We start from the raw sequence: 119005 nt of genomic DNA on the forward strand, positions 1-119005 counted from the left end.
AGGTCTGTGAGAGCCAGAAATCTTGCTTGTTTGTAGGTGACCAAATACTTATTTTACCGAGGAATTTACCAATTAATTCTTTAAAAATCCTACAATGAGATTTTCTGGATTTTTTTTTCTCATTTTGTCTCTCATAGTTGAGGTATACCTATGATGAACAAATTACAGGCCTCTCTCATCTTTTTAAGTGGGAGAACTTGCACAACTGGTGGCTGACTAAATACTTTCTTGCCCCACTGTATGTATATATATATATATTGTGGCCTCAAATTTCTGTAGTGGCTTGAACACAATCACAATTTCTTTGATATGCCTCCTTCAAAGTGCAGAAACTGCAGGCGGGACGGTGGTTTGATTTAAAGGTTTAATTGGTGATTATTAAAGTTGTGCAGCGTCTCGACCGGATGATGATTGTTTTATTCTTGGTGCAGGAGCAGGAGCGGCTGCTGTGTTTCTGTCTCTGTGTTTTATTAAGAGTGACTGTGGGAGGATCTGACATATGGAGGACAGCTCTGATCCGGCGGGTCCGGAGAGAGAAGTCATGGGCTCTGTAAACACACACTCGTATCGTTCTCTAGTCGATGTGTCAGGCCCTGAGCGTGTGTTTTATGGTTTCTCATAACCTCCGTGTGTCATTTCCCGGCGTTCTGCTGCTGTGTCTTTGTGCATTTGTGGAGAGGTTATTTGGGGTGAGTTATCATCCGCTCCGGTCCGGTCCAGACCCGTTTACGCCGGTCTCCTTCTGTGAGCTCACAAATACAAATATCTGTAATTTAATACACCAATAAACTCAAAAGCGTTTGCATCTGAGTAAAAGATCTGTAGTTGTTAATTTTGTAATTTTATGGCTGTAACTGTATTCTCCATTTATTTTTTATTAAAATAGCCTACATGTTTTTGGCCCAATAGCAAAGGGATTATTTAGCTTTTAAAATTATGGTAAACTTTATATTATAGAAATATGCATCAGAAATATGTAAATAAAAAACAGCTGAATTGTTAAGAGGACCAAAATATTATATTTTTATTATTATTAATAACATTATATAATGTATACGTTTACTACTTGGTGTGATCTGAGCCCGATAATAATAATGTAATTATATTAAATATGTAATGAAATTCATAAATATACACACACACACACACACATATACTGTGTATATATATATATATATATATATATATTTAAAAAGCATTACTATTATTAATACTTTTAATTGTAGGATATAATAATAATAATTATTATTATTATAGGATCCTGCTGTAAATTCTGCAATCTGTGCATAACAATAATAATAAATGATTATTATTAATATTATGTGGCTATATTAAATATGTAATGAAAATATAGATACAGTATATTTATAAATTATATTAATTTAATTAATAATGATAATAATTAATAATATTAATAATAATGAAAGAAATGTCACAATGTGGAAAATCTCTTAAATAAGCTGCTGAATTGATTCTCTCAGGCTGCTTTAGTGGAGCAGCAGAAGCATTCAGTTCACAGATACAAACAGGACATTTTAATCTGTCATTTAATACATAAACTGTAAAATGTTTGCATCTTGGATCTCTGGAAGTCTGCTTCCTGTGGTTTAAGTGTGATGCTGATGCTGGGTTTAATCGGCTGCTTACATCCAGTTAACCAGCCGCCGCTGCAGATTTTACTCAGGCTCGACACGTAAAGCTATCGATTTGATCTCCATCACGAAGGGACGGACCCGTCAGCTTGAGTTACTCTGTGCTCATTATTATGAGCAAATATAAATGCCACACAGGTATAATGTATTTGCGGCTGTGTGAAATCTGACACGTTTCAGAGACTTCAGAGCCTGACATGAATGAGACTGAATCCCTGTAAGACACTCACTGCATTCAGATCAGCACACTAGCATACTACTCTTACTGTTCATGCCATATCTTTATACTAGTATGCTTTACTGAATTCAGCCATTGTGCATTTATATTTTTAGTGCCTACACAAAGGTACTGTATATTCAAAGCATAATAATACGCATACCATTTTTGTAGTATGCAGTATGTATAATGTGCACAAATGATCTGTATAGAATATGTGCCAAAATGTACTGTAACGACCAGAGAACATGTAGGACTGTCCCACAATGCAATGCATTTGACCTTCCTATATTTTGAGAAACAATTACCGGTAAGTATCTTCAGTTGTAACATATATATATATAGAGAGAGAGAGAATTTTTATATTTTTAATTTACCTAATTTTTATTATTTACTTCCTTTGTTTTATATTTCTTCCTTTGTGAGTTTAAGCTTAAAACAACAAATATCTGCGAATGTGCTCAGAAAAATAAACTTAACTTAAAAGTAAAACAAGTTTATCTTTTTAACCTTAGAAACTGGCATATATTTGTTCTTGTTTTAAGCACAAACTCATAACAAACAAGACTTTATAACAAGACTTTAGTCATTTTGCTTCTTAATTAAATGTTAATTTAAGAATGAGTGCTGTCAAACGATTAATCGTGATTAATCGCATCCAAAATATATGTTTTTGTGTATTGTGTTTTCATTTATTTACTAATAAAGCACAAATAAACACAACAAGATTTGACCACTGTGCTGTACAGAAGAGAAAGTTAAAATAGAAAGAAAGAAATGACAGTAAAAATAATACACGAAATATAAATTAAAAAGAGGCCAAGAATTATAATGAATTAAATGAAAGGTCTGTCTGAGGATTGCAAACATCTGATTGACTTATTCACATTTACAAGATCTGACAAATAAGAAGGTGCCAGACCATTTAAGGACTTAAAAACAAACAACAAAATTTTAAATTCAACTCTATAATGTACTGGCGACCAATTAAGTGACATTAATTACTTACGCTTACGTACTGGCTGCGGCATTTTGAACCATTTGAAGCCGTTGGGGTAGTCCAGTATACAAGGAGTTACAGTAGTCCAAACGTCATAAAACAAAAGCATGTATGACTCTTTCAAGACCTTTAAAGGATAAAAAAAAATTAACTTTTGACAGAAGTTTAAGATGGAAAAAACACGACTTGACTACTGAGTTGATATGTTGGTCAAACTTAACGGAGGAATCAAAAAGAACTCCCAAATTTTTCAGTTGGTTTGATATAAGAGTTTAAATGACCACAATTAAAATTAGTTTTTTCTTTACCCACAGGCGATTGCTTCCGTCTTACCCTCATTTAAATGCAAAACATTTTGTGTTTTGTGTATATTTATTATGTGTGTGTGTATATATATATATATATATATATATATATATATACACACACATGCATTTAAGAAAAATGTTGTGTTTATATTTTAAATATATTTATTAGTGCTGTCAAACGCATCCAAAATAAAAGTTGTTGTTTACATAATACATGTGTGTATTATGCATATATAAATACACACACATACAGTACATATTTTGAAAATATTTACATGTAGGCCTATATATTTGTTCATATAATTAATATATATATATATATATATATAATATATATACACATAACATTTTTCTTAAACATATACATGCATGTGTGTGTATTTATATATAAATAATAAATATACAGTACACACACACATTATGTAAACAAATTTTTTTTGGATGCGATTAATCGCGATTAATCGTCTGACAGCACTAATATAAATCTAAATATTTTCAAAGTATATACTGTATGTGTATATATTTATAAATAATAAATATACACCGCACACACACACATTTTGTGAACAAAAACTTTTATTATTGATGCGATTAATCGCGATTAATCTTTTGACCGCACTTTTAAGAATCTTTAGGTATTTACACTGAAAAACAATACACAAATACAGTCAGTCCATGAGAAATATATGAGAAATGAACCAGCGCTCGTGTTTTTCAGTTTTTTCTATGGATAGATTCCCAGCGCGTCCCAGAAGTCGCAGATGTCGTCGCGTGATCCGGTCTGCGCGTGTGAATGCAGCGTGAGGTTCATGAATAGCCAGCCGCTGTTAGTCGCGTAGCGCGGCCACGCCGGCGGACGCTGCTGTCGGCAAAACACGCTGGAGTCGGCGTGAGATCCGGGGTCACCGGTGTGAGCGAACGCTCCCCAGTAACACAGCATCCGATTGGACAGCAGCCGCTCCGCCGGAGTCATGCTGAGGTTCGCCACCGGCGCCGAGTCGAACACGAAGGGCAGCTCTGCGCCGTGACACGCGTGACGGTAACAGAACGTCAAACCCGACCACACGGCAGGATCGCTCGCCACGTGATCGAACACGTACATCCACACCGAGCTGCCAGACGCCACGCCGGCGCGAGCCGACCTCCGCGACGGACACAGGAAGATGTAGTCAGTCACGATCTGAAAGGTAAAAGAATCAGGTCTCTTACGCTCAGCAAGGCTGCATTTATTTGACTAAAATACAGTAAAAATTGTGAAATATTATTACAATTTAAAATAGCTGTTTTCTGAGTGGATATATTGAATAGATTTCAAAATACTTATATTAAAAATCTATAAATAAATATAAATATTAAATAAATATCAATAAATACAGTAGTGTTTAAATAATACCAAAATAGCATTGGCTAAAAGGCTGAATGGAAAGTTCAAAAGAACAGCATTTATTTGAAATCAAAATTTTTGTAATTTATAAAATATAAATAAGTCATTCAAATTCAATATGAATTTATTAAAAATAAATATATAAAAATGTATAAATATAAAACTAAAAATGTAATGTATTACATTAAAACTAAAAACTATATGAATAAATTCTATAATAGTGTATAAATAATACTAAAAGATCTGCACCATTAAAAAAGTTCAAAGGAACAGAATTCTTTATAATTTATAAAATGTTAATAAATTATTTAATGGTTATTATTATTTAAAAAAATGTAAATATAAAAAATATTGAAAATAATATTGAAAATTTATAAATATAAATATTAAAAGAATATTAATACATTCTGTAGTAGTGTATAAATAATACTACAATATCACTGCTGGGTAAAGGGAACCGAATTTATTGAAAATAGAAATCTTGGTAACACTTTACAATAAGGTGTCATTTGTTAACATTAGTTAATGTATTAACTAACATGAACAAACAATGAACAATACATTTATTACACTATTTATTAATCTTTGTTAATGTTAGTTAATGAAAATACAGTTGTTCATTGTTTATTCATGTTAGTTCACAGTGCATTAACTAATGTTAATAAACAACTTGTGATTTTAATAATGCATACTATAAATACTATAATATTATATAAGTAATACTAAAATATCACTGCTGGGTAAAAGGCTGCATCATTTAGTCAAGAGACAGAAAGAGTTTATGTTTGAGCTGAAAGTGATCCGTGAAGAGTTTCAGACCGCAGGCGCTGGATTCTCTGTGTGTCTGTGTCTCTGTGTGTGTGTGAGAGTGTGAGTGCGCGTGTGTATGTGCACGTGTGTGCACACACGCGTGCGTGTGTTTTTGTGACATGAGGACACAAATTTGTATAATGACATGGGTATGACAGGTATTACAAGGAGAACTGGTGATTTATGAGGACATTTCCCCATGTCCCCATTTTTCAAAACGCTTATAAATCATACAGAATGAGTTTTTTTGAGAAAGTAAAAATGCACAAAGTTTCCTGTAAGCGGTAGGTTTAGGTGTAGGGCGATAGAAAATACAGTTTGTACAGTATAAAAACCATTACGCCTATGGAATGTCCCCACAATTCACAAAAACAAACGTGTGTGCGCGTGTGCATGTGAGAGTGTGTGTGAGTGTGAGTGTGTGTGTGTACCTGTTTTTCTGTTCAGGTGGGGACTTAAACCTGAATACACACAGACTCATGGGGACTCGTGTCACGGTGGGGACCTAAATTGAGGTCTCCATGGGTAAACAAGCTAGCAAATCACACAGAATGAATTTTTTTGAAAATCTAAAAATGCCTGTAGTCTCCTGTAAGGGGTAGGTTTAGGTGTAGGGCAATAGAATATACGGTCTGTACAGTAGAAAAAGCATTACGCCTATGGAGAGTCCCCACAAGGATAGCAAACCAGACATGCGTGTGTGAGGTGTGTGTGTGTGTGTGGTCGCTATATAAGTATTTGGTTACCAGGTAACAGATAGAGATACTTAACCTCCAGTGACTCGATGAAAAGCTCTAAACAAGCGCTGATTATCCTGACAAATGAAACGCGTCTCAGGGCTCCTCATTGCGGCTCTCATCTCTTCACACACACAGAGCTCGTGACGACTATCTGTGTCACTTTAGCAGTAAATGCATAGATTTAGTTATTCATTATGTTAAGTGGGTTGTGGTGACCTTTGACCTCTCGGGTGAACTCTGCTGAAGTGGCACTGAGTAACCGGTTAAATCATTGCTTGGAGAGATCTCAGTGCCAGATGAGTAAATCAGAGTTACAGCGCCACCTTGTGGACAGAAGGGGAGCAGAATCATTTCAACACAAAAAATGCTTCTTAATTGGTATCTATGTCTTTCTTTTACAGCTATAACAACTCCATTCTCTATTATGGTAACCTATTTTACTTCCATCGTTGATATGTTTATATGAAGTCTATATGTTGGCATTACCATTCATCTCAAAATACAGGTGGACTTAATTCTTGTAAAGAAAATTATGGACATTTTAGATTTTTATTTTTTATTACAATCAAAGCTTTTTTTTTTTTTCTTTTTTTTTTTTACTAATTTCTTATTACTGTAAATAACCAGATTTTAAAATTATTTAAAAAGCACATTTTCAAACCATTTTTATTGTAATATGACATATAGTTTATTTATTTATTTAAATAAATGTAAAAAAATTGCATTGCAGTTAAATGAGAATTGAGGGAAAATGCAAAAACACTACCTGTAATAATAGGTAATAATAATAATAATAAATATTATAGGTAATCAGTTATATTTTCATATATATATATATATAATTTTTATAATTAATATAATTAAAATGATATAAATTATAATATTTTATAGCTTAATAAAATAATAATGAATTATTATTATTTTGTTGTTATATATTTTATTATTATTTATATATATATATATATATATATATATATATATATATAAATAATAATAAAATATAATAGAAATGCAGATGCACTTCATGCTTTTAAGAGCCTCCAAAAGGGAATCAGGCAAAAATATGAGATGCTATAATATGATGAAATATTAGCATGCACAGAAACTTTTGAATCAGCGGAGGAAGATGCTTTTGGCAGCAGAAGGGTGTAAAAATTGTGGTGAAAAGTGTCTTAACATGACAGATGGATGCAAATTTAGAAATAATTGACGGGAGCTTAAAAGTAAAGTCCCGTCAGAGTCATTATGAGGAATGATGAAAAGGTTGATGGGTAATGATGTAGCGTGGCTAACCTGTGCCAGCATGTCCCTGCGGTCTGCGTCGCTGTACAGCGGCAGGTATTTACGCAGGATTTTGATGGCATGGTGTTTGAAGATGGCCGTGGTGTAGACGGTGCACTCAACCGCTGACACGGGCTTCATGAAGACGCCGTACACAAAGATCACTCCTTCCTCTGAGGTGGTCCCTGGAACACACACACACACACACACACACTAGCCAGTGAAAAGGGTTTTGTTTGACTTCATGCTGACTGGGAGACTGGATACAAGTGTACCGAGCAGCACGGGCTTATCCTTCTGCCAGTGTCCCTTCAGGAAGGCGCTGACCGCCTGCTCTCTGATCAGCTCTCCGTCCACATACGGCCCCCAGCTCTCAAACTGCTCCAGAAAGCGGAAGGGATTCACCACCTTTGAGCCTGAGAAACACAAGCAGCTTCAGTGAGATCTCTGACTGATATTATCTGTGCAGGAGGTGTTCCTTCTGTCAGACGTGGAGGAGAGGATGTGCATTTGATCGGTGCAGTCATAAAAGCATGCCTATTTTCACTCAAAAATCAAAAGTTACAAATAGAATAAAAAAAGTGTATTGTTTTATATTATTAAAGTTTTAGCATGATTTGCATGAAGAAAATGAAGAATATTTTTAGTATTGTTTGAGTTTTTTACATTTTAACATTATTTTAAGGATAATTAAAGCAGGATTTCAAACCATTTTTTTAAAATTATTTTAATATATCAGATATTTCATTGATTTTCTGTGTAAATAAATGAAAAATATTTTTTGCATTACAAATATTGTGAATCAGGCAATGAATAATGTCACAAAAACTCTAAAAACTAAATGAATGGCACTATGAATAGCTAATAATATTAATAATAATTGTATTGATTATTATTACTACTATGTCTGCTACTAATTTATTAGTAATAGTATATGTAATTTTGTTCAGTGCCTGTATAGGTTTTCTTAATTTTTGGTTTTTAATTTTATTAAATTTTATTACTCTTAAATTATTATTGTTGCTGTTGTTTTGCATTAAGAAAATTAAGGTATCGTTTAGATTTTTTTTACATTTATTTATTATTATATTAATAATAATTATTATTATTTTTCATTTTGAGATTACCATGGCAATTAAAGCATATTTTAATACTAATTTCTTTATATTATAGATATTTTATTTACATATTTATTAGTCCAGTTGTTTTATTGTGCTTTATATTTTGTTATTATTATTATTTAATACAATTTAATAACATAATTAATAAAAATTATTGTGCTTTATATTTTATTATAAATTTTGTCAATGGTAATTCTCATTAGAAATCTCATTTCTGTAATACAATGATTTTTATTTAAATGTATGTCTATAGTTTTTATACATTTTTATTTCTGTTTTATTGAATATTTTAGCACATACATTTTTTTTTCCAATTAAATTTCAAGTTCATTTTGTTTCAAATAATGAAAATGTTTTTTGGTTTTTTTAATGGTTTTAGTGAAATATAATCAAATATTTGCCTCTGTTATTTTCTCAGATGTGGAGGGGTTTGTTCTCACTGGATTTGATCTGTGCGTTGAGCACCTCCTGAGGACTCAGAGACTGAAGACACGTCAGGTCCAGAACTGAGCAGTTGGCTGATTTAGCGAAGTTCTTCCCGAGCTTCAGAGACTCGTGCCTGAGGACAAACATCAGCGCTTGAAGACACGGCACTCGTCTGTACAGAGACATGTGTGTGTGTGGGTGTTTACCGTGTTTTCAGAGGGATGGAGAAGGGTAAACTCTGGAAAACAGCTTGTCTGAAGAGCGGTTTACTGCTCTGGATCATCAGATGAAGACTGACCGACTGAGCGCCGGCGCTCTCGCCGAACAGAGTCACCTGCATTCACACACACAAATTCTGCTATTTATTATTTTATTTATCTCCATTTCATCATATGATTTTATGTATTTATTTATTTTATTTCTGTAAAACTCTACAGGCATCTTCAGGTGAATTTTGTGAAAACATCTATTTTCACCCAAAACAGGTAGAATCTAAAAATGTTTTAAAGGGGTCATCGGATGCGACATGCACTTTTACAAGCTGTTTGAACTGAAATGTGTACACAGCCACCCTATAATGATAAAGATCCACCCAGTGTTTTTTTAAAATCTCGTTAATCACTTTAATCCCACCGGAGCAGATGTAGACAAGAATGGCTCCTAAGCAGTTGAAGTGTTTTGTTGTTGGATGTAATAATGAACATAACAGTCGCCATTTACTCCTGCCATCTGAGCGGCTGAAGACGCAGAGGATTACGTTTGTTTTAGAAGGGAATGCGCCCCGATCTGCCTAAATGCGTCTATGTTCGCGCGAATCATTCGTGATCCAGCTTCATCTACAGAAGAAGTGTGTGTAAGGTTTTTGAATGAATCTTTGCAAATGGCCTTTCCCTAATAATATGCTAGTTAGCAAGTTTCATGATGAATGCGGCTAGTCTCTCAGAAAGAAAGGTGGGGTGAGCGGAGCTCATTTGCATTTAAAGCGACATGCAATAAAACAGCTTGCTGTAGACAGAGCTGTTTTTGACGGTGTTGTTTTACACTACCATTGAGAAATTTTAACCAAACTATGTTACAGACTTTTCATTGAGACCCTAAAGAATCATATCAGCTTGTGGAAAATGGGCATTTAATGACCCCTTTATATGTATGGTTTGTTTGTTATTAAATTATTATTATTTATTTTCCACTGTTTAAAAAAGAAAAAGAAACTTTACTGTTAATTTTCTGCCAGGACATTATGCATTAATTTTATACACATTTCTGTTAATCCTAAAAAAACCCCAAAAACAAACAAAACACTTGTAAAAAAAAATAAAATAATAATTCTTCCCGTAAAAATGGGCGTGGCCATTTGTAAATTTTATGGGTCTTGCTTCTGGTCTCAGGTGCTTCCAGCTATTTTTAGCTGCACAAAACTTTTGCTGCTTGATATTGTAAACAGGTGTGTCTTACCATATTATTTTAATGTATTATCTTAATTATGAACACACTGGTTTGTAGTGCAAAGAGTTTTACTGTTTACTGCACGTTGCAATTCTTGTTATTTTCCGGCACCGGAAGTCTCGCCCATTTACTTCCGCGTTGAAGAATTAAGGTGGATGGGGGAACTTGTTATTTTGGAGTGCTTGAACATGGTTTTGAAATTGACCCCTTTATAAATAAGTTTAATTCATGTCTCACCCTGGTCGGGTCTCCTCCAAACACCGCGATGTTCTGCTGGACCCAGAGCAGCGCCGCCTGCTGATCCAGAATCCCATAATTCCCCGCGGCGGAAGTCCGCGGGTCTTTTCCTGACACTAGAAAGCCGAAGGCGCCTGCAGAGACACAGATTCAGCGCTGTGTTTGTGGCTTTCATTATTTGCAGCGGCTCAGAGTCTCACCCAGGCGGTAGGCGACGCTCACGACCAGCGTCTGCGTGAAGTTGCTGATGTAACGGCCGTCGTAGAGCGGTTTGGAGGCGGAGCCCGCGATGAAATCCCCGCCGTGGATCCACAGCATCACCGGAAGCGGCGTCAGCAGCGGAGCCGCCAGATCCACGCTCAGAGGAACGAAGACGTTCAAGTACAGACAGTCCTCACTCACCTGACCATTACACACACATTACTCTGCAGTCCAGATGATGATGATGATAAGAAAAATAACTCTGTATTATATATATATTTATATTTATTTATTTATATATCATTAATTATACACACACACACACATAGTGTAATGTGGGACACCTAAGCTTCAGTGCATTTATCTCTTCTTTTACAACATTGAAGTGAACATGCTTGGTGTTGAATTCAAGCAGGGGTGTCAAGTTATTGAAATCACTTGACTTCCTGGAAATAATGTCAGAAATGTGGCCTCTTGCAAAGTTTACTGAAATGACAGCGACATATAGGATTTAGATCAAATTAATGTTAAGGATATAAGTCTGTTATAAATAAAACAATGTTCTAAATTGTTATCAAATTATATTTGTCATGTATTTGTACATCAGATTTTGCAAAAATATTGTTAAAATGTGTTAAGAATATTTTCTATTTGAAGCAATCTTTGTCGTCCCACTTTAGAAAAGGATTTGCTTGTTTTGACTAATGTGGGACAGTCAAATATACTATGTTATTCAATTGTTAAAATGTGCATTAAGAAAGTTAAATATCATACATGCATTTTTGAGCTTATAATGCAGCAATTTTATTTGTTTTAAGATCCAGATTCAAAATTTAGAGACTAGAGGACATTGGGATCCTGGACCGTGATGAGTCCATGACTGGCCAGAGCTGCTTATTTCTGTTATGAAGTGTTTTTACCGTTGCAATTTGCTTAACACAAGCTTCTGAAAAAAGAAGTTTAATATTAGAAGTTTAATAACAGTTTTAAAGGCATTCCATGTTCCAAATCTTTCATCTTTTTAAAAATTATTTTGCTATCTTTATTAAGTTCAATTTTACATTTTTGACTTTATTACATGGTTATTGTTACTGTTAATGCCAGAAATCTGATTTATTTATTTATTTTTTAAATAAATTATTTTAAATAATATAAGATTTCTGTGTTATATAATTGTTTTTAACATTCCGTATATGTGACCCTGGAGCACAAAACCAGTCTTAAGTCGCTGGGGTATATTTGTAGCAATAGCCAAAAATACACTGTATGGGTCAAAATTATTGATTTTTCTTTTATGCCAAAAATCATTAGGATATTAAGTAAAGATCATGTTCCATGAAGATATTTTGTAAATTTCTTACCGTAAATGTATCAAAACTTCATTTTTGATTAGTAATATGCATTGCCAAGAACTTTAAAGGCGATTTTCTCAATATTTAGATTTTTTTGCCCCCTCAGATTCCAGATTTTCAAATAGTTGCATCTCGGCCAAATATTGTCAGATCCTAACAAACCATACATCAATGGATAGCTTATTTCTTCAGCTTTCAGATGATGTATAAATCTCAATTTCAAAAAATTGACACTTAAGACTGGTTTTGTCGTCCATGGTCACATATGGACATATATGTTACTAGTTTTTTAGACTTATGAAGACTGCAAACACACTGTAGGCCTACTAAGTTAATTAAGCAAACATGGGTATGCACATTTAACCATGAGTGTAAAGTTTACTTTGTAAAAATTTGACTATTTATAACCCAAAACATAGTGTCCCAGATTTGAGAATGAGCTCTCCCACATTAGAAAATCCCCTTTAATTACAATATCTGAAAATGTCTTCTGATTTACATAGGGAACATCTTGGGGATTTCATAATGATATAACATTTTTATATATCGTTTTGGCTTCATATGGAAATATGATGCACAAGTCAAAATTTCAAAAAATGTCCCACATTACCCTAATCCACCCATACATATATATATATATATAAATAAATAACAGAATAACACAAAGTATATATATATATATATATATATATATATATATATACACACACCTGTTATTTATTGAAGAATTATTATTTTTGCTTAAATAAAATGAACCTTTTATTTGAATCATTTAGAGTTCTATCCCCAATTCTCAATAACTGTAATAAAAATGTTTTAGTGGAAGTAACCATTGAGAATAAAATAGAAAAGAAATACCAATTATCTGCATGTATTGCAATAATAAGAAAACGTGTATTTAACAGTCACTTGCTGCCACCTATTGGCGGTTTTAATTTCACATTCAAAGTATCTTTTATTCTTTTTAATAATTTCAAATATAAGTATTCAACGTTTTGTGTTTAATATATCAAAACGTTATTTATGCATATGTAATTGCAGGTTAAATGCATTCATGTCTTGCATTAAACAGTGTGTAAATACATCTATATGTCACTTCAGATGCAGCTTCTGTGTTGATTTCACTTGTTCGGTAACAGCCCAAATGTCTTATTCTAATTCACTGATTAAATGTAAGAATTTGACTCAAAAGATAATGGACACTTTCAGAAAAAATGGCTTTATAAAGGTAAAAATGCCCATGAAAGGTAAAAATCAATTTAAACTGATTGGAAGAGATTAATTTCTATTAGTGTGAACTGATCATCACAGAATATGAAGAATATCAAAAACTTTGGGAGTCAGCTGTCCACAGCAGTCCTTAAGGTACCAGCACAATAACACACTCAGCAAAATATCGTCTAATTATCGATATCGATAAAATCCCAGAAAATATCTAAGATATTACTTTTTTGTCAATATTGCACACCACTAATATACTATGTATCTATTTTGTGAATATTTTACATATTGTGTGCTACTGCTAATTAGTACACAAAACTACCTAATTCTGTGTTTAATCCAGAGAAATTTCTAAATACAGCAAATGAAGTTCTTTATACCTCTGTTAAGATTTTTATGAGACCAAAAGTTTTTGCCGTTTTTGCACAGAATCAGTCCCTCCTCGTCTGTCTGTGTCCCACTCACCTTCTTGGGACACCTGTCAGCGATGGGTCCGATGCAGGCCTGCATGCACGCCGCTCTGGGATAGGTGGCGTCGTACACCCCTCTCCAGGGCGTGACGGGACGGGGCGCTTTCCAGCGGGACGCCGCCACAGGAGGATCAGCGAACGGGATCCCATAAAACACATAGCACTTGTCCAGCGTCAGGCCCTGGATGAGCCCGTCTTTAGTCAGCAGTTTGGGTCCGGCAGCAGCTGAAGTCTGTGGGCCGGTGAGCGGCTGATCTCGGATCAGTGCTGCTGGAGAGACGCTGCGCAGGAAAGCTGCCAGCTCCATCTGATCATCTGATGCAGATCCAGTGCTGGTGAACACAGACGCCACCATAAACAGACCCAAAACATGCATATTTACTCCTGCTGCTTCACTTCGCTCCGGTCGGGATGGACTGATGCATGCTGGTCCGAAACTGGATGGACGATTGCTCAGTTTGAGCTGCTTCAGCACTTGTGACTCTTATTATGCTGCACACTGGGACTCTGTGTGTGTGTGTGTAATGACAAGCAGACTGTCTGTACTTTAGAAAATTAAATCACATTCATTCCCTTGGTCTTGATACTACAAGTTGAATCAGTGATTTGCCCTCTTAGACACAAAGTTATGAACTAATTTCTGATTTAATAATGTGGCATTTATGTGGCACTCTAAGTTTCTATAAATAATACCATGGTACATGCAAAAAAACAAAACAAAAACAATAATGCGCTTTAGGAATAGCTTATTACAGTATTTCTAATATTATTAGTAAGTCATGACACTATGATTGCAGTAACTTAATCACAACCATCAGTGTATAGCAGTCATTAAAATAACAACAACTAATAATTAACTAACATCCAAGAAATTATAATTGTCAATAAACAAATCAACCAATGTAGGTATTACAGAAGAATATTGTAAATACCTTTAATTAAATTCCTCAAAGCTACAGGAATAGATTTGACAACTAAAGAAAATTGTCTATATGAAAATTTTATCTTAAAATGATCATAACATATTACACTCTTCATCCATTTAATGCATTAAATTCCAAACTCCTTTGTCAAACCAGTTTTCATAAAATAAAGATTTCCTCTTATGTAAAATACACCTGTTATTCCAAATTACAACATCATGTGGAGTAAAACTATGCTTGCACAACATTTTCCAATACATGAAAATCAGATAACTTAAAAGGCAGTGCTGATGGGTCAAAATCACATCATTAAAAGAAAGGAAATTCCTCCAACTCTTTGGAAAAGATGAACAGAAACACTAAACAATGAAGACTGTTCATCTCTTACAAACATTTGTAACCATCTTTACTTAATAACCCTATTCATTACTCCAAAATCAATTACATTCAACCCTCCTTCCTCCGTTAACTTTACCATATGACCTTTTCGTTTTTTTATTCCAAATAAAATCATAATGAATTCAGTTTATTTGCTATTAAGCAAACACCTGTCTTGGCACCACTAATGAATCTTAATTTTGATATTATAAATGACATTTTGTCTGTTATTATGAAGTGTCAAAATCTCTTTTTTTATTCAAATTTAAATGCAACCCTGAAGCATCTGCGCAAAAAGATACAGCTTTTAAGGCATTAGGTATTTGATTAGAGTCCTTCAAAAAATAAGGTTGTATCGTCCGCTAGTTGTGTAATTACCAAGGATCTACCCAAAACATCTAATGGTTTTATACTTTAATTATTCTTTATATAGGGTGCTAGTAATTCACCAGCAAGCAAGAAAAGAAGCGGTTTGACTGGGTCTCCCCGACATATTCCCCTTTTGATATCAAATCTCCTCATTATTTGTTTATACAACATTCAAATGACATCAATAAATATTCCTTTACGCTATACTAATGTGACAACAAGCTGTCTGTGATAAAGGCCAAAAAGCGTCCCTATGTGTGGACCCTGCCCACTTAAAATGTATTTGGCAACTTTTAGCAAATGATAAAGACACATTTTCCTTCTAAATTACATAAAAAGAGGTGTCCAGTACACGTATCATTAAGTTGCTAGCTGCAAATGTTCAATAATAATTGTTCATTTATGATAACACATTGTTGTTAGTTTGTACCTGCACTTGTTGACCAGCTAAAAAATGTGTGGAAAAATGGAAAAGGTGGTAATTTTCTGCCAGGACAGATGTTATCTGATAAGTTGTAACCTGAAAACACAAAATACAAAGTGCAATTTAAAATTCAGGTAAAAAAAAAATCAACACAAACAATTCCTTCAAATGAACACAGTACACTGTGCCCTATTTTACAAAGTGTGGCATACAAACTACCAATATACATTTCCCAAAATAACCACAAGATAAAGTCAAGATCAATTTTTATTGTAACTATGGACTACGTTGACAAGAGTGATGTAGAAGTTGTCACCATGAAGCTTGGTGATGTACGGAAGAGAAAACTGATTTCACAGTAAATTATCTCATTTTCAGCAGTAAGAAAACAAGTGTATGTACGTCACGTATGTGTTTGCCGCGCATGCGCAAAGTGACGTATGGTATGTCTATAACACGCATGCGCAGTAACGTGGTGACAGCGCATGCGTGTGTAATTTGCATTGCGTGATGACGTTAGGTGTTTTCGCGTCGTGCATGATGTAACACGTCATTAACATGCATGCGCATACTTAACAGAATACTCTAATAAAACATAAAAGTATTAAAGAACGCTAAGGTGGAAAAAAAAGAAGGGAAAAAACAGTAAAATGTAACAGCACATATCCATGATTTTAACCATGTTTCATCTGAGGTAAGATTATACGGAATTACAGAGTTTATTCTGCAATATCTGTGTAGTATTTTATTTACAATTTATTAACATTTTGTTGCACTTTACTTCACTGTGTATATTGTAACATTACACTTTAATGGTACCTTAAAGATTTTAAATATATTATAGGATGGTGTTATAAAAAGAGTGTTATTTGCTTTGTCTGTAAAGTACAGAAGAGATTTAATTTATAATCAGAATTAACATCAACTAAATTAAAAAAGTTTGTCAAGTCAAAATTTAGGTTGGCTTGGCTTGAGAAAGCATAGCCTGAAAGTTTGAAGTTTTTTCAATTTGAAAGTTTTACAGTTGAGGGCAATACAGTCTATCAGGGGAAAAAACAGATAGTTGAGAAGAGACAGACACTCAAATCTGTCTAGCCACATGAAGTGGGCATCTTCTCTGAATTTCGTCTCACTAACAATGTCCCTAAAACGTCACACGAAGGTAAATTTAAGAGGTTACACTTTACAATAAGGTGTCATTGGTTAACACTAGTTAATGTATTAATTAACATGAACTAACAATGAACCATACATTTGTTACAGTATCTATTCATCTTTGATAATGTTAGTTAATAAAAAAGGATTACAAATATGAGAAACTTTTTTTTTTTTTTTTTTTTGCAATGCATGCAACCATCAATGGCATTACTCTATATTAATATAAGTCTTTCTGCTCTTAAGACATCTTTAAAGGCTCATTTTAGGCGAAATAAGACTTTTAAAAACCAGCAGCAGAATCCCTGTCACTTCGAATACTAACACATATCATAAAACATGTCATAAATGTTTGAAATCGCACACATTTGCAATGACACTCTCTATGATTATGACCAAAGCATCCCTACAATTAAAAGCCATTAACACAAACGCACATTTTTAAGAAAACACAAGTAAGTAAATGTTCCTTAACTGCCATCGAATCTCAAATCCAGCCATTTCAAACATCCGGAAATGAATGAACCTGGACATGTGCATTAAAGCCAGTCAGTAGGCACGCACGCGTATTTACGGTAAATACAAGGTAGGTAACGTCACCACGCTACTGCGCATGCGATTTATAGACATACCGTACGTCACTTTGCGCATGCGCGGTAAACACATACGTGACGTAGGTACGTGACGTCACCGCGCTACAGTCTGCAGCGAGGAGTATTTGCCCCAGGGGGCAATTACTGTTGTTATTCTGTTCTGAACATCAAATCCTTTGTTTTTCCATCAAATGTATTCTAATTAGTTGGTTGAATAAAAATATTTGGACTTTATATTTAAAGATTACCTCATGTTAGCATCAGGTTAGCTAGCCAGTTAGCATCAGCTAACTTTGTTTTTTTTTTTTTCAGATAAACTATTATAATTTTGTAATTCATAATTTTTGATTATATTATTTTTTAATTTTAAGCTAAAACTGCCTGTACTCTGATTTTGCTGTAAATGTTTACATTTGTTACAAATCTAATAACGCGGAAACTCTTACTACTTAGGTTTATAATTTATGCTATTGTCACTAAAACTATGATAACTTTTCTGAACACATTTAAATTTTGTTTCACTGAAAAAAATGACACAATCCCCAACTCTACCCTAAAATTGTTCAAAAATGTGTAAATGTTCAATAGTATTTTTTGCAGAGATTTAAGTGAGCTGATTGTGTATTCTATGCAGTTTGCCTCGTTGCATAACGATGTGCATCGCGCAACGACATACCTTCATTTAACAACTTGTAGCAGCAAATTGTCCTGCCTTTAGCAACTTGAAAATTAGCTGTAAACACTGTATTCAATTCAACACGGTAAGCATAACCAAGGAATCCAGTCATGAACCTGTTGCACCTTTACGAGTGGATCGACATCAAGGGTGTTTTTATATTTTCCTGTGTGTTTTTATTGCTGAGTGATTATATCAGAAATAAAGCGCCTAAGAACTTTCCTCCTGGACCACGGTCTTTGCCGTTTATAGGAGACCTTCATCATATCGAAAATGGTAGGATTCATCTTCAGTTCTCACAGGTAAATACATTTCCAGCTTATAACTAAAGAAATATGATAGGGGTTAGTGACTGCAAACAGCGAAAATGACTACGACACCGAGAATAAACTGCTGTAGATGATCTTCATCAGCTATAGCTATATCCACAACATAAACATATTACAGTTACAGTTGCAAAAGCTATAAAAGGAAACCACTTGAACCTTGCTTTCTAGTCAGAATGTGTAACTCGGTTGTGACGCAGTTGCGTAAAGTATGTTCCCAGAGCCTTGTGTTTCTCATATTTATATGGCAAATAATGAAATTTAGAGCCCATCAGTGACATAGCGTTACATAATGCAATATTATCATGTAAAATGAATAACTGTCTTAATAACGCATGAAGAATTCAGTTCAATTCAAAGGCTTTATTGTCTGTCCCCAGTGCAGTAGAAAATTCTAGGCTCAACAAACAAACAATACAAATAATAATCACAACTGCAATTAACATTACATCACTTTAAAAATGCATCTTTAAAATACCAATGGCAGTTGCATACAGGTCTTTATATACTTGGACTTTCTCACCAAAGGCACTTTATAGGCTACAGTCTGCCAGATGGAAGTACAAAGAACAATGAATGCAGGGGATGGGAAGAGTCTCCCACAATAGCAGAGGCTTTTCAGGGGAAGTTGCTAAAGAAAGGTTGATTTGTTGCTAAATGACGTTGTGATCATTACGTAGGGTGAATTAAGGGTTATTCGGACAGTTTTTGAATTTCCGATTTGAGCAAGGTTTCTTGCCATAAATTAAAAACATCAGCGAAACACATGATATATTTCTTTAATACTGAAGAATAACTACCCATTTGAGGAGGAATCAATGTTATATTATGATGAAAGGATGTGTTACATAGACTTTTCTGTAAACTGAGCCAAAACATTTTTTTGGTAACATTTGGGTGATTGGGACAGCACATTTTTTCATTGATTTAGGGTAGTGTAAGAATATTTACTGTATTGCAAGTTAGTTCAAACTTTAATATAATTTTATATGCAATATTTCATTTTCTGTTCATCATTATTAAGAGCCCATGTTTATTTCTGTTCAACTTTATTTCTCACTTCATAAATCCATCCAAAATTCATACAATGTGTAACAAGAAGTCTTGAAGTCCAAAAGTCATTGAAAATATTTAAAAATCAAATATTAGACAAACAAAAAAATGCTTCAGGTCCAAAAATAAAAAAAAAATAAAACATAAAATAAATTGTTGGGTGGCCCCATCACCAATTAACTGTTTGACAAACACATTTAACCTACAGAAACATGAATATGGTTTATTACTGCAACAAAAACATTTATCTATAATGCTTCTATTTTCAACATGCTTCTATTTCAGAATTTTTATTTTAGCAAAAATTTAGATAGTTCATGAATATTTTTGTGGTTGATTAGGGCTTGCATAAATAAAAAGGCCAGAAACCACTAATTCAGGGCATACAGATCATATACAATGGTTCTCTATTACAAGGTAAATCATTTTCTTAATTAGCAAAGCCTTTAAGCACTGTCCCAATCACCCAAAATTGTGTTTGGGTGGATGGGACAAAATAAAAACAACCTCATTCGGAAAATAGAAACATGATATTAACACTTTTTTTACTGATTTTGTAGAAGTAGTGCATCATATTTATGTTTCCATCAAAGGTTTATATAATATAGTAGCTATGACAATTTTAGGACCTTATTATGAAAACTAGCAAAAGCTTATGTCATTTTCCTCAGTTCATGCATTTCATGGTCAACTTCCTGTTTGATGCATGCCCCGCCCACCAACATGATGTCACACCAATGAGGGCATCCCATTTTAATTATGTGGTTTTATGCCTAGGTGTCACGTCTGGACTGAGAGACAAACACTGGGAAAGTAGTAACAATCTTCTTTAATTGTGCTCAACAGAAAATGTTTTCCCGCAAAGGGTTCAAAATGATAACATAACATAAGATCTTCTCATTGAGGGATAATCAATCTCATCTTGGTTCTCCTTTAGGTGAACTTGGGTAGGAGAAGGAGTCTTCAGGTTCCGGCAGTCCAGAAGGTAGGTAGCGGTAGGAGATTGGCGTGCAACCTTGAGATCAGCCAACGATGGAGTGAGGTGAGTGTTTGGATATAGTGTGCAGGTAAGTGGCAAGTGGCGCCCGGGACCGACGGTGAGGGCGACCACGTCCTCTTGGAGCAGGGCGGTCAGGGTGTGACAGATGAAAGTCGGAGAGAAGGGATGGATCCAGAACATCCTCTCTGTTTATCCATGATCTTTCTTCGGGGCCAAATCCCTCCCAATCTACCAGATACTGGAGTCGGGAGTCTAGGATCTCTTTAACTCTGTAGATGGTCTCGTTTGGATCGGCTTCGGGAGGGGGTGGTACTTTCATGCTCTGTGGAAGGAGGGAGAATGGGATTAATGAAAGGTTTTAATAGTGATACATGGAAGGTGGGTGAAATACGGTAGGTGTCTGGAAGCTGTAGTTCGTAGGTGACTTCGTTTATTCTTCGTATGACAGGGAATGGACCTACGTAACGGGACTCAGCTTCCTGCAGGGCAGACGGAGGCGGATATCCCGAGTGGAGAGCCAGACTCGGTCACCCGGTTGGTATATGGGTGTGGCGGCGCGAAGGGCATCGGCGTAGTCCTTGTGCCTCCGTACTGCCCGCTGGAGATGGACATGCGCTGAGTCCCATACCCTCTCGCTCTCCCGGAACCAGTGGTCAACCGCCGGGACTTCTGAGGGCTCTCCTGTCCAGGGAAAGAGTGGCGGTTGAAATCAGAGTACGCACTGAAATGGGGATCCATCCGCACTCCTTCCGCGTCTATGATGTATCCCAAGAAGTGAATTATGGGTTGGTGGAATTCACATTTCTCAAGTTTGAGATAGAGATGGTACTGACGGAGGCGTTGGAGTACCTGGGCCACATGGTTTTGATGCTCTTCGAGATTAGGTGAGTAAATGAGGATATCATCTATGTAGATGAGCACAAACCGATTAAGCATGTCCCTGAAGATCTTATTCATGAAGTTTTGAAAGACGGATGGTGAGTTTGAAAGGCCATACGGCATGACCCGGTATTCATAGTGCCCGGTGGGTGTTATAATAAAGGCCATCTTCCACTCATCTCCTTTGCGAATACGGATTAAGTTATAGGCGCTACGGAGATAGAGTTTGGTGAATAGCCGGGCTCCACGGAGTTCCTCTAGGGAAGCGGGCACTAGTGGTTAACGGATAGGCGAATTTGACGGTTTGTGCGTTGAGTGCTCTGTAATCAATGCATGGACGTAGTCCCCCATCCTTTTTTGCCACAAAGAAGAAACTGGATGCCGCGGGTGAAGTGGAGGGACGGATGAACCCCTGTTGTAAGGCTTCCTTTACGTACTCCTCCATGGCAGCGCGCTCCGGGATCGATAGGGGATAGATACGCCCTTTAGGTAGTTTGGCCCCAGGCAGCAGGTCAATCGCGCAGTCCCACGGCCGGTGAGGTGGAAGATGGGTCGCAGCGACCTTACTGAATACGTCCTGGTAGGTGTGGTAGGCTGAGGGAATCTGGACAGACTTAGTAAGAACAGGTTCTGCAAGTGATTTCTATAAAACTACCAGAATGTCCTTTTCAATAGGCCTAATAAAACTCAGTTTCTTCAATAAACCTAGGCATTGATAAGCCTTTTTTAACTCTTTCCCCGCCAGCGTTTTTGAAAAAAGTTGCCAGTCACCGCCAGCATTTTTGATCATTTTCACTAGAATTTCATGACGCCCAGATATTGTATGCAATAGCCTACATCAAAACAAAGAACAGAGCCTCTATACTTAAAAACAATCCCTTTTATTCTATCTTTTTTTTTTATCAACTTTTATCTTTTTTATTCTATCGTTTTTAGCAACACTTGAACGTACACTTAAAAATAAAGGTGCTTCATAAAGAACATATGCATAAAGAACCTTTAACATCTGAAGAACCTTTCTGTTTCACAAAAGGTTCTTTGTGGCAAAAGAAGGTTCTTCAGATTATAAAAAGGTAAGAAAGAGATGGTTCTTTAAAGAACCTTTGACTGAATGGTTCTTCTGTGGCATCGCTGTGAAGAACCTTTTAAGCACCTTTATTTTTAAGAGTGTAGGTAAGTAGGAAGGTAAGAGAAAATCAAATTTTTTTTATCAAATAGCCTACTATATTTGGATCATATTCAGTACGATGTTCAAAGCAAAGATGCAGTAGATCGCTTGCACAGTCCTTTACCAATTCCTGGATTGACATTTCACTCGGTTCCATTAATATGCTGTTTATTGTTGATGATCGCTTTATTTTTTATATGCATCACATATGAGATTGCTCGTTTCTGCGTCTGTGTTTTGATTATACTGATTATATGCTGTTACTTCAGGAGCTCAGGTTCTGACAACAAATCATATTTTACAGTTTGCAGAAAAATACGGCAAGATTTTCAGCCTTAGAATTCTCGGATCAAGAATTGTTGTGTTGGATGGATATAAACTCGTGAAGGAGGTGTATTTACAACATGATGACAACCTTGCTGGTCGACCCATCTTACCTTTATTTTATGATGTCGTTGGAGACAAAGGTCAGTCTAATGTCCGAATGCCAAATTGGTAATATACATGTAACAGAGTTACATAATTTAATTGCATGATAAATGTAACTGTAATCTGTTACAGTTACTGAGAAAAAAATGTGTAATTAAATTACAGTTACTTATGAAAATGTTAATGGTTACAAAGTGGTTTACATCTGAATATTTTTCCAAATTGCATTGACTGCTTTAAAATATGAGACTCCAGCGTTTTAGGAGTTTAGGACACATGACTATTTGACAGCCGTTTTAATTTCTATTTGTGTTTATGTATATACTTTATTTTTTAAGACCTTTTTTTCCAAGGCATTGTTAAATGCCAGTGTTTCTTGTCATAGCAATGCAAGGATTTTATTTCAAAAACAGTATCATAGCTATTAAACTGTATCTTGTTATGATTTTAATCTATTTTTAACATTTTTAAGTAAAAAGAGGTCTGATTTTGGCAGTGCTTTAAAATTAAATGATTATAATCTTAATTCAAGAAATCAGCGTCGAGTCCTACTGTAAGGAAAACCCGGCTTGCTTTAAATGTTTGAATAATAGTTGAAAACATTCATTCGAAATTTAGAAAAGTAATCAGTTACTTTAATAAAGTAATTGAAACAGTTACACTACTTATTACATTTTAATAGGGTAATCTGTAACCTATTACATTTGATCAGTAATCAATGAACTGTAAAGGGTCTGTTTTGTGATCAGGTTTAGTTGCTGCTTGTGGGTATAAATGGAAACAACAGAGGAGATTTGCACTCTCAACCCTTCGGAAGTTCGGTTTGGGAAAGAAAAGCCTGGAGCCGTCCATCAGTCTCGAATGTTGCTTTCTGAATGAGGCCGTTTCAAACGAACAAGGTGTTTACTGAGCTTTGAAAACATTTGAAAATTACATTTGAAATCAGAAGCACAGCATGATTAACAACTTCTGTTCCAGGCGACTGTTTGACCCTCGCTCACTGCTGAACAATGCTGTCGCAAATGTGATCTGTGTGCTTGTGTTTGGTAATCGATTTGAGTACAGTGACAATGGCTTTCAGTCTCTGTTGAAGAACATCAATGAAGCTGTGCATCTGCAAGGAGGCGTCTGTGCTCAGGTTTCACATTTGAACAATTTTTTACTGCTCAGCTGCTTTTTAGCAATACTGCAAAACACTGCAGTTTCAGGACCGCATTTCTAGGACCCTATTTTTTGTGTCAGCGCCATCTGGCCAATTCTAATCCAACAGATGCAAAGACTAGATCCATGGGAACTACTCCTTTTTTATCTTTCCATCTTATTTTTAATGTAAAAGCTGGCGTGAACATGAGTGTTTGAGGCGATATAGCTGTGCAAAACAGTTCCTTGTGCTGTTGGATGTTGTAAACTGGTATTTGTATGCAAATTATTTACATACTAATAAACACACTCATTTGTAGCGCAATCGTTTAACCCGTTTACAGCACTTTGTTAAGTGGGTCACACATCAGACGTGAAGCGCTGTGCTGCCTCGCACAGACACAAGTCTTTTTTTCCAAGAAAACTGAATATAATATAAAATACTTGAATTGAAATAAATTATGTTAAATATTTCAAGAGGGTTACCAGGGTTAGGAGCTGGTTTGGACAATAATTAAGTGTATACAATTAAACAACTATATAATTCATTGAAAATAATAACATACACTATCAGTCAAAAGCTTTTGAACAGTAAGATTTTTTTTAAAATGATGTCTCTCCAAGACTGAATTTATTTTATCCAAAGTACAGCAAAAACAGTAACATTTTGAAATATTTTTACTAGTTAAAATAACTGTTTTCTATTTGAATATATTTTAAAATGTCATTTATTTTTGTGATCAAAGCTGAATTTTCAGCATCTTTACTCCAGTCACATGATCCTTCAGAAATCATTCTGATATTCTGATTTGCTGCTCAAAACATTTGATTAGTATTATTATTATTATTATTATGTTGAAAACAGCCGAGTAGAATTTTTTTCCAGGTTTCTTTGATGAATAGAAAGTTCAAAAGAACAGAATTGATCTGAAATAGAAATCTTTTATAACATTATAAATGTCTTTATCATCACTTTATTTTTTATTAAAAAATAAAACATTACACTGACTACAAGCTTTTGAATGGTATGTTACAAAAGCTTTTTATTTCAGATAAATGCTGATCTTTGGATCTTTCCTGAAATCCTGATATCCTGAATTTTTTTTAAAAAACTATATATATAATAATAAATGTTTTTTTTGAACAGCAGATCAGCATATTAGAATGATTTCTGAAGATCATGTGACACTGAAGACTGGAGTAATGATGCTGAAAATACAGCTTTGATCACTGAAAGAAATTACAGTTTAAAATATATTCAAATAGAAAACAGTTATTTTAAATCGTAAAAATATTTCAAAATTTTACTGTTTTTGCTGTACTTTGGATCGAATAAATGCAGGCTTGGTGAGCAGAAGAGTCTTCTTTAAAAAAACATTAAAAATCTGTTCAAAACCTTTTGACTGGTAGTGTACATACACACAATAAAATAAATTAAAATAAAATAAAACTATAGGGTCTTAGAAATGCAGTCCTGAAACTGCAGCCTCTGGATTTGCATTAATACCCTCCTTGCTTTCTGTTCTCCTTTCTTTAGCTGTATAACATGTTTCCATGGCTCATGCGGCGAGTGCCTGGACCGCATAAGAACATTTTTATTCTGTGGCAAGGGGTTATTGACTTTGTTCGAGAGAAGGTGAACGCACACAGAGTGGATTATGATCCATCAAATCCTCGAGACTACATTGACTGCTTCCTTGGAGAGATGGAAAAAGTAAGACCCTTTCTTAGGGGGGCATCAGTACGTGCAATGCTCTGGTAATAATAATCAGTGTTGGGGAGTAACTAGTTGACTGCTTTAAAATATGAGACTCCAGTGTTTTAGGAGTTTAGGACACATGACTATTTGATAGCCGTTTTAATGTTTATGTATATGCTTTATTTTTTAAGACCTTTTAAGGCATTGTTAGATGCCAGTGTTTCTTGTCATAGCAATGCAAGGATTTTATTTCAAAAACAGTAGCTATTAAACTATACCTTGTTATGATTTTAAATCTATATTTAACCTCAGAACGATCTCAAAGTAAAAAGAGGTGCTAAAATCTGAATTTACGGTGGCTGTGCTTTAAAATGAATTACATTATTATAATCTTAATTCAAGTGATGAAGATGATTTTGAAAGTCTGACAGTAATCAGTGCTTAGTCCTACTGTAATGTTAACCCTGTCTGCTTTAAATGTTTGTAAAGGAATAATAGTTGAAAACATTCATTAGAAATTTTGAAAAGTAATCAAAAAGTATTCAAATGTAATCAGTTACATTAATAAAGTAATTGAAATAGTTACCCTACTCGTTACATTTTAAACTTGTAATCTGTAACCTGTTACATTTCCAAAGTAACCTTTCCAACACTGATAATAATGTAATTAAATTGAAATGCCTTTCAATCATGTCGTTTAGCTTAAAGATGACACAGCCGCTGGATTCGATGTGGAAAACTTGTGCTTCTGTACTCTGGATCTGTTTGGAGCGGGAAACGAGACCACCTCCACCACTCTGTACTGGGGTCTTCTCTACATGATAAAATATTCAGAGATACAGGGTGAGAGCTTATTATGAGAAACTGCATTCATATGCACATAAAGTGCACACACTCTCAGTTTTGCTTGGACTTTGTATCTTCAGCCAAAGTTCAGGAGGAGATCGATCGTGTTGTGGGAGGGTCACGGCAGCCGTCTTTATCAGACAAAGACAACATGCCCTACACCAATGCTGTCATTCATGAGATACAGAGATTTGGAAATGTTGTCCCAATGAATGTGGCCCGGGCTACTGTGGAAGATATTCAGATAGGAAGATACTCCGTTCCAAAGGTTGGTCTAGTGATGTTTAATGCACTATGTGGGAATATGAATTTTTGTAATATACATTTATGTTTAGAACCTATTAGTTGAACACTGTAAAAAAAAATTCCGTAAAATTTACAGTAAAAAAACGGCAGCTGTGGTTGCCGGAATTCTACCGTAAAAACACGGTAAAAACATTTTACGTTTTACGGTTTTAACTTAAATTTGCAGTTAAATACCGTAATTTCATTAACTGATATAATGTTAACATACCAACCTATTAAAGTACTGAAATCTGTTTTGAAATACCTTTGAAATACACTGATAACCACCAAATGCAGATGGTGATGAAAAAGTCACATGATGAGCCAAAGCCCATCACAAGCAGCTTTTAAATAATAACATATATAGAAGGTGCACAGTGTCATTCACACAAGCACTAAACACCATCATGGTGAGAATCATTAAACTGAAATATGCAATAAACATTAATTTAACAACATTAGATGTAACATACAACCCTAATAAACATAACTGATAAGAAAAAACTAAGAAACATAGTTATTTCAAAGAAAAAACATCAAATTCAAACAAAATTTTAAATGCAATGCAGGGAATTCTGGGAACGTCAGTTTACTGTACATTTTACAGGAATTTACCATTAACCATTTAACAGGTTTTTACTGTAGCATTTTCAAAAATTTTTACCGTTAAAATCAGAGTAATTTCTTACAGCGAAGCATAATAAGAGTATCATTTTACTTTTGCAGGGCACAATAGTGACCGGCAATTTGACATCAGTGCTGTTTGATGAGTCCGAGTGGGAGACGCCTCACTGTTTTAACCCGGGTCACTTCCTGGATGCTGAGGGCAAATTTAGGAAACGAGATGCCTTTTTACCTTTTTCTCTAGGTACAGGACAACTCTGTTTCCATGAAAATAATACAAAGATATAAGGGTGTGCGATATTTACGAATATATTGTAATTGTTGTTTATATATATCGCAAAAACCAAACAAAAACACACCCAGTACAAGTTAGAGCACATTTAGATTTAGTCTATTAAAGAACATTTAGGATTCCCCCAAAATTCAAGATAAGGGCAGATATGGCCCCGTATGTCTTGTATAATTTGTATCTATATTTTTTATGTCTTCTATATTTATGTAATCTGATATAGTTAATACCACATGAAGAGTACAGTTGTTTCTCCAAATATTAGTACGATTGCAAATGTGATATCGATTTTATAAAACAGTCCAATAAACAAGAAACTTTTTATTAATTGACTTACATTTTAGACACAACATTTCCTGTTTTTTTCTCTATTTTGTCGACGAAAGTAGTTTCAAATAAAGCCACAGCAGAATTGTTTTGCATCTCTGAGTGACAAACCGAATCAATCAGCCGTTTAAACGAATCGGTTGAATGAATGACTCAATGACTCACTCACGCAGTGATTTGCCGCCACCTACTGGCGATTTTAGGTTTATATTTAAATTATATTTTCCCTTTTTTCCCCCAAAATCGTTTCAAATATCACTGTTGAACGTTTTGTTTTTAAAACATCAAAAACATTAATTATGCATTTGTAACTGTAGGTTAAATGCATTCATGTCCTGCATTAAACGTAAATGCATCTAAATGCCACTTCAGATGCAGATTCTGTGACACCTCTGCATTGCAAACACAAACTTTGTTGATACTGATTTCATTTGATTGGTAACAGCCCTATAGGGTCTTACTATTTGAATTTATTGATTAAAATTAAGAATTTGACACAAAAGAGGATGCACACATTTAATCAGGTTAGAAAATTGGCCTTATAAAGGTAAAAATGCCTATAAAAGCTTCCAGAAAAAAGAAACCTATTATGATTACCCATCATTTTTTTCTGATTTTCAGGAAAGAGAGTGTGTCTTGGGGAGCAACTGGCACGGATGGAGCTGTTTCTCCTCTTCTCTTCTCTGCTGCAGCGCTTCACTTTCTCTTCACCAGCGGGTGTGGAGCCCAGCTTGGACTTTAAACTGGGGGCCACTCACTGTCCCCAGCCATATGAATTATGTGCAGTGCCACGCTGAAACAAGCAATGCATAAATCATTTTATACATTTCAGTAATTATTAAAAAAAAAGTTTGTAAAGAACCCAAAATGTGTGGGTCTGGGTGCAAACATGATGATGCATTTTAGCTTATTATTTGATTGTTTGGATGTAGACTGGCAATTGGTTAGTTGGTTATTTGGTGATTTAAATAATACAAAAATATTTACAAATAAATCCACTTGAAAAAAAGGATCATGAATATAAGTCATAAAGGGGAACAAAATAAATCTATAAAAAGTCGTAAAATGTTTTAAATTCAGTTGTATCAATTTTAAGGTAAAAAGTGCTATAATACGTTAATTAGCATTTGAAAAGGTTTTAAATTTGGGGTCGGAAAAACAGGAATCAAAATGTGGCCAACTGTGAAAAAAAAAATCCAACTTTCGAAAAGTTCTACTAACAAAAAAGTAGCCTGAATAAAGACTTTTTAGTAGAAGTCAGTTTCATTTTTTGTGTGAATCGAACAAGAATACTCTACACATGCCACTAGCAAAAGTTGTTTTGTTTACCTTACTTAGATACTCAAGTATTTGTTCACAACATATCCAAATGTTCTCCCAGCGTTTCAATTTGAGTCATCTGAACAAACAATTTTACATTGAACAATATTGCACAAGCATTGCAGCTTGAAAGCATTTTATGTTAATTATTATTCAAATATAATTAAATTTATGCTGCAGCTGTTGTCATTGTCAGTTAGCGGTCAGGTTGATCATAGTTTTGCTGATTTAACATCGTGAGAATCATGTGCTGAGGTATATATGTGCATCTCATTGCAACTTCTGGATTTAATACATTCGTCTGTCAGCATAAACGTTTGCCTTTAGTTTTAAGAGGTATAAAGAGATATAGTATACTACCCATATTATGAAGTGCATTTCTAAATGTTAAAAAATCTTTTTTAGATCTTTTAAAACTCAATAGACTGACTTTTATTCATTAGATGAACTAAAGTTGTTAAGTTGTCGGTTGCTAGTTAAGTTAACTTAAGTTAATACTAAGTCAGTGGGGAGTAGACCATCAACTGTTTAGTTAAAAATATCTTCTTTCATGTTCCACAGAAGATAGAGACGTGTATTCTTTCTCTATAACCGTGTGCAAAAACTGCACTCTTTAAAACTGAAGACAAAACTAGCTTTTTTGAAGTCAAAATGCTTTATTCTCCATACCTCTCTTGACTAAATCGTGATCCTCTAACAATAGCACTCGCTACTCTATTTCTGTTCTATCTACTTTGTTTTTACTTATTTATATTAAAAAACCCTAAAAACACTTGATCCTTTATCACTTGCACTCTTTACAATACTTGCTTTATTTTATTTAAACAAATGGAGCCTCTAACACTAGCATTCTCTATTCTTTTTCTATTCAATCTACTTGTTTTCTTTTTATTTATTTTTAAAAACCTTGCTATGCATACACATAAAAGAGCATTTCAGTCAGCCAAACCTTAAAATATTAACACCTAAAAACTTACATTTTCATGCACTTTACGATGCAATCCTCAATAATTAGATCCCATAGACTTTTTATGGCTTAATTGTACATTCATAAATGGAAAGTATTCAGGAAAAAAACATGCTTAGTGTTTGAAAGTGAAGTGAATTACTTTGAGTCAATATTGCCATCGAAGAAACAAAAAGCTATTTGAATTTTACAAGTGTGTTCTCTTTAAAGTATTTTTATAATGTTGTTTTTACACCCTAGCAGTTATTTTGTATTGCAAATTTGTACTTGTTTTTTTTTCTTTTCTTTTCTGATCAATAAAAAAAAACAATCATTGGTTTGCTGGTGAACCATTGAACCATTGTCTGTGGGATTTACAATTTGTGGACATTTTAAATGAGACTTTTGAGTAAGTAAAAGGATAAGTGGAGCCTCTTACTTTCATTTTTTTAGACAAGCTCTCCATAAAACAAACAAAACAAGCCACGCAAATGAATAATAATTATAAAAAAATTTAAAACCCATTTTAAATAGTATTTTATTATTTAAATTGCATTTAATGTATTATACTGTCAAGAAAACATTTGCAATGGGTTTGTAAAAGCTGTTTTATACATGCTTTGGCCTGAATTTTTGTTTATTATTTATTTATTCATTATCAAACACTTGCTTAGGAAGTACAAATGTGAAGAAAAAAAAAAAGTACACCAAGGAAAAAAGCCAGGGATTCAAGGATGGCCTAACAATACACAGCAATTACATTTCAAGAGAGAGAAAGAGAGAAAAAACATTAAAAAGGGTAATTAATTAAAAAATAAATAAATAGGAGTAAATAAGCAGAACACTTGACAATACACACAATAAAGATAAAGATTTAATGTAGATTTTAATATCTGCTTGAAAAATATAAGAAAAGTGGGGGGTAACATTCATATTGTGGTTAAAATATTTTGCAAGCAAAGTAATTAAATTGTATAGAAAATAAACATTTCCATAGGCCTATTGCTATTAAAGTAAAGCTCAAAGTCATTGTGTATGAAGTTTACATCTTGCCAAAGTAGCGCGCTGCCTGGCAACAATATCCTTAAATTAGATAATGTTACATATTAAAATGAAGGTTGACATACATGGTAGGGCATCACTATAAATAAACAGTTTTAAATACTAACGTTTATTGCTGGTTTCAAATGTATTTATTTATTAATTAATTGTTTAGATTTAATTTTCGGTCTGTGATAAACTCCTCCACGCCAGCAGGTGGCAGCGCATGCGCTGTGTGCCGCGCGCTCGTGACGACCAGACGCAGCGTCTGACGTCACTCCCCACAGCAGCAATGGCGGCTCCCACAGAAGGCACGAGTGAAACGCCAACAAATAAAAAACAGAAAAAGAGCAAAAACACAGGTACAACTACACTTAGAAACCATCAAACATACGCAATATAATCCTCACAGACCTCGCGCGTATCAGCAATAACCATCTTATTGACTTTAAATGAGATGTTTACGTTTAACGCAGCTCGCGTAGAATTAAAACTTCTGTTTTTTAGCTATAATGATGTTATATTTTGTTATTGTGCGCCTTTTTTTAAACGACTGTTTCCAACAAAAGTTTATTTATTGTGCGTTTGTTGACTTTCATGTTCTTCGCTGTATTTCTCTAATACACACACCTGAGTGCTAAATGATTATCATATTCATATACCATGGTATTCACATGGTACATAAAAATGCACTGGAACATAAAATCACCATGCACATTTTAGTCAAAACACAAGGTTATGTTATCCTCAGGTTGGGAGGATTGTGTCTGTATTACATGTACTGTAAGACACTTAAGATGAAAGCTTTGCTAAATGTGACCCTGGACCACAAAAGCAGTCATAAGGGTGAATTGAGATTTATACATCATCTGAAAGCTGAATAAATAAGCTTATTAATATATAAGTATAATAATGAATAAATAAGCTTAACATTTGGCTGAGATACAACTATTTGAAAATCTGAGCGTGCAAAAAAAAATCAAAATATTGAGAAAATTGCCTCTAAAATTGTCCAAATGAAGTTCTTAGCAATGCATATTACTAATCAAAAATTAAGTTTTGATATATTTACGGTAGGAAATTAACAAAATATCTTCATGGAACATGATCTTTACTTAATATTCGAATGATTTTTGTCGTAAAAGAAAAATTTATAATTTTGGCCCATACAATGTATTGTTGGCTATTGCTACAAATATACCTGTGCTACTTATGGTTTTATGGGTCACATATGACTTATTAAACTCTGTGTTTTGTCTTAAACAGATGAGACTGAACTGCTGACGGTTCCAGACGGCTGGAAGGAGCCCAAGTTCACCACAGAAGACAATCCCAAAGGTCTGCTGGAGGAGAGCAGTTTCGCCACACTTTTCCCCAAATACAGAGAGGCGTATCTGAAGGAGTGCTGGCCGCTGGTGCAGAAAGCTCTCGGAGATGTTGTGAGTGTCGTGAGAAGTGCCTTTTTTGGTTTCTAAATGCCTATGAGCTCTTTGAATTAGGTGATCTAATTTCTCTGAATCTGTGCTGCTGCTCTGTAGTTCGTCAAAGCCACATTGGACCTGATTGAAGGCAGTATGACGGTGAACACAACAAAGAAAACATTTGACCCCTATGCCATCCTCAGAGCGAGGGATCTCATCAAGTTATTGGCTAGAAGTGTGCCGTTTGAACAGGTAGGAGTTCATCAATAAATTATTGATAATATTTTTTATGTATATAGATTGTTTATAGATTTGAAATAGTTGATAATAATTAATAACATAACCATAATTAATAACATAAAAATAAAAATTCATAAATTAAAAGATTAAAGATTTTAAATGGTTAATTCATAAATTAAGTAAAAATTTGAAATAAAATTTACTCATAAATAAAAATACATTTTCAAATATTATAATATTACATTAGGTAAAGATTTTATATGGTTAGATTATATACTGTATTTAAATTTTATATATATATATATACATACACACACACACACGTGTGTATTTATATATATATATATATATATATATATATATATATATGTATAGATTTGATATTAAATGTAATTTTAATATTTTACATAATTTATGAATTAAGGAACATATTAAACCATATAAAATCTTTTAATGTAGTTAAACTATATTACTATATAGTTATTTTAAATATAGTTTGTGGTAGGTACTTTTTTATTTTTTAGAAATATACTTTTGTTCGGCAAGCAAGCGTTAAATTTATCAAAAGTGACAGTAAAAACATTTGTAATGTTACAAAAGTAATGATGCTGAAAATGATAAATTATAAAATTATATTACAATATATTCTTATAATAAATGGCTATTTTAAATTGTACTAATATTTCACATTATTACAATTTTTTCTGTTTTTTTTTTTTTTTTTATAAATTCAGCCTTGGTTGGGCATTCAAAAACAAAAAACTTCATTTTTCCAAACTTCTTGTTTGTTTCAGGCTGTAAGGATACTTGAGGACGACATGGCATGCGACATTATTAAAATCGGGACTCTTGTGCGAAACAGAGAGCGGTTTGTGAAGAGACGACAGAGACTGATCGGCCCCAAGGGCTCCACGCTGAAGGTGAGCAAATACTGCAAAGTCATTCTGCGTTTTTTCATATTACACTGTACCTGGCAATATTTTTATTCACATACAGTGAGGTCGAAAATTATTATGTGTATATATATAATGTAAGAATATGATCATGTATTACATTGTATTATTTTAATTATAGTTATTTCTGATCATTTTGCATATATATTTAAAAAAAAAAAGATAAATTATACATTTACAAAGACTAAAGAATAATATTTATTAAAAAAAACCTATAAAGGCACATTTTTACAGATGGACTTTGGGTTTATAGAGGGATTTTATTATTTTGTCTTGTTCTTCACTTTGAAGAGATGAAAGTAGTTTTAAAGTTTTATGGCTCAGTTTGTGGTGTGATTTCATGTAGTTTTATTGATTTCCGAGCTTTTTATGTTTTGTGTGTCATGCGTGTCTTTTCATTCATTGATTCTTCTAAATATGCCTTAATTTATTAACTTATGAATGAACTAAACTATTTTATAATGGAAAATCTCTAAATAATTAATTTATGGTAATATATTTAAAATATAGTTTGCAGTTGGTACAACTGTGTTCTGTAATAAATTAATAGTTTTATTCAGCAAGGATGCATTAAATTGATCAAAAGTGACAGCTAAGACATGCATTTATAATTTATGATTTTCAATGAATTTATAATTTACAATTTTTTGAATTTATAAAAACTAAATATATATAAGGCACATTTTTCGCAGATGGACTTTGGGTTTATCGAGGGGTTTTATTATTTTCTCTTTACTTTAAAGAGATGCAGGAGGTTGTTTTATGAGTCAGTTTATGATGTGATGTTTTCTTGTTTGTCAGGTGTATCTTTTCATTTGAAGCTGTACTGAAATGTTACAGTGATAAAATCTGATCCGTCCGTGTTGTTTCAGGCTCTAGAGCTGCTGACCAACTGTTACGTGATGGTTCAGGGAAACACGGTTTCTGCTCTCGGCCCGTACAGCGGCCTCAAGGAGGTGATACCTTACAGCTGCCCAATTCAGTTTAATAATTCAAATCTGAAAAAATCAATAATGATGAATGTGGAGGAATAAGCTGGTGTTTCTTGCTTGTTTCTGCAGGTACGGAAAGTGGTGCTGGACACAATGAAGAATATTCACCCCATTTACAACATAAAGGTACATGGAAGAATGTGAGACTAAACAGAAACAGAAACTTCCTCAGCATTTTTTTTTTTTTTTTTATGACGAAAGACAAATATAAATAGTAATGAAAGCCAAAATATTAAATGTCACAGATGTATATTTACTGAGTAATCCACTATTTTGTAGAGGGGGGTCAAAATGGAAATTTTCACCTGAGATTGGAGCCAAATTACAGGAGGGTATAAATGACTTTAGAAAGATGGCAGCATCATTTGATTATTTTTTCGCATAGATTAATAGGTTTATTAGTGAAATCTGTTGACTTTAGCAACTTTTGTTGCTTTATATGCCAATGGTGACCATTCAGAAATGGAAAAAAACACTTTTTTCACCCAAAGTTCACATGCCTGGAACTCAAGAAGTATTAAAGATATCTTAATGCTCTTTTAGATTTTAGTTCAAAGCAAACTTTTCTTTTGCTGTCTTAAAATTTTAGGCCCTATGTAGTTTATTTCCAGAGATATACAGGGGTTTCATTATGGCTCCTCGAGTAAATTGCACACATTTTCAGTCTTCAAAAACCAAATGTGGGTCACTTTGGATACGGATGATGCTTTCTTGTATGGTAGATGAGTAATTGTGCGTGTGATTGAATATTTTCCAGACGTTAATGATCAAGCGAGAGCTGGCGAATGACCCGGAGCTGCGCACTCAGAGCTGGGAGAGATTCCTGCCCAACTTCCGCCATAAGAGTCTCTCCAAACGCAAGCAGCCCAAGAAGAAGACGGTGAAGAAGGAGTACACGCCGTTCCCCCTCCGCAGCCCGAGAGCAAGGTACAGAGAAATCACATCAAATCATGAGCTGTGGGAGCAAGGGACTTTACTGCGGTATTGTGGGTTTTTAGACTCTAGCACCCCCATAAACGTGGTAAAATCACTGTGGCCACTCTTTTTTGCTTATAAAAAGGTGAGAACAGCAATAAAAGATATAAATGTAATGTAAATAATTCTTTAGCTTATTAATAGTTTGCTTTATTTTTTCTCTGCAAAATTCGACACAAAAGGAATATTAATTAAAATAATAGACAGATGTCAAAAAAAAAGGAAATGGCAACAGATTCTTACTCGGATCCAACTTGAAATGAGCACAGCTGCTTATTAACATGTAGTTAAAAATCTATAAATATGTTTATTTATAAACAAATAATTTGTGGATTTTATGTTAGAAAATATAACATTTTACTTAATTCATAAATATTAAAATAACATTTAATGTCAAATATATAAATTATTTGTAAATATTATAAATATAAACATAAATTTTATCATTGACATTTTAAACCAAACCTGTACTTTATTTATAAATAAATATATTATTATAAATATAAATAATTTAATTATAGATTTTTCATGATTAAATGTTTTCTTAAATGTCTAAATAAGATTTATTAATATCAAGTTTACAATAAGTACATATATTTATAGATTATTAATTAATGTATTTTTGAGGACATTCTCAGATGTATAAACTACAATAATAATGCGAAAATTTCACTTTTAACAGTTCCGTTTCTCATGAAATTTTTATATAAAATAAATATATAAAAATTATAAATTTATTTTGAAATAAATGTATAAATTTATAAATATAAATTAATAATTTTATAGTTTTTATGTGATTAAATTTTATTAAATACTTAATTAATAACAAGTAAAATATTTTACTTGAACTCCAATTTATATTAAATACATATACTTTTATACATATTTTTGAGGACATCTCCAGACCTCAATATAAATCATATAAATTACAATAGTCAGGCATCTAAAAATATAAATAAATGAAATGTTTACATTTAACAGTTGTCATTGCTCATGTGAAATATTTTTCTGCACAGATTGATAAGGAGCTGGCGACCGGCGAGTTCTTCCTGCAAGAGAGCGAGAAGAGACGCAAGAAGATGAATGAAATTAAGGTACGGTGGTTTTTATGAGTGTTTATGAGCTCAGATGCAGTGACTGGTGGGAATTAGTTCATAACGGCTTGTGCTTTATTTCCGGGGCTGAAGGCGAAACAGGCTGAAGCTTTATCCAAGAGACAAGAGCAGCGGCAGAAAGATTTCATTCCTCCTAAAGAGAAGCCAGCCGTGAAGAAGAGCAAGCCAGGTACAGCAAACACCACGAATGACGCCGGTGTCAATACTTAACAATACAATATACATCCAGAAACATACGTCACGCTTCTATATATATATATTGTTGCATTATAAAAATACTAGCTGATATGTTTTTGAAACTGCAGCAAATTTGTGAGTGTGTAGTTTGGATCTTATATTGTATTATAATAATTAAAAATAATAATAATTGTAATATTTGAGAAAAAAAAAAAGGAATTTTTTTTTTTTTTATAAAATATTTTTTAAATTCAATTAAATTATCTATCTATCTAGTGCTGTCAAATCGCATCCAAAATAAAAGTTTTATTTACATAATATGTGTGTAAATACACACAAATGCATGTATATTTAAGAAAAATATGTAACGTTTATATATTAAATATATTTATATATGATATAAATTATATGAATATAAACATATACATGTAAATATTTTCAAAATATATGCTGTATTTGTGTATTTATATATACATAATACATACATATATATATATATATATATATATGTGTGTGTGTGTGTGTGTGTGCTTTTATCCAGAGCAACTTATATTAATTATGCATTTTTTATGCATGTACTAATTAATGAAAGTCTTTAGTCACTACTAGTAATATTGGTTAGTAACATTCATTTTGGTAAAATTACTTTAAATGTGTGAATAATTCAATTGAATAAGCATGCAAACTTATGCTATTTATTATTTATTATTCTCTTCTTTTTAGCAACAGCCGAAAACAAAATTGATATTCAAGCCATCAAAGACAAAGTGAAGAAAGCGAAAAGTAAAAAGCTCGGAGCTCCTCCAGTAAACCCCAAGACGCCTTCAGCGAAAGACGGCAAACGGAAGAAAGTCAAGAGCTAACTCTGAACTCTGCTGATCTGACTGTGATCCTGGAGAAACACATTCAGATCATCACCGGATCCTCACGCTGTTGTAATATTGTGTTTATTAGTTGATGTGTTTATATAAAAGATGTTTGGTTTCATATTTTGTCAGCGTCATTATAAAACCTGAATGAATCTCACAATCATTTATTAGACTTTAGTTTGTAGGAGACGAGGAAGAAGAGAGGTGGAGATGTTTTTATAAAGATGTTTTTTATGACATGTTTTTTATTGTATTTTTATTTATATGACAATAATGCAAATTAAATGCACCATTTCACTCGTTTAAACTGGACAACCAGAGGTACTAATTTACAAAATCTCTCCCAAAACACGTCCAGTTCATACTTCACCCCATTTCAAGCCTCTTATATTTAATCTTTTTTTATGGCATTTAAGCACATTTTTAAGTTGAAGTTATTTATTTTATTAAATCTTAAATATTTTGCTTAATTTGTAAGTAAAGTAAAATACTTAACATTTAATATTAAATCTATATATAATTTATAAATAAATATTGTACATCTAATATATATTAATATTATTATGAATATAAATAATTATAGATTTTATGATTATTAAATATTTTACTCACAAATTAAATAAAATATTTTACTTACAATTAAGTAATTTATGTTTATTCTTATATATATATATATATATATGTATAATATAAAATATAATTTATATTTACCTTTATAATGTATAATGTAATTTATATTCAAAATATATGAACACCACCTGATTACCATGATGCATCCAGATGTTTTAGTTTCTCATTAGATTCTTATTACTGTAATACAATAATGTTTTTTCTTTATTTGGAGTAAATTAAAATGAGTACACAAATATAAACAATTTGTAATAAATAAAGTGACACTTTGCACTACATTTAAATTGTTAACTTAATGCATTAAGTATTGTGAATTAAAAATGAGCGTTTTTACATAATTTATTAAACTAGGTTAATGTTAAATTATAAAAACATTTGTTCACTGTTAATTAATGAGTTTAACATCAATTTAATATTAAAAATGCATTTGTAGTATATTTAGAAATGAACCTAGATGATTAAAGTAGGTTCATTTTTAGTTCATATCTAATGCATTAATGGCAGTGAACTAAATTTTATTGTAATAAAATTTCTTATATAACTTATAGATTTTATTTGTTACAGTAATGAGAATTTGTGGAGGAAATGTGCTCAATTGTCATCAAAATGTAATGTTTAATGCCACTTAAAACTTTTTATTGAAAAAGATAACATGGAAATATCCAGAGAAAATAATTTTTTAAAACATATTTTAACTCCTATAAGCATCCAAAAATTCAATAACACGTACCGGTATTAAGGAGTTATTATACAAAATTATTATACAATCAGTATGCATCTTATTCTTTATCATCTATTATTGCATCAGAGTGTTAATGTTCCTCTCTGTCCCAGTGGAATTGTGGCTTTGGATGAATGTGGACTTTCACTGTTTTGCGGTTGAGTTCTGGTTGTTTCACTCATATGCAAACAGATTATAACGGCGCTGTAGGCAGTAAACACAGGCAAATATGAGCGGGACAGATATGAGTCTGATAATCACAACCGCCAGGCAGAATGACCCGCAGGAGGAGAGCGCAGGGTCCCAGTCTGGAGTCCAGTTATAACCTACACACACACACACACACACACTGTTATAGCTGTCTGCTGCCCAGAAACGCTGAGTCACTCTTACAAATGTCTGAATGCCTTTGTATTGCATTTACAGTGATTTTAAGCTCGCTCTGCTTCAGGACAAATGTTGCATTGTATTAGTGGTGACCAAAACTCTTAACAAAAATAGGAACAAATTTGTGTATTTGTAAATGCATAAGCAACAGAAACATATGGATGCTTATTAACTGCAATCTCAAAATTCTGACTCTATTTCTCGCAATTCGTAGAAAAAAGTTAGAATTGCTAGATTTAAAAAAAGAAAATGCAATTACCGTATTGTCCCGAATATAAGACGACCCTGATTATAAGACGACCCCCCTTTTTCCAGATGTACCTTTTGGAAAAAGGCTTTTTGAAAACCAAATCTTGTTTTATTGTTTGTTTGTTTTTCTCTCTATAAAACACTTTTTTCTTAAATTATTTTCAAATTGCATATTCTTCCTATTTTAATTTTTGTTTTGAAAGTATGGTAAATACTGGTAAAATGTACCAACAATGATATTGAAAAATATACACTTTTTGATATACCATTGAAATAACAGGCAGCCCATCTGATTTATATAACATATAGGCTATCCATCTCATAGTAGCCTACCAAAATTTTATTAACAGTAGAAGTGAAATCTTATTGTAGTCTTCAAATCTGGGTACTGTCTTATGTTTTAAAATCACTTACAGAGGAAGTTTGGTTCCATCAGGCTAACATGACAGTCACGACCATGCTGCTGTAAGCTTTTCTTTTTCTTTTGTTTTCACTCGCGATCTTTACAACACACATTACATTACATATTTCATGGCACACTCGTTTTATGCGTTTTTGGCGCCACCTAATGTTGTGGGTGTATTACTGACATGTCAAAGTCTAGACCCTGAATATAAGACGACCGCGTTTTTTCAGATGTATTTCCAAGAAAAAAAACATCGTCTTATATTCGGGACAATACGGGTACCTTATTTTTAAGACTTGTCATAAACTATGATCATCCTATTTAATGCATTTTTTTTCTTGTCTTGTGCCACATGATCGGCTCGTTGAGTGCAGAGACAGACACATGTTATAGCAGTGACATCAGACATTTGTAATTGTGAGTGAAGTGAAGCAGTGCTTTCTGGGCTGACCGTAAACTCAGACTGAGAGATCAGGACGAGCACTTACTCTGCGGTGCATCGCGGGTGGAGTTTCCTGTGAGAGGAAGTGACAGTTATAAAGTAATGTGGTTTTTGGGAATGTGGTTTGTTCTTTCTACAAACACTTACGACAGAGGTTGTTTTCACACGTCTCTTCTCTGCAGCTGCTGCATGAGGCGCCGCTTCTGTACGGAGCTACACCTCGATAATTTCCTCTGTTGAGAAGTCAGGGGTGACATGTTTACTGTGTGTAAATTCTGTTAAATCATGCAGTTTCTTGCTGCTTCATATAAAGACTTCTTCATTCTTTACCACACCTGCCAACAAGGTTTAATTTGTAACATTACACTACACTGGAAGAAAAACGTCAGAAATAAAGGTACAAAAGCTGTCACTGGGGTGGTACCTTTTCAAAAAGTACACTTTTGTACCTATTAGGTTCAAAAATGTACACTTTAAGTACTAATATGTATGAATGAATGAATGATGCATTTATATAGCGCTTTATTGTGTATTGCAATACACCCAAAGCGCTTTACAAACATGTACCTTTTGAAAAGGTACCGCCCCAGTGACAGCTTTTGTACCTTTATTTCTGAGAGTGTACAGATGTAAAGAATTCTGAGAAAAAGACAGAAAGAAATTGAAACCGATAATTAAATTTTTTTTTTTTAAATCTGAGTAAAAAGTCAGAATAGCAAGATGTAAACCCAGGTTTGTAAGAGAAAAAAAGTCAAAATTGTGGGATGCAAAAAAAATGTAAATTACAAAATAGAAACTCCAGAAAAATAAGAGTCAGAATTGTGAGATGTAAATGCAGACTTCTGAAAGAAGAAAAAGAAAAGTGCAAGACTTAAATACAAAATTACAGAGAAAAAGTCTAAAATGCAAGACTCAGATTTCAGAGGACAAAAAGTCAGAATTGCAAGATGGAAATGCAGAATTAATAGAAACCTCTCAAAATTGTGTGTAAACTCATAAAGCAGAAAAAGTCAGAAGTCTTTTTTATATTCCATGGCACCAACAAGCTTCTGTACTTTCCTGACTTTTCTTGTGTAATGTAGTTAATATGAGATACCAACGACTTTTACATCATGTATAAATAGATTAATGTCATTTTATAAATAGTGCATGAATTAAAGTAAAGTTTGACAACTTGAGATGTTAAAAATGTGGTTAATTTTATTAGTTAATCTTACCTAATGCAGTAATGTTAACCAATTGAACCTTCTTGCTAATGACTGATGAGAAATACCATTTTATTAGCTTGTAAAGCTGGTTTTACTGGTGTTTTGTTGCAGTATTGATTTGGCACTCAGCACATACAGTATGTGATGGTTTTCATACTCACGCTGTTGCATAATTGCACACAAATATGACTCCAGGCTTTGTTGAGAAGCTTGTTTCAGCCACACCATTGGGACACGCTTGTGCGGCGCAACCAACTTTGTACGAATCCGCCCAGACATTCTTTATGGACAGAAAACAGAGAGGTTTCATTCACTTGTGTGGATTGTTGAGTATCTAATTCAGCTGTAAGTGGATCAGAGTCTGTACCTGTGTGTAGTGGCCGCACACTTTGCCTGGTTTGCACTGGTTTGTATTGTAATCATAAAATTGGTCCTCATCATTCCACGACTGCACCGCAGATTCAGGTTTGAATGAGGAGTATGGCGCTCCTGCCCAGATGTTTTCTCCCACGGATGTGAATGTGGGATGCACCTTTCTCACCTCCCTGAGGTAAATGTTATGTTTAAAGAGGCAGAATCGGGCCCAGGCCCGCGCCGTCACCGCCAGCCCTTCATCCCACGTCTGCACACAAACACATGCACTTACTGTGGCTTCATGAGGAATGATCCAGAACCAGATTTCATTTTATGATCAATCCAGACACACATGTAGTCTGTTGGGAAATTGTGTTCATACCCTAAAACAGCCTTAAAACCCATTTAAAGGAGTTTGGGCATTTAATGTTCAGTTTGCCAGACTGGGAGACCATTTTAAACCAGCTAAGACCAGCTTAGGCTTTTTTTTTTTTTAGAAGGAGATGCATGCTAATTACATAATCTAATGCATGCTAATTAAATACAGTGGGGTTTAAAAATCTAAAAAAATAAAAGTGAAAATCTTTTCCCCAGTAAAACAAGATATTGCACAAGAAAAAAAAATGTGGATGAGAAATTGATTGGATTCTAAAAAGCAAGCTAATTCAAAATATTAATAAATTCTATAACGTTATATAAGTAATAGCAAAACCACACTGATGTCAATTGTATTTTATATTTTAGTTTATATTCAAACTAAAAGTGAAAATCCTTTTTCTTTCAATAAAACAACATATTGCATGAGAAAGAATATTAATGTTAATAAATACTTGTATAGAAGTAACACTTAAACAATGATGTCTATGTAATGTATATTTTATGTATATATTTTATTCTACAGTGGGGTTTAAAAATCTTAAACTAAAAGTGTAAATCCTCTTTAATTTCATCAAACAGCATAATGCATGAGCATATGTTTATAAAAATAGCTACACTGTAAAAAGTGATGTTGACTTAACTTCAAAAAAAATTGAGGAAACCCGTTGCCTTAAAATTATTAAGTAAATAATAATAATAATAATAATAAAGTTAAGTGAACTTGACAATTCACTTAAATTATTATTTTTTTTAAGTCAAGTCAACTTATCACTTTTTACAGTGAATAAAATACTACGAGTATATAAGTAAAACCCCACTGATGTCTGTTGTAGTTTATATTTCACGTATTTTATTGTACGGTGGGGTTTAAAAGCCTGAACCGGAAAGTGAAAATACTTTTTCCCTCAATGAAAAAGAATACTGAAGAAGAAAAAATTGTCATGCACAATAAGGCCATGAAGATGCACTGTGTGTGAAGACAGTGAACGGGTTCATGTTAAAAAGCTTGCAATCTGTTTAACACACATTAACATGTTTAACCTCCACAGACTCCATCGAGACCAGCTGACCTCTAAACAGACATCAGGAAACATCTGATATTTACCATGTAGCGCATGTTTGCGGCCGCGGGCTTCACGTTGGCGCGGTGCTTGTTGTGTCCTCTCACGCATTCCTCAATAAACACTGGATCCGTGATATCAAAGACCGGCTCGCAGGAACCCAGACCAAGCAGAACTGTGACAGAGATCAGTAGGTGAAGGGAGCCACTCATCGCCGAGTTTGACTCTTAAACTTACAACTGGTTAAACTCTCAGGGTTTCCTGTCAGCGGTTTGCTCACTTCTGCTTTTTCACAGAGGAAATATAATTATATCCAGAGCTGGGTGCATTACCTACAAACAGTCTGTTACTAATTACAAATTACATGAAAACAATTGTAACACATTTTAGGTAATCAGACTACTTTTTGATTACTTTTGACCTAACTCGTTGATGTGAATAAGATAATCCATATTGATACCATATTGATATAAAGATACAAAGAGAAAGGAAAATATATTCCATTCTTAGTTATTAAGAAGTGCATTAAATATTACATTGCATCACGGTTTCCCAAACTAAGGTTCGCGAAGGAACTGCTGGAGGTTTGTGAGTTTAAAGAAAAGCTATGTGAAATCACAAAAATGTAAAATTAAAATAAATCATTTTAAAATACCAACAGTCAAAGTAAAACACTTACTAAAAAACATAAAATATTTTATTTGTTTGCCTGCTTGTCATGTGACCATTAACCAACATCAGAGAACCGTGAAAAAGCACATTGAAATGTTGAGAAATCTCTTAAAGTTTAAATGATTTTTATAAATCCAGTGGTCAAATGCTGTGTGGCCTCTCAGTTTTCTGTGTAATTATAGCCACCTGACTGTAATTAGAATATAATATATAATTGTAGTAGTGACTGGTCTTTGTCCACAAAACTGCACGGTTTATACTTACAGTGCTGGGTAGTAACTGATTACTACGGTGGCGGGGAAGTGCAAAACAACATTACAAAGTGTGAAACACTTTTACGAAGCTTGAGACAAATTTACATTTTGGAAAACATTTTTACATATCATAAAACACAATTCTCTCTCTCTCCTAGCGTTTCTCCCTTCGTAATGCGGGGTCCGCTTTTCGGCAGGTTGCTCTCCATTTCTTCCGATCGAGGGCATCCTCGGGGGCGACATTGTCATGTTTCATGTCTTCCTTTATCCGATCCATCCATCGCTTCTTTGGTCTTCCTCGGGGTCGCTTTCCTTCCATGTTGAGACACAGGGCCCTCTTCGCTGTAGACTCTTCCTCACTCCTGACTACGTGGCCATACCATCGAAGTCGCGCTTCCCTCATCTTCTCCATAATCGGTGCTACTCTCATGGTGTTTCTGACGTCTTCATTCATTACTCGGTCCCATCTGGTCAGCCCTAACGTCCACCTAAGCATCCGCATCTCCATTACATGGAGGGCCTGTTCATGCCTGTTGGTCGCAGGCCAACACTCCGCTCCATATAGGGCGACTGGACGGACGACTGTCTTATAAATCTTTGCCTTAAGATGTTTGTGCATGCTTTTATCACAGAGGACGCCGGTGACTTGGCGCCATTTCAACCAGGCAGCGTTGACTCGCGACCTGACATCTGGGAGGCTGTCGCCATCAGCCGAAAGGGTGGAGCCAAGGTATCTGAATTGGGTGACCTTCTTCAGATCTATACCGTCGATACTGATGGTATCACTGGTCTGGGGGGGGGGGACTTTCCATGTACTCCGTCTTGCCGATGTTAAGCCGTAGGCCATTCTGGTCCAGGCAGTCTTTCCACCGTTGTGTGTGGTCTTGGAGGTTTTGCCGCTCACTGTCAGCAAGGAGTATATCGTCCGCATAACGTAGTGTCCAGGGATGTGGTGCCTGCAGGTCTGCAGTCACCGCATCCATGCAGGTGATGAAGAGCAATGGTGAAAGGGCCGATCCTTGGTGTACTCCGACACTGATGGTGAACGGTGGTGATATCCCAATAGGGCAACGGACAACACTCGTAACGTTTTGATAGAGTATTTGGACCCAGTTAATATAGGCCTCGGGGACAGAGTGGAATCGGAGGGAGGCCCAGATGAGTTTGTGGGGTACACGATCGAAGGCCTTCTCTAAGTCCAGGAAGACCAAGTGGATGGACTTATTCTTTTCCCGGTGCTTTTCCATCAACAGGCGAGCAGCGTGGATAGCGTCCGTGGTTCCGTGTCCTTTGACAAAGCCGCACTGGTTGGGGCTGATGTTGATAATGCCACGTAAGCGGCTGTCCAGGACGCGTTCAAAGATCTTCATGGTGTGACTCAGGAGTCGGATTGGGTGATAGTTTTTACATTCAGAGACGTCTCCCTTGCCTTTCCAAATCGGTACCGTGATGCTGGTCGTCCAGGCCTGCGGTGCCCTGATCTCTGCGATGGTCTTATTGAACAGGGCAGCAAGGATCACTGCTCCGCGATGCCCCATCAACTTCCAGACATCAACTGGGATGTCATCTGGCCCAGTAGCTTTGCTATTCTTCATTCTCTTCACAGCCTTTGTGACTTCGGCGGTGGTGACTGGAGGTACGGGTCCGTGGATGGGGTCGGGGCTATGAATCGGTGGATGCGGGAATTCCTCATTTGAGATGATGGTAAAATACTCGTTCCAACGAGCAAGTATGGCGGGAGGGTCGCGCAATACTAGCCCCTCAGCACTCTTGATGTGTTTCACTTGACCAATGGCTTGGGTCGATTTGTGCCTCGAATTTGCGATGCGGTAGATCATTTTCTCCCCTTCAGGTGTGCCTAATTGCTCGTACAAGTCATGGTAGTACTCAGCTTTCGTCTTGGCCACTACCCGTTTCGCAGCCGACTTGTGCGTCCGATAGTTTTGGCGGTGGGCATCCAGGTGTGTGCGATGCCATAGCTTGTACGCCTGCTTCTTGGCCTTGATTGCAATCTGGACCTCCTCACCCCACCACCAGACCTGCTTATCCATGTATTGTCGCCCTGGCTTCGTTGAGCCGAGAATATCAGAGGCAGCGGCCTGTATGTGGCAGGTGATATCATTCCAGAGCCTGTCGACTGGTTGGTCGAGGTTGATGTTAAGTGATTGAAGGGACACTTTAAGTTGTTGCTTATGTTCGGGTAGCCTCCACCACTTGAAGTGCTCAGGGCCGGTCACTCTCATTCGGGTTTGCCGATGGAGGTTGAGTTGGAGGTCGAGGACAAGTGGCCGATGTTGGGGGCCGATGGTATCTGATGGAATCACCTTGGCATCGAGTGCCAGCTTCAGGTCACACCGTCGAATCATCCAGTAGTAATCATCCAGTAGTAAAACACAATTACATGGGAAAAACACTTTTACCAGTCCCGAAACAAATTTACAATGACAGATTCTTCACGGAAAGGGAATGTACCACACACCGGAAGTGACGCGGTGAAAGGTGTTGTTGTTGGTGAGCGCGGTAAATTCGTGTTGTGGTTGTGGAGTAAATGCCGTAAATAAAGTTTATGGTGACCGAACATGGACTGCAGCCGAGGGATGTTTTGCCTGTTTTGTAGTGATGTAAAAATGATGCTTTGCGAAGCACCAAGGCTTCCCCTCAACTGTATCGTAAAAAGGTTCATTACTCGAAGCTTTTCAAAACGATGCACACTAACGACATCTTGTGGTCAAAAGGTGGAAATAGCTGCCTTTGCGTCCCAGACGACCCAGCCATTTTCGGATTGTTTCAGATAATAAATCAGTTTGTGCTATGAAAATAAAACAAAGAAAGTATTAACGCTATATAAATTAATCTTTTACATGTCAGTCATTGTTTTACACAATATATGAATAAATTAGTGAATACATTTGTGGAAAAAATAGGCAAGAATATATGATATGCATAAATGATCAAAATAAAAGAAGATTATCAGAATGGTCAGCTGAAGTGATTGTGAAGCGGGAATTAATACAAAATGAACATGCAGAAAACTACACATGCATATATTTATTCGTATATTGATTCATTCTTATCAAAGAAGTGAGTGACACTTCAAACTGCGCAAGTGGTTCGCGTTATTTGAAACAGAATACGAAGCAGTCACGTGGTTGTGTGCGAAAACGAAGCTTCGGACGTCACAGATCACGTGGTTTTGGCAAAATGAATCAAGCTCTGGTACAGTGCTTCACTGCCAGATGCTTCGTTTTTTTGATACAGGCTTCGAAGCCTCGTGTCGAACGTCACATCACTACCGTTTTGTGGCAAACACATGAGCAGCTTAACACTGTCCGGCTGTCGAGACGTCCCCTGTGTTTCTGTCTGGTCCGCGTCCTTTAGAAACTCCAAACACCGACCACACGTACAGCAAAACCGCCTTAAGCTGCTCATGTGTTTGCCACAAAACGGGCAAAACATCCCTCGGCCGCAGTCCATGTTCGGTCACCATAAACTTTATTTACGGCATTTACTCCACAACCACAACACGAATTTACCCGCTCACCAACAACAACACCTTTCACCGCGTCACTTCCGGTGTGTGGTACATTCCCTTTCCGTGAAGAATCTGTCATTGTAAATTTGTTTCAGGACTGGTAAAAGTGTTTTGCGTCTTGTTAATTTGTTTTCTAAAATGTAAATTTGTTTCCTCCTTGGTAAAAGTGTTTTCCCCATGTAATTGTGTTTTATGATATGTAAAAATGTTTTCCAAAATGTAAATTTGTCTCGAGCTTCGTAAAAGTGTTTCACACTTTGTAATGTTGTTTTGCACTTCCCCGCCACCGTAGATTACATGTAATCTGGATTATAGACTACAAAAATTAAGTAATTGTAATTAGATTACATTTTAAAATGCTAGTCTTAAACAGACTACAGTTACTTTTTATTGAGTACACGATTGCATATTATTCACATAATAGCTATACATTAATTATCACTTATTGATTCTCCCTAATTTTAATCTTTTAATTTATCCTTTCTAAAATAACCTGCTGTTTATATACAGTCAGAAAGTCTTCCAGGTAAGGTTAGTTCCAGTTAGGTTATTGTATATAAGCGGTGGGCTATTTTAGAAAAGAAAATGTAATTTATTGCTATTGTGTGAATAACATGTAGGCTAATTAATCAAAAAAAAAAAAAAGTAACTAAGTAACTGTAGTCTGATTACGAGTATTCCAAAATGTAATGTAATCTAACCACAAGTACCGTAATCCACAGTATACATGCAACCAGCTACTACCCGGCTCTGTTTAATTACACTTAATTTCTAGCGATTATCGCCGATTTGATTGCACAGATACTATTTAAACTAAACTGAGCTAGACAATGACATCTCTGAATTCAATAATGAAATGCCTTTAACTGAAAATTGAAAATTGAGTGTTTAATCTTATCATTATACATTACTGACACTCTATCCTCCAATTTGATACTGTTAAGTGCTTTGACACAATCTGTATTGTAAAAGCGCTATATAAATAAAGGTGACTTGACTTGACTTGTTTATATCAACCCAACATGTTAAAACCTCCAGATTGGTTGCACACCGCAGTGTGTTGTGGGTTAAACCACTTCACCTCCTCACCATTTGAACCCTGCTTATCAGGTTATCCGGGCTAAATGAAGTGAAAGAAGACTATCATATTTCTTACACAATGTTTGCAAAACTGAAACTCATTTAGAATGTTCTTGAGCATATGGAGCTTCATCAACTGCATGCACATTAGAAATCCGCAGTCTGCAGCAGTGCCTCGTGTTTCCTGTTTCTGATGTGTGAGTGCATGAGAGCAGCGATGCAGGGACTTAATTTAGCGATTCCGCTGTGATGCATTGGAAACATGTTTTTCTTGACCTAAAATATCTCATGTTAGCACAATGACTATCAGCATTACTAATGTTAATTAAAACTATTAAAAAATGTTTTAGCAATTGAAAAAAAAAAGCCAAACTACAAATAAATATGCACTGTAAAAAGTGATAAGTTGACTTAACTTAAAAAATTTGAGGAAACCCGTTGCCTTAAAATTTTTAAGTAAATAATAATAAATTTTTTTTTTAAAAAGTGACAATTCACTTCACTTATTTTTTTTAATTATCATTTACTTAAAAATTTTAAGGCAACAGGTTTCCTGAATTTTTTAAGTTAAGTCAACTTATCACTTTTTACAGTGTGTAAAAACTAAAAATATATTTTAAAAATATTATATATATATATATATATATATATATATATATATATATATATGCTAAATAGAAATATAATACAAAATAAAATAAAACTAAAAATGGCAAAATTACATTAAAATGACTAAAATTTAAAAAAAATAAAATGTAAAAAATAAAACTAAGCAATTTCAGTATATTGAGTACTATAATATCAGAAGTAATAATTAGGATAAAACTAAAACAGCACTGACATCTATTGCAGTACATTTATTTTATAAATATTCTATTGTAGTATACATTTATGTACATATTTAATTTATTTTACAGTGGGATTTAAAATCTAAAACAAAATGCAAAAATCCTTTTTGTCATTGAAAATGACTTTTTTTCATAATTATATTTGTATAATACAAATTTACATAATTATATACATTTGTGTGAAATGATGAGTAAGAAATATTTCTTCCTCATTTATGTCTTTTTTTTCTGTTTCTGGGTTTAAGTGAGGTTTTTAAGTCACAGGTTTTCAATGTGGTCTCAGACAAACACATTTTTTACATTACATTCATTTAAATTTTTTTTTTTTAAATAGTTGCTTATAAGCAATTCAAATCTCATTCCAGTGTTTAATAACTCAACCTGATTATTGTTCATTAGTGAATTAGGATTAAAAAAATAAAATACCAACAACCAAAAAAAAAAAGGGGGGGGGCGTGCAATCTGTGGTCGCGTGCAGTTGCTGACAGAGGCGGCGTTACCGTATGGAAGAGTATGCAGTTGCCATACCCTATAGCCAAGTCAGGTGCTGTGAAAAATTATCCAAACTTGAGTCTATTATAATTCGTTATTATTATTTTAAATCAGAGGGTTTTAAAAATAGTTAACCAATGATAAGCATTAAAAAGAGCTTGTCAGTAAAACTTCGTAATGCCATTGGATCATCAAACTATCAGCGAAACCTCGTAACTTCACCCCGCCTCCATTCAGACTGACGCGCCGCGCACAGCCCGCTTGTTCGCAATGAAAGGGTAAATAAATCATTGATGTTTAAATAGTAGGCTACAGCGTTTTCTTTACTCAAACCTTACGTCTGTAAAGGATAATGTTTTTGTGTGTTTGAAGAGCGGAGAAGAATTAACGTTAGGATATTTGCCGTTTAGCCAATATTTTTGTACGTTTTAAATATCATGTGCATAAGCGCTTCATTTGAGATTTTGGCCAAGTGTATTGAACAACAAGAAAACCTAAGCGCCCATATAGCTACAATCAACGTTATATAACCTGTAAAAGTTGATGAAAGCATATAATGTAGGCTACTTGCTGCCTCGGATAACAGTTACAGCCGTAAAACACTCCATCTCTGTCATTCTCTGGTCAAAAACATTAACTCCAATTGAGCTTGATTTTCATATAATGTTAAGTGCAAGTATCTGATACAATACCAACGCTAACGACGCAGTGTTGTTTAATTATTGAATTCTTTTCACTTTTTTAAATTTTTTTATTACCTGCGGGAATATGGTGCGGGAAGTGGGGGTGCTGCAGCACCCACTGTTTTTTTCTGTGGGCAACTGTTTAATTGTTGGGAATATATAAAAAAAAAAAAAAAAAAAAATCGGAGTATATATTTAAGTGCAAATAGCCCGGTTGTTGGCAGAGGCTATTTACACCAACTTCACCTACAAACGTATGACTGGGATAGTCAAATTTACAAAAGAGGTTCATTGGTCGTTAGATTCAGTGGCGCAGATGGTAAAGTGTGTGTCGACCGGGGTTCGAATCTACCTTTTGGCGAACTTTTTTTCTCCATTTTTAAATTACATCAGAAATGCATTTATTTTTAAATAAAAATGAAGAAAATAATCAAAAAGTTGAAAATAAAGTATCGGGTAGGGTTAGGGTAGGTATAGGGAGGGCTTTTGTCCCAATAAGGTGGCATCCATTTAATAATTTGAAATAAAATTTAAAAATTACACTCAATAAGTTATTGCATACTGTTTTATAATGTATTACAATGCAGAAGTGCAGATAATTGCAGATAATATTTTCACTTAGTGTAAATAGCTTCTATCGTATAAAAAGAGTATAACATTTTTTAATAGTAAAAAAGAATAAAAATACAAATGTTTATTAATTTGGGGGGGCAGATTCCACGCTCCAGGAAAGGTTTCTGCACACGGACTGGAGTATGTTTGCTTCTCAAGCCACCAGTGGCGCTCACACAGGCATTGACTCCTACACCTCCTCTGTATTGGATCATATCAATATCACCATTGACAGTGTTACAACCCAGAAACAGATCACCACATATCCAAATCAGAAGCCTTGGATGAACAAGGAAGTGCGACTCCTGTTGAAGTCACGCAACACTGCCTTCAGATCAGGAGATGCACAAGCCTACAGCACATCCAGAGCAAACCTGAAGAGGGGCATCAAAAAGGCCAAGCACTGCTACAAGCTAAAGATAGAAGGACACTTTTCCAACTCTGACCCTCGACGCATGTGGCAGGGCATTCAGGCCATCAGTGACTACAAACCCACCCACTCCACCCCCGCAGCCACTGATGTCAACTTCCTGAACGAGCTAAATTACTTTTATGCTCGCTTTGAAAGAGACAACAGAGAAACTGCCACCAAGCTCAATCCCTCAGCTGACCACCCACCAATCACACTCTCCTCCACAGATGTCTGCAAGGCACTGAGCCGGATCAGCACGCACAAGGCTGCTGGACCAGACAACATCCCTGGTCGTGTTCTCAGGGCATGTGCGGAGCAGCTCGCTGGGGTTTTTACAGACATTTTCAATCTGTCTCTTGCCTAAGCAGCCGTACCAACATGCTTTAAATGCACTTCCATTGTGGCAGTGCCAAAACACTCTAGTCCGAGGTGCCCTAATGACTACCGCCCTGTAGCACTCACACCCATCGTCATGAAGTGCTTTGAGCGGCTGGTCCTGGAACACCTAAAAGACTCTCTACCATCCACATTGGACTCACACCAGTTTGCCTACCGTAGCAATAGGAGCACAGAGGATGCAGTTTCCATGGCACTGCACTCTGTGCTCACTCACCTGGACAATAAGAACACTTATGCACGTATGCTGTTTGTTGACTTCAGCTCAGCATTTAATACTGTCATCCCAACCAAGTTAATAGCCAAACTTGGAGACCTGGGCATCAATACTTCAATGTGCAACTGGATTTTGGACTTCCTGACCAACAGACCCCAGAATGTTCGATCAGGATTCACCTGCTCCACATCCATCACACTTAACACTGGTGTACCACAGGGCTGTGTGCTAAGCCCGTTTCTCTACTCCCTCTTCACCTCCGACTGCAAGCCTGTGTATGGATCTAATTCCATCGTCAAGTTCGCAGACGACACTACGGTGATTGGCCTCATCAGTAACAACGATGAGACTGCCTATAGGGAGGAGATCCAGCACCTGGCCACATGGTGCACTGAAAATAACCTGCTCCTCAACACCACTAAAACGATGGAGCTCATCGTGGACTTCAGGAAGGAGTCAAGAGACACACACGACACCATCCACATCAATGGAATGGCTGTTGAGTGTGTCTCCAGTTTCAAGTTCCTGGGGATCCACATCTCGGCGGACATGTTGTGGAAAACCAACACCTCCAGCCTGGTCAAGAAGGCTCACCAGCGCCTCTTCTTCCTGAGGACACTGAGGAAGAATCAGCTCTCCTCTGCTATCCTGGTGAACTTCTATCGCTGCGCAATAGAAAGCATCCTGACCAACTGTGTCACAGTATGGTATGGGAGCTGCTCTGTTGCGGAGCGCAAGGCACTGCAGCGGGTGGTGAAAACTGCCCAGCGCATCACAGGGACTCCACTACCTACCATCGAACACATCCAGAGGAAACGCTGTCTGCATCGAGCTCGCAGCATCCTTAAGGACTCCTCTCACCCAGCCCACAGACTGTTTTCTCTCCTGCCCTCCGGCAGGCGTTTCAGGTGCCTCCGGACCAGGACCAGCAGATTAAAGAACAGTTTCTTCCCAGAGCTGTCTCTTTACTGAACTCTACCCCCCGTTGGTCCACTTCCTCATATATTATTAACTCTTCTCTCCTACCTCACATCGGCCTTATTTGCACTACTGAATGTAAATTTTTATTACAGTAACAACTGTTTACTTTTGTATCTTGCACTACCATACCTAAATTGGACTATGCTCATTTGCACTGCCGACTGTTGTTTACATTATCAATGTTTACATTAACATTTTGCACCGTATGTCTAATTGTAATATGCAATCACTTCCACTGCACTTTTACACCTTGTTTATAGTAATAGTCATCTGTATATATATTATACTGATAGTACATATCACCTGTAAATTCTGTTTATAGTAATAGCCATCTGTATATTTATTCACTATACATATTCACCTGTAAAATCTGTTTATATTAATAACCATCTTTCTATATATATTTATACATATATTCAGTACATATCCTTGTCCTGCACTTATTCAACCATTGTATATACTGCACTTGCTGCTATTGCACTTCTGGTTAGACCTAAACTGCATTTCGTTGCCCTGTACCTGTACTTGTGTAATGACAATAAAGTTGAATCTAATCTAATCTAATCTAATTAAGAACAGGGATACCATGGTCCTTAAACCAGATACTGGTTGCTTTGGCACTGTGTGCAGGTGCCAAGTCCTGTTGGAAAATGAAATCTGCATCTCCATAAAGTTGGTCAGCAGCAGGAAGCATGAAGTGCTCTAAAACTTTCTGGTATACGGCTGTGTTGACCTTGGACCTTAGAAAACACAGTGGACCAACACCAGCAGATGACATGGCACCCCAAATCATCACTGACTGTGGAAACTTTACACTGGACCTCAAGCAACGTGGATTGTGTGCCTCTCCTCTCTTCCTCCAGACTCTGGGACCCTGATTTCCAAAGGAAATGCAAAATTGTCTTTCATCAGAGAACATAACTTTGGACCACTCAGCAGCAGTCCAGTCCTTTTTGTCTTTAGCCCAGGCGAGACGCTTCTGACGCTGTCTGTTGTTCAAGAGTGGCTTGACACAAGGAATGCGACAGCTGAAACCCATGTCTTGCATACGTCTGTGCGTAGTGGTTCTTGAAGCACTGACTCCAGCTGCAGTCCACTCTTTGTGAATCTCCCCACATTTTTAAATGGCTTTTGTTTCACAATCCTCTCCATGGTGCGGTTATCCCTATTGCTTGTACACTTTTTTCTACCATGTTTTCCTTCCCTTCGCCTCTCTATTAATGTGCTTGGAGACAGAGCTCTGTGAACAGCCTCTTTTGCAATGACCTTTTGTGTCTTGCCCTCCTTGTGCAACGTGTCAATGGTCGTCTTTTGGACAACTGTCAAGTCAGCAGTCTTCCCCATGATTGTGTAGCCTACGGAACTAGACTGAGAGACCATTTAAAGGCCTTTGCAGGTGTTTTGAGTTAATTAGCTGATTAGAGTGTGGCACCAGGTGTCTTCAATATTGAACCTTTTCACAATATTCTAATTTTCTGAGATACTGAATTTGGGATTTTCCTTAGCTGTCAGTTATAATCATCAATATTAAAAGAAATAAACATTTGAAATATATCAGTCTGTGTGTAATGAATGAATATAATATACAAGTTTCACTTTTTGAATGGAATTAGTGAAATAAATCAACTTTTTGATGATATTCTAATTATATGACCAGCACCTGTATATGTGTGAAAGAAAAATTAATTGGGGATAAACTCACCATCCCACCCCCCACCCCACCCCAATACGGTGCGCTCTATCCAGCAGGGGGGGAGTGGGAAACATTTCTGACCCGAGCACGTCCTGGAAAAACTGAGACATGAACGTAACTGGATCACTCCCTTCTACTCGCTCGGGTATGCCGAGAGTGCGACTCCAAGTCCTCCACTTTATCGGTGAGTTGCTTGTTAGCCGAAGTCAACTTTAGCACCGTCTGTTCCAGTGCTACAATGCGGTCACTGTAATCGTTCAAGTGCTGATCAAGCTCGTCAATGTGCCTTCCTTGTGATTCAATGCTCGATTTAAGACTCTCAAAGGACGCAACAACCGGGGCAAGAGCAGAGTCAATGGCTGCTTTCACCTGTTCTGCGATGGTAGATGTTAGTTCGGAGATCAGAGTAACACCGAGATTTTCCAGATCCGACGGCAGCTTGTCGCCATGACTCTGTCACAGTCGCTGACGATTTAAGTTTCCGTTGCCTTTCAGAAGCCATAAGTCCTTCCAAGCTACAATCGTCGAATAAGTAGTTTGAAAAATAAACCACCAAGTGTGTTTAACCTTTCAGGCAGCCTGAAAGGTATAATAGATGACAAAGTGTTCGGGAGCTAACTTCAAGCGCGTCTTCTCACTCACATGCTCAGCCGGAAGTCCCAAACCACTTAAGTTTGATCAAAATCAGACAATGTGGCTGTTATTAGGCATTTCCTGTTTCTCATTTCTTGCCATAACTTCATCGCCTCGCCACAGGCAAACCGTTCGAGATATCCAAAAAATCCCTCCATAATTTAGCATCCCCAATGTCTTGAGATCATGTGCACCGAGTTTGGTGGCAATCGGTTGGAAATCCTCAGAGGAGTATATCAAATTCCAGAGCATGCGCTTTTCAAACAGCCCTAAATAGCTGACTTCCTGTTGGGCGGAGCCTATGACATGCAGGGTGAAATTTGTTCGGCTCAATAAGATCTATATGTGTACCGAGTTTCATATGAATATGTGCAAGTATGTGTGAGATATACATCAAGTTTTCAGACTGTGTTCCAGGGGGCGCCGTCGAGCCCCTGTGCCACGCCTGGGTTCCAGCCTCTGCGGCGTCCTAATGGCCGCGGATTCCAATGTGTGTGCCAATTTTCAAGAGTTTTTGAGCATGTTAAGGCCCCCAAAAAGCGAGCTCTTATCACACTATAGGTTCCAAAAAAAAAAAATCCCGAAGGAATCAATAGTCAAGTCAATTCACCTTCATTTATATAGCGCTTTTAACAATACAGATTGTGTCAAAGCACTTAACAGTATCAAATTGGATAATGTATAATGTATAATGATAAGATTAAACACTCAATTTTCAGTTAAAGGCATTTCATTATTGAATTCAGAGATGTCATTGTCTAGCTCAGTTTAGTTTAAATAGTATCTGTGCAATCAAATCGGCGATAATCGCTAGAAATTAAGTGTCCCCAACTGAGCAAGCCAGAGGCGACAGCGGCAAGGAACCAAAACTCCCTCTGTGACAGAATGGAGAAAAAAAAACCTTGGGAGAAACCAGGCTCAGTCGGGGGGCCAGTTCTCCTCTGGCCAGACGAAACCCGCAGTTCAAAAGTTTATATTTCTATTTTTTATTTTGTTGAGATTTCTAACAATAATAGTATTATGTAGTTAGGTATTTTATTATATTTTTTGTTATTTTGTTATATTTTTAGTTTTGTATTTTAATCGAGGTCTTCACTTCTTCTTTTCGAGTCCGTTGCAATTTCAGATGTCGTTCTGCCAGTATCTAGCGCAGGTCACAGCTGATGGGGTCGGTTCAGCCAGGTCCTGGGGGCTGCACTGGGGGGCGTTTTCACACTCCAGTAGGTGGGACATTGTCTGAACTGCTCCACAGCTACATGTGTCGTCTGTCTGGTGGTTCCATGTTTTCATAAGTGCTTTGCACCTCCCCTGTTCCACTCGTAGTCTGTTGAGGGTCTTCCAGGTTAGCCATGGGAGATCGTGCCCGCTGGCGAGACATTCAGTCGGGGTGATTCCTCTCTCCATCCAATCCTATGGAGGTCTTCACTGGGGATATGTCTCTGGGGCTCATCTGGGTGTCCTGGTCTCCGCTGACGATTAGGGCTGTAGACATCATCTCTTGGTGCTGATCCACCATCTGATCGGATACGGACTGAGAAACAGAATAGGAAAGAAACAGACAAATATTAGCGTAGATGCCATTCTACTTACGATGTAACGAGTACATCGTGTGTTATGGGGAGTGTTCCCGGTTCCGGTTGATCTAACTAATGCAGCCTTACAATCCTTTAACGGATTTGAATAATAGAAGCGTATTAGTGTGTTATATGTAAGCCAGGCTAAAGAGATGGGTCTTTAATCTAGATTTAAACTGACAGAGTGTGTCTGCCTCCCGAACAGTGTTAGGTAGATTGTTCCAGAGTTTGGGTGCTAAATAGGAAAAAGGATCTACCGCCCGCAGTCGATTTTGATATTCTAGGTATTATCAAACGGCCAGTTTAGAGAACGCAGTGGACGTGGAGGACTATAGTGTGATAAGAGCTCGCTCAAGTACTGAGGAGCTAAGCCATTCAGGGCTTTATAAGTAATTAACAAGATTTTAAAATCTATCCGATGTTTGATAGGGAGCCAGTGCAGTGTTGACAGAACCGGGCTAATATGGTCATATTTCCTGGTTCTAGTAAGGACTCTAGCTGCTGCATTTTGGACCAACTGTAGTTTGTTGATAAAGCGTGCAGAACAACCCCCCAATAAAGCATTACAATAGTCTAACCTTGAGGTCATAAACGCATGAACTAAGATATTTCTAGAGAGAAGAGCGGCACCACCCCAGGAGGGATGAACACCATCTCTTTTCAACAGGTCAGGTCTGCCCCAAAAATTCTTCCAATTATCTATAAAGCCCATGTTATTTTGTGGGCACCACTTAGACATCCAGCCATTGAGTGACAACAGTCTGCTATGAATCTCATCACCACGATAAGCAGGGAGCGGACCAGAGCATATTACAGTGTCTGACATCGTACTTGCAAGTTCACACACCTCTTTAACATTATTTTTAGTGATCTCCGACTGGCGAAGTCGAACATCATTAGCGCCGACGTGGATAACAATCTTACTGAATTTACGTTTAGCATTAGTCAGCACTTTTAAATTTGCCAAGATGTCAGGCGCTCTGGCTCCTGGTAAACAATGGACTATGGTGGCTGGTGTCTCCATTTTCACGTTCCGTACAATAGAATTGCCAATAACTAGAACACTTTCATCAGGTTTCTCAGTGGGTGCGTCACTGAGTGGGGAGAACCTGTTTGATGTTCTGATCGGAACGGAAGAGTGGTGTTTTGACCCGCGACTAGCCCGCCTCACAGTCACCCAGTTGCCTTGCTGCATGGGCTCAACCGGAACCGAACAATGTACAGGACTCCCTGAGCTAGTCGCATCCAAAGCAGTATCTACAGCCCTCACATTCTTACTATCCTCAACTAAAGTTTGGATGCGTGTCTCTAATTCTAAAACCTTCTCTGTCAGCCTAACTATTTCCCTGCATTAATCACATGTGAATCCCTCGCTGCTGACAGAGACTGATAAACTGTACATGTGGCAAACAGTGCAAACAACAATAGCAGGAGAAGAAGCCATTACTCACAGTGATTGATGAATGATACCAACTTAACTTACCACTGTTGTTTGATGAGCTCGTGAAAAATGGAGCTTGTGAAAAAAAAAGAAAAAAAAAAAGAAAACAATAATAGGCGCGAATAGAAACTCAAATGGAACCGCGAGTGACAAGCTAACCATCACCTCACTGGCTTGGGCCCAGGGCTGGACTGGTAATCTGGCACTGAAGGGACCGACAGAATTTAAAATTTTTTGCCAAGGACCATCACGAGCAGCCAGTGGCCCATTGGTTTGTCTCCTCTATTGACAGCGTAAACCACCCAATCACAATGCGCAATAGACGGAGCCATGAAGTGTTTTGCTCTGCCTATATAAAGAATGCTTCACCCCCAACTTCTTCCTCATCGGCTTTTCCCACGTTTTCACAGCAGCTTTATCAAGAACAGGCTTGCTCTGTGGTGAGTGATGCGGCGTAAAGAGCCAGGAGGAGGAGGAGAGGAGAGCAGTTGAATCGGTAAAGTGCTTGATCGGGACTCGCAACGGAGGCAGGCATCTATCCTGTGTACGCGCGCCATTAGTGCAGAATACACAAACACTTTTTAATAAAACGTAAATTCGTCCACCGCGATTTTTTGGCAAATATGCTGATTTGCTGCTCAAGAAATATTTATTATTATTAATGGACTCTTTGATGAAGAGAAAGATCCAAAGATCAGCATTTATCTGAAATAAAGCTTTTGTAACATTAATACACCATTCAAAAGATTGGAGTCAGTATAATTTTTGTTTTGTTTTTTTGGGAAAGAAATTATGGAAATTAATACTTTTATTTACACTGTAAAAAAAAAAAAAAAAAGTTGAGCTAACTTAAAATTGTAAGTCAACAAACTTCAGCAGATTTTTGAGTTCTCAACTTGTTGTTTTAAGTTTATACAACAAACATTTGAGAATCTCCCACAAAAACAAGTTGAGCAAACTCAAAAATCTGCTGAAGCTGGTAAAAAATGTTTTTTTAAAGTTCGCTCAACTTTTTTTTTTTTTTTTTTTTTTTACAGTGTAGCAAGGATGCTTTAAATTGATCAAAAATGATGATCAAGACAAAAGATTTCCATTTCAGATCAATGCTGTTCTTCTGAACTTTCTATTCATCAAAGAAACCTGAAAAAACATTATACTCAGCTGTTTTCAACATAATAATAAATGTATTTTGAGCAGCAAATCAGAATATTAGAATGATTTCTGAAGAATCATGTGACACTGAAGACTGGAGTAATGATGCTGAAAATTCAGCTTTGATCACAGGAATAAAATTACATTTTAAAATATATTCAAATAGAAAAAGTTATTTTAAATAGTAAAAATATTTCACAATATTACTGTATTCAGACTTGGTTAGCAGAAGAGACTTCTTTAAAAAAAAAATAATGAAAAATCTTACTTTTCAAAAACTTTTGAATGGTAGTGTATATCACATACACATACACATACATATATATATATATATATATATATATAGTGGTGGGCCACCAGGACCAAAAAATGCCAGGGCCAGTCCAGCCCTGCTTGGGCCCTAATAATACCAGCAGGGCTGAGGATAACACTATCAAACACTCAAAGTGTACACCACTCACGATAAGGAACCACCACCACAAGGAGGAAGATCAATCCACCCGTGAGACCCTAGCTCGATCCTGCAATAAATCAAAAAGAAAATTAAGAAACTATAGAAATTAACATAGAAATGGCAATATGGACATCACTAATGAAGCAAGTCCTCACAACAGTGGATGTCAGTTGTCACGGCCGGCTTGCAAGCCGCGACAAATAAGGAGATAACACGTTGGAACATAGTAAATAAAAATAATTACACTTATTAAAGTAGGATTAAATAAGGAAAAGGAGACAAAACACAACACGAGGAAGGAAGACGAGCCCCATCACAACTGAAAGGAACTGCTTAAATCTGCCGGCATCAGCTCCAAACACAGGTGTAAGTCCTCAGCCATAATGACAATCACTCACCCAATCTCCATCCTGCAAAACAAACAAAGGAAAAACCAACAACCAACCAATATGACCCACAGTGGGTTCATAACACAGTAATAAGCAGAAGTAAAGAGAGAAAGCAATATAACCTTAGAAGGATCAAATAGTTGGTCACCTGAGATTATTACAAAACCACTTGAACTCAATAGATGATCACACACAAGTAGAGTTGCATTAATAAATGATTGATCACATACATCAAGAGCTATAACCACTTAATTAGTTTAAAAAAAAAAAAAAAATCAAATCAACCAAGCCAAATAAACTGTACTTCCACAGAATAAAATAAAATAAAACCAAAGATTAAATGGTTTAAGTCAAAAGAAGAGGCCAACTTTTCTCTTATACAAACAAAAAGAGCTGATCAGACCTCCCCAACAAGCCAGAGATGTTTAGCAGGGCACTAAAACGGCACGATAAGAATCAGACTAGCAGTCCCCTTTAATTAATAACGATGATCGCGTCTGTCACGGCATAGAACGAGAGGGAAAATCCTACAACGAACACAAAAGACGACGTTACCAATCATAATATTATCCCCACTCCCAATTATAATTTAAACACTTACCATCAGGATAACACACCAGATAGAACGCTTTATAGGCACAGATCTGTCACAGTCATGCCCACCAGCAGCACAATGGGACATAGGAAACCATGCCCACTTTAGCGTGCGAAAAGAAATGTTAAGCCCACACCACCATACTGCCCTATACAACAAGCTCCCAAACATAAACATACACATACCCGAGAGGCAAACACCAAGCAGCGTGAAAAGGGCACTAGCACCAGAAGACCAAGCTGCACTATGATCAACAAAACAATTTCAGGTTATGCACACCCTAATAATTTCTAAATTACCACCTATTATACTACGGGGCTGTTGAATGCTTGAATCTGATTGGCTGCCGAACGTTCTAAGGTGTGCAATTATTTTCAGGGAAACGCACGGCGAACGTAGTTCCAGGCAGCTCTTGACCGCATTACATGACCGTATCACTTCGCCAAATGATTTCTGTTATTTCAAAGGTCTTACAACAGCAAAATAACCAAAACCCACAATGACACTGGCCAAACAAATAAATATAGTAAACAATATGATAAAAACAATAGATCATGTCACATCTCCCGCTCTCTCTTCCTCACAGACCGCACATACATAACAGTTACAGTTTGCACACACACTAACCCACTAAACATTGGACGTCGGATAGACGTGCAGATCATGTCTATATTGGGTCCGTCGGTCCATGACCAATTCTGGACATCTATTCCGACGTCCAAACTAGGTCCTCTATTTGGACGTCTAACCATGACCCAAATTGGACGTCAGATTGACGTTCGACATTTGACCTTTGAACTGGGTATTTTTTTGGACATCATTTGGACGTCTAGGTGCAGGAAATTTACATGATTGTATGTAATATTTTTTTTATTTACAAATATCAACATTGTTGTTATCAACATGATTGATACATATGAATACAGATTTTTTTTAATAAACAGTCACGATTTATTATGTGTATGCCAAATAGGCCATGTTTTTTTTTTTTTTTTTTTTTTACATTTTCCTGTTGAATCTAGCTGCTGAGCCAAACAAAACACAGGACTACAGTTATAGAAGTTAAGTAAAAATGATATATAAAATAAGTCTAAATTTGACGTTGAAAAGACGTCCACAAATGACCACATTTGGACTATAAATAGCCCTTACACGGAAGTCCCACGGACGTCAATATATGACGTGCTGTAGACGCCGAAAAAGACGCCGCCTGGCGTTACAAAACAACCCCTTCAGTGGACCTAAATTGGACGTCCAAAAATAACATGGAAAAGACGTCACTCCGACGTCACATGGCGCAGTGGGTTTGGAATGAGTAACGGAGGCGTTGGATGAGATGCGGAAGAAATAATCCTACTCACAATAGCGATTTAAGTAAATACCGGAGGAATGCCTTGAAATATATAATCTGATCGATGTCTTGAGGTGTGGCAACCGTAGTATAAGCGGAATAATTGACTTCGGTCCGTTGGATTATTAGAAAAATAATGCACACCCTAGGTGTAACGGCCACTCCGCGAACGGCCCGTCGTCAATTATTCTTTACTTAAAACATAGCACGCTTACCTACAGCCACCATCAACACAGGCAAACAAAGGGGGAAAACGGACGTGACTCATCCCAGGTAACAGCCAATAGGTCTTTAAATAGAAGGTACTACTTGCTGATAGGCAACTACTGCTGTCAATCACCTAATCCCGTTACACTTACAAGCTGTGGTGCTTTACAACAACTTATATACATCTCGTTGTGTCTCATTATTTAAATAATTATGTTCACTGATTTGGTAGTTAGCAAATGTTAAAAAACAAGACTTACCATGCAGTTGACATTTTCTAGGAGCGACCTCTCTGACGGATCCGTGAGCATCATGTCTCCCGCCGGCGGCCGAACCACAGTCTGACCCGATGAAGGAACCGCACCGGCTTTAAGAACAAAAGTATTTCTTGCTGATTACCATCTGACATGTTAAGGGCTAAAACAATAAAATTGTGGTTTTAGTTAAAATTTTTAATTAAAAATATTTTTTACAAAAATAAAGAGACTGTATACACACAATTTGTGTATTTTTAGCTTCAGTCCTATAAAAATGTGAAAATGATGATAAATGTTACATTCAATTATCATTAAATTGTTATCAGGGGCACAAGAGCAGTAGGTAGATGTTTGTTTTATAACGATTTCTGTGTAAAACCCTTTTTAAACCGATCCTGTTACGGGGTTGAGAAAAAAAAAGCTGGAAAAAAAACTAAAAATAATAAAAGATCTTTAATGCCTGAGGTGGAAAAATATGATATTTTGAATATGATATATTAAAATATGATTAATATTTTTTGGAGGTTTGATATGTGCCTAATGATGTGGGGTATTCAGAAGTTGAATCACATGTAGTTGAAAAACATGTATATTCCAAGTTGAAATGTTACCGAATCCCAGGAATGACCCTCCTGTCATTGATCAGAAGGTCTGTTCCTATTTTTTTATTTATTTATATTTTTTTAAGCAGGAGCACTAGTGCTCCTGAAAAGAAATGTAAGCATACATTGTAAAAAGTGATAAGTTGACTTAACTTAAAAAAATTGAGGAAACCCGTTGCTTTAAAATTTTTAAGTAAGTGATAATTAAAAAAATAAGTTAAATGAATTGTCAAGTTCACTTAACTTTTTTTTTTAATTATTATTATTATTTACTTAGTAATTTTAAGGCATTTTTTAAAAAATTTAAAAAAAAAATACTTTTTTTTTTAAAGTTTAGTCAACTTATCACTTTTTACAGTATAGAGTCCTCAAGAATATAATATTAAAAACTAACTGCAAATGTTTTTGCAAAGTAATATGTGCAAATTCACACACAACGTACATTTAATTTGGCCAGAATTGCAGGTGCTTGTCTACACTGTAAAAAGTGAAAGTTGACTTAACTTAAAAAAAATTGAGGAAACCTGTTTCCTTGAAAAAGTTAAGTGAACTTGACAATTCAATTAACTTAAAATTTTTAAGTAAAAGATAATTAAAAAAATAAGTTAATTAAATCGTCAAGTTCACTTAACTTTTTTTTTTTATTATTATTATGTACTTAATAATTTTAAGGAAACAGGTTTCCTCAATTTTTTTAAGTTAAGTCAACTTATCACTTTTTACAGTGTAAATATACAAGAAGGTTTAGAGAAAATATTAAATAAGTTGTTAATAAATGTTATTATAGATTATAAAGTGTTTTAGAATTAAATACATCCGAAAGGTCATCTAAAATGACCATTATTAACCCCTCCTCAAGCTAGAGTCCCCAGTGGCCATTTCCACCACTGCTTACAGTTATTAAGCTGAAGTGCAGCAGCATCAGAATCAAACCCCTCAGACCCTCAAAACCAAACAAATAGTGCTGTGACTGCTCTCGTTTGGCCACATCCATTTCACAGGCAATCTGAAGGAAATTATCCCAGTCTGGTGCTGATAGAGGCAGTTCTGTCTGAAAATGATTCCAGAACCTGTCAATAAAACAACAACAGATATTATAGACCACATGAATCTGCAAAGTGCATCTGATTTCTATATTTAAAAACATACTTTATGAATCTGCCATGAACTGAGAAACCAAAATTCCTTTGATCTTTTAACATATAAGAGGTCATTGTAGTATAAAAACATCCTGTAAGTTTCAGAACTCAAAACTTTGTCGTTAGTACAACAGCTTATATTGAAAGCATTCTGCCAAAACGACAGCTTGTAGAACGTGCCACTCTATGATGTAATAGTCTGGATAAGCATTGCCTCCGCAGAATATTATCAATGCCTGCTTCTACATCGCTGCCTGTTTAGCCCCGCCCACTGATTCTACATCACTGCCTGTTTAGCCCCGCCCACTGATTCAACATCGCTGCCTCAGATTCGCACATGTAGTGTTTACGAGAGGGAAACGCGCAGGACTATGCAGAAACCAAACGATAAATATGAAGTTTGAAGGCGATGCTGTTCAGTGCCACGCTGTGGAAAAACAGCCTTTGCATTGCCTTCCTTCTAATCCCAGTGTTAGGAAAGAGTGAATGAACTTTATTTGTAATGAAGCGCCAGACCGCGTCAATTTGTTCACTTTATTTTACCATGGATTCGTTTACAAACAAGGCACAATTTGATGCGGGATTTTGAGAAAGATTAAAACTGAAAGATGATGCAGTGCCGACTATATTGGATCTGACTGTAATGTTGCAACACAAGTGTGAGTAACTCTTTTCATTACATGATCACTATTGCTTTGTGTCTCTTCTTACAGATCGTTTGTTATGTACTGAGTATTTGTGTTTTTGACCTAAATCATAGCAGCTTCCATCTACTGTATGAGGAATGTACTCTGTTAAACATACACAACTATTAGCCAATCACAGCAGGGGGCGTTTACTTCCGAGTCTACAATCCGCCACGCCTGCTCAAACAGAGCATTCTGATTAGGGGTTAAAAACAGGACAGAAAATATCTTATTACTTGTAAATTATGATGGTTTTTTAATGTAAAAATATTGATAACATAATAAGTGGACATCAGTAAACAATACAAAATAATCAAAAAGGCAGTTCATGACCCGTTAAAAGTCTCCTCCAAGAATGATGTGGTTAACAGAAAAAGATGAAATATTGGCAATTAATTAAGAGAAAAAAGTAGGTTCAAATTTGGAGCATACACACTGTAAAAAAAAAAGTTGAGCCAACTTAAAATTTTAAGGCAACCAGCTTCAGCAGATTTTTGAGTTTTCTCAACTTGTCATTTTAAGTTTATACAACAAAAATTTGAGAATCTCCCACAAAAATAAGTTGAGCAAACTCTAAAATCTGCTGAAGCTGGTTGCCTTAAAATTTTAATTTGGCTTTTTACAGTGCACACTTCTGATAAGGACCCTTTCTCCAAAAAGCTGGCCAAGAATTAGAATGCAACATCCTCCTTGTATCTTTTATAATTTCCTCAAACCTAAAATTGAACTTCTTATGAATTACGATTGCTACACCCCTGTGAGAATTGAAAGAGGATCTGAAAACCTGACCTATAAATATAAATATATACATTGGTGGCCAAAATGATCAGAACACTAGTATTTTCAGCAGCTAAAAATGGTCTAAGTCAATAATTTCAGTTTACATTTCCAAACATTCATTTAGCCATTAATTGTAATAATCCAGTGAGATTTTTGTCTGACAGCAGCCAGTGCTCCACACAGAGATCTGATCTGATCATCATCAGTCTGTCTGGAATAACAAGAAGTTTCTGGATGAGGGTAAAGAACAGAGACTGGTGGCAGCGAGATGTGTTTTCCCCAGAAATGCGATGCTTTCTTCCCCGCCATCGTTTCTAATCTGCGTATTATTACAGGTGCATATCACGTCATTCATTTGTCACTAGCGCATGCGCACTTTGGTCAGAGCAGCAATACTGCGATTAAGGTGTTTACATGCCTGTATATTTCGATTAAAATCGGCGTACACCAAAATGTCATTATAATCGCATTAAGAGGGTTCATGTAAACACACTCAGTTTTGTTATTGTTTTGAAACTATTCAAAAATAAAGCTACAATAAAATATAAGTGCTTGATGAAAATGTTAAACTAAAAAAAAATGAAAACAAAATAATTAGTGGGGCATAGATTAATTTTTTTAATCTAGATTAATCTCACTGTAATCTTGGAATTAATCTAGATTAAAATGGCTCATTTGAATTCTGCCAAGTAGATCAGAATAAGTTCACTACTAGTAGTAAACAACTAGCAGTCATCAAGAATTTAATATTGATAATAACATTGAAGACATTGTATGATTATTCCTTAAAGATAAGGTTTTAATAGTTTTAGTAGTAGTAGCCTATTAGGTTCTGCCCAATGTCTTCAAGTGAAACCGAACTTTTATTTTGACGGGTTGCCGTGAGGATAGTTTTTCTCAAATGAAACGCTCGAATGCTCATGAAGTGACTCTCAGAGCAGTTCTGGAGATGTTGTTCATGTATTTATGTCCTCATTTAGTGAGACAACAGACGTTAATATCGCCGCAAGCGTCACGCGGGCTTCTGTACGAGTAGTGAACAAACCCGTGCGTCTGCGCCATACATTAACACAGAGACACACAGAAGTCATATTTAAATAGACGTTTTGCGGCTTAATATTTACAAATAGGAGTGGGAGTGTGCTCACTTGTGTGTGCGCTTACGTTTGTTTGTGTGTGTGTGTGTGTGTGTGTGTGTGTGTGTGTGCGCGAACCGGGGCGGAACTCTGCTGTGCGCGCGATACAGAGAGCGCGACTATGTAACTTAGAGATAGAAATGACTTGCCGATTTCCATTGGGAAGCTTCTTAAAAAAAAAATTTCCCTGAAGCAAACCCGGCGGCTTCATAGCTGCATCCATGTTAGCACGCATACACACAGGTTCGAATACTCGTTCTCGCCCCCTACAGTGCAATTCGGCTAGGTATACATCCGCGCTAAAATATCGAGGTGAAAGTCATCATAGCTTGCGTAGTATAGGCCCAGCTCCCAACCCAACTTTGAGAATAGATTAACGGCGATATTTTTTTTATCGCCCGATAAGAGTCTCACGTTAACGCAGCACGTTAACGCCGATAACGGCCCACCACTAAAAATAATACAAATTGGAACAAAACAAGGTTAAAGTACTAAAATTACTGAAGTACTAAAATAATAATAATAATAATAAAGCTAAATATAAATATTTAAAAATATTTGCAATAGTGGCAATTCTGTCTGAAAACGATTCCGGAATCTGCCAATAAAAAAAGATATAAGAAATGATGAGAAATAATATTATAGACTGACTTTATTTAACTATGGATTACTTTAGATGTCCACAGTTAAAAACATTTTGAATATGAATATATATATATATATATATATATATATTATATGCAACATGTTAAAAGTTTCATTTGCTAGGAATACTTCAGGATACCATGTAAATACCATGCTAAATGATTACATTCCTGGATTTTGGTCTTTGAATTTACTATATTTCCACTTGATACATGACTAATGCACTTTCATCTTGTGAGGATGTTCGTGTGTATTTACTTGTGGTGGTAAACATCAGGATCTCGACTCATTCTGTTATTGAAGCCGATGTACAGGTCGTCCCACAGCCGGCCGTTCAGAACCACGTGTCTCATCACATTAACTCGGTTCTGGATCTGAAACGCACACATTTGATTTTATCAGTTTGTATTAAACTTCATTGTGCATCTCATCCTGCTCGGTCTGTACCTCCTCATACGCGTGATCTCTCTCTGGACGCGCGGCTGGGAAAGAAAGATCCAGAAAGTCCACCAGATAGTCATAACCTCCTTTCAGAGGCTTGAAATCATCATCCGTCTCAATGACCTGACGGGAAAACAGTTCACTGCATCAGTTTATGGGGTTGTTATTGCATTATGTGTGAAATCCACCAGCAGTTTGGTTATGAAGTATATGATTTACCCGAATGACCAGATTGTAGTCTTTAAATCCTGCCCAGTTATAATAGTACTGGATCCAGCTTTTGTATTTAAAGATTTCAGCTGAAACAGAAGCATTCAGTTCATCCAAATACAAGTCAAAGTCCCAACTGCCCTTATAGATCTGTGTGCTGCCGGGCGGCTCAGTGATGACGCTCCTGTGGTTATGATAGTAAAACCAGAGAAGAAAATCATGCAGATGGAAAAATAATTCTCACATGCAACATGCAAAATGAACATGTTAATATGAAATGGAAATTAAACAGATGCATGCCTAAATACAAATACAAAAGGGTAAAAACAATAGAGACTGCATTAAATATGTTTGTAGATAAATACTTATATAAATCACATGAATTTTAAAATTGCATAAATATTCAGCCTGTCTTGCAGGATTATTATAGTTAAAACTAGAACCAAAAATAACAACATTTAAAGAAATATATTAAATAAAAACAATAGTTTTAAAAATGAATAATTCTTTCAGTTTGGTTCACTGAAATATAATAAATTTGAAAAAGTTCAACTTATTTTATGGCACAACTTATTTCACTATTAAACGATAAATTTTTCAGGATTCTTTGATGACCAGAAAATGATTAATAATACAATTTAAAAATCTTAATATTAATTATTAATCAAAATAATAACATTTATATTTTTGTTTTAATAAATAAATATTAATAATTAACACAAATATACAAAGTTTAACTTTTTTTTTTATTTCAGCAAATAAAAATGAATAAAAACAACATACACATGTTTAAATAACTAATACAAATGACAAAAACAAAATACACAATTTACTAAAACTTAAGTAAAATTAAAAAAACAAATAAAAAAATACAGTAGTATCTCAGTGATAGTAAAATAACACTGGTGTCATGTTAGTGTTTTTGCATATTGTTTGCTCTTCATGCAAATATTAATGCTTTATTTATTTTTTGAGACCCTTTTAGTCAAATGCACTCAAGCTCAACGTGCTCAAATGCTGTGTTCTAATGGTAATGTAAAGCCATGTGAAGGTACCTGTTGGATGGGTCATTTAGTGCCAGGGCCAAATCCAGGACTGATCCGGGTACAGGAGTCCAGGTTAGGATGTTCGGACAGCTCTTCCTTATCGACTCATTCAGATCTGCTGCGCTGTTCTTGCTGTTCGTCTCCTTTATGTACCTGTTAGTCATGTTCAAGTGTTCCTGTCATACATTTCATATATACTTCGATGTTATATACAGTACACTTTATTCAAAAATTGGAATAATTTAGATTTTTAAATGTTTTTGGTTGAATCAAAATACAGTAAAATTGTGAAATGTCCAGTGTGAACATATGTTAAAATGTAATTTATTTCTGTGATCAAAGCTGAATTTTCAGTGTCTTGTGTCTCATGATCCTTCAGAAATCAGTCTAATATGCTGATTTGCTGTTCAAAAAACATTTCTGATTATTATTAATGCTAAAACAGTCATGCTGTTTCATATTTTTGTGGAAACCACGATATATTTTATTTTTCAGGATTCTTTGATGAATAGAAAGTTCAAAAGAACAGCATTATGCACACACACACGCACACCTACCTATATATATATATATATATATATATATATATATATTAGTAATAATAATTTATTGTGCCCTTCATGATTCAAAAAGTATTCATTTAAAAAAAATCTATAACATGTATTGTAATTAAATTGCATTTCACTTAGAAACACACTACATGCGTGAAGCGGTTCCATGTTGACTCTATCGATTTGACCTACAATGTGTTCCTGGATACCATAGTTAAACGTTGACTAGACGAGTTTCTGTGATAAGGCTTATCGAGGGACATGTGTTCACCTGTCAGAGGGATGCGCTTCAGTGAAGTATCCGGCAAAAGGGCAGTAGATCTTGGGCTGCAGTGATTTCACCATCTGTGTCTTATAGTTTAACAACTTCTTCCTCTCGTTCTTGATGAAATCTGCCTTCCAGCTTTCTGTCAGTAAAAAGAGTTTGCATTAGCATGCATTGTTTTTCTGTCATTATGCTGTTCTTGACTGTGCTGAATGGTTGCCTGTTCCCATAATGCACCTGTTTAAAGCGACATGCGTGACTCACCGGTGTATTTGCCGCCGTGGAAGGTCATGGGGAAGCCAGAGGCGCCGCCGGCGAAGTCGCTCATCATCACATCAACACCGTGAGGAAGACGTCCATTGTTTGGTCTGGTGCAGTCCACCGTATTCAGGATCATGTGACCTTGGAAGATTTTTGTTTGAGTTCATGCAGTTCACTTTTTAGCAGCATTGTACATTTCTAAAGGGGTTTAGGCACTTAACTGAGGCCATAATTTCATTGTGTCAACATTATCTTAATGTAAAACTACACTACTGTTCAAAAGTTTGGGGGAACTTTACTTTCACGTTCATAAAATGTCCAACTTTTATACATTTTCATCATTTTACCGGATCATCAACTAAACACACACTTAAAAGTTAAAAACGTGGTTTTCCAACATCATAACATGAGGGTTCAAAAAGTATGAAAGTGAAGAATTTGAGAAATATCAGTATTGTAACTTGAATTTGAAGAATTGTCAAATAAAATAAGAATAATAATAATTGATAGAATATTGACAAATATTGACTTTTAATTTTAAAGTACAATTTTATATCTTTACAATAGTAATATATTATTTACTATTTAATTAGAATTAAAATAAAATAAAAAGGGGTTACACTTTATTTTAAGGTGTCCTTGTTACAATGTAATTATACATTTAAGTACTGAGTAATATTAATTAACTACATATACTTACTATATGGTTAGAATTAGTAGGATTAGTGTTTGGCTTAGTGTTACTTGTATGTAATTATGCATAATTAATTGTTATTATAATAGTAAGTACATGTAACGTGTAACAAGAACACCTTAAAATAAAGCATTACCTAAAAAGGTAATACTGTATAAAGTTAATATAAGTAAGAATTTAATACTTCTATTCATCAATGATCAGAATCATATTCATCATTGATCAAAAGTGAAACTAAAGGCATTTATAATATTACAAAAGACTTCTATTTCAAATAAATGCTGTTCTTTTGAACTTTCTATTCATCAAGGAATGAAATGTGTTATGTGGGATTGTTCTAACTCGTGTTTTGTTGCAGTTACTCAGTAGCTCACCTGCAGTCACCTGAAGGGACACATGCTCTCACTCTCTCTCTCTTTGATCCTGCAGCCAGCTTGGCAGTAGCTGCGCATGTTTTTGTGACAGTCCCTTCTTCTTTTCTCTTTTGTTATTTAATAAACCTTATTTTATTTGGTAAACTTGTTTTGTGTCCTTGGTGTTGCTTCCCCAGAGCCAGGGTTGTAACAAATGCATCACAGTTTCCACAAAAATATGAAGCAGCAAGGCTGTTTTCAACATATTAATCCGATAATGCCAATGCCAATAATAATAAATGTTTCTTGAGCAGCAAATCAGCATATTAGAATGATTTCTGAAGGATCATGTGACACTGAAGACAGAAGTAATGATGCTGAAAATTCAGCTTTTCATCACAGGAATAAATTACTTTTTACAAAATATTCACATAGAAAAGAGTTATTTTAAATTGTAATAATATTCTACATTTGTACTGTATTTTTCATCAAATAAATGCAGCCTGGGTGAGCAGAAGAGACTGATTTCTAAATCATTGAAAAACCTTTTGAACGGTACCATAGTTCATTTTTTGCTTTTTGCTTCTGCTAATAATAGGAATGCAACGCAATGGTGGTTCTGTTGGCTTTGAAACTGTTCAAACCACATTTCTGATGCTGAAAACTACAGAATGTTCACATCCTTTAAACTAATGCTGTGTTTGTTCACTGAAACTTTGTCTGAAGACTGTCAAATTAAATTCATTAAATAATTAATTAATTTAATTAAATGTCCTGTCGCCACCTTGTATATAAAGCATAAAATAAAATGCAGCCAAACCGCTTTGCTTCCCACTCTTACATTGTATTGTTGTTTGCATGTTTATCTGTTTGCCGTTTCTCAAACAAAAGCTGAACAGCAGAATGCCACGCAACAGTCTAAATGAGCAGCAAAATACCTTTATACTCCACGATCAAGCAGGTGTCCATCTCAGGATGAACTCCGTCCATCAGAATCATGAATCGCAGGTGTTCATCCACCTTTCGAATAATAGCAAAGCCAAAATTAAAAAAAAAAAAAACACATGAAAAGAGTAAAAGAAAAGAAAAAACGTACATTCTGCCACACGCCGAACGGCACCACGTTGATGTTTGTTAAATTCACTCCACTTTTCTCCAGATACCTGCAACAAAAACCCTTAAATGTGAAAGATGTACACTGGAAAACACATTGGTATTGAAACAGTTTTCACTTGAAAATTGCTAGTAAATTTCACGAATAATTACAAAGAAACAGGAAGTAACGCATTGAATTAAATGTAAAATTTTGAAGTAGAAAAACTGAATTTTCAAATCTGTAACTGCCAAAGTCACCTATAGTTAATAGTAGAATGACATTGGCAGTTACAGATTTTTCCCGCAATTTTTATTTTTAAATCTCTAACTGCCGAAGTCACCTCAGGTGACATTGGCAGTTACAGATTTGAAAAACAAAAAGGCAGGAAAAATCTGCAAATGCCAATGTCATTGACATTGGCAGTTAGATGGCAGCCAATGTTAAAAACCCCAACAACACATACTGTCAACACACTCTCAACAGGTAAATTTCTTTAATAAAATGTCCACAAATTTTCACTTTCAAATTGTAACTCCATGTCTTTTATCGTTTTAGATTATGTAAGTGTGAGCAGTTCTGATCAGCTGAAGATAATCTTTTCCACTAAGTAACAGAGATATTGGATTTATGATTGTATTCCATACACTGAATCTTTACAGTGTCAGATATGCATCTTTTGCTCTTAGATTTATTGGTTATACGTTATTTTAAGTTGTCCATACAGTGTTAGGATTACACTCCTAAAAATAAAAGTGCTTAAAAGGTTCTTCACAGCGATGCCATAAAATAACCATTTTTGGTTCCACAAAGAACCATTCAGTCAAAGGTTCTTTAAAGAACCATCTCTTTCTTAGCTTTTTATAATCTGAAGAACCTTCTTTGGCCACAAAGAAGCTTTTGTGAAGCAGAAAGGTTCTTCAGATGTTAAAGGTTCTTTATGAAACCATTTAGACAAAAAGGTTCTTCTATGGCATCGTGAAGCACCTTTATTTTTAAGAGTGTAGTGTTCGTTTTAGGATTATTGCATGTTATTCATAATTTATTGTTATTATAATAGTAAATACATGTAACGTGTAACAAGAACACCTTAAAATAAAGTGTTACCAATTTGTCTTTAAAAATGTGGCATTTTGTGTCGATTCTGAGTTGATTGTGTTGATTGTGCATACTGCCAGTTTTTAAATGACCAGAATAATAATAGTTTGAAGTGTGATAGCCATAACATCAGCTCAATTTAATATCGCTATTTCCGTTTTATTTCGATTAAGTGTGCATCTTCATTAGTTTATTTTAATGCTCTCCTCTAGACTTCAGTCTCACCAAAACACCGGCCGTGAAGTGTCTCCAACGTAAATGGGAATATCTGGATGCTTCTTGGAAAGACGTTGCAAAGTTGGGTAGCTAATAGAAAAAAAAGTCCATTTAAAATGTACGGTTTTGTGGCATAATATAATACAATTCAACACAACGCAATACAATATAATATGGTGGATCAGACTCTAACCTCAGGTGATCTGAATGCATGTGGCTGATGTAAATGAGATCGGCCTGACTGAGTCTGTCCATGGCATCAGACGGAGGTTCGTGAAGGAGCCACCAGCCCCTCGCAAACGCTGGTCCTGTGAGCCACGGGTCGAACATCATCCGCTTGTTCCCCGCTTTCAGCTCCACACATGCATGTGTGATGTACGTCAGCTGAAATGCACAGGATTCTTTGATGAATAGCCCTTTGGTGTTTTATTACAGTTAGTCAAATATTAAAGGTATGTTCCTGGTTGTAAATCAAACTTTAAACAGCTGCTGTCTTTTTTTTTTTTTTTGAACAGAAAGGAATCAAATGATACAAGGCACAGTGTATTTACATGGGAGTGGATGTGTGAAGAGAAATATAAAGTAACCAGTCAACAATGGCGTGCATTGCTTCAAGGTTTTTTTTCCAGCAGTTTGTTTGCATCAGAGACATGATCAGATACATGGTCTGTTTTGTGCATATTTGCATTAAAACGAGTCAAATTAACACGGAGCAGCTCAAATCATTTAATTTTAACACAAACTTGAGCAGAAGCTTCATTTGTGTTCTCTTTGCTGTGTAGGAGCAATGATTGAGATATCATGTGATATCAATATCAATAATGAGATCTCACGTGGGTGCGATGGAGAAAGCGCTATTTACTAACAAAGCACTGAATGATTTAGTCAGGGTGTGGGTGATTGTAATGTACCGTAATCTCTCCAGCATGCAGCTCTTGTGCTTCTCTGGGTTCTGCGGTCCAGGGGTCTGGAGGATTCAACTCCACCAGCTCTAAACTACCGTCAGTGTCTGACAGCACTGCCTCTACACACACAAACACAGTAAGACAATAACACAGCATTCACTTCCAACAACTATATACAGTTATTATCCATCTATATTAGGAATACATTGGGTGAAGTCAGGTAAAATGGGCCAAATAAGGTTGTAGCATCATATATCTTTAAATTTTTACAGAAAATCACAATAACCGGTCTTGCACTGTTGCTTCAATACTTGTTGACATGTAACATTAATTTTTATTGGTTTGAGTTTTTTAAGGCGGGAAGGGCAGAGTGTTACATGAAGCAAAGGCAAAGAGGACAAAGAAAGGGAAAAGAGAGACGAGAGAAGAAAAAGGGAAAGAAAGGAAGATGTTAGTAAAATGGGCTGCACACACACACACACACACACTTTTACACAGAAATTGAGGGTGAAAGTAGGTTAATAGGCCTAGATATGCATCCATACAAACTCTTGACAGTCTTTAAAAAAAATACAAGCATACACCCATACATGCACAGAAACACACACCTACACAACATGCTCAGTTCATTTTTAATTGCATTGTTTAATGAAATATTCATTCACCTTTCTATTTAATGAAATACATTTATGGTGTTGCTATGGCACACTAAAGACAATAGTGTCAATTTACTGTTAAAAATAAAATGATTTAAGCTGAAATTACCTGTGTTGTTTTCTTTTTATATTGGCCCATTTTAACTGAATGTTGTGCCGTGGCTCAAGAAGGTACCTGCTGATACTCTAACTCTCATAATTTTAAAACACATTCACATTTAAAAAATATAAATATATTTAAGAGACTCATGCTAATTTATAAGAATATCATTAGATCTCATGCGTAGCTTATTTGATGGTATAAGTCATTTACCAAAACGTGACATTTACCAAACGCCCATTTTAGCTGACTTCACCCTATTATGCATTAGCTGCAATTAAAATGACAGCGATGGTAAGAAAGAACCAACCATATTTTCAAGAGTGTATGAAATTGATTTCAGTGCCTTCTTTTGATATAACAGTGATATTACCGAGTTCATCTTGCATGAAGCTGTCTGGAGGGTTGACGTACTCCATAGTGGCCACGTTCAGTTTCCAGTAGTGTTTGGTGCAGCGCACTGTTCTGTTACACAAACACACAAGTGTACTTCTTTAGTGATTCGTAATCAATTTTTCTATTTTTTGAAGATGTTTTTGCTTACTAAGGCTGCATTTGTTTAATCAAAAATACAGTTAAAACAGTAATATTGTTACATGTTTTTTACAATTCAATATAGCTGTTTTCTAATATATTGTAAAATGTAATATATTCCTGTGATGCAGAGCTGAATTTTCAGCATCATTACTTCAGTCTTCAGTGTCACTTGATCCTTCAGAAATCATTCTAATATGCTGATTTGCTGCTCAAGAAACATTTCTGATCATTATCAATCTTTCATACAGTCATGCCGCTACATGTTTTTGTGGAAACTGTGATACATTTGTTTTCAGGATTCTTTGATGGAATTCCTTCTAAATAGAAATCTTTTGTAACATGCCAAAAAAATGCCAATTTGTCAGGGATCTGTCACTTAAGTATGGTTAACTCTTGGTTTTTTGAACTCCAAATATGCCCCGCAGAAGAAATCGAGGAAATGTCTGTAGCGGTTGCTGAACAAACAGAAGATTTAACTGCTTTCATTGATTCAACGTGACTAGCCCTTGGCAAATGTGCAGTTGCGCCCCTTCTAAACACACAACTATGACAATATATGGTTTATCTTATTATAATTTTCTATATAATAAAGTATAGGCCTAATTTGAGTTTGGAGTAAAAACATGTTATTAAATGTGGTATTTTCACGTGCTTTCAGAAGGAGCAGCATTTACTACACAGAGCCGTAGTTCACTGAGAAGCTACGCAAAGAACTTTATTATCACAGCGCAATTTCATAATATCTATGATATCGGCTGCGATTATGAATGTGGTTTTGCGCAGCTTGTCAGTGAACTACGGCTCTGTGTAGTCAATGCTGCTCCATCTGAAATCAGCACGTGATGGAGATTTACCACTGATTACAGAACCGGCTTTACTGACAAGATGCGTGTGAATATCGCATGTGATTTATCGAGCAGCCCTACAATATTCCCTCACCTTCTTGTTAAGCCATTATTTGTTCATTTTCTCCACTTTGTTTGCTTGTTTAGTTCTCAGTCGTGTCGGATCATTGTGAAATCTTAGCATCGTGTGTTGTCTGTGTTCCTTGTCTGTTCGCACTCTGCCCTGCCCTGTAGTCCAAATGTCGGTTGTGTTTTCCCTCCTCTGGGGAGTTTTTGTTTGTTTTATTAATTATTTTATCATTTTTGCTTTTTGTGTGTGTGTATGTGTCCATGTATTTTGTCTGAATGTTGATCTGTTGTGTTTCTATTGTACATTTTAGCTTAATAGTACTTTTTTCTAATTGTATTGTAATTGTTATTGTTATGTACATATGTACTTTTTTTTTTTTTTTTTACGGTGACTTTTACCTGTCTAGGGACTGCAGGTGAAAAATAGCCTTCTGGCTAACTCTGGCATATTGACAGAAATGATTATTAATATGCATTGTCCCTGTAATAAAAGAGAGATCCCAGTATGCTTTGTCCACCCCCACCCATCTAAATGACCATCTGTTTTTACTGTCCAGTGATACCTAAGGTATTTACTAAGGTATTTACCTAAGGTATTTATGAATATTTTGGGAACCGTGTTTTTGTGTGGGCCATTGAAGACTATTATGTGTTTAAACTTTTTAAATTGTGAAACTGTGTTAAACGGGACAAAGGGAAGTTTTTATTGGAGTTTTTCACGCACACATATCAAGAAAAAATATACGTAAAATGAGCAACGACTTGCTAGCGTTGTTGTAACGAACTCTAACTAGTTTAAAAACGTTTTAAGTTGAATAAAAAGTTAAAACAAACAAAGCATCTGACACCTTAGTTAAAACAATAGCATAACATTACACGTTAAATAATACAGAGTTGACTCATCTTACCATCTTCTAAAACAAAAAAAAGCATCAGAAGCGAACGTTAAGTAAGATACTTTACAACGTTCTAACATTACAGATTAAAAGGTAGCTTTTGACACAAGTTACAGCAAATAGATCTGATTTATCTTACTGTCTTCTAAAACAAAAAAGCATCTGACATGTTCGTTAAGTAAAAAGTCAAAATCTTGTTACAAAAATTTAACAAAAAAAAGGGAAAAAATAACTGTGATCTAAAAGAAAGAAAGAAAGAGAGAAAAAGAGCAGACTATTTTACGCAGTCTCCGTCAGATAACCTCGTACTACCGTGGCAAACTCAGAATGAGTTTACGAGCAGGCCAGACCACACCTACCGCCCCCTAACAGCGTAAGGAGAGACCGACGCAAAGATTTAAAAGAATTAAAGTAATGTTTTAACATTAGAACGAACGTTATTTTTAATAAATCTTTAACATTTCTTAATTAATGAAACAATTCGGCACTCACCCTAAAGCTTTTCACTTTAAAATTAATTAATTAATGTTAATGTCGTTACTACTGTTTGTTTGTAAATTTGATAATTTTCTTCACTCAGTGTATGATTGTATACTCAACAGTTATTGTTGAAATAAAAGGTTGACTCAACTAACTCGTTATTCAAAGCAAGTTTTTTTGTTTGTTGTTATCAATTTAATAATATTTAATAAGAAACGATCTTGTATATCTGATATAAACTAGGATGATATAATAATATAACGTAAATGTCTCGAATGAAGATGCAATATTTTATTAAATCAACCAAATTCGTAGAACTATTGACTTATGCGAACAAAGAGGAGCTAACAAGACAAAACGTAAGGCCTAACAATTACAATTAGGTTGGGAAAATAAGATAAGGATGGTGAAACCGCGGTACACAAATTCAAACGGAAAGAACGAACAAAGTCATGGAAACTTCTTTGAAACGGTTCCGGTTTCAAAGCGTAACGCCATGAAAAACTTTGCGGTTTATATCTCACAACTAGCGCAGTAGCACGGATAACGTCAAGATATCTCAGAATTTTAGACGTACTTAGCAGGGATCAGTCTGTTGTGTTTTTAGAGTATATCGTACTTATTGTCATTACGAATATTTGTACGCTTATATTCATTTCAACGTTTTAATGAACACTGTTACATAATTTGCCTTAGCGACATTCGATGGAATATTTTATTAAAAGATGACACGGTGGACTGTTTGAGTAACACTCTCGTCTGTCACATTTACTGTCACATTAAGTTTTCACCGCTTACATGCACCCAACTACCCGAAGCCTGTAACCCTATCGTAATTATTTACAAACTCATATAAACTTCATGCCTGACACTTTTGTAGGTGATTACAACTAATATTTGAGGTGAACAAACATCTTTAACTTAAATGAACAAAAGACAATAATCACTAAAATGAGTTCACGCAGTTAACTTTATTTAAATGTTTCACTGATATAAAATGACCCCCCGAGTTGTTAGAAAAGAAATGTATACGGACAATGCTGCGAGATGACGTAAGGATCCGATGAATTGGTTCGTTGAACCGAACTGTGGGAATGAATCGTTTTCGCAGAAAAGAATTGGGCTTCGCATCAGTAACGCAGATCGTAAAAAATAAATAAGTAAAAAAAAATAAAATAAAAGTGTTTGTAGCATCACAACACAGAACTTAATATTCTTCACAAAAAGTGTGGACATGTGTGTCTTTTTATATAGGTTATCTGAGCGTGCGAATAATTAGAAGTCCGACGATTTAGAGATCTGTCGCGTATGACCATTTTGGTATATGTATCCCCGACGGCCATGTTTGTAGTATGCTGGGTATTGTAGTTCGTTGGCCTGAAAGACCGCGACATTTGAATGAGGTATTAGTTACACGTGTTCAATTTAACATCTTTGTAAAAACAAGAAGAATTGTTAAAACGTATTTAGCCTAAACAAATATATGTATATAAAAAGAATACGATATACTTATGGTAAAACAGACTTGACGTGTATATGTTGAAATGGTGCACCCGTTGTTGCGTTATTTCGTGAAATAGCTTTAGGATTCGGTTGTGTGTTCTTGAAATCAAATCTTAAGAAAAAGTCAGTCAGTCCTGCTGCAGGTGTCTGAATACCCCGTCGGTCTTCATCGTGACATTATGAACCCATCATCAGCACCATTCTGGAGAGCGTGTGTTGTGTTAGACTGTTTGCTTCGCGACCCTCCCCCAAGTTTGTTGTGTTCGCTACCTCTGCATGTCTTCATCTAATTGAACGTGACCGGTATTTTTAACATTTTTAAGCATCTAGTTTACAGAAGCCGCAAGTAGCTTATAATGATGCAAGGAGAATCTTACTACGGAGGCCTAGATGTCATAGTGCATAGTGCAAGTGAAATGTTTGCGAGTGCGAGAGTAATCACTTTTAAAACACTGTTACGAAATCTTATGTATAGTTTTATCTGTCGGCTTAATGCTTCTAAAAATGAGATTATTGTGGGTTTATCAAATATAGGGGTTAGTACTACACGGTATCAGTCAAAGTTGTGGAGACAGCAGTTTTGCTGTATTTTGTAACTCTTTATGTCTGTGATAGATGCTATGGGTTGTATAGGTGGTCTACTGTCTTTTTTAAATTTGGACCTTGAGTCTGTAATAAAGTTGGTTGTACTGCAATGGTTGTACTTGTTGTTAGAATGCTTCAAATTGGATCCAGGCTTGTTTTATGATCGTACCCTTGTTTGTCAAACTAGTCTTAAGTGATATTGTTCGCATTTTAAACAGGTTAAACAGGTTAATGACCTCTTTCGGCATCTATAGTTGTAATAATGCAACACATAACTCCATTATAGGGTTTCTAGATGATAAAACAAAACTTATGTATGTTGTTGGGAGTTTGTGGGAAAGCCGTGTGCGTGCGTGAGAGAGTTTGAAAGAAAAATGCTTTAGGTTAAAGTTAAGATTTTACTACACACTATAAACATTCTAACTTAGAAAAACAACTTTATTTTTTTATTTATTTACTTTTTTATTTCCAACAAACCGGTTGTTCTTTTTTATTGATTAATATGATAGAATCATGCTGAATTTACAAGGATGTGTATTTATACAATAATGTTTCATGTACTCACTGGTTACTGTATACATATTCAAGAGAAATGCGTAACCTCAGTTGTTTTAATCAATCTAAAGTTTTTAGTCTGTCATTATAATATCTTATTATAATAAGAAAAGTCTTTCATACATTCTATTTTCATCTGCCCCGGGGGCGGGTCTCTGTTACACAAAAAGCAACTGAGTGTGGTTGTGAATCCTATATGAAAGCTAAAAATGACCTTTTAAACTATTTTTAACAGTAATATTGAACTTTACACATATTTTACACACACATAGCGTGCATCTTAACACATGCTTATTTTTTTATTTCAATTTTGCACATATCATAACTGTACATACATATTTGTCTATATTATATATTGCGTTTTTGCTATTTTGTACATTGCCTATTTGTATATTATTCTTTTATTATCTGTGTCCTGTCCTGTTGCTGCCTTTCTGTTGCACTGTGGAGCTTTCTGTCACTATAACAATTCCTCGTATGTGCAAACATACCTGACAATAAAGCTCATTCTGATTCTGATTCTGATGTCATCACAAACCGTAAGACACATCAGTTTGGGTGATAAGATGGAGTTATCAAATATTTTATTGTTGGTTATGTCTATTATTTGATCAAATCTTAGTGAAATAAAACTATAAAGAGCCTATTGTTTTTATTTTATTTTAATAAAATAAAACATTATAGTGTGAAAAAATAAATGTTGCATTTAAACAGCATGGTTAATAATACAATTTTTAAAGTGAGAAAGAAAGTCTAATCTGTTGTAAAGATGAGACATTTGTTGCACCTTGTTTAAGACACTCTTTTGTTGTAAACAACCTTACAACAGCTAATTTTAGTCTATTTTAGATCTAATTCATAAAGAAAAAACCTCTGAAAGCGCATTGCATTCATCAGAGGATTATTTGACAACTTCTGATCCTCATCACAGTTTTAGGTGTGAAAGATCTAAAATCTACAAAACCTTAACTTATTTGTTAAAACAAAAGTTACATCATTGTTTAATCATACTGTCTTCCATCATCTTGTAGAGATACCCTGTGTGATGCTAAAAGTTTTTATTTGTAAAAGTGTATTTATACGACATCGTAAAAGTTGAAATGTTTAACTGCAGGGGTTGTTTTAGTGTGTGTGTGTGTGTGTGTGTGTGCGTGTGTTTGTTTGTTTTTCATGTGAGTGTTTGTGGTTTATTCAACTATTTTTAGCAGTAATATTGAACTTTGCACATGTTTTACACATACTTAACATCTTAACACAATTGTATCAGTAAGATATTTGTCACAAACCGTCAGACACATCAGGCGGGGGTTGATAAATTGGACTTATCGTTTATTTGAATTATTTCCTCTGTCAATTATTTGATCAATTCTTAAATAAAAAATAAAACATTATACTGTGAAAAAAGGCTGCATTTAAACCCTACGGTTAATAATACCATTTTTAAAGTGAGAAAGAAAGTCTAATCTGTTGTAAAGATTCTGTGAGACATTTGCACCACCTTGTTTAGGAATTAATTTTGTTGCAAACTACCTTATGACAACTAATTTTTTGTCTGATTTAGCTCTAATTCATAAAGAAAATCTCTGTAACTGACTTGCATTCATCAGAGGTTCATTTGACTGTTTCAAATCCTTGCTTTAGAGCATCATGATTTAGGTTTGAAAGATCTAAAACTTATTTGTTAAAACAAAAGATATATCATTGTTTAATCGTACTGCTTTTCATCATCTTGTAGAGATACCCAGTGTGAAGTTTTTTATTTGTAAAAGTTTGGTATGAAACATCATTCAAGTCTAAATGTTTAACTGTATAGGTTTGTTTTAGTGCGTGTGTGTGTGTGTGTGTGTGTGTGTGTGTGTGTGTTTGTTTTTATGCGAGTGTTTGTGTTTTATTATACTATTTTTAACAGTAATATTGAACTTTGCACATGTTTTACACATACTTAACATCTTAACACAATTGTATCAGTAAGATATTTGTCACAAACCGTCAGACACATCAGGCGGGGGTTGATAAGTTGGACTTATCGTTTATTTGAATTATTTCCTCTGTCAATTATTTGATCAATTCTTAGTAAAATAAACCTATATAGACCAGCTGTTTTTATTTTAATAAATAAAACATTATACTTTGAAAATAAACATGCCGCATTTAAACACCACGGTTAATAATACAATTTTAAAGTGATAAAGAAAGTCTAATCTGCTGTAAAGATTCTGTGAGGCATTTGTAGGACCTTGTTTAGGAATTACTTTTGTTGCGAACAACCTATGGCAATTAATTTTCAGTCTAATTTAGGTCTAATTCATGAAGAAATTCTCTGTATTCATCACAGGATCGTTTGACTGCTTCTAATCCTTGCTTTAGAGGTTCATGGTTTTAGGTTTGAGAGATATAAAAACTACAAATCTTAGCTTATTTGTTAAAACAATAGTTATATTGTTGTTTAATCATGCTGCTTTTCATCATCTTGTAGAGATACCCAGTGTGATTCTAAAAGTTTTTATTTCTAAAAGGTTTGTATGAGACATCATAAAAGTTTAAATGTTTAAATGTAGGGGATTGGTTATGTGTATGTTTGTGTTTATGTTTGAGTATTTTCTTCCTAAACTACACCTAAACTTTTAACTTAACCAGCTATGTGTCATATACAATCTTCAAAACATCCTTTGACCGGACAGTGAACTTTAAGTCTAAACTTTTGACAAAGTTCATACTAGCAGGTGTATGTCATAAAATGGTTAACGTGCATGTCGTTTGATAAATGAACAGCAACGCCAAAGTTTACGATGCCAGATCCCCTCAAAAACTCATCAGATTGCAAATGAGTTGCATCTCCAGAAACACTTTTAGATGTTTTACAACAACTCTCTTGATCTGACACGGTCGCGTCGTTAATCATCCGTCCAGACACACAATGCCGTTCTCATTTCGTTGCCCCCTGCGTGAGACGAAATATTTACATTTCGTGCGATAATGTAAAAAGTTTAGGCATCTACGGCTGAAAAATCCAAAGACGTCCAAAACATTTGCTTTCATACCGGTTTCCGTTCACATACGTGTGTATGCGTTTTAACCGTTATAGCAGGCTAGAACGTTTAAAGATTGACACAAATCAAAGAGTAAATAAAGTTATTATACTACTAAAATAAAATAAAACAAGACAAACAACATTTTCCTGTGGCTTAGAGGTGATTTTTATAAGAAAAAAATTAAAAACCTAATTTTTAAAAGTGAAAAAAGTCTGGGTTATATAACACGTCAGAAGTCTTAAACTTGACAAAAAATAGAAGAGTAAATAAAGGTATTACTAAATTAAGTGCGAATAACTAAACTAAAGTAAATAAAATAAGCAACATTTCCCTGCAGCTTAGGCAGGCCTACTGTTTGTTTAAAAGGTAAACACCTAATTTTAAAGTGAAAAGCTTTAGGATGAGTGCCGAATTGTTTCATTAATTAAGAAATGTTAAAGATTTATTAAAAATAACGTTCGTTCTAATGTTAAAACATTAATTCTTTTAAATCTTTGCGTCGGTCTCTCCTTACGCTGTTAGGGGGGGGGGGCGGTAGGTGTGGTCTGGCCTGCTCGTAAACTCATTCTGAGTTTGCCACGGTAGTACGAGGTTATCTGACGGAGACTGCGTAAAATAGTCTGCTCTTTTTCTCTCTTTCTTTCTTTCTTTTAGATCACAGTTATTTTTTCCCTTTTTTTTGTTTAATTTTTGTAACAAGATTTTGACTTTTTACTTAACGAACATGTCAGATGCTTTTTTGTTTTAGAAGACAGTAAGATAAATCAGATCTATTTGCTGTAACTTGTGTCAAAAGCTACCTTTTAATCTGTAATGTTAGAACGTTGTAAAGTATCTTACTTAACGTTCGCTTCTGATGCTTTTTTTGTTTTAGAAGATGGTAAGATGAGTCAACTCTGTATTATTTAACGTGTAATGTTATGCTATTGTTTTAACTAAGGTGTCAGATGCTTTGTTTGTTTTAACTTTTTATTCAACTTAAAACGTTTTTAAACTAGTTAGAGTTCGTTACAACAACGCTAGCAAGTCGTTGCTCATTTTACGTATATTTTTTCTTGATATGTGTGCGTGAAAAACTCCAATAAAAACTTCCCTTTGTCCCGTTTAACACAGTTTCACAATTTAAAAAGTTTAAACACATAATAGTCTTCAATGGCCCACACAAAAACACGGTTCCCAAAATATTCATAAATACCTTAGGATCACTGGACAGTAAAAACAGATGGTCATTTAGATGGGTGGGGGTGGACAAACAGGTGTCCAGTTTGGGTGGGTGGGTGGGGTCTTATCTTTATGAGGGGGCAATAAATCAAAATTTGGACACAAAGCATACTGGGATCTCTCTGATAAAATAAAATAAAATAAAATAAAATAAAATAAAATAAAATAAAATAAAATAAAATAAAATAAAATAAAATAAAATAAAATAAAATAAAATAAAGCCTATTGAACTCTGCATTTGTGTCCTCGCTCATTACTTTCCACAAAACCTGACAGAACAATTCAACAAGCTCTTTAACATCTGCCTCACAAAGCCCCTCAGCCCTTGGGAGATGGGAAGGTTAGGGCACGATTTACACCATAGTGGGGAGTCAGAGTCAGGAAGACCTGACTCCTGGAGGACCCAAAGTGACCTGTTCTGTCTATCATGGCCATGGAGACCATCACAAACCCCAGGCAGGTCTTCCAGCCAGAGTCCTCTTCAGCCATGGGGTCTCCAGAGTCCTGGTGACGACTTGTTGCAGGGACTTGTAGTCAGTGATGGTGTGAATGGCTTGCCACAGACTCTGAGTGTCTCTGCTGTCAATACAATTTTTTTGTGTGTGTGTGCATACAGCCATTTTGCCCATTTTGGACTGCTTTATCTCCTGACCTGAAAGTATCATCTTGGCTTCTTAGCAGCCTAGAAACCCCTTTGTGTAAGCTCCAGCAAATGTTCCCTTTATGTGTTGCCTGTGCAGGGCCGCATTAACACCATAAGGGGCCCCCGGGCTTTACCTCTTAGGGGCCCTTCATCAACTAGAACTACAGTCTACATTCACTCAGTCTTGATAATCACAAAGTGTGAGTCGTCAGCCTTTAATTTTGAAGTAATAAATGCCATTAACAGAACATCCAAACCTAAAGCTCTGTCATATAAAATATGCACAAATATCACTGCATGAACTACGCACATAGTCGGACATATGGTGCCAGTGTGAATGACGCTCGGGACGGATTTGTCACGAAAGTTGATCATTTGCACTGATTTAATCCTTGCCGATTTAAACATTCAAGAGAGTTTAAAGCATTAAAGGTCCCATGGCATGAAAATTTCACTTTATGAGGTTTTTTAACATTAATATGAGTTCCCCTAGCCTGCCTACGGTCCCCCAGTGGCTAGACATGGCCATAGGTGTAAACTGAGCCCTGGGTATTCTGCTTCGCCTTTGAGAAAATGAAAGCTCAGATGGCCCAATCTGGAATCTTCCCTTTATGTCGTCGCAGGGAGGAAGCGCAGAGATAGCGGTTTCCGTGGTAACGCTGGTACACAAAGCAGAGCTCTGCTCACAAAAGCTGCTTTATCAGACATTACATGAAAGATGAAACGAAAATGACATCCCAAATTTTTTGAAAACAGTCGGTTTCCTTCAGAAATACAGTGATATAAAAACACCCGCACTGTGTTTCGATTTTGCAAAGCTGGTTAAGGCCACACCCCCACCATCCACCTTGCCCCGCCTCTCTCCTCCTCATTAGCATTTAAAGCTACAGACACAGAAATGGCAGGTCCTAAGGAAAGCTCATTGTGGGACTGGCTCGTAGTGGCTGAAATTCTGCACCAAGGCTGAATTTCGGGAAACAGACTTCAGATACAGTACTAGGGACCACTCAGGCCTATATAAAAGCATCCAAAAAGCAGCATGTCATGGGACCTTTAAAGGGCAAGAAGACATGAAAGGTAGGTCCATTTGGTATGTTCTGCAAGCACACAGAGCCGCGTCTCAGCGCGCGAGCCCCAAATTGCCTTTCTTTCCGCAAGTTGTTCTTGAACAGAAAAAAAAAACATACAAGAGTAGGCTATGCAATATTTTATTTTACATTTTATTATTCAGTTTCTGTACATGAACATCTACAATATCCAAAACCTAAAGCATTGTTATATATCTACCTATACACACATTATTATTATTTTTTTTTATCTTTGTTCTGTTTATTTATTTGTGCTATTGCTTATAATTTGTTCATTTGTTCTTAATGACTGTTCACTTGTCTTCTGTTAGAATCGAGAATTTTAAAATTGAACTGGTATCTATAAATTTGGTATCAAAAACAATGATAACAAAACTATTTTATTTTTGGTGGCAGGGCAAGTAAAAATTTAAACCACTGTTGAGCCCTTATGGCCAAATCACATATGTTACCCGTGCTGGCAAAATGAGTCGGAATGTGCACGGGCCAGTTTTGAGCTACAGACAAAAAAAGTAAAAAATGTTGATTTTGGTCAAATTTCAGGTTTTCACAAAAATGAGTTCATTAAGCCCTCGTCTATCCCAATGCTCCAAATAGTAATTAAACATCTAAAATGATCTTTATTTGTAAGTTTTCTGAAAGGAGTAGCTGGAGTAGTGCCGCTGACTGATTTATGAATCGCGCACACAGGCCTAATGGCGCTTCTGCCAGCGCGCGATCCCGATAAATACCTATAGCCTACTGTATACACAGAATTACAGTATTTAAGTAGGCTGTTCACGCAGACATAATCAGTCTTAATGTCTTAAGTGAACTTTTCGGGAACTGTTGGGGAAAACATCTGATTATATCAGATCCGTGCACAGTAGCCTATGTCTTAATATATAGCCCGTCTGTCTCAATGTTAGTCTAACAATAAAAGGAAAGATGGCTGCTCTTGATTGAACTGCTATTGTAGTTTTAATAATCAATTTATTTGTAACGAACACACTAAAGTGATTTTTGCATTTGATTATTTGAATGCTTGTTGCTTTGTTTAGGTGTAAAATGAAAAAAGCAATTTGTTTCTTTCTTATATTTGTTCTACTTTTTTTTTTTTTTGCATCTATTCTTATTTATAATAACAAAATTGCTTTATTGTGATTATTAATATATTAATGATCATTAAGAAAATAATTGGAGGAAAAGATGCAGCGTTGCTGTGATTTTGTTTTGGATCCTTCAGAAAACTTTTAACACTGTTTTTCTCAGAAGTTACTTTGCTGACTTCATCGAATTCAAACGGCTGTAGCTCAGTCATTTTTCGTCCGATTCCACCGAAATATATATTATTTTGAATAGGGATGCACCGAAATGAAAATTCTTGGCCGAAACCGAAAACCGAAAGAAATTATGCCAATTATTAGTACCATTGCATTTATGGCCATGACTGTGTACTAACTTTACTAAAATCAAGGCATTGCAATTGCATAAATTAATATTAAAGTTTCAAAGAATAAATCAATTACAAATTATGCAAATATTTATTTAGCACATTGCAACAATGCACAGTATAAAATAAAATTCAAACTAAAATGTTTAACTTGACCCCACTCATGTGTACATTAAATAATAATGTACAGGCCTACTGGCCTGCTGAAAGGTTGTAAAATTAAATGTTCTCTCATAAAAACAAAGTGCATTTAGGTCAAGTGCATTTAAAATTTTTCTCTGTACAAGAAAGTGCATTCAGAACAAGTGCAACTGCTTAAAGATACAATAATATTTTCTCTGTAGGCCTTCAACATAATAGTGTATCAAAACAAAGACTGCCATATGTTAACTTTTGTGTATGTTTATGCCCTTTGCCTTGACACCATCACTGGAAAACTTCCTTGCCTTTTCAAAAACGTCCGCCACAGACGGAGTGGGCGTGCTCGGAGGCGTTTTCCTTTTCTGTGCCGCGTTCCTCTCATATTCAGCGTAGCGATCGGAATGTTTTGCATGCGATAGTCACGCGCATCTCGTCAGTAAAGCCGGTTCCGTGATTAGCGCTAAATCTCCATCACCTGTTTTCAAATGGAGCGGCATTTAATACACAGAGCCGTAGTTCACTGACAAACTACGCAATTCGCGCTCAGAATCGCAGATGAATCGCCTGCGATATTGAACGTGATATTGCGTAGCTTGTCAGTGAACTACGGCTCTGTGTATTAAATGCCGCTCCATTTGAAAACATCCGTCCACACCGCAGACATGTTGCTTCAGACAAGCACGTGCAGGTCGCGGTTTCTGTTTGCGTCATCACAACGTTTCAGCTGTATTGTTTCGGTGATAAAAGTCTTTCGGCCGAAAACCGAAAATGCACTTTTGGGCCATTTTCGGCCGAAAATTTTCGGTGGCCGAATATTCGGTGCATCCCTAATTTTGAAGGTCTTTTAATAGAGAATTTGAAAATAAAAGTAACTTATTTTTGGAAAATTTGCTCATTGTGACTCATTTTGCCAGAACAGGTCACATTCATAAATCTTCAGTTGCCTCAGGATTTGATTATGATTATGATGCATCACAATGCATCTTTTCTTCCAATTATTAATTAGTTAAAGAATCATCAAAATAAAGCTCTTTTTGTTATTTTACCTTTGTTATTAAAAATAAAACAAAGATGCAAATTAAAAAAACAGTAGAGCAAATACAAAATAGGCCTAAGAAAAAATGGAATTAACAGTCCTTTACTTTTTTCATTTTACATATAATTTACAGAAGCATTTAAGTAAGAATAATACAGAAATGTAATAATCAAATGTAAGTTATAATAATTGCATATTCTTTAGTGTATTATTACAATTAATAAAGCTACAAAAGTGATTCAGTCAAGAGCAGTGAGTAATTAGCTATTTTCTTTCGTTGTTTGAGGTGTAGCCTATATTAAGATCTAAATCACGAATCTAATCTGTTACACATCAGATTTTTTACACAACTGTTTATGTTCACTTCCACAGCTGTAGTGTGTAGTCGCTAACTAACTACTGCGAGCTCAAATATGTTAAGATGGAAAAGTAGTTAATTATTTAACTAATAGCCTACTGTATCTAACTACTGATAGCATATGACCTACCTGCCATGATCTGCATCGGCATCTTCTCCTAGCCCCGCGTTAATATGCCGTGAGCGTCGAAAGTTTTGGCAATTTTTCTCTTTTCTGACTGGCTGAAACTTCTCGCGCAGCACTTGCGACGCCCGCACGTGCATTCAAAGCAAACCGATAAAGCGTAATTTTAAGGGAACAGTCAACTCATTATAAATGAGTATATTACAATATTTTCCGGCATCACCGGGGCCCCCCTCAGCCCGTGGCCCTGCCCTGCCCCAGTCCTGCTGGCGGTTGTGTTTTTGTAGTTTTTGTTTGTTTTGTTGTTAGTTTTGTTTTCTTTTTTCATTTTATAAAGCCCACTGAACTCGGCATTTGAGTCCTCGCTCACCATAAAACCTGACACATTTTCGATTCATTTTAATGCATCTTTGCTGAATAAACGTACTCATTTCTTACTTACCCCTTCATACTTGTGCTATATAATGGTTACCATGAAAATATGAAGAAGCACAACTATTTTCAACATTGATAATAATCATGTTTCTTGAACAGCTAATCAGCATATTAGAATGACTTCTGAAGGATCGGGTAATACTGAAGACTGGAGTAAGAGATTTACTAAAATTTAAAAGACTTCCTTCAAAAAACATTAAAAAAAATCTATACAGCGTGTGCATAATTATTAGGCACATTAACATTCTGATCATATTTTTTTCTAAGCACGTTACCAATTCCAAACCACATCAATCTCAAAAACTACTATTAATTTTGTATTTAATCATTTATAAGTGATATATAATTGTCCATGAAGGTTAGAAGTGAAAAACTCCTTATATTCAGGTGTGCAGAATTATTAGGCATGTTTTCTTTTAAAGATAAAATGAGCCAAAAAAGAGATTTAACTCAGACTGAAAGTCAAAAATGGTTAAATCTGTACATCTGTTGCAAGAATATTTGCATGTATACTTTTGCCTTTTTCTCAAGTGAACTTGAGCTATTTTTATTAACAGTATCTGGTAAACAGTGTTCCCTTGTTCCCTTTATATTTTCCCCTATTATGTTGGTTTCGATTCACCCACCTGCCGTCAATGTCTTCTATGTCTTTAATGAAGAGTCCTCCCTGGTGTTTGCACTGGTTCACACACGCTCGTATTTTGTCTTTGCCTTTGTAAATGATGTAACATTTGCCATCCTCTTGGTTTTTCTTAAAATTAATTCCATCTTTCAGTGCCCGGACGTCTTCAGCCTCCAGTCGCAGGACAGTCTTTGAGACCTGAGATGTCATTGTGCTTCAGATCTAGAGACAAGTGAGACTTTGGTTCATCCTCAGTGCGGTCAGATCTTATAAAAGTTATTAGTTCATGTTCCAAACCTCATAAAAGGGCTGTTCTATTAATTATACACTATTATAATGCATTGTTGATAGACAGGTGCTGCTAGAAATGTCATTGTACATGACTGGTTTAAAACTAAGTTCTTTATTCAAGAATAAATCAATTTGTCTGAAATGGATACTTTAACGACTAAACAAACCTAAATTTGAGCTAAATTTATGCAAAACCAAGTAACTGTTTGTACTGGAAATATAATTTCCCACATTTTTTTGCTGTCAAATAATCTTCAAATCAAGATTTTTTTTTTTATCACATTGATTTCTAATAATTTCAGAGTTTGTTAAAAAGAGTTATGTACTGTAGACAGAGCGACATTACCTTTAATTGTGGGCTGGTTCCAGGAGTAAATGTGAGCAGGAGGAGTGTGTGTGATCTGCAGCTCACATGTGAAGCTGAAAGTGAAGGTCCGCTCTCGTTATCAACTTAAACTGGCAGGGCATACACTGACGTACACTCTACCTGGCCATGTTAAATTTATTTATTTCCTTTACTAATTTTAGATAACTTAGTTAAGTAGATTTTACTTATTTCTGTATTTAAATTTTACTTAAAAAATATGCGTGCAAAAACTTGCAAAATAAAAATTAAGTAAATTTATCTTCTTATTTTTTTCAGTGTAGCCATCACTTCACCCTGAAAAGGTCCTCATCCTAATTTTATACACATTTTAGTTGAACAGACTTTTTTTTGTGTTTGTTTGTTATAGCTGCTCAAGTGTATTGAGTACACTGTAAAAAAAAAAAAAAGATTATTGGAGCTTGTTTTACAAGAAAATAATTAGTCATGTAATTAAATGTTCTCCCATGCTTTGTAGATTCCAATATACTCAAATCTGTGTTCTTTGAGTACATGGAAAAGAGTGTTAGTGTTTTTAAGGTCATTTATCTGTAATACTGAAAGCATAATTACTTTTCACCACACTGACATTTCCACATCAGTTTCTCATTGAGTAAAGCAATATGTAAATAATTGCCAACAATCTGATCGTGAGCGCTGCTCTTCAGCACAATGGTAAGCACAAAAGTCAACCTAACAAAAAACTCTTTTGAATGTTAAATATACATAAGCTTACTTAGAATTGCTGGATGTAAACTCTGAGGAAAGTGTTCAAAGTCTAAACATTCAATTCTGCATTGTCTACAAACAGGTTCTGTATTATGTTTTTAAATTAAACTAGATGACAGATGAAAAAAAAAAAGGAAGACAAACTTTGTTAGCTTGAGAAAGCCTAGTCTGAAAGTTTGAAGTAGCCTACTTGTAAAAGATTGATGTTTGAAACGGTTTTAAAGATAGATAGATGAACTGAAAATGAACTATGGCCTTTAGAATAATTTAGGTGAAAAACAAATAAAGGTGGAAAATGAAAAAACATTCTCCTTCAATTCAGATAAGGATAAGACCAAGTCTAGAGTCCATCTGCTCAAACATGTGAATAATATTTAATGTGCTTGTTAATAGCAGTGATAGCGGTATCTTCTGCTTTTGATAAGGCAAGACATGTTTTATTATGGGGCTGACCTTCAAATAATGTAGAATGGATGTAGAAATGTGACATTGCAGGCAACAATAAGTAAGTTATATTTTGCTTCCATAAGCAGTCTTCTTTCAGAGTGTAGAATAGTGCACATTGAAGTGTTTATTTAAGTACACTCTCAGAAATAAAGGTACAAAAGCTGTCACTGGGGCGGTACCTTTTCAAAAAGTACACTTTTGTACCTATTAGGTTCAAATATGTACACTTTAAGTTCTAATATGTACCTTTAAAGTACCAAAATGGACCCTTTAGGTACAAACATGTACCTTTTGAAAAGGTACCGCCCCAGTAGGTGCGTTTACATGTACACTTTTTTGTCATTCCGATTAAAATCATTCCGATTGAAAGATTCGATGAACTGTTTACATGAGACGTTATCTAATCCGATATGGTGTTTACATGTGCCTGTGCTTTCGATTTTAGGATATGCTAATAGCCTACAGTGACAACAAAAACAAGTCACCAGAGGAAAAAACGCCCATATTTACGTTAATATTTTTAATATCTGTTTGCACTTGCTTAGAATAAACGGTTAATATTTGAATCCCTTGCGTTCATTCGAGCGCTCAGTCATATGGCCAGAACGCGATCATAGAAATCATATGTCCCTTTGTAATGCAGCTGAGATTAATTGTACTCTGATACTACAAAGTTGTACTGTACTTAAATGGAACAAATACGCGATTTCTTACGAAGAGTTGCTGAACAATGAATCAAAGAAGCATTATCACAATCGTGTTTCGTACAACATTCATGGCGTGAGCACTAAATTCAAGCAGACCGGAAATTATGAATCTGTCATCTATACAAATACAAATGACAAAGGCAACTTTTGGTCAAGTTGTTTATTTTCATTGAGCTACTTTCACTATCATCACTGTGTTGTTTCTAAGCTGAAAAGCAGAAAATTGCGCTTCATTTCAGATCTGTTTTTCACTCCGGACATGAGAGCAGATAGTCCGTCACACAGCAAGCGTTCTCCTTTCTAATGTGTTTTTAACTGTATAATGGAAATTTTAACTTTATACCTCCACTATTACCCAGTCTCTACTGTAGTGTCGGTGTCCCCAAATCACAGAATGTACCGTTGCCGACATCATCACGTTCACGTTCTGACGACCCGACCTCTGGACGTGATGACGTAGACGCAAAGTAATCGGTTTAAAGTGTTTACATGGCAGGATTTTAATTTTGTTCGGTTTATAGAAAGGTTTATCCCACCCCTCTCAAACCGATTACAATTTCATTCGGTTTGGGCATTTTTATTCCGATTGAGGTGTTTATATGGAGCATTTTCATTCGGATTGGACTTTTAAACCGATTACAATGCTCCATGTAAACGCACCTACTGACAGCTTTTGTACCTTTATTTCTGAGAGTGTACATGTTATCTATTTGTCTGTATATTTCAGTCACAATACATATGTTTAAAGGGCGTTTACGTAAGCAACATTGACATACACCAAACTGAATTTGAATTTCGAATTGATTTTCTGCTGTTATGTGAATGTTTTCTAGCTGCTGTCTTTCCACGGTTGAAACACTCATTGAGTGATTACATGAAACACTATACATTCAGTCAGGGGCGGATCTACCAGGAAAAACTGCCACCCTAAGAAAAAGCTGTGCCACCTCAGAATTATCACAGAATAAAATATAAATGTAAGCAGTGTTTCATGTGCTACTATTCAGCCGCGGCGATGACAGCGTAACAGAAAATAATGGGGGAAAAAAACAAGTCTTTCACTAAACTGTGCACGATAGTAGTTATAACCAATACGTCACATCACTTTGATGATTTATGACCTGATTTATGACCAAATTTATGGCTATATGACCCCTCTGTCACCCTGACTGTCACGTCACAGGGGTCCTGTCAGCCCTGACTGACATGACAGTAGGATGTGTAATCAAAAGATCTAAACAGATGACATTTGATTTGACATTTGTTGGATTTATGGCTGGATTTATGATGTTTTTATCACTCACCTGTGCCATGGGGTTTTTATGGCGTTCCTTCCTGGCCTGTAGCTAACGGTCAGCCTGGAGGTGTTGGGCGTCTTCCTGGTTCTGGAAAAATGGCTAAATAATGGGTGATGTAGTGGCACCTTAACAGGATCGATGTTTGTTTGATTTGACATTTGTTGGATTTATGGCTGGATTTATGATCGATGTTTGTTTGATTTGTATGGCATATGTTATTGCCTAATCATAATTTGTTCCTACCGGCTTGTCTACATCCGCCTCTGAATAAGGAAGGTTGTCAGGACGTCTACCTTTCCAGGTTGGGGATAAAAGAAAGGTGTCGTGTCTGAGGGTTGTTCTTTGTTTTTGGGGGGATGGAAGACATCCAAACACGTGTCTAATGTCAAACCCCTAAACGGTTCAGTTCTGCTTGATCTACAGGCTAAATGTTGATAGCTAAGACATCACTGTTTTGATTGTATGAAAACTGAAACATAGAATTAAAGAATTCACCAATTGATGAAAATTTCTATATGCGTCTGAAAAAGGTGCATGTTTTTCTTTATCATCTCAATGTGTGTATGCTAACACCTCTGTAGGATCAGAACAACCTCATCTGTAGGTTGAATAGATAAACTTATAAAGAGGAGTCTTAAGTTAAAAATTATTCAAACCACCAACTATCCATTTACTTCTGACAGTGAAGGTGATTGTGACAGCGGACGACAGTATCCTCTTTGTGCTTGTGTTAATGGCTTTACAGCATTCACTCATATAAATGTGCACAGAATCAGTTCAGTTCATTTTATTTATAAAGCACAATAAAACAACAATGGTTGACCATTGTGCTAAACAATATTGTTTAAATGAAAAGCACATGACATGATATGACAAGACAAACAAATAAACATTTTAAACAAGCCCTGCTTTAGACAAATAATCAACACTTTGGCTGATTATTTATAAATGTTGTTTTACTTTTGTTGTTATTTAATAAATGTTTTCATTTTAATCTGGAGATAGTGTGTGTACTGTAAAAGAACAAATATACATTTCACTTAAAACTTCCCAGTAAAACAATTACACCTACGGTTTTAAACATGTTTAAAAACACATTGTCACTAAAGCAAGTCATGCTGTCTATTGTCTTTAAATTAAACTTTAGTTTTATTCTTGAATTTCTTTAAAACAGCCTGATGATAATGCACCCAAGTGCTTTTCTCACACGAGTAGAAAACTCTTTGGATGTGTTTGTGACAAACACACAATTTTTTACTTCAGAAAAGTTTTTTTTTTTTGTAAATGTATGACTGAACCTTTCTCATTTGACAGACCTACGTTTTCAAATTATTTATTATTTCAAATTATGTTTAACAGCCACAGGGAATAGGATAATAGAAATGGAAAGGAAATTATGATAATAGTTGAAACATCCTTATATTTTATATCTCTTTAATTTTGAAAATCACAGATGCTGGTGCTTTAATCTTTTAGTAAACCATTTAAAACGACATGGTACCTAGAAAATAGTCAAAGTGTACAGGTTTTGTGTTCTAGGTGTGAAATTTACACCAATAAAGTTTTCATGAACATTAGAAAACAACATGTAGGCTATTCCCTGGGGCTGTTAAACATAATTTGAAATAATAAATAATAAACGTAGGTCTGTCAAATGAGAAAGGTTCAGTCATACATTTACAAAAAAAAAAAAAAAAAACTTTTCTGAAGTAAAAAATTGTGTGTTTGTCACAAACACATCCAAAGAGTTTTCTACTCGTGTGAGAAAAGCACTTGGGTGCATTATCATCAGGCTGTTTTAAAGAAATTCAAGAATAAAACTAAAGTTTAATTTAAAGACAATAGACAGCATGACTTGCTTTAGTGACAATGTGTTTTTAAACATGTTTAAAACCGTAGGTGTAATTGTTTTACTGGGAAGTTTTAAGTGAAATGTATATTTGTTCTTTTACAGTACACACACTATCTCCAGATTAAAATGAAAACATTTATTAAATAACAACAAAAAGTAAAAACAACATTTATAAATAATCAGCCAAAGTGTTGATTATTTGTCTAAAGCAGGGCTTGTTTAAAAATGTTTATTTGTTTGTCTTGTCATATCATGTCATGTGCTTTTCATTTAAACAATATTGTTTAGCACAATGGTCAACCATTGTTGTTTTATTGTGCTTTATAAATAAAATGAACTGAACTGATTCTGTGCACATCTATATGAGTGAATGCTGTAAAGCCATTAACACAAGCACAAAGAGGATACTGTCGTCCGCTGTCACAATCACCTTCACTGTCAGAAGTAAATGGATAGTTGGTGGTTTGAATAATTTTTAACTTAAGACTCCTCTTTATAAGTTTATCTATTCAACCTACAGATGAGGTTGTTCTGATCCTACAGAGGTGTTAGCATACACACATTGAGATGATAAAGAAAAACATGCACCTTTTTCAGACGCATATAGAAATTTTCATCAATTGGTGAATTCTTTAATTCTATGTTTCAGTTTTCATACAATCAAAACAGTGATGTCTTAGCTATCAACATTTAGCCTGTAGATCAAGCAGAACTGAACCGTTTAGGGGTTTGACATTAGACACGTGTTTGGATGTCTTCCATCCCCCCAAAAACAAAGAACAACCCTCAGACACGACACCTTTCTTTTATCCCCAACCTGGAAAGGTAGACGTCCTGACAACCTTCCTTTCAGAGGCGGATGTAGACAAGCCGGTAGGAACAAATTATGACTAGGCAATAACATATGCCATACAAATCAAACAAACATCGATCCTGTTAAGGTGCCACTACATCACCCATTATTTAGCCATTTTTCCAGAACCAGGAAGAGGCCCAACACCTCCAGGCTGACCGTTAGCTACAGGCCAGGAAGGAACGCCATAAAAACCCCATGGCACAGGTGAGTGATAAAAACATCATATAACGTCATAAATCGGGTCCTAAATCATCAAAGTCATGTGACGTATTGGTTATAACTACTCACGATGGTTGCACGCGCACGCAGCGTGCCCAGTGTAGTCGGCTTCATTAACAAAATGACTATTATCAACCAGTTCTTTTTGAGTCAAAACCACAAAGCGCAGCCTGTTCACTAACAAATTGTTTTTACATTTGTTCGTGAATCAGATACTGCTTCTCGGTTTATTCAAAGTCCTCTGATAAATCTAATCCCGTCCGGATATGTCTGAGAATCATCCTGCAATTGTTTGGTGATCCGATTCTCCGACCGCTCGCTCCACTTTCATCATGGATATAGAGGTCTTTCTGCCTTATCGGACGAAACAATAACATGAAATCAATAAGATGCCGATCACGAAAACTAATAGCAGAGTTAGGTAAGAATCTTGTATTGCAGTTTTCTCGATTGCTAACATAATATAACTGATTTTAGTTGGTCCATTTTCCCAAATCATTAATTCAGTTCTCAAAACAAAGACACATTTCTCAAAAAGTTTAACAATAAGTAAGTTAAACATTAGGGAGCAAAACTGATGACACCAATCAGAATCTCTGCATCCTAACAACGGAGAGAGGAGAGAGCTGAATGAATAATATACATGGGTTTTATGCTTACAGTATAATTACAGTACAGTACATAGATGCTGGAACGGGGGGCCCTTTTCCCCACTCCTCTAGGTGTCAGCCAGCTGTTTTTTTTTCAAAACTGAGTCCCAAAAGTCCACGTAAGAAGCATAACACGTACAGACTCCATTCGCTCTTTTGTTGTTCTGTTTTCTTTCAGGATCAAAAATACAACAAATGAAAGCGTTTATCTGTATTTCCGACTGATGAGAACTACGCATATACATTCATAAATCAGTCAATTTTGTATTTTATTATGAGATATTTTATTCTAATGTTATCAGTGACTCAAGCACTGATGGACCAAAGAGCAAGCATTTCGACATTTGCAGTAAAAACTTGAAATATAAATTCTCAGAAAATGCATTTAATACCAATATATTGAAACGTCTGTTTATATACTCCATTAATAAAAGAGTCCAGACATTGGAAAAATATCAGTCCACATGCGTTTTATATTTAATATGAGGGAAATAGACATGCATGCATGCGTGACACAAAAAATCTTTAACTTTTAGGTAGCAAAATATTTTTTAGTAATTCTGTCAATTACACTAAGGTTAGATTTCATTGAAGGTAAATTGGAGCGACCACACTGAGCTGTGCGTAACGCCCACAGACGTGAAGTGAACGAGACAGAGGCTGTCCGGTACTGTCTGAAATGGTTAACTCTGTGGCGATGCATGTGCAAAACTGATTTAACTAATCATAAAGTCAATCAGACTGAATGCTGAATTTTTTTTTTTTTTTACTGTACTGTATGTGGTGCATACCAAGTTCATACAATTCTTTGGTATTTGAACTTTTCTAGAGTTTTTCATCTACTGCAAGATTACTTTACAGTAGTAAAATGAAAAATTATCTGTTCTGAAAAGTTCATTATTAATTATTAAGTTCAAATTATTATTATTATCTGTAATTTATGTTTGACACTGAGCTGCAAAAATAAAGTAAAGAGTTTTTTGTTAAGTGTTATTGATCTCATGAGTGTTCAGGAAAGTTATCTGTGTATTTGAATTGTAAGCGTTTAAGAATACTTGTAATAACTAGATTGAAAAGTTTGAAAGACAAATTTATGCTGTCTTGTTTAAGAAACATAAATAGTTTGGTCAGTTAGATGCTCTAGATGTTTGCTAAAGTGTTGCTAGTTGGTTGCTAGGATATTCTGGGTGGTTGCTAGACTATTGATAGCATTCTGGGTGATTACAGACATTCCCACCTCTGGTAATAACATAAAAACTGATCCAGTTTCAATGCTTTGATATTATTGTATTTCTTTCTAATGTAAATTCAAAAGTGTTACTCTTAAACTTGCACTAAAACGTGATTTATACCATCTAAGTAGCCTATGTAATATTAATAGAACCACATGTCTTCTTTAATGATACAATCTCAGAAACATTTATAACCTGTTGAAGTTTTTTATGTAGTATTGACTTGGTGCCATGATGGATATTGAAATGTTGTTATTTATTTATTTATTATTACAGTATAGATGATTACTTAATGGTAAGGCAATATTTGTGAACACAACTGTGCATGTCAGACAATAAATCCCCAAAAACTATGCATGGGGGCTTGCTTTGGTGTTGCCACCCCTCGTAGACCCCATGCCACCCCTTTGCCACCCTAAAAATTATTTTCTAGATCCGCCCCTGCATTCAGTAAGTTGTAGTCTATCTTTCAACATAGATCGGATGTTCATTCAATGTTTATTTCATGCTAATTAGAATGTACTCTTGCTTCACTTGAACTTGAGGCAAAGCAGGAGCTTTGAAAAAAAAAAAAACAGATAACTACTCATACTACTTTAAGTTTCTAAGTATCTTGACAAAATCACTTTATCCACCTTATTTTGCAACATGGCAAGCTATCTTCTTTCAATGTGTGAGACTTCCTGCTCTTTAGATGCCACCTTTTTCCTAATGAGAAGCAAAGAGAGCTAAGCGTTTGCTGAAAATAAAGGTTAGGCTAGAAGGGATACAGCAAAAACTATTGGGCATGCGCACATCAATATAAAGTAATTTTTCTCACACTGTACAACAATAATTAGGCTACTGTTTTTGCATTATTGTAAGGGGTAGGTACATTTTACCCTATTAGGTAACAAATTTAATTTAATTTATTGTTAGCACCCGGTTTTTGCTGCATCCCTTCTTGCCACAACTGAAAATAACCAAAGCCGCGCACAGGTGACCGCCGAGCAGTAATTCCACGCCAGTCCTGTAGAGGTCAGTGATGGCGCTCTTGCGAGATTTCTGTCGCATACACACACACACACACCGAAGAAGGCATTTAGTCAATAACAGTGGGGCAATCGTCCTCATATGTGTAATTGAGCATTATTAATCGTCGCACAGAGATGGTGCTGTCCTCCTCGCAGCAGCTCGTTATGGCGTTCACGGCGGTGCTGCTGGTGTTTGTGTTGTTCCCGCGGATGTTCGGCGGCGGAGGAAGCAGAGACGGTCAGCCGTTCGATCCGCGGATCAGCAGGAGAGGTGCGGACTCGTGCGGACCAGCTTCGGCTGTGTTTGTTTACTTTCTGGCTCTGTGTTTACCAGTATATGTGACCCTGGACCTCAAAAGCAGTCAGTTTTTCGAAATTGAGATTTATACATCATATGAAAGCTGAATAAATAAGCTTTCCATTGATGTATGGTTTGTTAGGCATATATGACAATATTTGGCTGAGATACAACTATTTGAAAATCTGGAATCTGAGGGTGCAAGAAAATCGAAATATTAAGAAAATCGCCTTTAAAGTTGCCCAAATGAAGTTCTTAGCAATGCATATTACTAATCAAAAATTAAGTTTTGATATATTTACGGTAGGAAGTTTACAAAATATCTTCATGGAACCTGATCTTTAATTAATATCATAATGGTTTTTGGTATAAAAGAAAAATGGATAATTTTGACCCATTCAATCTATTGTTGGCTGTTGCTACAAATATACCCGTGCTACTTATGTCTGGTTTGTGGTCAAGGGTCACATATATTACTGCATATTATTTAGTGTTTAGTATTTTTTAGGTTTATTGTGGCTCTTAGATTTGTCTGTGTGGGTTTTTGCTGGATTTTACTATCGTTACATCTCGGGTCTGTTTACTTGACTCCAAAAATGTTTTTGTCATTGTATCTGTTTGTCATTTCATATAGCTGATGTTTAACACTTATTTTTATATTGAGAATTATTTTAGCAGAAGTGCAGATCAAGCTGTCTTTGTTTTTATTCATAGTGATGTGCAGCAGCCTCTCTGGAGCACAAGGGTCTCAATTCGCCTTTCCAAAAAACAAGGCCTTAAAAAAGAAGGTTTCAAATTGATATTCATGGTATTATATATATATATATATATATATATATATATGGTTATCCTTGGATCTTGTTATCCAGTTCAGATATCTAAATTTACTTAAATCAATTAACATTTACTTGAGGTGCAAAATTAAGAAAGAAAAATGAAGAAATGGAGATCTTTGGGCAGCTGTAGAGAACATATTGGTGTATTTATTCCTCATGTTTTCTTTACTTAATCTTAAAAAAGGTCTTTAAGCCTTAAATTTACCTTCATAAAATCTGCAGAAACCCTGGATGTGTATTTGAAGGATAATGAGTCTGTGTGTTTCTGCAGGTCCTGGTCCCGGTCCCAGTCTTGGTCCTGGGAGTGTGAAAAGTCAGCAGCAGTTCCACGGGAACGCGGCGCCTCAGATGTCTCAGAACGTGGAGAACATGCAGCAGATGAAGAATCTCATGGAGCAGGAGCTGAAGAGCGACAAATATAAATCCAACAACAATAAGGGCTACGTCTTCACCCTCATGCCCATCTACGCCATCGGTGTCGGGCTCTTCGCCGCGTATAAGTTTCTAAAGGTGCTGACTTTTGTTGTTATACATTAGAAAAAGTTTTATGTAGCAATTACGAAGAAATGGCAAGTAACAGATATAATTAACCATGAAATTTTGAAGCAGAAAAACTTAAATAGTATTTTCTTGCTTGTTAAAGAAAAGTCAGTCTACACACAAAAAACAAAACAAATTACATAGAAACAGCAGGTATTAACACATTGAAATTCAATGTTTTTTTTCATAGTTTAAGATAGATTATTAGAGTATGTTTTACAAAAAAATTATCTTTCTACCTAAAAGTTTCTTTATGATTATTTGTGAAATGAAAACCAAAGCCAATTTTTATAGGGACAAAAACACCTTCTGCTCTTTTGGTTTGCTGTTTGAGTTGCTTATGTCTTTGTTTTTGTTTGCAGATAAAGTCTGCAAGTGATTCTGAAGCCCAAAAAGCCAAAACAGCTCGAGGAGTGAAGAAATCAGGGGAGACAGGTGTGTGTTGTAAGGTCAACTCAATTGGCCCAACGAAGGTATCCAATGGTGGCTGAAGCTTTCCTGCGCAGTCTGTCTTTTTGGTGCGCAAATAATTTAATTTCAATTAAATTCTAATCTCACTCCATTTTATCATGACCTCGAATTTAGGTTAGAATGCCAGTTATTATTGATCATTGATCGGATAATTATCTAGACTTCTGATTATTCTCTTTAACACTTTAATCTTATTCAATCTTATAAATATTATTCCTATAACACTTTGAGTCTCGTTTTGGCCGGGTATACGGATCTCATACTTGGGAACTCGTCAGTCTTGGTCAGTGTTGGGTAAGTTACTCCAACAAAGTAATTAATTACTAGTTACTAATTACATCTTCAACAGTGTAATTAGATTACTTTACAAATTACTCGCTCCAAAAAGTATTTAATTACTTATTACTCATTACTTTCTAAATCCTATATCAACCTCGATAAGTTAATTATTGATGCAAGGGTAGACATGAAATGTTTTTTTTTTTTTATTATTCTTTCAAATAAATAATACATAACTACATAAATTATTCTGGTCACACTTTAGATTAGAGTCCAATTATCACTATTAACTCTGACCTTTGCCTCAGTATACTCCTAATTACTGCTTATTAATACTTAGTAAAGTAGTTGTTGACAATTAAGTTTAAGAATTGAGTAGGATTAAGGATTTAGAATAAGGTCTTCAGAATAAGACCTTAATATGTGCTTTTTAAGTAATAATAAACAGCCAATATCCCAGTAATATTCATGTTAATAACCAACTAGTTAATATTGAGAATTGGACACTGAAGTGTTACCAATATTCTTATTAACTAACCAAAGTTTTTAAAGTGAGATGGTTACAAAAAAGCATGCATTTTAAAGTTAGACTTTAAATTCTGATGTTAAATCCACTATTGTATTGTATTGTATATAAATGTTCTACAGTCTATACACAGTATTAAGGTCAATTACATAAACAGTAACTGTAATTAAATTACAGAAAGAATAAGAGTAATCCCTTACTTTACTTTTTCAAGGGAAAAGTAATTAAATTACAGTAACTAATTACTTAGTAACACTGGTCTTGCTGTAGGAGATCTGTACCTACTTTGCTCATTCCAAAATATATTATTTAGTCCCCATAGATCTGTAGACACTTAAAGTAAGACTATATCTAACCAGAGGTCAAGACCATCACTATATATCCAAGTTGACCAATTTAACGTCCTCTAATGGTAACTTTGCATAATCCTTCCATGATTTCTCACGTACACTTAGTTAGAATAACACTACAATAATCAGCGGTTGAGGCTTACCCTATTTAGATTGGTCAACAACACCCCTTTGCTCCAGCCAAGCTGCATTTTAATCCGTTTCTAATCTAAGCGTAGGTTTGTGGTGTTATGGATTTAACATATTCTACTAAAGTCAATAATCTCAGAGGGAGTCAGAATAAAATCAAATGTAACAATTTATTATCAGTCAGGTAAATATGTATTATGACAATTACATAGTCAATTCAGAGATATCAAATCAAATCAGTACTAGGCATTAAATTCTCAAAGATAAATCTAAGAGTAAAGGATGCATACCTGATTTACGAAAAAAATACATAGTATGGAGTGCATGGGCACACTACAGTCTCATCTGGCTACAGAAGCACGCTGATCTTCTTGCAACATTTTTTTTAAAGTACTTCAGATCAAGACAATCATCCTCCAAATGGAGACAGGAACTAACAAATGGAAATTGTTTTGATCAAGTCCTAGGTGTGAGAGTTTACACCTTTTTGGGGACATATGGTAATTTGCATGAAAGGCACTGGGAAATGGCACACCCTTTACAGTAAGCAAATCATCTCTATTCTCTTAGGATCTGTAGTACCTTTTAGTCTACTTCTTGTAAGATTGAGACCATTGTACCAGTCGACCTGAGACGATTCAAATGATGCCAAACATGACTGTGAGTATCACTTGCAGGTGCGGACTTAGTTAAGCGGCCGCTTAGGGCCCCGGGAGGCAGGTGGAGTCTGATATTGGCGAAACATATTTGGCAGACGCTCCAGTGCGCATTTGTGTTCTGAAGAGTGTCAAATGTTCACTCATCGCTCAAAACGTTGAGTTTTTGTCAAGTGCTGGGTTCTGCAAGCTCATGAATTCTCTCTTTATAACGACGTGTAGATTCGATGTAAATAAGAGATTCATCGTGCAGTGCAGATAGCTTCATTGATTAACGGAGCCTTGTGAGATCACGATGATCTGAAGTGAATGACAACTTTTAGTGATTATAATCCTGTCTGACTGTTTCAGAACGGATATATTAAAGGGCTCATGAAACCAAAATTCCCTTGATATTTTGACATGTAAGAGGTTATTGTACTATAAAAACATCCTGTAAGTTTCAAAACTTTCTTGTTAGTCTAAAAACAGCTTCTATTGAAGGCAGTCTGCCAAAACGACAGCTTGTGGAATGTTCTGCTCTATGATGTAATAGTGTGGATAAGCACCGCCTCCGCAGAAAAAGATCAACGCTTGCTTCTACATCGCTGCCTGTTTAGCCCCTCCCACTGATTCATGTATGTAGACTAGTGTTTACAATAGAGGGAAACACGCAGGTCTATGCAGAAACCAGACGTTAAAGATGCTCTGAAGACAACAAGACGCTGTTCAGTGCCAAGCTGTGGAAAAATGTGTGTTTGTGTTGCCTTCCTTCTGATCCTAACGTTAGGAAAATCAATGAACTTTATTTTTAATGAAGCGCCAGACCGCGTCAGTAAAAACTCGGTACTTTGTTCACTTTATTTTACCGTGGATTCGTTTACAAACAAGGCACAATTTGACATTGTAATTTTCAAAAAGATTGAAACTGAAAGGCGATGCTGTGCCGACTATATTGGATCTGACTGGAATGTTGCAACACAAGTGTGAGTAACTGTTTTTATTGCATGAGCACTTTTGCTTTGTCCCTCATTTGATATGTATTGAGTTATGTGTTTTTGACCTAAATCATAGCAGCTTCCATCTATGAGGAATGCACTCTGTTAAACATACACAACTATTAGCCAATCATGGCAGTGGGCTTTTACTTCTGAGTCTACAATCCTCCACGCCTGCTCAAACAGAGTGTTCTGATGAGGGGTTAAAAACAGGACAGAAAATATCCTATTACTTCTAAATTAAAAAAATCTTGATAACATTATAAGTGGACCTCAGAGAACAGTACAAAATAAAAAACAAAAGCAGTTCATTCGGAGAATAAAGTATCATGTTTCGTGTCATGATTTTATTTGTCTTGATGTTTCAAAATGACTTACTTGTGTGCTTTTCCTATGCACAACGGTGCAAACTGCTGCGCACTCGTACATATGTACAAATGCGATGACTGGAGATTTTTTAAATAATAGATTACATTTTCGATATGCCGTATGCCTTAAGAACACATGGAATATAGAATGAGTTGCATGGGATAATTTTATGACATTTGAATCCTTTTTGTCGAAAGATTGAAGAAGGTTAAAATTCATTAAATGGACAAGTGAGATGTAGAAACCAAAGTCTGTATGTTAATACACTGTGCATGTATTGTCCATATCTCAGAAGATCCAAGTGTCTGAGGTTCTTCAAGTCTTACAGTGTGCATGAATGACGATGCTTAAAAGTGCCTTCTTAGAAATGCCACCATAAATTTTATATTTTCAGTAAGTGATTTATTTTTTATTTTTTCTGAAGCATTTGTGGTTTTCCACAGAGAATCAGCTGAATGAGCTGGAGCAGAGACTGGCTCAGACCGAGAAGATGCTCAACTCCATCCTGACTCAGCTGGACCCGCTTACCAACTGGTGAGATCGGACATGCACATGAAAATGAGAAGTTGAACGTATGCAAACCTCTTTGTTTTAAATAAATGTGGTTTATTCAGTCATGCCACTATACACATGGTTAAAGCACATTCATAGCCTGATTGATTTGGTTATGCAAAAACAAAAATGGGCTTTGCGACATTGAAATGCACGCTGGTGGCGAGCGGCTCGTTGTTGGCTTTCAGCCGTGTGGGTTTGTTTATTCTGGGTGTTGTTCTGCAGTGTGAAGTCTGTTGCCATGGAGCAGAAGAGCGAGATCATGTCGCAGCTGCAGTGCATTCGGCAGCTAATGAAGAAGAGAGGCATGGAGTGTCCAAACATCAGGATAGAAGGTAAACACATCTGCTCCCGTACACACGCCCACGCAATTAACACAGTACCGCGCAAGCTTGTTAGTCTCGCCGCTGGTCGATAACAATAACACCAATGCTTAGACTCATGGAAACAAGTGCCACATAGGCTTTTGAACACACACCCGTTTGAAAAAAAGCCTAAATTAAAGGTTTTTAATTTATGGGGGAGTCGTGGCCTAATGGTTATAGAGTCAGACTCATAATCCAAAGGTTGCGAGTTCGAGTCTCCGATCCGGCAGGAATTGTAGGTGTGGGGAGTGAATGTCCAGCGCTCTCTTCCACCTTCAATACCACGACTGAGGTGCCCTTGAGCAAGGCACCGAACCCCCTAAGTGTGTGCACTTAGGATGGGTTAAATGCAGAGCACAAATTCCGAGTACTTGGCCACATGTCACGTCACTTTCACTTTTCACTTTTGAAAACATCTGTCTGTCTATCTATCTATATTATTATTATTTTTATTCATATTTATCTATTTTTAATTTCATTTAAATAATTTTGTGTAAATCATGCAATTAGAAGTTTGACAAATCCTTAAATAATTTAGCTATTATTTATCCATTTTTATGTATTTTTAATTTTATTTAAATAATTTTCAAAATCAATCATTTAAAAAAAATTAAATTTGCAATTAGGGAGTTTAGAAGGACAACAAATCCTTAAATAATATATCTATTAATCCATTTTTATTATTTTTGATTTTTATGTATACTTATCCATTTAAATGCTATCATTATTTTTGGCATTACAGTACTGAGAATGATATTTAATATTTAAAATGCATTTAATTGCATTTTATGTATCAATGTTAAACCTAATTGGAGGCTGTAAACATAAATCTTTTATATGTGAGTTTGCATTCATGTCAGTGAATAAGTACTTATGCTGCAGTAATGCAAGTTTTAGTTTACACACAACTAATGCAGATGACTGCAGTAAAGCAGCTCGCATATCTTATATATCATAATCAAGTTATTTGGTTAAACAAAGTCGCACTAAATCAGCCAGCATCATGTAGATCACACTGCCATTCACAGCGGTCGAGTTGAGCAGCGATGTGTTAATAGATCATGTTTTGTGATTATGTGCGTGTTGGAAACATTTATTAGATGCCTAAGTGACACTTGCTTTGGTATTTTCATACACAGTGCTGTGACATTCACACATTTTTAAGTGACTAGAAATGCTGTTGTACTTGTAAGCATGTGTTTTAGCATTGTGGTGTTGCACATCATGTGGTTATTTCTTTTAGAGCCGACATGTGAGCGCAACCTAGACAAACTCATCGAGACTTTGGCCGCAGCCGAGACGCTTCCAGAAGCTCAGGTGGAATCACAAACACACGCTGGAACGCAGCCACATGATCACCGAGAGCTCAGGCCTGAGTCTGAGGGAGAGGAGGAGCTGGAAGAGGACGAGGAGGAGAACAAACTTGCACCGAGAGAGGAAGACGTGGGAAGCGAGAGTGACTCTAGTATGCCGTCCCTCGAGGACTCGGCAGACGTCGGTGTAGATGATGTTACAGTCGCTCAGAATAGTCCAGAAGATCTGATGGCTGGATTACGAAGACGCAACAGGCCAGAGTAACTGTGACGAAAATCGGACACAAATCTATTTATTTATTTATATTATTCCTTGTAATGAAGCAGTCAGCACTACTTACTGGTTTCAATGCCTACGTCTACATATTTTACTGCATTTGAAGTTAACTTGAAATCAACATTTTTTTTATAGTAATGTTTATAAAATAAGTCTCTTATGCTCACCATGGCTGCTTTTATTTGATCAAAAATACAATAAAAATTGTGAAATATTATTGCAATATAAAATAGCTGTTTTCCGCGTGAATATATTGTAAAATGTTTTTTATTCCTGTGATGCAAAGTTGAATTTTCATTTTATTTTATTTTATTTATTTATTTATTTTTTATCTTACTTGCCCTAAACTTTAGCATTGTAGGTTATTACTGTTTCCACAAAATATTAAGCAGCAGAAATTCAGCTTTGCATCAAAGGAATAAATTACATTTTAAAATATATTCATATAGAAAACTGTTATTTTATATTGTAATAATATTAAACAATGTTTCTTTCTATTACACAAGATTTTTTTTAATCAAATAATTAATCAGTGAGGTTATTCCAAAGCAGAAAATATTTGTCGTCTTAATTTTTTTATCACAATGTAATAACTTGCCCCGCCTCTAAAATGACTTTCCTGTTTGCTGACATCAAGGCCATGTGGGCGGGGAAAATATCATCAAGAAATAGCCAATTAACCATTTAGTCATTAGTTCAGGAATCCTTAGCCAGCCTTTCTGAAATCTATAATTTTTTTTAATGAAAGTTACGTCAATAATAACAAATAATGACGTACAGAAGAAAAAATATCACATTATTGAAGTGAAACTAGATGTGAATGTCATGTCATGTTGACTTGTAAGTGTTCTCTGTCTTTTTTTTTGTTTGAGTCAGTCATAATCACAGGTATGTCAGTATGCACCTGCAGAAGTGGCTTAATTTCCCTCTGTGATTCGGGGAGGCTAGAGGAACGGTTCCAAGGCAGCTAGCGGTGTTTTGCAGATCGTGTGTCATTTGCATGTTTGCCGTGTCCTGCGGAGGAGGTTTAACACAGCTGCATGATTCTGGTATGACAATCATATGCTATGAAGCTTTTCAGATGTGAGGACCTCAAACGGGAGGTCTTTAGAGAGGCGTTACAGCTTTGAGCTTTAGTTTTTAAAACTTTCTTTTTTAACTTGAATGGAATACCAAACACTAAATGTGATCATACACGAGATGATATTCATGCACGTTGCTTTCTGTGCCACTTTTTTCAAATTTAGTGTTTTTATAAATCTGCTTTTCAAAGCCTGATGTTTCATGTTACAGATTTTTGTTACTTCTTTTGTTTCATCATTTTGCCAATCATATTTTGAGAATATAAAGAAAAAAATATGAATGTTCCAAAGTAGTGTTGATTCCTAAATCAAAATGTTCAGTAATATTTTTGGTGACTGTTTCAAACCAACAATTGCTGCTGTGTTTTAGGCATCATTTTAAAAACATGCAACTGGTCCTATTAGAAACATATTTTGTTGCATGTCCTTTGAATGATGTGATTTAGCATTTGGAGATCATTGGATGTGATTGGCATGTGATCAGACTCTGTACATCCCGTGCTCATTGTTTTTTGCCTTGTATTTGGTGTGGTTTAGATGAATAATATATTTATTATGAACAACTTTTGAAAGCCTTAAATAAACTCCAAAAATAAAATACATGTTCTGGTGTTTATAATTGCAGTTTGTATTACATTTCTAGGGCTATTAGTCTTTAACTGATCAGTTTTTGTCCTTATATTGTTATTATGCAGTAGCAGTTTTAGATCTTCCATATTATTAGACTCACCTGTTCTTCTCGTTAATGCAAATATCTAATCAGCCAATGAGGTCAATGCATGAACGCAAGATGCTCCAGTTATTAAATCAAAAAGAAATGGACTCTGTACATAAAATGAAAGTGTGCTTCTGGGATCTTCACCCTCAGACATCTCTAGAGTTTATAGCAGATGATGTGAGAAGACAGCAAGGTGTTGCATGCATGGACTACAACAGCTGAGCTCTTCTCATTACTGTCAGGTAAGAAAAGCAAGGGTGAGAAAGGCTCTGAATGTTGTTTCTAACCTTATTCATCCATTTATGGCCAAAGTCTTCACCGTATTTAGCCATTCACTGATCCTCTGACACGGCACATAAAATCGGCTAGATTGGCTGGTTTCTATGAAGTCAGGGTAAAGTGATCAAATGAGTGCTTTACAGAGAGACCAGTTTCAGACCGGATTTGCTTAAGTTTTCTTCATCCGATACGAGAACTTAATCTGATTCCAGTTTGTTTTAAGTTTATTTTTAATTTCTTTTAGTATTATTTTTTTGCAATCGACTATTCTTGTCTATTATTGTGGTTTGTATGTATTATTGTGCTCTATGTTGTTGAGACACTCTATCCACCTTAGATATTTTCTTTAAATGTGTGAGACTTCCGGTTCTAGAAGAATAACAAAGTGCAGCAAACGGTAAAACTATTTGAGCTACAAACCAGTATGTTTATGTTTATGATTATGACAGTAAATTAAAACATAATAAGTACCGGTTTGCAACTAACTGAAGTAAACTAAAAGCAGTACAGCGGACTGTTTTTGTAACGGAAGCGAATGACACCGGAAGTCTCGCACATTCAAATTACAATACAAACGGCCGCGCTACTCATACGTTAAAAACAAGGCGGGCTCCTGACTCGCTAAAAGAATTGGGATGATCTTGGTCTGAATAAGTTGTAAGTCTTGTCAACTTTGCAATTTGACTGATTATAAAGTGCTAGTCAACTAATCAAGATACTAAAAAAAAAACAAATAAATAAATAAAAGTGAGCTGACGAATTCGGTTAGCAAACTAGCTCAAACGTATCAAAGGTATTGTACACTATTTCCTAACACTTTTTCCTTTAGTTTATCGATAACTTTACAACCACAAACTACCAGGAATCCTGAAGAGTGTAGTTACTCTTGTGAGCAACAGAGGACGCTACAGTGTAATGAATCAAACCATGTTTTACCACAGGATAGCTTGCTACTGTAAACCTCAAGTCCTTAAACACTGTTCAGTATATTAAGTTTTTTAATGTTGTGTTTTTATTTGAGTCTGGCTGGCAGCATGAACATGACACGTGGATTTCATGTGAATTCCTGACAGATAGAGATGCATGCTGTGAGATTTCACCTTCCAGACTTGAGTCCATTGGGGCTGGATGTCCCAGAATAATCTGCTCCCATCAATTAGAGGCGAGTTCAGCTTTAATCAAGTGCGTTTACACACCTAATGGGATGTGCTAACCACATTTGCCCTCGTACCTGGGCTTGTCTCTTTCTGGGAATAGACTTTTAATTAATATGAGTGCAGACAGGGGGTTTAATGAGACGCGAGGCGGTTTTTCATTAGAAGATGTCTTCTGATTATGTGATTGCTGCTAGAATTATTTTACTTCTCAGTGGATCTCTGCTGGTTTTGCTTCAGGAGACAGATTTTGGTGACGAAACATTAAATGTACAAAGGTAAACACTGCCTTTTACCCTGGTATTCCACAAGGGTCACACTTGTGATAGTGGGATGTCAAAACCGAAGACAATAACTAAAATTAAAAACATTTTTAAAAAAGTTACTTGGAAACAAAGTAGACATTAACTGAAAAAAACATTTTTAATTTAGTTTAACTTGATGTACTAAAATAACATTCAAATAAAAAATAGATGCATAGATTTATTAAAAGTACTGCTAAAAATGACTAAATTACTCAAATTTAAATCAAAACACAAAAATAAAAACTGATTTTAATCAAAACTATAATAATATTTCAATTATTGCTACTGAAATAAGATGATACAATAAGCATAACTTTTGTTCTCTTTTTTTTTTTTTTTTAATGGAAAGAATGTATTATGTTGTTTCAATATTTGTTTAATATTTTTTTTTTACTTTTAGGGGATATTACACACTATTTAGGTTTTTATACAAATATTGGGGAAAACGATCACATTTTCAATTAATACAATTAAAATGTTTCCGTTACACACACACACACACACACACACACACATCAATTTCAAACAATTATTTGTATTTTGAATTTGAACGTATATTTAGACATTATCAAAGACTTCATCATGGCTGACTTGAATCTTATAACCCCTAAAATTTTTCAATACTTTGTTTTTATTCTTAATTTTTTCCATTAATTTCCTATGGTGGTCTTTTTGACAGAAGTTTGACATTTTTAAAGACCATTTAAACTTTTTTTGTTTTGATCATGTCTAAATTTTTGTTTTTATAACGTGCTGCAAAAGTGAAAAGTTTCATACCATTCCGATAAAGTAAAAATTGTAATATTTCAAAATGTAACATTTTTCATGTAACATTAAAATTTGCCTTCATCATTGTTTTTTCCTCCTGTCCAGAGATCATCAGCGCCCCACCAGTTGAGATCCAGTGCTCAGAGTCTAAAATAACCACAGACAGTTGTGGGAGGATGAATTACATGACTAACCTACAGCTGAATCAAGGTCAGTTTTGGATATGTGAGCTCTGTGCTCCCTGAACGCCAAATCCGTGTGGTGCATCAGTGACCAAAATATTCTTTATTTGTGGACGCCAGGGGAAAGAGTCTGAAAAGAAAGGCAATGCACTTTGGTGTCATTTTGCAGTGTTACATTTTTAGACTGTACAGTGAAACTCCAAGATGTAGATGAGTTTTTCTTTATCAGATTTGGAGAAATGTAGCGTTACATCACTTACTCACCAATGGATCCTCTGCAGTGAATGGGTGCCGTCAGAATGAGAGTCCAAACAGCAGATAAAAACATCACAATAATCCACACCACTCCATTAAATTAATTAATGTCTTGTGTAACGTCTTATCTCTAATGTACAGAGAAAATAAGTTTATCATTATAGTTATTTGGTATGTCAGGTTACCTCTTCACAATGTAATGTGAAGAATGGTTCAGGAAAGCGAAGCTATTTTGAGAAAAGGTCTAAAATCATTTGTTTGCAGATGCCTCTTATTTAATTTGATATTTTGTATTTGGTGCAATGAAATTCAGGCTACTTAAGTGGCTAAAGACTTTGTGGGGCTAGTGTGTATGTTGGTTTACAGCAATAAATGTAATATATTTTTTCCATTTAAGATGATTTTAACTTCAAACCATTGCTTCTGGCCAAAATATGAGTCCCTAATAATGCTTCATCCTGTGAAAAAAGTCCATGTTGTCTCTCACATCAAAATCCACCCACATTAATATTAATATTATCCACTCACATGAACTGTTTTGGGTTGTAAACGGTGCTTGATCTGTGCAGACATCTCTCCTGATTCAGACCAGACAACTTCTTTACCTGGAGGGAGCATTATTATGGATAGAGGACTCGTATTTTAGCTGATTTGAAGTTGAACATGTCTTGATGAGTGATTTCTTTCTTACAAACAAACAGCTTTTGGCTTCACAAGACGTTAACTGATGGACTGGAGTGGTGTGGATTACTTGTGGATTATTGTGATGTTTTTATCAGCTGTTTGGACTCACATTCTGACGGCACCCATTCACTGCATAGGATCCATTGGTGAGCAAGTGATGGAATGTATCAAATTTTCTGTTTATAATAGGTTCACTTCCCAGTTCCAAGATCTATGCACTAAATTAATGACTATAGGAAATTGTTTGGTTTAGTTCTATTCTCAAAGGAAACTTTCACGTTCATGTGTTGCCAAAGCAGCTCACGACATGTTAATTTTAGCTCTGGTGGAAAACACATCAAGCTATGAAGACTATGACTTGTTGTATTCGGAAGTTGCCCAGAAATGTGGGATAAAACGTATTTAAGGCTCATCTGAGTGGCTGTAGCAGCTTCTCTGTGGCTTTATGAATTATGAATGTCAGTCCCAGTCTTGCTACTATTTTTAATTTCGTTTTTGCAAATAGGATTAAGACGCTGGTGTGTGGGAACGCATGTGCGCCGCATGTGTCTTTAGACATGCAAACGTGCTTCTTCATCTTCAGAGCTGCAACACTGAATGTGACAGTGCTGCTATTTTTGCACTGGGTTTTTCCTCAGGTTTATAACACAGGTGAATCTTTGACATGGTGTGAATGTATTCGCAGAAAGCAGAAGATGAAAGACAGCTCTGAGGCAGAAAGATCTAGAAGTAACGTGTATTTATTGTAATAATTTAGTCAATAGTTTGTCATTTAAATAACAAACATTAATGGGACATAAGTGCACACTTAACATGAATCATTATGCTCATGGGATTTGAACCTGCAATCTTTGAGGTCTTTAACTGCTGGGCTACAGCAGCGGTTTGTGAGCGAATCGGTGGCTGGTTTCTGTTTTTGTGGGAAAGACCCCTGGATACTGTAATGAGCGCATGTTAGTCAGACATGATGAATCACTCCATTAGGTTCAGTCCGGCGGTGATTCGCTCTCTGCCCTAGATAAACCAAAACCTGTTTTGCACCGTTTAGAAAACCCCATCCACCTTTAAATGGGATGTTTCTACTTAGCAGCATTACTCACTTTGATTACATCTAGTTTCTTCTTAGTATATACATTGCCCATACACTATCCTTTTTATCCACTATCCTTATTTAGCAACCGAAAGTAAGCTGTTTTCCGTGAATGTGCGAGACCTCCGGTTTATTCACTGGTATAGAAGAATCAGTGCGTAAAACTATTTGCGCTACAAACCAGATTGTTTGTTTATAATTAGGATTAAATGAATTACATTAAAATATAATGGATAAGAAATGTCTGTTTGCCGTATAAACAGCATAAGGAGATGTTTTCTACAGCTAAAAATAACTGAAAGCGAATGACACTGGAGGTCTCGCACATTAATGTTACAAGTGAACGCGTCCATTATCATCACGTTAAAAATAAGATACTGCGCTAAGCTACTGCAGGCAGGCCAATTCAGTACCCAATCTCTTCTACTACCATGCTGTTGTAATAGCTGCAGTATGTGGTTTTGCATTGTCCTGCTGAAATGCACAAGGCCCGCCCTGAAATACACGTCGTCTGGAGGGGAGCATATGTTGCTCTAAAACCTTTATATACCTTTCAGCATTCATGGTGCCTTCCAACTGCCCATACCGTATGCACTTATGCACCCCCATACCATCAGAGATGCTGGCTTTTGAACTGAACGCTGATAACACACTGAAAGGTCTCCCTCCTCTTTAGCCCGGAGGATACTGCGTCTGTGATTTCCAACAAGAATGTCAAATTTGGACTCGTCTGACCATAGAACACTTTTCCACTTTGAAACAGTCCATTTTAAATGAGCCTTGGCCCACAGGACACGACGGCGCTTCTGGACCATGTTCACACATGGCTTCCTTTTTGCATGATCGAGCTTTAGTTGGCATCTGCAGATGGCACGGCGGATTTTGTTTATCAACAGTGGTTTCTGGAAGTATTCCTGGGCCCATTTTGTAATGTCAGTGACCGAATCATGCCGATGAGTGTTGCAGTGTCGTCTGAGGGCCCGAAGACCAGGGGCATCCAACAATAGTCTTCGGCCTTGTCCCTTGCGCACAGAGATTTCTCCAGTTTCTCTGAATCTATTGATGATGTTATGCACTGTAGATGAGATTTGCACAGCCTTTGCAATTTGACATTGAAAAAGGTTGTTTTTAAAGTAGCCTATTCCACAATCTTTTTACGCACTCTTTCACAGATTGGAGAGCCTCTGCCCATCTTTACTTCTGAGAGACTCTGCCTCTCTAAGGGGCTGTTTACACTTGGTCACTTCATGCATTTTTTTTTTTCTGATCGGATAGCTATCCGATCCTGAAAAGACCGTGTGAAAATTCCCTCCGAAATGCTTTCGAGACTGATTTAAATCCGATCGCTCAAACCACTTCAGGAGGTGGTCTGGGCCGCATTCCAGACGAAACTGGACAAGTGTAAATGCATCTGGTTGTTGAAACCACATATGCTAATTTTACTCCTCCCAAAACATTAACATAATAAACGTGTGAGAGCGTTTTATAGGCTATATGGCATGTTATAGTCAGATATGACAGCGCTAATGCAACAAGCGTCACCGCGGATCAGTATCGGAGTATCTCTTCAGCAAGCCGACACGAACTGCCGCGAATGAAACTGAAAGTAAGTCGCAGACACTCAACACACAATCATCTTCATTAAAAGTAGTGAGACTAACCTATCTTTCCAGTGCTGATGCCGCGCTCTCTCCTGTTGCGGTCTCTCATATAATAAAATGCAGCGCCTATGTATTGCTTTCATTGATGTGAACTTAAATTTGCATATAACTTGGGAATTGAAGAACTGATTTATATCTGTTTTGCGACGACACATTTATGTGGCCAAGTGTAACTGGAAATGTTTTAACAAATCAGATAGATATCTGATCAGAGAAAACGCATGAAGTGACCAGGTGTAAACAGGCCCCAAGACATCCCTTTTATAGCTAATCATGTTACAGACCTGATGTCAATTAATTAATTAGTTGCTAGATGTTCTCCCAGCTGAATCTTTTAAAATTTTTTGCTTTTTCAGCTCTTTGTTGCCCCCGTGCCAACTTTTTTGAGACCTGTAGCAGGCATCACATTTGAAATGAGCTCATTTATTGGATAAAAGGGTAAAATTTCTCCATTTAAACATTTATGTTTTCTGTGCTCTATTGTGAATAAAAT

General features: G+C 35.6%; 6 protein-coding genes across 14 annotated transcripts; 3 read left to right on the plus strand and 3 right to left on the minus strand.

Moving 5' to 3' along the window:
* Positions 1 to 3463: 3463 nt before the first annotated feature.
* LOC131538916 (crystal protein) lies at positions 3464 to 17701 on the minus strand. Of its 3 annotated transcripts, none has more exons than XM_058773077.1 (10): positions 17591 to 17701; positions 15967 to 16056; positions 13862 to 14373; positions 10823 to 11024; positions 10623 to 10756; positions 9146 to 9273; positions 8954 to 9072; positions 7668 to 7808; positions 7405 to 7577; positions 3464 to 4357 (listed from the first exon to the last, which is right to left on the minus strand). In XM_058773077.1, exons 3-10 carry the CDS (start codon positions 14240 to 14242, stop codon positions 3902 to 3904), a joined length of 1734 nt encoding a protein of 577 aa, XP_058629060.1. In that variant the 5' UTR covers positions 14243 to 14373; positions 15967 to 16056; positions 17591 to 17701; the 3' UTR covers positions 3464 to 3901. The 3 variants fall into 3 exon arrangements, with proteins under 3 accessions (XP_058629060.1, XP_058629059.1, XP_058629058.1); XM_058773076.1 differs by having other exon boundaries at positions 13862 to 14402; XM_058773075.1 differs by having other exon boundaries at positions 13862 to 16056; positions 17553 to 17678.
* Positions 17702 to 18485: 784 nt separating this feature from the next.
* LOC131538917 (cytochrome P450 2J4-like) lies at positions 18486 to 31216 on the plus strand. Its single transcript, XM_058773078.1, has 9 exons — positions 18486 to 18686; positions 23115 to 23277; positions 23989 to 24140; positions 24186 to 24377; positions 25917 to 26093; positions 26780 to 26921; positions 27005 to 27192; positions 27936 to 28077; positions 29071 to 31216. Exons 1-9 carry the CDS (start codon positions 18495 to 18497, stop codon positions 29244 to 29246), a joined length of 1524 nt encoding a protein of 507 aa, XP_058629061.1. The 5' UTR covers positions 18486 to 18494; the 3' UTR covers positions 29247 to 31216.
* Positions 31217 to 31966: 750 nt separating this feature from the next.
* Positions 31967 to 38735, plus strand: krr1 (KRR1 small subunit processome component homolog). The gene is given in 11 exon segments (XM_058772435.1): positions 31967 to 32118; positions 33023 to 33195; positions 33295 to 33429; positions 34212 to 34337; positions 35243 to 35326; positions 35432 to 35488; positions 36120 to 36261; positions 36264 to 36289; positions 37354 to 37431; positions 37525 to 37621; positions 38353 to 38735. Coding segments are annotated over 11 exon segments (1194 nt in total). The 5' UTR covers positions 31967 to 31982; the 3' UTR covers positions 38493 to 38735.
* A 1002-nt stretch (positions 38736 to 39737) lies between these two features.
* On the minus strand, positions 39738 to 59617 carry glipr1a (GLI pathogenesis-related 1a). 2 transcript variants are annotated; one of them, XM_058772437.1, is made up of 7 exons: positions 57936 to 59617; positions 44379 to 44509; positions 42909 to 43163; positions 42703 to 42821; positions 41481 to 41566; positions 41380 to 41406; positions 39738 to 40175 (listed from the first exon to the last, which is right to left on the minus strand). In XM_058772437.1, the coding sequence occupies exons 2-7, from the start codon at positions 44388 to 44390 to the stop codon at positions 40024 to 40026; spliced, it is 651 nt and encodes a 216-aa protein (XP_058628420.1). In that variant the 5' UTR covers positions 44391 to 44509; positions 57936 to 59617; the 3' UTR covers positions 39738 to 40023. The 2 variants fall into 2 exon arrangements, with proteins under 2 accessions (XP_058628420.1, XP_058628419.1); XM_058772436.1 differs by lacking the exon at positions 57936 to 59617 and having other exon boundaries at positions 44379 to 44873.
* Positions 57436 to 93455, minus strand: cmah (cytidine monophospho-N-acetylneuraminic acid hydroxylase). 6 transcript variants are annotated; one of them, XM_058772434.1, is made up of 18 exons: positions 93376 to 93455; positions 92743 to 92960; positions 77510 to 77601; positions 76387 to 76499; positions 75669 to 75859; positions 75485 to 75565; positions 74165 to 74231; positions 74007 to 74088; positions 72025 to 72162; positions 71767 to 71902; positions 70954 to 71097; positions 69908 to 70082; positions 69695 to 69811; positions 69506 to 69621; positions 65757 to 65931; positions 64263 to 64369; positions 61468 to 61527; positions 57436 to 58370 (listed from the first exon to the last, which is right to left on the minus strand). In XM_058772434.1, the coding sequence occupies exons 2-16, from the start codon at positions 92946 to 92948 to the stop codon at positions 64313 to 64315; spliced, it is 1890 nt and encodes a 629-aa protein (XP_058628417.1). In that variant the 5' UTR covers positions 92949 to 92960; positions 93376 to 93455; the 3' UTR covers positions 57436 to 58370; positions 61468 to 61527; positions 64263 to 64312. The 6 variants fall into 6 exon arrangements, with proteins under 6 accessions (XP_058628417.1, XP_058628414.1, XP_058628412.1 ...); XM_058772431.1 differs by having other exon boundaries at positions 57436 to 59929; XM_058772429.1 differs by having other exon boundaries at positions 57436 to 59929; positions 61468 to 61870.
* Positions 93456 to 102422: 8967 nt separating this feature from the next.
* ccdc107 (coiled-coil domain containing 107) lies at positions 102423 to 112020 on the plus strand. The gene is made up of 6 exons (XM_058773266.1): positions 102423 to 102667; positions 103802 to 104040; positions 104433 to 104505; positions 108271 to 108361; positions 108605 to 108714; positions 109988 to 112020. Exons 1-6 carry the CDS (start codon positions 102532 to 102534, stop codon positions 110320 to 110322), a joined length of 984 nt encoding a protein of 327 aa, XP_058629249.1. The 5' UTR covers positions 102423 to 102531; the 3' UTR covers positions 110323 to 112020.
* The last annotated feature ends 6985 nt before the right edge of the window (positions 112021 to 119005 follow it).

This window comes from Onychostoma macrolepis, chromosome 04 (genome assembly GCF_012432095.1).
Source record: "Onychostoma macrolepis isolate SWU-2019 chromosome 04, ASM1243209v1, whole genome shotgun sequence".
Taxonomy (NCBI): Eukaryota; Metazoa; Chordata; class Actinopteri; order Cypriniformes; family Cyprinidae; genus Onychostoma; species Onychostoma macrolepis.

Excerpts from the sequence above, each read along its gene's own strand:
- ccdc107 (XM_058773266.1), top strand. The coding sequence starts at position 102,532 with ATGGTGCTGTCCTCCTCGCAGCAGCTCGTTATGGCGTTCACGGCGGTG. Across the intron at positions 108,362-108,604 it reads CTGGACCCGCTTACCAACTG|TGTGAAGTCTGTTGCCATGG; the intron begins GTGAGATCGGAC and ends GTTGTTCTGCAG. Across the intron at positions 108,715-109,987 it reads TCCAAACATCAGGATAGAAG|AGCCGACATGTGAGCGCAAC; the intron begins GTAAACACATCT and ends TATTTCTTTTAG.
- glipr1a (XM_058772436.1), bottom strand. The coding sequence starts at position 44,546 with ATGAGTGGCTCCCTTCACCTACTGATCTCTGTCACAGTTCTGCTTGGT. Across the intron at positions 42,822-42,908 it reads TGTGCGGCCACTACACACAG|AATGTCTGGGCGGATTCGTA; the intron begins GTACAGACTCTG and ends CTGTCCATAAAG. Across the intron at positions 41,407-41,480 it reads GTGTGAAAACAACCTCTGTC|GAAACTCCACCCGCGATGCA; the intron begins GTAAGTGTTTGT and ends TTCCTCTCACAG.
- cmah (XM_058772434.1), bottom strand. The coding sequence starts at position 92,948 with ATGACATCTCAGGTCTCAAAGACTGTCCTGCGACTGGAGGCTGAAGAC. Across the intron at positions 75,566-75,668 it reads ATGCATTCAGATCACCTGAG|CTACCCAACTTTGCAACGTC; the intron begins GTTAGAGTCTGA and ends TTTTTCTATTAG. Across the intron at positions 64,370-65,756 it reads TGCACTTCAGCTTAATAACT|CCGGTGCGGTTCCTTCATCG; the intron begins GTAAGCAGTGGT and ends TTGTTCTTAAAG.
- LOC131538917 (XM_058773078.1), top strand. The coding sequence starts at position 18,495 with ATGAACCTGTTGCACCTTTACGAGTGGATCGACATCAAGGGTGTTTTT. Across the intron at positions 23,278-23,988 it reads TGATGTCGTTGGAGACAAAG|GTTTAGTTGCTGCTTGTGGG; the intron begins GTCAGTCTAATG and ends TTTTGTGATCAG. Across the intron at positions 26,922-27,004 it reads AAAATATTCAGAGATACAGG|CCAAAGTTCAGGAGGAGATC; the intron begins GTGAGAGCTTAT and ends TTGTATCTTCAG.
- LOC131538916 (XM_058773077.1), bottom strand. The coding sequence starts at position 14,242 with ATGCATGTTTTGGGTCTGTTTATGGTGGCGTCTGTGTTCACCAGCACT. Across the intron at positions 11,025-13,861 it reads CTGACAGGTGTCCCAAGAAG|GTGAGTGAGGACTGTCTGTA; the intron begins GTGAGTGGGACA and ends TGTAATGGTCAG. Across the intron at positions 7,578-7,667 it reads GGATAAGCCCGTGCTGCTCG|GGACCACCTCAGAGGAAGGA; the intron begins GTACACTTGTAT and ends TGTGTGTTCCAG.